The 144,179-nt window shown below is 37.3% G+C and overlaps 1 protein-coding gene and 1 pseudogene across 1 annotated transcript; both read right to left on the bottom strand.

The window, feature by feature from the left end:
* Positions 1 to 26,738: 26,738 nt before the first annotated feature.
* Positions 26,739 to 45,076, bottom strand: LOC121498569 (annotated as a pseudogene).
* A 42,811-nt stretch (positions 45,077 to 87,887) lies between these two features.
* Positions 87,888 to 118,121, bottom strand: RAD21 (RAD21 cohesin complex component). The gene is made up of 14 exons (XM_041769410.1): positions 117,903 to 118,121; positions 109,976 to 110,150; positions 103,379 to 103,508; positions 101,236 to 101,335; positions 99,279 to 99,385; positions 98,416 to 98,622; positions 97,830 to 97,955; positions 97,386 to 97,508; positions 96,135 to 96,358; positions 94,932 to 95,091; positions 94,316 to 94,464; positions 91,691 to 91,840; positions 90,199 to 90,282; positions 87,888 to 89,594 (listed from the first exon to the last, which is right to left on the bottom strand). The coding sequence occupies exons 2-14, from the start codon at positions 110,117 to 110,119 to the stop codon at positions 89,403 to 89,405; spliced, it is 1,896 nt and encodes a 631-aa protein (XP_041625344.1). The 5' UTR covers positions 110,120 to 110,150; positions 117,903 to 118,121; the 3' UTR covers positions 87,888 to 89,402.
* Positions 118,122 to 144,179: the final 26,058 nt, after the last annotated feature.

Raw genomic sequence — 144,179 nt, 5'->3', positions numbered from 1 at the left:
CAATTATTCTAATATTTGTTCTTTAATGGTGTCCCATGGATCACAGAGGCTTTCTGCGTTCTTTCTCTACTCTCCTTTCCTGTTCTCTAACTGGGTTATTTCAAAATCCTTACCTCCTAACCCACTTATTCTATCTTCCATTTGCTCTACTGCAGATGTTTTGTCCTGTTTTTCATTTTATTCACTGAGTTCTTCAGCTTCAGAATTTCTGCTTAGTTCTTTTTCTTCCTTTCTTTTTTCATGGCTTCTATCTCTTTGTAAATATCTCCTTTTGGGACTGTATTTTTTCATGATTTTGTTTGTCTGGGGTGTTTTGTTTTGTTTTGTTTGCTTGTTGAGTGTTGAGTTTCTTCAGAAAAACTCTTTTGAATTCTTTATCAGATAGAAGGCAAAATTCCATGCCTTAGAGTTTGGTTATTTTGAAGAATTATCTTTTGGTGATGACAGGTCTCCTTGATTCTTTTTTTCTTTGCTTTTTAATATTTTTATTTATATTTTAAATATTTTTAAGTGTAATTAATGGTATTATATTAGCTTCTGGCATACAATATAATGATTCAAAAACTCTATATATTACATAGTGCTCATTATGATAAGTGTATTCTTAATATCCTTCATCTATTTCACCAATCACCTCACCCACCTTCTCTCTGGCAACCACTGATTTTTCTTTCTTTTTTTTTTTTTTTTTTTTTTTAATTTTTATTTATGATAGTCACAGAGAGAGAGAGAGAGGCAGAGACATAGGCAGAGGGAGAAGCAGGCTCCATGCACCGGGAGCCCGAGGTGGGATTCGATCCCGGGTCTCCAGGATCGCGCCCTGGGCCAAAGGCAGGCGCCAAACCGCTGCGCCACCCAGGGATCCCTGATTTTTCTTTCTATATTTAAGACTGTTTTTGTTTTTTTTTTTTGTCTTTTTTTCCCTGTTTTTTAAATTACACATGAGTGAAAACATTTGTATTTGTTTTTATCTGACTGACTTATTTCACTTAGCATTATACTCTAGATCCATCCATGTTGTTGCAAGCGACAAGATTTCATTCTGTTTTTATGGCTAAGTAGTATTCCATTGTACATGTATGCCATATCACTTTCATTCTTCATTTATAAATGGACACTCCATATCTTGGATACTGTAAATAGTGCTGCAATAAACATAAGGGTGCATATATCTTTTTATTTTTATTATTATTTTTAAAATTTTATTTATTTATCCATGAGAGATACACAGAGAGAGGCAGAGACACAGGCAGAGGGAGAAGCAGGCTCCATACAGGAGCCTGATGTGGGACTCGATCCCGGGTCTGCAGGATCATGCCCTGGGCCCAAGGCAGGCGCTCAACCGCGAGCCACCCAGGCGTCCCATATCTTTTTAAACTAGTATTTTTTTTTTTGGTAAATCCCTAGTAGTAGAATTACTGGATAATAGAGTAATTCTATTTTTTAATTTTTTGAGAAACCTCTACAGTAGTGGCACCAATTTACATTCCCACCAGTCGTGCATAAGGGTTCCTTTCTCTCCACATCCTCACTAACACTTGGTGTTTCCTGTCTTTTTTATTTTAGCTGTTCTAACAGGTGGACAGGTGATACCTTATTGTGGTTGATTCACATTTCCCTGGTGAACATTGTTTTCATGTGTCTATTGGACATCTTTATGTCATCCTTGGAAAAAATATCTATTCAGATCCTCTGCCCATTTTAAAATTTGATTATTTATTTTTTGAGTGTTGAGTGAGCAAGTTCTTTATATATTTTGGATATTAGCCCATTAATAAAATACATATCATTTGCAATTATCTTCTGTTCATTAGATTGTCTTTTGGTTTGTTTATCCTTTCCTTTGCTGTGCAGAAGATTTTTATTTTGGTGTAGTCCCATTTGTTTGCTTTTGCTTTTGTTTCTTTAGCCTCAGGAGACCTATCTAGACAAATGTTTCTACAGCTGAAGTCAGAGATTACAGCCAATGTTTGCTTCTAGGAATTTTATAGTTTCAGGTCTCCCATATAGGTCTTTACTCCATTTGGAGTTTATTTTTTGTATATGGTATAAGAAAGTGGTTCAGTTTCATTCTTTACATGCAGCTGTCCTATTTTCCCAGGACCCTTTGTTGAAGAGACTGTCTTTTCCTTATTGTATATTCTTGCCTTCTTTGTGGTAGATTAATTAACCATAAAAAGTGTGGGTTTATTTTGGGGTACCTGGGTGGCCCAGTTGGTTGAGAATCCAACTCTTGATTTTCAGCTTAAGTCATTGTCTCATGGATTGTGAGATCTGGCTCTGTACTCAATGTGGAGTCTGCCTGTCCTTCTTCCTCTGCTCCTCCCAGAACTCAAGCACTTGCTTGCTCGCACGTGCGCGCGCTCTCTCTCTCTCAAATAAATATGAACAAATAAAATCTTTTTTAAAATGTGGGCTTATTTCTAGGCTTTCTATTCTGTTCCATTGAACTATGTGTCTATTTTCGTGCCAGTAACATAATGTTTTGATTACTAAAGTAGAGTATATCTTAAAATCTGGCACTGTGATATCTCTAGCTTTATTCTTCTTTTTCAAGATTGCTTTGCCTATTTGGGGTCCTTTGTGGTTCCATACAAATTTGAGTATTATTTGTTTTAGTTCTATGAAAAATGCTGTTGATATTTTGATAGAGATTGCATTAAATCTGTAGATTGCTTTGGCTAGTTTGGACATTTTAACAACATTTTTTTCTTCTAATCCATGAGCATGGAGTATCTTTCCATTTGTGTCATTCTCAATTTCTCTTCTCAGTGTTTGATAGCTTTCAGAATACTTCACCTCTTTGATTAAGTTTATTCCTATGTATTCTATTATTTTGGGTGCAATTGTAAATGGGACAGTTTTAATTTCTTTCTGTTCTCTCATTATTAGCATATAGGAATGCAACAGATTTCTACATATTAACTTTGTATCTTGCAATGTTACTGAATTCATTGATCAGTTCTAGTAGGTTTTTTGTGGAATCTTTAGGGTTTTCTATGTAGAAACAGTGACAGTTTTACTTCTTCCTTCTTTTTAAAAAGATTTTATTATTCATGAGAGACACAGAGGTAGGCAGAGACATAGGCAGAGGGAGAAGCAGGCTCCCAGTGGGGAGCCTGATGCAGGACTCAATCCCAGGCCCCAGGGGGATCATGTCCTGAGCCAAAGGCAGATGCTCAACCACTGAGCCACCCAGGTGCCCCAGTTTTACTTCTTTCTTACCAGTTTGGATGCCTTTTCTCCCCCTGATTGCTGTGGCTAAAACTTCTCGTACTATTTGAATAATAGTGGTGAGACTGAACATCCCTGTCTTGTTCCTGACCTTAAGGATCAAGCTCTCAGTTTTTCACCATTGAGTATGCTGTTAGCTGTGGATTTTTCATATATAGCCTTTCTTATGTTGAGGTGTATTCCTTCTAAACCTACTTTGTTGAGAGTTTTTATCACTTGTATTGTACTTTGTCAAGTGCTTTTTCTGCATCTACTGAAACCTCATATGGCTTTTGTGTGATGTATCTTTCTCTTGTTAATGTGATAAATCACATTGATTTGTGAATATTGAACCATGCTTGCATCCTTAGAATAGATCCCACTTGATCATGGTGAATGATTTTTTTTTAAAATTTATTCATGATAGTCATACAGAGAGAGAGAGAGAGAGAGAGAGAGAGAGAGAGAGGCAGAGACACAGGCAGAGGGAGAAGCAGGCTCCATGCACCGGGAGCCCGACATGGGATTCAATCCCGGGTCTCCAGGATCGCGCCCTGGGCCAAAGGCAGGCGCCAAATCACTGCGCCACCCAGGGATCCCAGACTTTTCTAAATGTATTTTTGAATCTGGTCAGCCAATACTTTATGGTGATTTTTATATCTGTGTTCATCAGAGATATTGGCCTGTACTTCTATTTTTCTGTAGTGCCTTTATCTGATTTTAGTATAAGGATAACGCTAGCTGCATAGAATGGATTTGGAAGCTTCTTCCTCTTCTGTTTTTTGGAAGTTTAAGAAAAGTAGGTATTAACTTTCCTTTAAATGCTTACTCAAGTTGACCTGTGACGCCTTCTGGTTCTGGGCTTTTGTTTGTTGGGAGTTGTTTGTTTACTGATTTTTCATAATCGGTTACAATTCTTTCTATTTTTGTGGTGTGAGTTCTTTCTCGTCTTTTATTTCTGATTGTGAGTCCCATGCCTTTTTTTCGTGATGAATCTTGCAAAAGGTTTGTCAGTTTTATCTTTTCAAGGAACCATTTCCTAGTTTAATTGATCTGTTCTATTGTATTTAGTCTCCAGTTCATTTATTTCTACTCTGATTTTTATTATTTCTCTACTAGCTTGGGGTTAGTTCTTTTTCTAACTCCTTCCTTAGACGTAAGGTTACGCTGTTTATTTACTTGAGATTTTTCTTCTTGTGATAGGTCTATGTTGCTATAATCTTCCTCTTGGGGCAGCTTTTGCTGCATCCCTAAGTATTGAATCATTTGTGTTTTCATATTCATTTGTTTCCATGTATTTTTTTTTTTAAGATTTTATTTATTTGTGAGACAGAGAGAGAGAGAGAGGCAGAGACATAGGCAGAGGAAGAAACAGGTTCCCTGCAGGGAGCTCGATGTGGGACTTGATCCCGGGACCCTAGAATCATGACCTGAGCCAAAGGCAGATGTTCAAACACTGAACCACCCAGGAACTCCTCCATGTATGTTTTAATTTCTTCTTTGATTTCTTGGTTGACCTACTCATTGTTTAGCAGCATGCTGTTTAACATCCATGTATTTGTGTTCTTTCCAGATTTTTTCTTGTGATTGATTTCTAGTTGCATACTGTTGTGGCTGGAAAAGATGCATGATAAGATTTCAATCTTTCTGAATATGTTGTGACTTGTTTTATGGCTGAATATGAGATATATTCTGGGGAATGTTCTATGTGTGCTTGAAAAGAATTTGTATTCCACTATTCAAGGATGGAATATTCTGAACATAGCTGTTGGATCTATCTAGTCCAATGTATCATTCAAGGCCACAGTTTCCTTGTTGACTGGATGACCTAGCCACTGATGTAAGCAGGGTCTTAAAACCCCCTACTATTATTGCTATCAATTTCTTCCTTTATGTCTAATAGTTACTTAGGGCTTTAGGTGTTCCCATGTCAAGTTCCTATATTTTGCAATTGTTACATTTTCTTGTTAAATTGTTCCCTTTATGATTATAAAGTCTGTTTTCGCCTAAGTATTGCTACTCCAGTTGATTTTTTCCTCATTTACTTTCAATCTGCATTTGTCTTTAGGTGTGAAATGAGTCTCTTGTAGGCAGTGTATAGATGAATCTTGCTTTTTATCCATTCAGTCACTCTGTGTCTTTTGATTGGACCATTCAGTCCATTAACATTCAAATTACTGATAGGTGTGTATCTATTGCCTTTTTATTACTGGTTTTACATTTGTTTTTGTAGTTCTCTGTTCCTTTCTTCCCTTGCTATCTTCTTTTGTCTTTTGATGGCTTTCTTTAGCAATATGCTTGGATCCCTTTCTCTTTATTTTTGCAGATGCTTTACAGGTTTTTGATTTGTGGTTATCATTAAGTAATACACTATGCATATAGCAGTCTATATTACATTGATGGTCACTTAAATTTGAACCCATTCTAAAAGCACATTTTTACCATTTTCCTTATATTTTATTTATATGGGATACATATATAGGAAAAACATAAAGGATATTACATCCTTTTATTTTGTGAATCCTTTGACTGATTTTTATAAATACTTGATTTTACTTCTTTTGTGCTTAACTCCCATCCTAGTTTTATAAGTAATTGATCTACTTTTATTATGTTTTAGGTAACTAAATCCCCCCTCACCTAATTTTCTTAATATTGATTATAATTTTATAATTTTCTTTTCATTCAAAGAATTCCCTTTAATGTTTCTTATAAATTGGTTTAATGGTAATGAACTCCTTTAACTTTTTGTCTGGGAAACTCTCTCCCCTTCTTTTTTTTAATTTTTAAAGATTTTATTTATTTATTCATGACAGACACACAGAGAGAGAGAGAGAGAGAGGCAGAGACACAAGCAGAAGGAGAAGCAGGCTCCATGCAGGGAGCCTGACATGGGACTCAATTCTGGGTCTCCAGGATCACACCCTGGACTGAAGGTGGCGCCAAACTGGGTGACCGGGGCTGCCCCACTTTCTCCCCTTCTATTCTGAATGATTGTCTTGCTGGATGGAGTATTCTTGGCTACAGGTATTTTCCTTTCAGCAGTTCGAATATATCATGCAACTCTCTTCCGGCCTGCAAAGTTTCTGCTGAAAAATAAGCTGATAGCTTTATGAGATTTCCCTTGTATGTAACTGTTTTCTTTTCTCTTGCAGCTTTAAAAATTCTTTATCATTACTTTTTGCCATTTCTGTGTCTTGCCACAGATCTCCTTGGATTGGTTTGATTGGGGCTGTCTGTGCAAGTTTCCTTGATTCTTCATGTTCCTTATATTTTTCTGCTGGTTCTGTGATTTTGTTTTGCTTCTGAAATAGCACTTACCTCTTTACATCTTTGCCAGCTCTCTTCAGTTGGAGTATTTTGTTCACTGATGCTGTTATTAACTGGGATTTTCTCTGCCTTTGTGTCAGTATACTTCTTCCACTCTTCTTGCTCCCTCTTGTGGTAGGATTCTTAAGCTTTTATGTCTTCTCTGGTTCTTACAACTCACTAGGCTGACTACAGGGCAGCTCTTTTTTGTTTTCTAAAAGTGGTGCTGTAGCTCAAGTTTTAATATGCCTTACCCATAGATATCAGGGTATGGTACTCCCAGATGCTTGTGGGTGGACTTTATGCTGAGCTGGTTTTTAATGCCTTTTGATAGTCCATTTCTTCCTCCCAATTATGAAGGTCCCATCTCAGTCTTCTGATGCTACTAGAAAGAAAGGGTTTCTTCAGTTGCATTTCATACCACACTACTAGGGTAGCTGGGCACTCACTCCTTCTCCTCTGTGAGAGAAATTGCTGCCACCCGGTAGTTCAGCCCCATATAGTGTTGCTTTGGGGGTGGAGGTGGGGGAGGCTCTTATCTCTCTTCTACTGTAAACTGTTTGTTCAAATGAGATACTGGAGTGTCTCCTCAGGTAGGATGCACTTCTGAATTTTCTCTCTCAACCATGGATATCTGCCCAGGTCACCACTCTCTAGGTTTTTCCCCAACCATACCTAGAGGACTTGGTGCAGGTTTGCTGCTCTTCTGGTTCTACCCTGTACAAAGGGCAGAGTGGTGAGATAAACTCCTCTTGACCATGTTGCTGTATTCCACAGCTCCTACCAAGGTATTTTTATTTGTATATGGATGTCTAATTCTTCCTTGAAAAGGGAAGACAAAAAAAAAAAAAAAAGGGAAGACAAAAAGGAGAAATGTCTTATGCTTCCATGATGTTGACACCAGCATTATATAATGTGATGTTTTTATGTCCCATTCACTGTGAAATTACCACAATCAAGTTAGTTAACCTATCCATCACCTCATATAATTAACACATTTTTTTGGTGACAATTAGGATTCACTATTTGTACATTTCTAGACAGTGTTACTAACTATAGTCACTATGCTGTGCTTTCGGTCTCCAGAACTACTTCATCCTGTGAACTGAAACTTTGTACCTTTCGACTAATATCTACTCATTTTCTCCTCACTCCTAGCCCATGTCAGCTACTATTTTATTAAAGAACAAAAAGTCAGCTGAGTAAATTTGAAGATCGAACTGATTTTTATTGAGGATTCATGAATCTAGCAGCATCCCATCTAGCGCATGAGTGCATGGTGTGTGTGTGTTGAGGTGAGAGGGGGGTGGGGCTCCAAGGAGTTGTACAAAATAGAAGGCTGTTAGAGGAAGGACAGTGATACAAGAAGTTATTAGGAAAAAATAATTGTTTCAGGCAAGATCACATTCCCTTTTGGGAAGAGCAACATGTTTTATGTAGATTATTTCCTCTTCCTTTGTGGAATAGAGAGGACTCATGTGACAGACTACCTCATTTTCACCAAAAAATTCCTGACTGACTAGTTAAGACTACCTTGCTGAGGGAGGATGAAACTGTGATTAATTTAGTCATTAAGTCCCTGTTTGGTTATTTGGCCTCCATATGTAACTCCATCTGAGGCCTGGGATTTTCTTTTTGACAATACTGCCTCTAGAATTTTGACTGTCTTAAGTTCCACATATAAGTGATACTATACAGTATTTGTCTTTATGTGTCTGGCTTATTTCTCTCAGCATTATGTCCTCCAGCTTCATCCATGTTGTCACAAATGCCAGAATATTCCTCATTTTTTAAAGCTGAATGATACTCCATTGTATGTGCATATTTGTGTGTTAAGTCATATTCTTAAACCATTCATCTGTCAGTGAATACTTGTTTCCATATCTTGGCTATTATGAATAATGTTGCAATGAACATGGGGGTGCTGCTAGCTCTTTGAGATCCTGATTTTATTTCCTTTGGATACGAACACAAAAGAATGATTGCTGGATCATGGGATTGTTCTGTTTTTAACTTTTTGAGGAACCCTCATACTGTTTTCCATAGAGGCTGGACCAGTTTACATTCTTACCAACAGTTCCTGTGTCTCCACATTCCCATATCCTCAACTTAAATATCATGTACCTTACATAGTCCTGGCGTATACTAGCTACTTAACGTTTGAATGGCTGTGTAAGTAAAAGGAATATTGTTAAATCTATCACCCTGTGAAGCTGTTCTGGTGATGTTGCTATATTTTACGACACTAAAACATTTTTCTTAAAAAATTACCGACAGAGCCAGTGCTGTTTTTGTGGATACATTATTTTCACCCCTAGAGGGAGCTCCAGCCTTCTCTAGAGGTCCCCTGGTCAGTACTCTCCTCCAGGTTTTTCATATTCAGTTTCAAGAGAAGAAATGAAGAATCTGTTAAGGGCAAAAACATTGACTGAGCATGTTTCTATGTGTGTGGGTTTCTGTCTTGATCATACAGCCATAAAAAATCTACTTCAGAGCTATTGATCTTTGAAGCTGCCTCTCTTGGGCCTGGAGTTACTCAATTTAGTCATCCATTTAACACATTATTTTACTGATTGCCAGGTGCCACGTACAGTTCTAGGGGTTTGAATACAACAAAGACAAGTGACAGAATCACTATTTTCTGAAGAACACATCCTGGTGTGCTTTACATTTTCTGCCTAAATACAGGTCCAACCTCAGTAAGGTTACCAAGTCCATAGCTTTCAAGTCTCCTGGAGTCTATTGTCTACCATCCCGACAAGAGTGGATTCTTAAGTATAATGTGCCATTGTATTAACACGAGACCAACATTTCTCCACCACTGCCAATTTTCCCTGAATGATGCTGAATGGTGTAGGTGTGGGAGTCTGATCAAACAAGCCCATCAAATAGATCTGATCATTGATCAGCCATGTCTGAGAATTTTCCCCCAAAGGGACCAATCACTAACTGGGATCCAATAAATTCTCTTCCCTTTGGGATTTGACTACATGATGCAAAGAAAATTGGTCAGTTGGTGGTGGGGAAATATCACTCCAAGTGAAGTTGATGCCTTAAGGAAGCAAAAACTTTTAATAAGCAAGAATGTAAAGGGATAATCATATTAATGGTACCTATATTACATAATACATATCAGCTGAGATAATACATATAAAATATTTAGCACAGTGTTAAAATATATGGCTCTTATTTTCCCTATTTCACAGAAAAGGAAACTGAGTATATTAGAGTTCTCCAGAGAAGCAGAATAAATAGGATATAGACATATTTAGAAAGAGAGAGGGAGAGAGGGAGGGAGGGAGAGATTTATAAGGAATTGGCTCACATGATTATGGAAGCTGAGAATTCCCATGATCTCTGCTCTAGAGACTCAGGAAAGCCAGTGGGATAGTCCCAGTCCAAGTGCAGGAATAGACCATTGTCTCAGCTAGAAAATAGGCAGAGAAAGTGAATTCTTACTTCAGATTAGAGCAACCTGCTTTATTTCATCTACTAATTCAAATATTACTATCATCCAGAAATACAGGCACATCCAGAAAATGTTTAACCAAATGTCTGGATACCACATAGCCCAGTCAAGTTGACACATAAAATTAACCATCACTGAAACTGAGAGTTCAAATAACTTACCCATGAATAAACAGATAACAGGATGCAGAATTGGGATTTGAGTTCAAGATTCTAAATCAGAGTAGCTCTCTGGGCTTGGGTGGGATGAGAGACAAGGATGGAGTCACTGAGGCAGGTCAGGATGAAAATGTTTAGAGGCTATCTAAATGAGATTCACCCCTTCAATTGTGGAGATTCCTAATCCTTTAAGGAGAAATTTGACTACTAGAAATGGCCTAACGTAATTTCTAATCAATTTTAGACAAGAGAGATTTTAGGGAAAAATCAAAAGCAAAACTAAAATATTTGTGTACTTTTGAAGTTTGCTTTGAAGATCAGCTCAGATTTGGGAGGGATTTTACACAGTGTCAGGGTTATTGGAAATATGTGCCGTACGTAGCCCAAGGTACTACCTTGAAGGATATTTACTTGGTCGTGCTTGTAGATGTGTGTCTATATTCATGTACTGAGCACTTAATGTGTTGAGATTCAATGATGAATAAGATACAGTCTCTCCTCATGAAGTTTGTGATCTGTCTGGGGAACAGGTATGTAAACAGTGAATTTTATTACATTGAGATTAGTGTTATAAAACCCTTTCAAGCCATAAAATTCTTTGTATAATATCTAACACCAATCTGAATTTCTAGGGGCACGAGTAAAGGTATAACTATAAATGAATAAATAAATATATAAATCATTAAAAAAAATTCATTATGCCTGGGAGCATAAAGCCTGACAAGGGAAGTGACATGTAAAGAAAGACTCAAAGTAGCTTAGTAAAGATATATACCAGAGGCGGGAGGTATTCCATAAATGTTTAGTGAACCAATGACATAGGAAGCACCAGTCCTTCTTAATGTCTGTATCTACAGTGTGTATAAAAGTAGACCATACTATTAAATTATGTCTTCTCTGGTAGAAAAGGCCCTGTTGAAGCTTTATTATAAAGTAGTCACAGTTGGCTACCTGAGTGAATAATTGAACGCAGCATACACTACCAAATATAAATCAAACACTTCTATAGCTTGCACTCAAGCTTTGACAGTTATAATCAGGGCCCAGTAGCCTTGGTTTCATACCCTGAGCCACAACATTAAGTCATCTCTAAAGACTTCTTAGTATTAGACCAGAAATGTAAGGGACTTAACACATTCCTAGGTTACATTCTCAGTATTTGCTCAAGATTAACTGCCCTTTGGTGTTACTTTTGAGTATTTTTAGGCCCTTCCTCATGAAGTCACAGGACGGGGCTAAAATGAGAGCTAGAACACTCTTTTCCTCATTCTCACCTCGTTAAGTTTGGGCATCACCGTAGCAGCAGAGTAGCTCCTGTTCTGACTTAGCTCCAGGGGAGCCAGTTCCTCCAGCTGGGTCTGTGGACCAGCTGTATGGGCATCACCTGGAGCATCACTTGCTTACCATGCAGACTATTGGCTTCACTGAAACCAATGAAATAAAAATCTTTGTAGCTGAGGCCGGGAATATATAATTTTAATACACATTCCAGGTGATTTATGTACCTTAAATCTTTTTTTTAAAAGATTTTATTTATTTATTCATGAGAGATACAGAGAGAGTGGCAGAGACAGAGGGAAAAGTAGGCTCCATGCAGGGAACCCGATGTGGGATTCCATCCCAGGACTCCAGGATCATGCCCTGAGCCGAAGGTAGATATTCAATTGCTGAGGCACCCCGGTGTCTCAGGAAACTTTTAAATTTTATAGAAATATGCCATATTTTATTTAATGTAGCAGTTAAGAAGATTGAAGTAAAGATAAGTGTAATAGTACAGGAAGAGCTCTAAAGCACATAAGGTAAAAAAAAAATCAAGTATCAGAACATTACTAGAGTATTCCATGTATGTTTAAAAAACAAAAAAAGATGCATGTGTATGTATGTACACATGTATGTAAGGTGTATCAGTGTATAGAAAGTAGAAGGGACTAGCCAGACTTATCAAAAAGAAAAGAGAAAGGATCCAATAAATAAAATCACAAATAAAAGAGTAGAGCTCACAACCAACACCACCAAGATACAAATATAAGAGAATATTGTGAAAAATTAGAGACCAACAAATTGGACAACCTGGAAGTAATGGATAAATTTCTAGAAACCTACAAACTACCAAAACTGAAATAGGAAGAAATATAAAATTTGAACAGGCCATAACCAGCAAATAAATTGAATCAGCAGTCAAAAATCCCCCAAAGAGGTCCCCACAGGTGGCTTAGCAGTTTAGTGCCTGCCTTAGGCCCAGGGCGTGATCGTGGAGTCCCAGGATTGAGTCCCACGTCAGGCTCCCTGCATGGAGCCTGCTTCTCCCTCTGCCTATGTCTCTGCCTCTCTTTCTCTCATGAATAAATAAATAAAATCTTAAAAAAAAATCCCTCAAAGAACAAAAGTCCAAGGGCAGATGGTTTCCTAGTCTACCAGATATTTAAAGAAGAGTTAATACCTGTTCTTAAACTGTTTCAAATAATAGAAATGGAAGGAAAACTTCCAAACTCATTCTATGAGGCCAGCATTACCTTGATCCCAAAACCTGACAAAAATCTCACTAAAAAGGATAATTACAGGCCATAAACCTGATGAATATAGATGCAAAAATTCTCAAGATACTAGCAAATTGATTCCAAAAGTACATTAAAAGAATTATTCACCACGATCAAATTGGATTTATTCCTGGGCAGCAGGGGTGGTTCAATATTCACAAATCAATGAGATATATCACATTAATAAAGGCATGTCCACTCTCATCATTGTTATTTAACATAGCACCGGAAGTCCTAGCCTCAGCGATCAGACAATAAAAGGAAAAGGCATCCAAATTGGCAAGGAAGAAATCAAACTTTTACTCTTCATAGATGACTTGTATTTACTTTTTTTTTTTTAACAAAAGCTATTTTTACGGGAATATCTTTTAAAAATTGTATAATTAAGTAAAAAAAGCCCCATAGTTTTTTGTGGGTGTTGTTTTGTTTTGTTTTAACAAAAGTCCTTGTGGGAAACCATCTTGAAAGCTGAATTTCTATCTTTGAGGGGAGAATTCGAGAAAGAAACATAGCTGGAATGAAAATAGCTTGGGATGTGTGTGTTTATTCACTTATTCCATGTATGTACCTGCCAGACACTGGCTTAGGCACTGGAGATCAGAGGTATCCAAGACACAGTCCCTACCCTATTATGGGATCTTGGGGGAGAAAGATAAATTAAAAACACAATTGAAACACAAGTTGATACTGGGATTGGAATATGCAGCAGGTAGTAGGGATTTGGATTTGGGGAACCAGGCACTGTTTCTGGAAGGATTGATACCCACTGAGCTCCAGGGGATGTATAAGAGTTAGGAAGGGAGGGTGTGAAGCAGAATTCTGCTTTAGTATAGTAATGGCTTAGAGGTGTGGACAAGCTTGTTGAGCTGGTTTGCCCCAACCTAATGGAGAATGCTTGGGCTGGGCTTCCCTGGAGGCCATGAATAGTCTGTTTGACACCTGGAGGTTTCTTTATTTATGTGTGTGAGAGAGAGAGAGAGAGAGAGAGAGAAAGAGAGAGAGAGATAGGCAAAGACATAGGCAGAGGCAGAAGCAGGCTTAGAAAGCCCGATGCCGGGCTCGATCCTGGGACTCCAGGATCACGCACTGAGCCAAAGGCAGATGTTCAACCACTGAGTGACCCAGGGATCCATACACTCTTGGAGGTTTCTAAGTGAGGAGCCAAGAAGGAGGAAAACAGCTTTGAATTTCATTGCTCGTCAATCTCAGACTGTCCCAAACTGGGGACACCGAGGCTGGGGGCTACAGATTTTTATAGTTTGTCTTTTGGTCCTAAACACCATTTAAAACATGTTAATCTGGTAGCCAGCTTAACAATTATGGATTTTACATAAAAATATTCATGTCTAGTTTTTCCTTTGCCCTGAGCTCCACTGAGATACAACTGGCATGATATGGTAAGTTTCTGGTATATAACATGTTGACTTGATACACTTACATGTTGCAAAATGATGGTCACCTTAACATTAGCTAACATCTCCATCAGTTTGTGGTGAGAACATTTCACGAATTTCAAATGACAAATTTCAAGTATAATATATTATTGTTAATGATAATCCCAATGCTGTGTATTAGGTCATCACAATTTATACATTTTCTAACTGGAAGTTTGTATCCTTTGACTAACGTCGCTCTATTTTGCCCACTTCTCAGCCCCCTCATAGCACCATTTTACTCTCTGTTTCTAGGAGTTTGGTTTTTTTTTTTAGATTCCACATATAAGTGATATCATACAGCATTTGATTTTCTCCATCTGACTTATTTCCTTTACTATAATGTCCTAAGGATCCATCCATGTTGTTGCAAATGGCAGGATTTCTTCCTTTTTCACCACTAAATAAGAATCCATTGTGTATATGTGTGTGCATCTATATGTATACATGCATGTATGTGTGTACATACATAGCTGTTGTGAATAATGTTACAACGAACGTCAGGGTGCAGCAGATACCTCTTTGATATGCTGTTTTCATTTCTTTTGAATATATATCCAGTAGTGAGATGGTTTTGGAGGAAACTTTATACTGTTTTCTATAGTGGCTGGTATCAATTGACATTCCTATCAACAGTGCATAAAGGTTCTCTTTCTCCCCACACCCTTGCCAACACTTGTCTCGTCTTTTGGAGTCTATCCATTCCAACAGGTGTGCGGTGATAACTCACTGTGGTTTCAATTTGCATTTCTCTGACAGTGATGCTGAGCACCTTCTGATGTAATTGCTGGCTATTTGGATGTTTCTCTGGAAAAAATTCAGATCCTCTGCACATTTTCGTTTTTGTCAGAATTTTGTTGTTGTTGTTATTGAGTTGTATAAATTCTTTATTATATATTTTGGATAGTACTCACTTATCAGATCTATGGTTTACAAATATTTTCTCCCATTCCATAGGTTGCATTTTCATTTTCTTTTTCATTGTTACTTTTTCTGTCTAGACTTTTTTTTTTTTTTTGGTAGAGTGCCACATATTATGCTTTTGTTTCTTGTGCTTTTGATGTCAGGTAAAAAAAAAATTGTCAAGGAGCTTCTTTCCTGCTTTCTTTTTGTAGTTTCATCGTTTCAGGTCTTACAGTTAAGTCTCTAATCCATTTTAAGTTTATTTTTGTGAGTGGTGTAAAATAGGGATCAAATTTCATTTTCCTGCATGTGGGTCTCCAGTAGTCCCAACACCTTTTATTGAAGAGGCTTTTTCACATTGAGTATTCTTGGCTTTCTCATCAAATTTTAGTTGATCCCATTTGTGGAGGGTTATTTCTGGGATTTTGATCTATATGTCTGTTTTTATGCCAGTAGTATACTGTTTTGATTACTATAGCTTTGTAGTATAGTTTGAAATCAGGAAGAGTGATGCCTCCAGCTTTGTGGAATCTAAAAAAGTTGGATTCATAGAAGCAGGGAGTAGAGTGATAGTTACCAGAGGTGGGGAGGTGTTGGTCAAAATGTACAAATGTGTTATGTGGAATAAGTTCTAGACTTCTAATGTATAGTGTGGTGACTATGGTTAAGACTGTGTTCTATAGTGGAAATTTCCTAAGAGTAGATCTCAGATGCTCTCACCACACATACACACACACACACACACACGCATGCACACACACACAAAGGTAACTATGAGAAGCTATATATGTAAAGTTTTGTTAAGAGAATTTGCCCCTGTTCACTAGGGATATTGGTCTGTAAAGTTTTGTTGTAATATTATTGGTTAGTATTAATATCAGAGTAGTGCTGACATTATGGAATGATCTGGGGAATAGCTTCTTTTCAATTTTTGGAACAGTTTGTGTAGAATTGATATCATTTTATTCTTAAATGTTTCATTTAAGAATAGCATTCACCAGGGAAAATGTATGCCTAGAGTTTTTTGTTGTTGTTGTTGTTGTTTTATGGTGGGAAGATTTTGAACTACATTTTTAATTTCTTTAAGAGATAAAGAACTAGGGACACTTAGGTGGCTTAGTCAGTTAAGTGTCCAACTCTTGATTTTGGCTCAGGTCATGATCTCAGGATGATAAGAACCACATCAGGCTCCACTCTGGGCATAGAGTCTGCTTAAAATTCTCTCACTCTCTCTCTCTGGGCATAGAGTCTGCTTAAAATTCTCTCACTCTCTCTCTCTCACCCTCTTCTCCTTCTGTCCCCTCTATCTCTCCCTCTCTCTACTAAAAAAAAAAAAAGCTACTCAGATAATCTTTTTTTTGTGTGTGTGAGTTCTGATAACTTGAGTCATTCAGGGAATTTGTCCATTTGGTCTAAGTTGCCTCTATTAGCATAAAGTTATTCAGAATAAATTTATAAGCTATTTTCTTATTCTTGTGATATTAGTAGTGTATTAGGTCACTAATGATGCCAACTCTATCATTTCTGATTATAGTAATTTGTGTCTTCTCTCTTTTCATCTTCTGGATGAAGTTAGCCAGCATTTATTAATTTTATTGTTATTCTCAAAATGCTAGCCTTGGACAGTCCGGGTGGCTCAGCAGTTTAGTGTTGCCTTCAGCCCAGGGCCTGATCCTGGAGATCCGGGATCGAGTCCCACATTGGGCTCCCTGCCATGGAGCCTGCTTCTCCCTCTGCCTGTGTCTCTGCCTCTCTCTCTCTCTCTCTCTCTCTCTCTCTCTGTCTCTCATGAATAATAATAATAAAAAAAACCTTTAAAATGCTAGCCTTTGTTTAATCCATTTTCTTAATTCTTTTTATGGTTTCCAATGAATTGAATTCCATTTTCTGGTATTTACTTTAGATTTCATCTGTTGTTCTTTTCTAGTTTCCTAAGGTAGAAGCTGAGGTCACTAATTTCAGAACTTTCTTCTTTTCTAATATAGGTGTTTGATGCTGTAAATTTCCATCTAGGTTCTGCTTTGATTGTATCCTACTAAATTTTTATATATTGTTTTTCATGTTTATTGAATACACTGTCTAATTTCCCATTTATTCATTTAGAGACCATGAATGGGGGGGTGAGAGGCAGAGAGCGAGGGAGAAAAAGAATCTTAGAATCTTTTTTTCTTTTTTCTTTTTCTAAGATTTTTATTTATTCATGAGAGAGAGAGAGGCAGAGACATAGGCAGAGGGAGAACAGGCTCCGTGTGGGGAGCCTGATGTGGGACTTGATCCCAGGACCCTAAAAGTCCTCTGTGCTTTGCCTATTCCATCCTTCTCTCACTCATCCTCTGCAACCATTGGTCTTTTTATTGACTCCATAGTTTTGCCTTTTCTAGAATGTCCAATAGGTGGAATAGTACAGTATATAGCTTTTTCATATTGGCTTCTTTCACTTACTAATATGCATTTAAGATTTCTCCATGTCTTTTCATGGCTTGATTGTTCATTTGTTTTTAGCACTGAGTAATATTCCATTGTCTGAATGTACTACAGTTCATTTATCTGTTCACCACTGAAGGATATCTTGGTTACTTCCAAGTTTTGGCAATCATGGATAAAGCTGCTATAAACATTCTTGTGCAGGTTATTGTGTGGACATAGTTTTCATTCCTTTAGGTAAATACCAAGGAACATAATTGTTGGATCATGTGGTAAGAGTATATTTAATTTTATAAAGAATTGCCAAACTGTCTTCCAAAGTGGCTGTACCACTTTGCATTCCCATCAGCAATGGATGAGAGTTCCTACTGTTCCACATTCTCACTAACATTCAGTGTTGTCAGTGTTACAGATTTTGGCCATTCTAATAGGTGTGTAGTGGTATCTCATTGTTATTTTGATTTTCATTTTCTTGATGACATGATGAGGAACATTTTTTCATATGTTTATTTGCCACATGTATCTCTTCTCTGGTGAGGTGTCTTTTAAGGTCTTTGGCCTGTTTTAAAATCAGATTGTTTTCTTGTTGAATTTTAAGAGTTCTTTGTATAAATTTCATAATAGTCCCTTATTAAATGTGTCTTTTGGAAATATTTTCTCCCAGTTTGTGGCTTATGCTCTAATTATCTTGAAGTGATTTTTTTTCTTCTCTTTAAGATTTAAAATATTCAGCACCGTATTCTTCTGGTTTTGCATTGCTTCCAATGTGTAATCATCTGCTTATCTTTGTTCAATATTTAATGTGTCTTTCTTATCTGGCTGCTCCTAAGGCTTTTCTCTTTATAATGAGTTGGGTGAAATTTGATTATGAAATACTCTGATAGAATTTTCTTTATATTTCTTGCATTTGGGGTTTGTTAAGATCTGAGGTTGTGGATTTATAGTATTCACCAACTTTGAAAAGTTTTCAACCATTTTCATCCTGTTATTTTTCTGTCCCTCTCCCTTCTTTCCTGGACTCCAATCATACATATATTGGAGTACTCAATGATATCAACTCAATGATATTTTGTTTTTTCAGCCTATTTTTCTAAATTCATGTTTGATAGTTTTTGTTGCCATATCTTCAAGTTCATGTCTTTTGTAATGTCTAGTCTGTTAGTTCCATTTAATTGTCTGAAATGAAAAATCAAACATTACAGTATTCATTTCTGGATGTTTATTTGGGTCATTAAAAACTTTTTCCATATCTCTATTAAATGTACTCTTTTCTCTAGCTCTTGAACAGATACTATATATTAACTATTATTTTAAAGTTCCTCACTACTAATTCTTATGTTATTAGTGGGTGTATTTCCATTGATTGGTTTCTCTTCTTATCATGGATTATATTTTCCTGCTTATTTATATTCCTGGATTATTTTATTGGATGTCAAAACATTGATAATTATTTCTTGTCTGGTAGGTATTTTTGAATTCCTACAAATTTTCTCGAGACTTTTAAAATTCAATTAAGTTACTTGGAAACAACTTAATCATAAAATGATTAAAATCATAAAACTAAAAGTTTTGTTTCAAAAGTTTGTTAGGTGACACTAGAACCATGTTTACTGTAAGGCAAATTCTGACTCACCATTGAAACAAAACTCTTTTGAGGATCTACCCAATATTCTGTGATTGATAATATTCTCCAATCTGTTGTCAGCATGGGAAGATCAGTCAACTTTCGTAATTGGACAAACACTTAGGACTGACTCAAACCCCTCAGCACAAGGTTTTGACTTTTCATGTAAAAAATGTTTGAAGATTGTCAAATATCTTGTAATTCATTTATTGTTCTTCAATGTTTGTAAAGTGCATGAATAATATTGTTCACACTTGTAGTGCACTGTAGCAATTCATTTAAAAATATGTATTTTGGAATACCCATTTCAAAGTAAAGTAGTTTACATAGCTACAGAAATAATTTGAGGCAAGTTTAAAAACACTGAAACAGTAATAGTTTTTGGTATCACATAAAACTGATTTTATTTTAATAGCCACACCTTTGTTAGTCAGAGGCAATCATCAGTTTTATATATATAATTTGAAAATTTCTAAAATTCAGTTTCTTGGCAAAATAATTTAAGAGGTTTCAAACTATTTCATCCTTTCTTACTTGGTGTTTCTTGCTGGGGGCATTTTTGTGTACTTTTTAATGAAAAGATAAATGCATCATGGGCTAACTTCTTAGGATTAAAATTAATTTGCATTTTTCTTAATAAAAAAACCCCACACTATGTTTTGACCCTGTTTGAATTCCAAGTGTTCTCATGACAATGTCTTTATATAGTTTTTTTTTTTTTTTACCTGGTCTGGGTAGTTTGTTTACATGAATGTGCTGGTCAGGACTCCAGAGATATTCACTGTAGCTCTCCCAAGTTTGCTCTCTGCTGCTCATTCATCTCTGTCCTCTGAATTCTAGCCACATCCTCTCTGGACTTTTAACTTCACCTCTTCATTTCAGAAAGTTTGATGAATTCTACTTGGGTTTTCCTTCTAGGCTCTGCAGCCTGAAAACTCTCCAGGCAGAAGGTCCTGGCAGTTGTTGGGAGCATCTCCTTTGTTTTGACCTCTCAGGGAACATAGTCCTTCACTACCGATGCCCAGTATTTTGAAAACTATTGTTTTATATCTATTGTTTTATTTTTTTTTAGATTTCAGGTGGGAGAGTAGGTCTAGTTCCTGTTACTCCATTTTGGTTAGACAAAGAAATTTCTCAACTGTGGTGCTTCTGAGACTTTTAATCCTAAAATATTAGTGGCCTTGGTTTAGGAAAGGCTGAAGGCCAATGGTTAATCTTGGTTTCATTTCCAAAGAAGAGGAAGAACTGCACTGATATGCATAAAGTTACCACAGATGGGAGTATTATGGTTATTTGTTCATTAGGTATGGACTTCTCTGTATGATAGTGGCAGTTCTATGGACCAATAAAAACACTTTTACTTATGGTTTCTTGCTAGATGGTCTACATGTACAAAAAGAAATACCTAGGGAGATGTTTCCTCCAAATTTGGGCCAGGTAGGTGTATACAGCATCACACCTTACCCTCTCTGGAGTCACTTGTGTGGAATAATAATTATTCATGATAATGGTAACTATTACTTTTTGAGTACTTTCTATGTGCAGAAATTCTATGCTACATAATCTCAATAAGTAGGTATTTTATCCTCACTTTCTAAATGAGAGAAACAGTTCGGATGGCTAAAATAACACGCCCAATGTTTTTTTACCTACTGAAAGTTATAGTTGGGATTTAAATCTAGATCAATTTAATCCTAAAGTCAAAATGCTTATATACTATGGTATGCTGAAGAAACTCTAGCCAGCCACTTTAGTAGCCTCTTGAGAAGATCCTAAGGGACAAAGAATCTGAGTTTTTTTGTATTTCCATCCATATTTAGCAAAGCATCTTGAAGAGGAAGATATAGAGCTGTCATCGAGCAGTAATGGCCTGGCTTGGATCAAGCCTGGGTAAAAGAAAATAAGGGACTAGATAGGACTCTCATTCATCATGAATTCATTTGGAGGTCCAAGATACTATCTGAATTTTACCCTTTGAAATCTAAACTCAAGTTAAACAGAGATGAACAGGTTTGCCCTAGAAAGAAATCTCATGTTTGCTCAAAGCCTAGGGGAGAGTTGGTCATACTATCATGTTATTCCACGTTAGCAAGTTCTTTGAAGAAAGTTGAATTTTTATTATGTGGGGTAAATAAGAGTTCTAAGGTTCTGTTCCAGGCTAGGATTCAATTTAATTGAACAAACATTTATTATATGTCTTGTCTATGCTAGGCACTGTCTTAGGCTAGGAAATCAAAAAAGGAATAAACATAGACTTTACTATAAAGGAGATCAAAGTCTAGCTGGGGAGATGGATGCACAAACAAATAATTATGAGAGAGTGGACTAAGTACAACAAAAACCAATGTACACTGAGGACTCTGAGGGCCAGAGGACAGGCCTATGATCCCCCAACCTGGGGATGGGAATGTTAGACCAGGACTCTTCAGCTTCTTTTAGTTTCATGAGCAGTGTTCAGAGTTTCAAGATCTTTACACTAGACTGCTAGACTACTACATTGCACTAAACTCTAGCATGCATGTGGTGGTCATGCCATTTTGTTGTTCTTGGTGATTTGAAATGGGATCCCAGAGTCACGGTGCTGGGAATGCACTGAAAGAGGAGTGAGAATTCCAAGAGCTGTTAGGCATCACTCTGCCTTTAATGTGCTCTGTGACTTGAATATGTCGGTGGGTCTTTTGGCTTTCATCACGTGTCAATTTTGGGAATGCAGTTTAAGTCAATTGTTAGATATTACCAGCAGATATCAGGAGATTTTTCCGGGGGACTGATGGGGTCAGACTTCTATTAGTACAGGAGGGAGGTTCTCCTGCAGTAGGAGTTAAATGAAGATTACACTCTGATTACATTTTGTAGTTCTAGAAAACAATAGTAAATAAGCTGTTAAAATGTAGAAAACTTATATAGTTTTACTTTTAGAAACAAGTATATAGTATTACTTTTAGAGCAAGCCATATTTGTTCCTTAAATTGTTTCTTATAAAGTAACAAGTTAATTAGATGAAAGTATGGAGATAATTACTGTATTATTTCTTATTGATGCTTTAACAATTACCACAAATTGAGTGGATTTAAGCAATACAAATTTATTATCTTACAGTTCTAGAAATCAGAAGTCTGAAATCAGTTTCACTGGGCTAAAGCAAGATGTTGGCAGGGCTGGTTCATTCTGAGGGGAAATCTATTTTCTTGCCTTTTTTCAATGTCTAGTTGCCACCACATTTCTTAGTTGTGGTGCCCTTCCTCCATCTTCAAATTATATCACTCCAATTTTGCTTCTGTCATCGTATCACCTCCTCTGACTCTACTCTTTCGTCTCCCTCTGATAAGGACCATTCCGGTTATATAGGGTCAACTCATAAATGCAGGATAATCTCCTTATCTTGATCCTTAATCACATTGGCAAAGTCCCTTTTCCCATACAAGGTAACATTCACAGCTTCTGGGGATTAGGATATGGACATATTTGGGGTCCCCTTATTCAGCCTACAGAAGTACTATTTATGTTTTTGAATAATGACTCTTAATAATCAAACACTTAATAGAATTCTATTCTCTATACATACACTGGTACAATACCTTTCTAAAAACTTTATCTGTCCATCTCAATCTGTTTTCTGAAATAATGCTTCTTGAAAGCTATATGACTCTTTTTAGGGATTTATCATAATTTATTTAGCTGTTGCTTTATAATTTTTAATTGTTAGGAATCTTGGTTTTAAGTAATAGGAATCCAACTCTAGTTGCTTCAGCAATGAGAGGAAGTTATTGGCTCTGGAAATTTGATGAAGTGTTGAGCAATCAGTCTTCATGGTAATCAACAAGGTTTCAGGAGCCACCGAAACCAGGGAATCTAGTAATGTCAGGACATACTCTATCTTTTGTCCTTTTCACATTCTCTCACTGAGGTCTGCTAGTTTTCCACATGTCATGACTTCATCCACTGGGGAGGGTTCGGCTGACCACAAGCCATCTGTCTAACCAGGTCTGTGCAAGCCCTCTAAGAAAAAGCGAAACCTCATTTCATCATAACCTGAACTTAATCCCAAGGAATTCAGTCACAGGTACTGGTGATATGGGTCCTTGCTGCTCAGAATGGTCCACAGCTGAATTGCATCAGCAACACTTGGGAGCTTGTTAGAAATGCAGAACGTAGGTCCTGTTCATGACATAATGAATCAGAATCTGGATTGTAACAATATTGCAGGTGGTTTGTTTGAGAAGCATTATTCTAGTAGCTGCCTTATTTCTCCCCTTCCATTTTGTGGATGTTAACAAAGCCTGTGTTGACTGACCAACGGTCAGGGTTTATAGTTATAAGGGGAATGGATGAAGATGGTCCAGTAACACAGAGTGAAAACAACTCCACAGGCATGAGAACCACACTCCTACCAACTGATCATTATCTCTACATGGTGATTTCTCGCATCGGGGGTAGCTAAACCAAAATAGCCAAGATCTGCAGCTGTGCCACAATAAGTTGTCTAAAGCACCCCAGGAAAATATGGCCTTGTTGAGTAAATCAGGGATTTCTCTGGTTTGGGTTCTGTCACAACTTGGCTTACCCTAGAGAATCAGCTAGTTTGTCCTTTCATATGTTTGTTATTAAAGTAACACAATGAGCAGACAAGGGTGAAGCTGGTGTGATGCAGTATCATTTTGTTGGTTACCTGCGAGGCTTTTTTCCCATTCTACACAAATCACCTATGGAGACTTGCTTCTAGGATTGCTGTGATTCTTTTCCTATTAAGAAGTATGTAGTTTTCAAACTTGCTGGTAAGGGAAATGTCCAACCATTGTAGCGCCTAGAAAGAATACTAAAAAAATTTAAAGAATGATTTTCTTAAAAGAATGATTTTTTTAAACATTCCTAAAACATAGCAATTGGTAACATGTATTGATCAAGAGAGAGGCTTAATATGGATTTTCATATCAGATACACCTGTAGTGTCACAGAGTGAAAAAAGATACAAAATCTTCTGTACCTGGGTCCAAACCTTATAAGGGATATTAGGATCTATCAGACAAGATGCTTTTTAGCCACAAGTAATAAAACATTTACAATCCCACCAGATCAAATAACAAGAGCATTGATTCTCTCGCCTACCACCTGTCCAGAGAGAGGGCAACTATAGGCACTGGAGGTCTGGGGTTCATTCCTGTTTTTCTTTAGTTCTTTCAGTTCTGCTCTCCTCTGTTGGCTTTATCTCCAGAGTGACAACAAGGTGGCCACTTAGTCCAGGCATCAGTTCTTATGAATCATTGGCCCAAATTTCATCGTATGGTCATGTCTACACCAGAAGAAAAAGACATGGGTCCTCATGATTGGTTTAGCCAAATTAAAAAAAAAAATCTGTGTAGACTTGAATATAAGACTAGCCTTTCTAGAAACAGGATGCTCAGAGAAGTATGCATTACAATAAAAGCAGAATTCTGTTAGGAGAGCAAATGGCGGGTGCAGAGATGTATGTTGGGCAGGCAACCAACAGTGTCTATTTCAAGCAGTCAGAGCAGCATCTATAGCCAAAATTTGGGCAGTGACAGCATGCTGTGGCTTTAGTGAAAGACTTAAGGAGAAGGAACAATCACTCTCACAATAGTCATCATATTAACAAAGAGGTTTTCCAGTGGCTTTTCTTGTGAAATGCATATAAATCGCTTTACCAGAGGTAGGACATCAGAGATACAAAGTACTTCAGGGAATGGATCCTGTCACATTTTTCTTCTAATTCTTCAGATGGGAGGTGAGGCTTTGGGGATCTTTTAAACTGTAGGTGGGAAGAGGGAAGTGGGGCAACATGAAGAATCCTTGTGCAGATAGAAATGTTCTGTATGTTGACTGTACCAATATCAATAACCTAGTTGTAATATTTTACTATTGATTTGTAAGGTATTACCATCAGAAGAAACTGGGTAAAGGGTACCAAGGAATACCATTTCTTACGATTGCATGCAAATCTACAATTATCTCAGAAAAGTTTAATTAAAAGATTGCATTAGGGATGCCTGGGTGGGTCAGCAGTTGAACATCTGCCTTTGGCTCAGGGCGTGATCCTGGGGTCCTGGAATGGAGTCCCACATCAGGCTCCCCACAGGGAACCTGCTTATCCCTCTATGTCTCTGTGTCTCTCTCATGAATAAATAAAATATTTTTTTAAAAAAGAGACTGCTTTACATTAGTATTTATCTTGATTAGTGAGTTCTTTCATGTCCCCTTAAATTTTTCTCCAGTGGTGGTACCTCTCTTGCCTCCCCCTAGACCCACCCCATACTCCACACTTAGGCTGAATGCCACTTCCCCCCCTAAGATGTGCCTTTTTACTGCGGTAAAATTACTTCACATAAAACTTACCATTTTCATCATTTTTATGTGTACAGTTCAGTGGCATTTATGTGTATTCACATTGCCGTGCAGCTAGTACCTCCAATTGTCTCTAGAATTCTGTTCATCTTCCCAGACTGTTTCTGTAGCCATTAAACAATAACTCCTTCATCCTTCCTCCCCAACAGCTCCTTGCAATTACCATTCCACTTTCTGTCTTTATGAATTTGACAACTCTAGGCCTCACATAAGTGAAATCATAGTTATTTATCTTTTGTGATGAGACTGTTTATTTCAGTTAGCATAATGTCTTCAAAGTTCATCAATATAGTGTAGCATATGTCAGAATTTTTTAAAAAAAGATTTACTTATTAGAGCAGGGCTGGTCAGAGGGAGAGGGAAAGAGACTCTTATGCATACTCCTCACTGAGCACAAGCCGAACACAGGGCTTGATCCCACAACCTGAACCAAAAGCAAGAGTCAGATGCTTAACTGTACCACCCAAGTGCCCCAGAATTTCTTTCCTTTTTAAAGCTGAACAATATTCTGTTGTATGTATACACCACACTGTTTATCAGTCAGTGAACACTGGCCTCCTTCTACATTTTGGCTCTTGTAAATAATTGCTATGAACAATGGTATACAGACAGCTCTTCTAGTCCTTGCTTTTCACTTCTTTGGGAGTATATACCGAGAAGTGGAATTACTGGGTCATGTGGTATTTCTATGTTTAACTTTTTTTAAAAAAAGATTTTATTTATTTATTATGAGAGATACACAGAGAGGCAGAGACATAGGCAGAGGGAGAAGCAGGCTCCATGCACCGGGAGCCCGATGTGGGATTCGATCCTGGGTCTCCAGTATCGCGCCCTGGGCCAAAGGCAGGCGCTAAACTGCTGTGCCACCCAGGGATCCCTACAATTATTTTTCTAGTTCTGTGAAAAATGCTTTTGGCGGTTGTTTTGTTTTGTTGTGTTGTGTGTTTTTTTTTCCAGCTTGATATCCTTTATTTATCTATCATTCTTAAATGACAAATCTACTTTTCAAAAAATGAAATCTTGATATTACTGAGGATATCTTCAACATTTTCCGCAACTCCAAAATCAGGAATATTTTACACAACTGGAATTCTTTGCTTTTTAAAGTGATTATTGTAAATGTATACATATATACTCATTTGCTTGTGCTTGCCATAAAGTGAAATTACAGCCTGTGACATCTCATAATTGATAAAGTTAGAGCCAAGCCATTTATATGACTTCTAGTTATATCTCTTTGAGACTCTCCAAGAGCGAATTAACCAATATATGCCATTTACTGAAAAGGAAAAGAGAAAAAAAAATCCTTCATGGTCTTTCATTCATTTCATCAATTAGGACACACCAGGCAGCATTTTTCTCTATAATCTGGTCTTTCTTATGACCTGAATTTCCCATTGCTGTTCATTCTGTCCAGTACAATTTTCCCTATCATCAACATCCATTGGTTCAGTTTTTACATTCATCCCTGCTTCTGAATGGGGCAAATCATCAGACGAAGAAGCCAAGCAATTCTGAATCATCTCAATGACTCATTCCAGATGTTTCTGAAACTGCTCAGCTGTTTCAAGGCGTTGACATTTCTGGACCTCCATCATGACTCTCAATGTCTCTCTTGCTTGGTGGGGTTGGTATTCATTTACGAGATGATACACATGTACAAAAAGTAGCTTAAAATCTTCCAGTTTATCTTCTCATTTTATAATCCCAGGGCTCCTTATCAAGATACCTAAGAGGTCTAGGAAATTAATAACATATTGAATTTTCTCCATTCTTCCTTGTGATCAAACTGCTTAGGATGAAGTCATTCAATGTTCTGGCTTTCTAAAGGGTGGATGATAGAATCATCACATTGGAACTGATTGACAAACATCATAGACCTATCTTTTAATCTTTTTTTTTTTTTAAAATTTTTTAAATTTATTTATTTATGATAGTCACAGAGAGAGAGAGAGAGAGGCAGAGACACAGGCAGAGGGAGAAGCAGGCTCCATGCACCGGGAGCCTGATGTGGGATTCGATCCCGGGTCTCCAGGATCGCGCCCTGGGCCAAAGGCAGGCGCCAAACCGCTGCGCCACCCAGGAATCCCATAGACCTATCTTTTTATTGGAGGTGGAGGCTTGGGAGCTAGTGAATGTTTTCATCTGTATATTCCTTGATGTACTACATTGGAGGTGGTGGAAAGGGAAGTCACTTGTGGCTCACCTATAATGGAAGATCAAGAACCCCAGCTCAGGGTTTACACTGGAGCTTTCAGTGTTTTGATAGGGATTGCATTGAATCTGTAGATTGCTTTCAGCAGTATAGATATTTTAGCATTAATTCTTCTAATCCATGCACATGGACTATCTTTCCATTTGTTTCCATCCTTCTTTCATTAATGTTTTATAGTTTCAGAGTACATGTCTTTTATCTCCTTGTTTAAATTTATTCCTAGGTACTCTTTTAGGTGCAATGGTAAACGGGATTGTTTTCTTAATTTCTCTCTCTGCTACTTCATTATTAGTGGATAGAAATGCAACAGATTTTTGTATATTAATTTTGTCTCCTATAACTTTACTGAATTTATTTGTCAGCTCTAATAGTTTTTTGATACCATCTTTAGGGGTTCCATATATAGCATCATGTCATCTACAAATAGTGATAGTTTCACTTCTTTCTTACCAATTGGAATGGCTTTTTTTTTCCTTGGGTGATTCCTGCAGCTAAGATTTCCAGTACTATGTTGAATAAAATTGGCAAGAGTGGACATCCGTGTCTTATTTCTGATCTTAGAGGAAAAGCTTTCAGTTTTTCACCATGGACTGTGATGTTAGCCATAGATTTTTTCATATATGGTCTTTATTACTATGTTGAGATATGTTCCCTCTACATCCACTCTGTTGAAACATCTGGGTGGCTCAGTCAATTAAATGTCTGCCTTTGGCTCAGGTCATTATCCCAGTGTCTTGGGATTGAGTCCCTCAGTGGGGAGTCTGCTTCTCCCTCCATTTGCTCATAAGTGTGCTCTCTCTCCCCCTCTCTCTCTCTCTCCCTTTCCCTCCCTTCCTCTCCCTTTCCGCTTCTCAAATAAACAAATAAATTTTTTTTAAAGTTTAAATCCACTCTGTTGAAAGTTTTTTTATCATGAATGTATGTAATATTTTGTCAAATGACTTTTTAGAATCTATTGAAATGATCATATGGTTTTGATCCTTTTTCTTGTTGATGTGATGTATCACATTGATTAGCAAATATTGAACCACTGTTGCATCCCTGGAATAAATCCTACTTCATCATTATGAATTTTTAATGTACTGTTGAATTTGGTTTGCTAATATTTTTGTGGGGATTTTTGCATCTATGTTCATCAGAAATATTGGCCTATAGTTTTCTTTTTCTCTTTTTCTTTTTTTTTTTTTAATAGTGTTTGGTTTTGGTATCAAGGTAATTTTGAGTCTTTCCTCTCTTTTCTTGGTAGGTTTAAAGATTTGTCCATTGTGTTTTCCAAAAACCAGCTTATTTTCACTGATCTTTTATTGTTGTTTTAGTCTCTCTTTCATTTATTTCCCCTTAGATCTTTGTTATTTTCTTAAAATGCTAATTTCTAGTTCATAACTTTAGGCAAATAGATTCTTGTCCCTATGACTTAGCTTCCTCATCCACAAAATGGGAATGGCAGTTCTCAGTTCCTAGGGATTTTGTCAGGATTAAACGAGATAATTCATGTAAAATGATTAGTTCAGAAATGGGTATATATTAAATGCTAGTTAAATGTTATGTAACCATATTGGAGCATGATAAGCAGAGTGTCCATGTAAAAATGTGTACACTTGGTAGGAAGGGATAGAGTTAGAGGAATGTTCATTTTATTTAATGTCCCAATTTTCAGGTGACAGGGCATCTGAGTGTTAAAAATTCAACCTTAGAGGGGGTGTCATGGATATTCGACCTATGTGGTCTCAAAGAGTTTCATGATTGGTTTAATGTTCTGTTGTCACCATCTTGAAATTCTTTTTTTTTTTTTTAAGGATTTTATTTATTTGTTCATGAGAGACACAGAGGGAGAGGCAGAGACATAGGCAGAGAGAGAAGCAGGTTCTATGCAAGAAACCTGATGTGGGACTCGATCCCGGGACTCTGGGATCACACCCTGAGCCAAAGGCAGACGCTCAACCACTGAGCCACCCAGGCGTCCCACCATTTTGAAATTTTTATTTTTCAGCAAGAGACCTTACTTTTTTCCCCCCACTCATCTGGAAGTTTATGTAGGCAATCCTACCTTGCCTTACATCTTCTCATATTTTCCAGAGAAGGCAAGACTGAAAGAGTCACTACCCCCATAGCAGAGACCAAAACTTTTCCTGGTACCCCAGCAACATGGGCAGGAAATTCAACCTGATTAGCAGATGTTTTACTCTGTCATAATCCCATCTCTTTGCGACATCTCTTCATTCAAGGATGTTCCACCATCCCATAAAATAATGCCAACCCTCAAGTGGAATCCTCCTTGGCTTTATGAGTATGGGTGTGGTAGACTGTATAGGGTTTTCTCTTCAACTTTTTGGATTTGGGTATTATTACTTGATCATTTTTCATTAGGCCAAAGGGTTTTGTGGACAAGATTAGGGCTCTGCTCTGCCACAGTAAAAAATAAAAATCTGTGGGTCTTAAAGAAATAGTGGAGGCTCAAGAAGAAACATACATAAAATCATTAAGCTATCATTTTAGAGGTATTTCTAACTTGTCAAAAGCATTCTGAAGTCTGTGTTGCTAATGAGAGACATTCTTGGGATTTTATAGACACTGAGTTGGGAAAGAATTTCTCTGTGAGATGACCAAGGTTGTAGCCAGTAAAATGATCCAGCAGAGCAATATTGCATTTGGAGCCAACAAGTTCGAATCCTGTTTGTCCAGGTGCAGTGTTCATGTGCAAATCTATCTACTCAGACACTCTGTTACCCTGGCCTGCCAGCACAGACAGGTGTGCACTGGGCTGGTAGGCTTATTCACAGGAAGGCTGCAACTCACAGAAAAGTGGGGGGTATCCAGAGTGGGAGCCTATAGCTCCTCTTGGTGAAATGATGTGCCTGGAATAACAAAGGAGAGAAATCAAAACAAAATAAAGCCACAGCAGGAACGTTCCAACCAAGCTTAGAAGTGATGAAAGCGGAAAGAAAATTTAGCTGGAGTTCAAACTGTGGCTAGGGTTATGACAGTTAATAAATCAGTAAGTCTGGAAAACGTTAAGTCTCACAATAAAATTAGGAAGTTGCATTACACTGTCATTCAACTAGTGTTATGAAAAAAAACTCAATTATTAACACGTGTGTTTCTTCTCTGGCGGTATCTTTCATTTATTCGTTAGTAAGGCTTGCCTTCTCCCAGAGACAGTTGTACATTGTTAAAATGGGTCCTGCCACTTGTTAGCTATGTGGCCTTGGGTGGATTATTTAGGATCTCTGAATCTCAGTTTCTTCATCTGTGAATTGGATTTCAAAATAAGTATCTTTTTGGGTAGTGGCTTTCAAATATTTTGGCAGTAGCTGGCGTAAGGAATATCATCTTATATCATTGCATCGTATGCTACATATACAAATTTCTTATACAATGTCTTTCAGGGCCATTTTGCCCTTCCCTGTTTACAAAAGTCACACTATGTGCTGAACACAGTAGATAATGAATGAACATAGTAGATGCTCAATGAAGTAAATGGAATCGAACAACTCCAGTTTTCATCACCAGCTCAAGTGCTAAGGTGAGCAGAAATTCATGTGGCAGATGAACCAAGACCTCTTCCAGGAGATGAAGTCCCATCTTAGGGCAACTTTTCTGTAAGACAGCCTGTCACTCTGGATTTTGAGGGGCATAGCTAGACATATTTGGTCCACCTGACCTAATATAGGATCCCAAGTTCTGCTATACCAAGAGTTTATTCCATAATTTGAAGCTCTATGTTCATTTCTTCATCCTACAACAGTGGTGATCTTAACACCCACCTCACAAGGAGATGATGTAATGAAAGCAGAAGTTCTTGGGAGCAGTTGTGAAAATAAGTTCTCTATAAACCCTCGGTCGAATGGGACTTCTGCCCTTTGTAGACCACCCATCAAATCATAGCTCTTTGAAGTTCCCTTAGATGAAAAAATAGCACTGAATAGGAATCCTATATAAGCTATTATTTTTCCAAATTAAAATTAGAATTTCATATATAAATATTTATGTTCATGACACATGCAACCAATGTACCCTTTGGCCTCTGGTTTGTTTTATAATGGCATCTTCCAGCTGGATTTGGTTTTGGAGAGAGCTCCCTCTAAACACTAGAACAATAGATTTGAGTTATACTGACAAAGGAAATTCTAAATGCCTGTTGAGCTTATTGATTTATTCATCTGTGCATTAATTCATTCAACAGACTTTGAGCAATCACTTTTTTGCCGGGCACTGTGATAGGTGTAGGGATACAGAAGCAAAAGAGACTATCTTTGCCCCAGGAGCTAACATTCCTGTGGAAGAAGCAGACACATCAACAAACAATTATACTGCAATATGGCTAGGCTATAATAATAATAATAAAATAAATATTTGCTGATTTCCCTCTATGTGCCAGAGACTGTTCTGGGGCTAAGAATACATCATATACACACAGCATTTGCCATCAAGAACTTATATACTAGTGTTGGGGAAAGTTACGATTTGGCTCTTAGAGGCACAAAGGTGAAGGCAACTAACTTTGCATGGTGGAATCATGGAATACTTCCTAGAAGAGGAGATGTTTGAGCTGAGACTTAATGACTGAGTAGAGGCTTTTCAAATGAAGGTTATGGGAGGTGGAAACTATGGGGAAGGGCATGTGGAAGAGATATGGCTTTTGTTCAGAGCAAATAGCATCTACTAATGTATATGTGGTTATATCTGAGGGAGTAGGAAGAGATGAAAAGGTCAGCTCATAAAGGGACTTAAGGCATTTGGATTTCATTCTGTAGATGTTAGGGCTTTATGCAGAGGATGAACTGTAAGACTTGTATTTTAAAACGATTTTTCAACACCATAAGGAAAATGGATTTCTTGGCAGTAGGACTGAGCAAGACTGTTGTCAGGGAGAAAGGTTAGAAGTCTGATCCAGTTATCTAAAAGGGAATTGATAAGCTTGAAATAAAAACAGTGGTGTTAAGAATGAGGGGGAGAGAATGGATGCAAGAGAAATCTTGGATCAGAATCTATAGATTTATAGAATGTTGGAGCATTGGATGAGAACATTCAAAGGGGTGGAATTCAAAGTGACTGATAGGTTTCTGGTTTCAGTGACTTAAGTGGTTAGCACTTGATGCCATAGCGACCATAGGCAATTACCCGGGATGTTCCTTTGCTAATTTTCAGGTTGTAGTTTGAAGAAAACATCACCGCTGATGCTGCGGACAAATTGCTGGTTGACTTGTACAAGTCCTTTTATGTCAAGATATAGTTTTAATATTTATACTTGCATATATATACTGACCTGACACATATATGACCCACTTGTTAAACTGACCACCATATGTTTATAGATATCACTTTGTTTTATTATTTTTTTAATGGCATGATACTACAGCATCACAGTGTTGAGGATATTATATGCATGGGTTCTGGAGCCAGACTGCCCAAGCACAAACCCCGCTTTTGCTTCTCATATGTAGACTAACCTGGGGTGAAGTCTCCCCTGTCCATAAAATTGCCATAACAATTACACCTGCCTCCTAGAGGCTTTGTGAGATTAAGTGAGTTAATTCATGGTAACTCACTTAGAACATGGCCTACCTGGTATGTAGTAAGTGCTCTATGACTGTTATCTTTTCTTTTCTTTTTTTTTTATCATGCCAGGAGCATCTCCATGGAACAAGAGCCCCTGACATGGCTTGAATGGCATCTATGCCTATTGCTGACATGCAGAGCTGTTGCCCTGTGCCAGGCTGTGCCATGGGCTGTGTATATATTATCTCCTTCAGTTGCACAACAGAGTTATGAGGTCCTATGTATAGTGTCATGATTGCAGTATTATAGAAAAGGGCAGGTACTACAGATGTTAAGCAACCTGCCCAAAATGACACAGCTAGTGAGTAGAGGATCCAGGATCCAAACACCCAGGACTACCTGGCCCTAATGCCCATGGACATGATCTAGGCTGTTGCTAGGGCAACTAGTGTCCGAGCAGCCACCCATTTCTAAGAGGATACTGGCTGGAAGGTGCCTCATTATTCCAATAGTAAGAGTCATCTTGGTTCTCTAAGAGCCTAGTCCAGTGCCACACATGATGATGGAGTGCAACCTAGCAGGTGTCCTCGAGTGTGTAAGAGAGTAGTTATGCCTCTTCCTTTGTATCTTCCCTCAACCATCCAGCCCTCCCCAGTCAAGTCCCCCACCCTTTTCTTTCATGGGTTTAGACTGGCCTATAGAAGACTTAGGGGGAAAAAAAGATCCAATTTAGCAGGCTGAAAAATATGATAAGAATATGATCTGGCAAAGATTATTTTATCTTTATTTTTAAAATATTTATTTATGAGAGACACAGAGGGAGATGCAGGCTCCCCGTGGGAACCCCAATGCAGACTGGATCCCAGGACCCTGGGTCACGACCTGAGCGGAGGCAGACACTCAACCACTGAGCCACCCAGGCGCCCTGGCAAAGATTATTTTAAATGACAATTGCCTCAACTGCATTTAACCAAACCATAAAAGCCACTTAGAGAAGAATTTACTTTGAATACACATCTCCTGTGTGCTCGGCTTATCTATCCATTTCTATGGCAGCACCTTCACATCTGGCTAGAACTTGGTAAAAACATCAGGTCTCATCTTTCATCTTACTTTTTAATTAGGTTCCTGCCCTGCTGCCTATGGTTCCGACCAGTGCATTGCCATCTTTCATGAAGTCTTCTATAATGCACAAAGATCACAGGCACTCAATAGGAATGGGAAATAGTACTAATCACACCGTCTTTCTCCATTGCAAGCTGAGACATGTCCGGGAATCTAGGAGTAAGTTATTGATGTAGGTTATTTCCAGGGTTCTAAAGTCTGAGCAATTTGTACCAGGTCATTGTTTATAATCTCAAGGCAGACGCCTATTTCTAAGAATCTATTCCAGCCACAAAGTCTTTTACAAACAGCTACCCCCAAATAGTGGAAGTTGAATTTCCTAAGCTTTGAATCTGCCATTGAAAACAAACCTTATTTTCCCACTAAGGCACCACCATCCTGCAATCTCTCCTGTTTTCTCCTGGAGAAAGAGATCTGGCTTCCACCCAGGTCAGGTGTGCTACTTTAGCTCAGCTAGATGTTTGAAAATCCACACAATAATAGAAGATGAAACAATGCACTCAGTCAATCTAGCAACAATCCATTGCTTTTTTGAAAGGATCCACTCCCAAGATTCTATATGTTGAAAGTGTTCTTTGAAACTTTGAGATGATTTACAAAACCCGGTTTATACATAACTTTTCAAGAGCTCATCTTTTGCGCAAAGAGCTATTAGTGTTGTTTTGAAATCTCTAGCATAGCTTAAGTGCAGATCTCAAAGAAAAACAAAAACTCGTCTCTATAAAAAAACAGTGTGGTCTTTTGGCACTATAGATTACATGCAAATGAGAAGTTCTTGAAAGTATTGGTTTGAAAGGAATGCGTTCTCATGGACTCAGGTATTTCATTTCATTTCTTTTCTTTTTTTTTTTTAAAAAGATTTATTTATTTATTTATTCATGAGAGACACAGATAGAGAGAGAGACAGAGACACAGACAGAGGAGAAGCAGGCTCCATGCAGGGAGCCCAATGTGGGACTCGATCCCGGGACTCCAGAATCATGCCCTGGGCCAAAGGCAGGTGCCAAACAGCTAAGCCACCTGGGGATCCCCAGGTATTTCATTTCTATATACTTTGCTATTTGTATGGTGTCTTATCATGAATCTAAAGGTGACTTGGAGGCTTCATGCAAAGTACTCACCAAGTAGAAGCTGACAGACCCGAAAGAGAGGTGTTGCTTTGTCTAGTTTTCTTTTAAAGCTGCCGTTTTATTGGGTGCTTGTTATGGGCTGAATGATTTGCACAGTGCTTTATATACATCCTCTCATTTCATCCTTGCATGACACCGATACAGCTAGGATTAATTGTCCTTATCTTGCCCATGAGAAAACTGAGCTTTTCTGGGAGATGAAATCGTTTGTCCAATGTCACACAGTTATTTAGCAGTCTTTGGTTCAAGTAAAGGTTTGCACAGTGTCAAAGGTCATACTCTGAGCCAATCCACTTGCCACTTGACCTCAGTTGAACTTGACCTCAAGCCACTAAGGACTGGAGAGGGATTCAGGTGATATCTATGTGTTTCTGTCCTCCTGCAGCTGTAATGGAGGCAATAGTATTTCTCATGATATTAATAGTGATCCTGGACAAGATGATACTTTCAGAGCATCTTAATATTATGTAAAGAGTGACAATATGGGTGTGATGTCCCCCTCTGAAAGATTAGAGGCTGTGCACCACCTCGTATTGTGTTTTTTGGTGTGCACTCCTACCTTCTTTCTTAAAAGGTCAGGCTTGCATCTTACACTGTCTTAATACACCGTATAGCATCTATCAGGTTACTGAGGGCTATGTAAACAATAGTGCTATGGATGAACAATAGTGTTAATAGCTACCATTTTATGAGCTCTTACTGTGAACTCAGGCACTGTGCTAAATATTTAATGTACCGCAGACTCATTTAATCATTAATGTAGTAGATTCAAACATCATTCTCATCTCACAGATGCGGAAACCAAGGCACCAAGAGGTTAAATGACTTGCCTAAGGACACACAGAAAATGGGAAAGATGGGGATAAGAACCCAGGTCTTTTGGCTCCAGAGTCTTCTTCCCTTCAGAGTCTTCTTCCCTTACCAAAAAGCTTCTTTATAAAATCCTGCTTCATCATTTCTCCCACTTCCACTGCACTCCATACCCCCTTCCTTACTTTATTTCTTACCATAGCATTTCTCATAGCTGACCTGCCATATACTTGCCTATTTTTTTTCCTTTTTGGTTTGTCTCCCCACACTAGAATATAAGCCAAAGAGAGCAGAGATTTCTGTCTTGTTTTCTGCTGTATCTCTGGCATTGCTACTTCTGGCACATCTGTGAACTAATAATACAGAACTGTGCCTGGCACATCATAGGCAGTGAATTGGTGCTCACTGAATGAGACAGTAACTGAATCCCAGGTGTGTCTGTAAGCTGATCAGAACCGGCAGCTACTCAGGATCCATCCTACTATAATTCTGCTCATGGTTGTGATTTTGAACATGAGGTGGTAGAATGGTAGGTACATAAGATAAATTTCTCTGGGCTGAAGAGTAAGAAGTCGGGAAGTACTTCAGGTGCACCTGGGTGGCTCAGTCAGTTAAGCATCTGACTTTGGCTCGGTCAGTTAAGCATCTGACTTCAGCTCAGGTCATGATTGTGGGGTCCTGGGATTGAGCCCCATGTCTTTTGGGATGCCTGTCAAGCAAGGGGTCTACTCCTCCATCTTCCTGCTCCTACTCTTGCTTCTGCTTTCTCTGGCACTCTCTTTCTCTCTCAAATAAAATCTTTAAAAAAAGAGGGAGAGAGAGAGAGAGAAATAATTCAGCCAGCGGGAGGAAAGATGTAGGAAGGTAGCTGGGAGAGGCGGGGCATCAGTGATGGGAGAACATATCTATGGGTGGAAAGATTTACAGACTAAGAGGAAGGAATCTGTGGAGAGGAAGAGTGGAGTGGAGGTGATGATGGATGGGTGGAGGTGAGGGATGGGTTGGCAAAGGGAGAGAGGAACTAGGTTGAGCTCCAGTAGAAGGACCAAACTTGCAAGGGTGGAGGACTGCTCCTGCTTCTGAAACACAGCAAAAGGGGGTGATTATCCTGGTAATTCTGCAGAGACTTGAGATACAGAGAAATCCAGAGAGATCTTATTGCATGCCCTCGATCTTCCCAGGATAATAGCAGGGTTAAGGTCTCCAAAGCTTATACTGAAGATATTGAAGAAAATTCAGATTTAAAAAAATGATGGCAGGTGAAATGATAGTTTGACACTGCTGAGACAGGGAACAGGGACTGAACTTCAGCTCATTTAAGACATTCATTTCATGTAGGCAATCAGTAACAATGACGGGAAATTAAGACTGGGCTGTAATTAGTGTGAAATTGCTCTCTGTGAGACCGTTGCTCATGTTGAGCAATTTTTCACGTGCTTCTTCTCCAAATCTCTCTTCCCTGGTAGTCTATTTAAATCTTTTGTCTACTTTTAATTGAGTTGTTTGTCTTATTGAGTTGCAAGTGTTCCTTATACATACAAGTCCATTGTTATGTGTATGTGAATATAAAATATTCTCTTCTAGTCTATGGTTTGATCTTTCATTTTAACAATGATTCATGAAGAACAAAAGTTTTAAAAGCAATAAGGTTCAGTTTGTTGATTCTTTTTCTTTTAAAGCTCATGCTTTTTTTTTTGTCTTTATGAAATCTTTGCCAAATCCAGATTATTAAAAATTTCTTTGTTTTCGTTTTGAAATTTTATAGGTTTAATTTTGCTTAGGTCTATGATCAATGTTAAGTTCATGTTTGTGTATGGGTTAAAGTTCTTTTTTTTATTTTCTTTTACAACTGGCTAGCCAATTAATTTGTCCAGCACCATTTACTGAAAACATTATTCTTTCCCCCCATTGAATTGCCCTTGCACCTTTGTCAAAAATCAGTTGACTATGTGCTGGTCTATTTGCGGACTCTTTATTCCATTCTCTTAATTTGTCTATACTGATCCGGTATAGACACATAACACTGATTATTGTATTAATAATTGTTGCTTTATAATAAGCCTTGAAATCAGAAAGTGTAAATCTTTTAACAGTTATTCTTTTTCAAAGTTGTTTCAGCTATATTCCATTCTTTGCATTTCCATATCCTTCTAGGCTTTTAATTGAGATTACATTCAATCTATCAATAAATTTGGGGAAGAACTGACATCTTAACAATGAGGAGTCCTTTGATCTAAGAACACAGTATATTTCTCTACTTATGTCTTCTTTAAATTCTCTTAGCAATATTTGGTAGTTTTCATTAAAAAACTGTTATACATCTTTTGCCAAATATATCCCAATGTTTCATATTTTAAAATGCTATTGTCTAAGATATTTTTAAAAATTTTATTTCCTGGGGCACTTGGGTGGTTTAGTCAGTTGAATATCTGACTCGATTCTGGCTCAGGTCATGATCTCAGGACTTTGGGATCACACCCCACATCAGACTCTGTACTCAACATAGAGTCTGCTTCTGTTCTTACCGCTGCTTACTTGTACTCTCTCTCTCAAATAAATACAGTCTCTTAAAGAATTTTATTTCCTGATTATCTATTGCTAGCATATAGAAATACAAATGATTTTTGTGTATTGCACAAAATATCCTACAACTTTGTTAAAGCATTTTAAAATACATTTCTTAGGATTTTTTTACATGGAGAGTCTGGTCACCTGTGAATATATCTGTAGGGTTGTTTTTTTTTGTTTTTGTTTTTGTTTTTTGTTTTATAAATGCCCTTTATCAGATGGAGGAAGTTCCCTTTTGTTCTTAGTTTGCTAAGAATTTTTATCAGGAATGGACTGTAGATTTTGTCAAATAATGCTTTTTTTGTATCTCCTCAAATAATCATGTGGCAACTGTTAAAATGGTGAATGATACTGATTGATTTTCAAATATTAAAACAACCTTGAATTTCTGGGATACACTCTACTTAGTAATTGTTTGTGGTACTTTTTAAATGTTTTGAGATTCAACTTGCTAAAATTTTGTTGAAAATTTTTACATCTATATTTACTTATGAGGGCTATTGACCTGCAGTTTTCTTTTTTTTTTTTTTTTGTTAATGTTTTTCCCTATTTTTCTCTTATTTCTTTTCTGCTTTTATCTCTATTACTTCCTGTTTTATTCTGACCTTGGGTTTAAGCACCTCTTCTGTTCCTAGTTTCTTAAGGTGAGGACTTAGGCATTGATTTCAGACCTTTATTCTTCAATCCTATGAATTTCTTTCTATGTACCTTTTTTTTAAGATTTTATTTATTTATTAATGAGAGACACAGAGGGGGAGAGAGAGAGGCAGAGACACAGGCGGAGGGAGAAGCAGGCTCCATGCAGGGAGCCTGATGTGAGACTCGATCCCGGGTCTCCAGGATCACACCCTAGGCTAAAGGCGGCGCTAAACCACTGAGCCACCCGGGCTGCCCTCTATGTACTTATTTAGTTGAATCCCACAAACTCTAATGACCTGTGTTTTCATTTTTAACAGTCAAAAATAATTTCTATTTTGATTTTTTTCTCTGATGGATTATCAAAAAGATTTGCAGGTATTCATTATATTTTCTTTTGATTCTAATTTAATTCCATTGTGATCAGAGAATATGCCGTGTTTAAAATCCTTTCAAATTTGTTGAATCTTATTTTGTGACCCCGAATACTGTATTTCTTGACAAATGTTTCATGTACATTTGAAAGGAATGTGTATTCTGCTGTTGTTGGTTGGGAATTCCATAAGTATAATTTAGGTCACATTAATTGATAATCTTCATTCAAGACTTTCATATCCTTACTTATTTTTTGTCTACTCATTCTCACAATTTTTATGAAAGGGATAATGAATTCTCCAACTATCTTTGTGTATTTGCCTATTTTTGTTTGAGCTCTATTGGATTTACTTCTTGTATTCTTTTAAAATATATATATTTATTTTTGAGAGAGAACGAGGAAGGGAGAGAGCATACACAAGTAGGGGGAAGAGCAGAGGGAGAGGGAGAAAGAGAAGCAGACTCCCCAGTGAGGGTGGAGCCTATCCCATTGGAGCTGGATCTCACCACCTAAGCCATATCATGACCTAAGCCAAAATCAAGAGCCAGATGTTTAACCAACTAAGCCATCCAGGTACCCCTACTTCTTGTATTCTGAATATTTATTTAGAATTCTATATCCTTTTGACAAATTGACGACTGTATCATGAAATGACCCTGGTAATATTTTTAGCTTTGAAATCTTATTTGTCAGATATTAATATAGTCACTTCAGTTTTCTTTTGATTAGTGTTTGCATGGTATATGTCTTCCCATCCTTTTACTTTTAACCCATTTCTGTATTTATAGTGAAATGGGTTTCTTGTGGGCCCCAAAGAATTCTGATTTGCTGTGTTTCTGATGAAAATTCTACCATACTTCCTTCTTGATTCCTTTTTACATAATTTGTCTTTATTCTTGGCTATATTTAAGATTTTCGTCTTAATCCATGGTTTTAAACACTTGCCTGTGATATACTTTGGTGTAGGATTCATGTTTCTTATATTTGGGGCTTGTTGAAGGCTTTATAGTTTTTATTAAATTTGGGAAATTTGGGGCCATTATTTTCTCAAATATTTTTCTGCCCCAGGAACTTTTTATATTAGGCTGCCTAAATTTTCTTCAGTGTGCACTGATGCTCTGTTCAATTTTTTCCCAGTCTTTTGTCTCTTTCATTTTGGGTAGTTTCTATTACTGTGTCTTCAGATTCACTAATCTTTGCTTGTATAGTGTCTAATTATCTGTTAACCCCACCTAGTGAATTTTTTCATTACACTAATTCTGTTTTTCTCTTCTAGAAAAACTTTAAAAAATCTTATATGTCTTTACAAGTTCAATCTATTTTCTTCAACAAATGGAATATAGTTATAACAGCTTTAAATGATTTTGTCCACTAATTCTATAATCTTTGTAATTTATGATACATTATGTTCTGCATTTTCTTCCTCTGATGCATGCCTGGAATTTTTGGATAGGCTCCCAGGTACCATGAGTTTTATGTTGTTGGATGCTGGTTATTTTTGTGTTCCTGTATTTCAGTGGGATGCAGTTATGTTCCTTGGAAATAGTTCCTTTTAAGTCTCGCTTTTAAATTTTATTAGGCATGTGCAAAACAGTCTTTAATGTCAGAATAACTTTTCCCCAGAGGCAATACTTTTCTGAAGACTCTATCCAGTCTTTCTTTATTATAGGGTTTACCACTATGGTTGATGGAACATAAACTATTCTCATCCCTATGTGATCCCTAGATACTGAAACCCTGCTGCTTTTGTGTGAATATTTCCTCTGTCTCAGGTAGCTTGCTGACATGAATTTACTGATTAGCATTCAGCTGAAGATTTAAGGGGGACCATCTGTAGAATGCAGAAATTGTTTGTGTAGGTCCCTTTGCACAGGTGGTGCTGTGAAATCTAATCATTTTGACTTTATAGGACTACCAGCTCCATCTTCTCAGTTTAGGGAGACTATTAAGCTCTCCCTGGGTTTCCTCACTGCATGACAGCGTGGAAGCTCTCTTCAAACAGTAAGCCTGGACAAACAGCCCATCTCTTTTGTTTCATTCTCTTAGGGACCACACTGTCTTGAGCTGTTGCACATTTAATGCCTGAAAATTGTTGTATTATAAATTTTTAATGTTTTTTAAATGTCGTGAAGGAGGATAAACCCAATATTTACACTCCATAGTGGTCAGAAGGGGGCATTTCTCAATGAAGTTCCAATTTGTTTTCTTCTTCTGTGGGATTAGGAATTTTGTATTATATTTAGGTTCATTTGTATTTCTTTTGCTTTCCTGTATATTTTTCTATTTCATTTTTTTCCCTCATTGGGATATTGGTCTTTTCCTTTTTCATTTTTAGAAGTTCATCAGAGACTATGGAGATAATCCCTTTTTTGTAAACATTTTTCCAGCGTCTTGTATTTTTACTTTGCTTATAGTGTTTTTTATTCCATGTGTATCACTTTCATTTTTTATGTAGTCAAATTTATCAATATTTTCTTTTATTGCATTTGGGTTTTAAGTCATATTTAGAAAGCCCTTCCTGTGATATATTTTTAATATCCTCAGAGCCTCAATTCTTTGCCTGTCGAGAATGGATTTTATTTTTTGTCAATAGCTTAAAATTATTTGGGATAAAATCTGGTGAAAGAGATGGGACAACAAATTAAGTAATGATAATTTGGATTAAATCATAAAGTTTCTGTGTAGTTATTTTTTGTTTATATCAAATGCATTCATTTGTTTCTGAAATTGATTCCAAAGTGTAATTTTAGAAATATGTGGTGAATAATATTTTTAAATGTTAACTTTCTTACTATAGTTCCTTTTTTCCCTTTCCCCCATTTTCCTGTCCAAAGCTTTATGGCGTTGGATAAAATATGTGGCAGAACAATCATAGAGAGGTTGAAGATTCTAGAGAGGAGTAGCTGTGAGGTACCTTTCAGGAGAAAGGACGTAGGCAGACATAAAGAAAAATTCCTATGTCTCAAGCAACAGAGAACCCCTGAACCTGAAGGAGCCATCAGAGAAGGACAGCAGACATCATATGAGTAGCCTGTGTAGACAGATGATTAACCTATATTTCTCCTCCTGGATGATATGAAACTGAGAAATTATGACAAATTCTCAAAGCTTCATGAATCGGAGAAAGACCAAGAATGACTGACATGAGGTTTCTTACCAACTTGGTTGTATAAAGTCTTGAATTTGAAATTTAGTTTGTAGAAAAATAAATACATCTTATATATTTAGATGATATCTACCCTCTTGACAAATATTTCGGCCAATGATTAACATAAATTAGTAGCTTTCTAAAGTAAAGGGCTTAAAGAGTTACATGCATTCGCCTATCTGCTGAGAGCAGGGCGGGGGGGAGCGGGATCAGTGAATGAGTTTCTATCACCTTATAAATAGGGTTTTTAAGTTGAGCTTTGTCCCTCTAAGTGATCTCTGAACTTGGAAGGAAAAAGGATTACATCTTTACTAACTTCTAACTGAAGCACAGAATTTCCTTCTATTATAAATGTAGGCAACAAATCACAGGAGTATCAGCAATACTTATGATTTCATCAATAATAGAAACCACATGCATTTTCATATAACGATATGGTTGATACACATATCTCAACATATTATTGATCTTCATTACCACTCATCACTACATTTTTTTATAGTTCATTTATTTCTAGTTACTGAATATACAGTTGTTCCTAGATTACCCATAGGCACTTGAAAGTCTGGAATCTTTCTTACCTACATAATTACCTTCATATTTGTACTCCCCATTTTTCTTAGTGGCACCCATTGGAAACTCTGAAATTATTTTCACATTTCCTTTCCTCTTACTCCTCAAGTCTACATCCAAATATTTTACAACATTCTATTTCCTCTTGCTCATCCTTCCAGCTTCCTAATTTTGGTCCCACCTCCGCTCTTATCTGGGCCTTTATAGACATCTGTTTAAGGGGGGGTTGGTCCTTGATAATCTCACTGTCCACTCTGTCACTGGACTCCCTGCCAAGGAATCTACATGGCTGCCAGTTACTTTTTTTTTTTTTTTTAAATTTACTAACCTGTAAATCAGATCACATTATACCTCTCCTTAATATCTCTCATGGATTCAAATTTCCTTATTTGAACAAATTCTGAACTTCCCAAGCAGGACTCACTTTACCTTTCTGAAACCCCTGGTTATAAACATCCTTATGCATGAGCATCAACCCCATCTTGTAACTCAGTCTTCAATGCTGATTGCCCTTCTCTTCTTCTCCTCTTCAGGAGCTCCTACTCATCCCATCATCCTCCCCTCCTCTACCTGGCTTTTCCTTCCCTAGGCAGAGTTAATTATCCTTTCTCTTCCCCTGTGACACTATGTGTCTATCTTTATTATGACTCATTTTGCAGAGCCCTGGAAGTTGCCTTTGTTTGCCGCAGGTATCTCAACATATTGTTGATTCTCGTTGCTATGCATCACTGTTTTAATTATGGAAGTTTTTTAACTTATTCCTAGATCTAGCTATTTAGTTCATTAATAAAGAAGTTTTATTACTATTTCACAAATATCTTAAATATTTTGATAATTTCTATGTCAATGTAGCTGTCATTGGATTTTATTTGGAGCATTTAGAAACATTATTCTGACAAGTAGTCTGTTAGGCTTCAGCAGATAGTTAAAGGTGTTTAAGGCATAAATAGGTCCAGAACTTCTGTTTTAGTTAAACTTCATGTAATTCCTGGTCGAAGTCACCTCTAGAAGAGACAAAACAGCAATAAGGCAAGTCCTTGCTTTTCATTTCCAGCTCTTCCCCAGCTGGAAGATTTGAGAATATAACTTAACTCAGAGAATCTGACCTTCTACACTCATTTCAGGCTCAATAAACTGCAGGAGCTCAGCAGTTTATCAGTCTGACTTGACAGCTTCCACCAGAAGCAGTGCTTACTAGATTTGGGGGCCTGAAACTTTTCTGCAAGGCTTAGCTGATGACATATTTGCCTCTCTCGTCTTCTTATGAGCTGGTGCCAAGATGACTTTCCACATCAGTGAAATAGCTTTAAATCTGACATTCTGGGCTTGGAGCCTCCTCTTCTTTAATCAGCACCAATTCTACCCTCTGTCTTTTAATTCATTATATTCAGGGCACAGGTCTTGTATCCTCTCACTTGCTTCTAAGTCTGCCACTGCCCTCCCAATATACTCCTTCTCTGTCCACATTCCCTCCAGCTGTGGCAGGTGATGATGCCAGGAGACTGGAGGAATCCAGCCTCCAAGCCTTGCAGGTTCCTGCTGAGACAAGCTATCAGCTTTCACCATTTGACAAAGAGAGGATGGAAACAAAATCAAGCCAAAGGCAAAGGCCGTGCTGAGTTGAAGTCTCTGATCTTGTCATTTTTTGGACACAAAACTGACACAGAACTCTTTTCCTAAGATCAACCCTCAGACAAAACTTTTCAGTCTCTGTTACCTGAGAACATTCTACTGCATGCAACTCTGTTTTCTGTTTTAACTATAGGAATGAGAACCAACATTTCACAGTTTATAATTTCATTAATCCTCAGAGCAATTGTGTACATCAAGTTTCCTTGCTACCATTTGATAGATGAGATATCTGGACTCAAAAAGGTCTAAGACTAATTCTGCACAGTGCTAGAACAGGAAGCTAATCTAGAACTACTGTCTCTAGGGGTGATGATGGCTCCACTGCCCTGTGCTTTCTGTTATAGGAAGAGGTAAATGTGCGAACCCAGATGAAATACCTCAACATGTGGCTTTTTGGCTCTTTGAATTCTGCACATAGGTTTTGTTTCTTTCAAACAATGTTTTAAAATAATTCATATGAGTTTCCATCATTGAGAAATTTGCAAATTTCACATCAAAATTCAGATTCTTGACTTTTATGCCCTTTAGATGAATGAAGAGGTCTGGTTACACAGGGCATGCATTACTGCAAGGCAACAATTATCTAGGCTAAGAGGTAAATGTGCGAACCCAGATGAAATACCTCAACATGTGGCTTTTTGGCTCTTTGAATTCTGCACATAGGTTTTGTTTCTTTCAAACAATGTTTTAAAATAATTCATATGAGTTTCCATCATTGAGAAATTTGCAAATTTCACATCAAAATTCAGATTCTTGACTTTTATGCCCTTTAGATGAATGAAGAGGTCTGGTTACACAGGGCATGCATTACTGCAAGGCAACAATTATCTAGGCTGAGTACTGGTGCTCTTCTTGGGTGGAGTGTAAATTTTCCAGTTTATTGCAGTTGCCACCATTCCCTATTGCTCCCCAGCATTAAAACTGAATTTCAGTTATTTATTCTCTTTGTCTTGATTTTCTTATAGTAGAAGTAAGAGGAAAGGGAAACAATCCTTGAATGCACTTCTATCTCAAAAATGGGAAAATGAAATATAGTCTAGAAAACTTTATTTTTAACCTGATTTAGCTGGGTCCCTGTAGGAATTTGAATTTATGATTCCTTATGGAGATAATTGTTCCCAAGTCTGGATGTCCATTGTAAACATTTGGGAAGCTTTAAAAAAATACCTGAGATGCCTGGGTGGCTCAGTGGTTGAGCGCCTCCCTTCCACGCAGGGCATGATCCTGGAATCCTGGGATGGAGTCCCACATCGGGTTCCCTGCATGGAGCCTGCTTCTCTCTCTGCCTGTGTCCCTGTCTCTGTCTCTCTCTTAGTGTGTCTCATAAATAAATAAATAAAATCTAAAAAAAAAAAATACTTGACTCTGGGCTACACCACAGAAGGTGAGCAGAAACTTCACAGCTATTCCCCAAGAATCTGTAATGTTTTAAACTCTCAATTATTCTGACCAGGAAACCATTTAACGGATTTAATTGTTGATTCTTTGCGATGACTCCTTATGGAAGGCAGACTTCACTGTCCCCTAAGACTCAGCTACCAGTGCTTTAAACAACAACAACAACAAAACAAGTAAGCCAGAAAAACTGACTGACAGCCTAAGGCAGTCAGATGGAAAATGGCCCACATGGAGTTTGTAATAAATGAAATATCAGTTGATTCACCAGTTTGGCTCTCACAGGTCACCAGCAAAAAAAGGCATCCGGAGACCATATCAGTGTTGATTCCCACCAGCCCTTGGCTAATTCACAGAGCCATATACTGATTCACACTGAAAGGGACCTAGAAAGCATTCACTATTTTTGTGCAGTCACTTTCCCTCTCTGCTTCTAGCTTCTTCATCTGAAAAACCAAAATGTAAGAAAGGATAATTAGAGACAAAATTAGGACTTGAACATTGGTTTCCTGAGTCCTAGACCTCGTTCTTCCATTGTGGACTTAATTTCATAGAGAATTAAAACAACAACAACAAGATCATAATGGCCCAGGTTAGGTTTATAGTTCCTTTTTGTCCCAAGGCAAAAATGGAAAATTGGGAGTTTCTTGCAATTTATTTACTATCACTTCTTTGATATCAAAGATAAATCAATTATAATGTTAACTTACCTTGTCATCTGGGTCAACTATTTAAGGGAATCATGGATATGTTTTCTGTCATCATTTTGGGGATAATAATAATGGTAGTATTAACAGATACTCTTTATTGAGCAATAATTCTGTGTCAGATGCTCTTCTCTTCATTTACTACGCATTACCTTATTTAAGCTTTACAGCAACCATCTGAAGTACATATTTACTTCCAAATCTTGCATATGAGGAATTGAAGCTCTGAAAATTAAGTGAACTTTGTTTATTCATTCATCCACTCTTTATTGAGCAGCTATCATGTGCCTGGTCATACAGTATATAAGCAGCAGAGCTAGGATTTGAATCTGATTTTATGATTCTTAGACCCATGCTTCTCCCCAACTCTATGAAACTTTTCTATCTTCTAGGCTTCCTCCCATGTCTCCCTTAGGTCCCAGGTTGACCCTCATTCCACCCTTTGTTTCTATAATATTTCTTTTCTTCATATTAATGTCTCTATTTTATTGAAGAAGTATCTTTTCCGGGTCAGGATGCCTGAGGCTATAGCCAGTGTGTTAATGGGCAGTTAATGGGCACAGAATAAAACTGGAGGGAGCTAGCTCTGGATGCTGGAAGTGCCTGCCAGAAGCAGCCACAAAGAGGCTGCTGGGGCATGTATACCAGATACATCTCCGTGATGTCAGGGTTTACCTCTTGTGGACAGATTAGGTGGGGCCATTTGTGCCCCAAATCTAGCCGGTCGGTCACTAGTCATGAAACACTTCCATATAACTTGGAAATAAACTGTACCGAGTGAACAAACAAAGGTAGGAAATTCCTTATAATTAATCATTGTGACTCATTTCAACTCGGAGTTGCTTTCCAAAGCATTTTTGCATACATGATTTTATTTCATGCTCACATAGAATACTAGTATAGCAGAGATTCTGTACTGAGAGTAGGTTGGCGATTGTTAAGTTAAACGGCTTGTAAGGCAAGTCTTCCCTTAGCTTCTCAACAGCCCTCCCTTCTCCCTAGTTAAAACACTATAAATGAATCACATAGAAAATAGTACACATACTGAAAATAAGTTTGGTGGAGAACTTGTATCATGTATGTATCATAATGCAAATGGCTCTGGGAAGGAACAAGGAACACTTTTGTGTTCAAAAGTAAAAATTTGCTCTGGACCTGGTGGTTGACGAGTGTGAGGGTACTAAGATTGTGGGAAACATTGTCAAACAGATATAAAAGTTGGGAAGAAAAAATTTAGGGTGGTGTTAGAAAACAAGATAGGCTGCTCAAAAAGGAATTTAGTTATATACCAAAGGGAACAGAGGTTGGAACATAATTGCCCTAGATTATACTTTACAAGATGATCCTTTGGGAAAGCTGCATAAAATATAGCTTCTGTGTGAGGATAAACCTATATCATCTTAATGGATTTTTGATAGAATACCAAAATTTAAAAGTAACAGGGCTGTGCTTCTATCAAGAAGTAATTCTCCTCACAACCCATTTTTCATTTTAATGTGCCGGATAGTAGCTAGCTCATCACTCTTACCTTTGTTTTTTTCTTTCTCATGATGATCCTAAGTATATTTTTCCAAAAGACAACCACTGACAACCCCAAAGCCATTGTTCTGAGTTCTTACTCCTATGAGTGTTTCAGGTAATACTGTTCTTAGTATTCGATGTCATCTTTCTTATCCTTTCATTTACTTTCTTGGCTGCCAACAGTTTCCCATTTATCTGTCTCCTTTGTCCTCTGTCAGGCCATTCTGAGTGGTAATTTTTTATCCTGTCTGTTTCCTTATCCCAGTGGTCCATTCATTTTCTTTAGGCTCCTTTTCCTTCCTCCTCCAAGCCCCCTTTATGACAGCACTTTCTCCAGTGAAGTTTTGAAGTATTCAAGAGTTGACAGCTGAAGATGGTGATTGGGCTAGAATGAGAAGATGGGTTTATTGAATAGCCATTACAGGCCTTCAAATTGGTCAGAGTTCTTGGTTGCAAAATGATGGAAAAAACTCAAGTTAGCTTAAGGAAAAGAGACTTTACTGGGTCACTTATCAGGAAAAGATGTTTGGGGTAAAGCAGAATGGGAGGAATTTCTGTAGGAACCAGGACCTCACAAACTAGAGTTGGAATTGAGTACCACTGGGTTGCTACTTCCCTTGTCTTTAACTATTTTTTTCTGTATAGTTTCATGCTGCAGAATGGTTTTCCTATGTGCTGGGAAACAAGGTTGCTGACTTTCAGCTCCAGGTTCATACTCTCCAGAAGAAAAAGGGCTTCATTCCCCCTGCTACCCCTCCCCCAACACCACGATCAACCTGAGACTGTCGTATCACTCCCAAAGAAGGCATTGGATTCATTCTGTTAGTCATGTATTCACTTCTGGGCCAGTTTTTGAGTTTTACCAGATCTAAGACCTGAGGGCGGGGTGGAAGGGACTAGGATTTAGCACTATAATTGACAACCCCATGAAAAACACTGAATGTGAGAAAAATGGTTCTCTAGAGGAAAGGATGCTAGAGAGACAAAAACATTGAATAAGCACTCCAGAATTAAAAAAAATACTTTAAATATATATTTGTCTGCACAACTGAACAAAGAAGAAATCTTTTCCTCTGGTGTTACCCTTATAATGAAAAACTTACTTTGAGGAGAATAATAGTATGGGGAGTCTCAACTGGTGGGGGTGGTTGTTGTTTTAAAATAACACTGTGTTCTTTTTAAAATGTCTACCATCATCACCCTCCCTGAATCCACACTGACTCTGGGCTTAGCAATTTGTCTTACTTTGACTGATGGGACAATAATAAACGTGATGCAAAACAGAGTCTTGAAATGTGTGTATGCATTGGGGCCTGCCTTCACTTGCGGCACTTTAGTGCCCTATTAAACCTTGGTTCGCCTAATAGACTATGAGTATAACATGACCCAGTTATTTCCATTGTCCCCACCAATAGTCAACTGAATACCAAACCTAGGAATCCATCAACTAGCAGCTGACTAGCAAACCATGAGCAAGCAAAGATGACAATACATGGAACAGATATGAGCCAACCCAACTGAATCAAGCTCAAGTTTCTGACTCACAGAATTGTGACTAAATAAATGGTTGGTGTCTTAAGACATTAGATTTTGTGTTATATATTACGTAGCAAAAAACTGATACAATCATTCTGTGCTGTGTTTTTGGATCCATCCTGACTTGGGAGGCTCTTCTAGCTTTTCAATACTGGTCATTCTGGATTCTTCATTGGGTGTTTTATTAGTTGCATCTACTGTAGGATGAAAGTTTCCATATTATTCCTGATAACCTCCTTGAAATGGCCCTTAGTTATTGAATTTCTCTTTAACCCATTTCTCCCCCCAAAATGAAGAAAAAATCCACTTATGGTACTTTTAAGAGGAAGCATATGAGCAGCCAAGAATTCCCAACCACCATTTTTGTTCTTTTAAGACAAAATTGACCTGAGTAGGAAATGCATTTAGAATTTTTTTCAGTGAGTAAAAATGTTTCCAGCTAAGTTCATATTTATGAAGTAGCTACTTGATGATGTCTAAATTTTTTTCTCTCTTAATTTTGTATCTAAACTATGTTTAGTTTCAATTTTATTAAGAGTATGACAACCAGGGATCCCTGGGTGGCGCAGCGGTTTGGCGCCTGCCTTTGGCCCAGGGCGCGATCCTGGAGACCCGGGATCGAATCCCACGTCGGGCTCCCGGTGCATGGAGCCTGCTTCTCCCTCTGCCTGTATCTCTGCCTCTCTCTCTCTCTCTGTGACTATCATAAATAAATAAAAATTAAAAAAAAAAAGAGTATGACAACCAGTAATCTGAGTATGGAATCATAGGGATCACCATTTATCAGGTGAAAACAGAGGAGAGGATAGGGAGGTAAGAGGAGAATGAGAGGAGTGTGGAGTCACAGTAGCCAAGGGGATTCAGAACTTTGAAAAGAAAAATAGCATTAAATCCAGAAAAGGAATACATCGTAGATAGGGGCTAAAAATAACCATTGGATTTGGCAATTATGAAGTTATTGACCTTAGCATTTGTGATAAATGGTGTCCAGAGTATAAGAAAAGAAGGAGTCAGACCTCAGTGACTTGTCAACAGGATGCAATGTGAGAATGTAGACAAGGTGTATTGATGTCTCATTCCAGAGGTATACGAGAGTGATGGGATGGCAAGTTTAGGGCAGACAGTGTCACTGGCAGGCAGGGTTGAGATTTGAATATATTCCTACAATGGCAGAAAGGAGAACACACACACACACACACACACACACACACACACACAATCCCCCATTTCATGAAAGCACAGCATCAGACTGTAGGATGCTCTGCTGTTTGAAATTTGTACAAATACCAATTTGACTCTGAAGATGATATGATGCTACACAATGGTGCCAGTTTACCTGTGTTTTTCATCACCATCTCTGTCAGATGACAGATAAGGAAGCCTAGGTGAAAGACTCAACCATGAAACTCCCCCTGCTTCACAAAGGGGTACTGTTCTCAAAAAGTTCAAAATTGGAAATTTCAAATGGAGTTGTTCTTTGAGAGTAAAATTATGCAATCAGCACAAATAAGATGCAATGTGATTCTATAGACAAGGCAGCTCCTAGTTTCATTGATGTGTTTGACCATTCTTTTAGCTTTTATTTCATTGGTTTCTGTTCTAATCTTTATTAATTCTCTTCTCCTGCTTGGCTTAGGCTTTATTTGCTGTTCTTTCTCTAGCTCCCTTAGGTATAAGGTTAGCTTGTTTATTTGAGACCTTTCTAGTTTCTTGAGAAAGGCTTATATCACTATGCACTTCCCTCTTAGCATCGTCTTTGCTGCATCCCAAAGGTTTTGAACAGTTGTGCTTTCATTTCCATTTGTTTCCATGAATTTTTAAAAATTCTTCTTTAATTTCCTGATTGGCCTATTCATTCTTTAGTAGGATGCTCTTTAACCTCCAAATATTTGAGTTCCTTCCAAATTGCCTCTTGTGATGGAGTTCAAGTTTCAAAGAATTGTTTCTTGAAAATAGGAAATTATCCCAATCTTTTGGTACTAGTTGAGACCTGATTTGTGACCCAGTATGTGATCTTCTCTGGAGAATGCTCCATATGCACTCAAGAAAAATGTATATTCTGTTGCCTTAGGGTGGACTGCTCTGAATATATCTGTGAAGTCTGTCTGGTCCACTGTGTCATTCAAAACACCTGTTTCTTGTTGATCTTCTACTTAGCAATGATCTGTCTATTGTTGTGAATAGGATGTTAAAGTCCCCTAGTCTTATTGTACACTTATCAATGTATTTCTTTAATTTTGTTATTGATTGGTTTATATAATTGGCTGTTTCAAAGTTAGAAACATAAATATTTACAATTGTTAGATATTGTTGGATAGACCCTTTAAGTATGATATAATGTCCTTCTTCATCTCTTATTACAGTCTTTGGTTTAAAATCTAATTTGTCTGATATAAGGATTGCTATGCCAGCATTCTTTTGATGACCATTAGCATAATAAATGGTCCTCCACTCACTTACTTGTGATCTGAAGGTGTCTTTGGGTCTAAAATGAGTCTCTGGGCAGCCCAGGTGGCTCAGCAGTTTAGTGCAGCCTTCAGCCCAGGGCGTGATCCTGAAGACTGGGGATCGAGTCCCACATTGGACTGCCTGCATGGAACCTGCTTCTGCCTGTGTCTCTGCCTCTGTGTGTGTGTGTGTCTCTCATGAATAAATAAATAAAATCTTAAAAAAAAATAAAAAATAAATAAAATGAGTCTCTTCTCCTAACTCTGAGAAATGAACAAGGGATGATGGAAAGGGAGGTGGGCAGTGGGTTGGGGTGACTGGGTGATGGGCACTGACAGGGACACTTGATGGGATGAGCACTGGGCGATATGCTATATGTTGGCAATTTGAACTCCAATAAAAAATAATTTTAAAAAATAAAATGAGTCTCTTGCAGGTAGTACATCAATGAGTCTTGCTTTTTTATCCAATCTGATACCCTGTGTCTTTTGATTGGAGCATTTAGCCTATTTACATTTAGAGTAACTATCGAAAGATATGAATTTAGTACCATTTTATTACCTGTAAAGTCACTGTTTCTGTATATTGTCTCTGTTTCTTTCTGGTCTATGTTACTTTGGGGCCCTTTCTTCACCTCAAGGATCCCTTTTAATATTTCTTGTAGGACTGATTGGTGATTACAAATTTGTTGATTAGTTTTTGTTTGTTCTGGAAGCTTTTTATCCCTCCTTTTATTTTGAATGAGATCCTAGCTGGATAAAGTATTCTTGGCTGCATATTTTTCCTCATTTAGCACCTTCAAAATATGATGCCAGTCCTTTCTGGCCTGCCAGGTCTCTGTGGGTAGGTCTGCTGCCAGCCTTATGTTTCTGCTTCTGTGGGTTAAGGACTTATTGTCTTGAGCTGCTTTCAGGATTTTCTTTGTTTCTGACATTTGCAAGCTTCACTATTATGTCTGAGTGGTTGATCTATTTTTATTGATTTGGGGGGTTCTCTGTGTCTCCTGGACTTCAATGCCTGTTTCCTTCCCCAGATTAGGGAAATTCTCAGTTATAATTTGCTCAAATGTACCTTCTCCTCCACCCCCCAACTTTCTGCTTCCTCTGGGATCCCAATTATTCTAATATAGTTTTGCTTTATGGTATCATTGATCTCTCAAAAACTCCCCTTATGATCCAGTGGTTGTTTATCTCTCTTTTCCTCAGTCTTTTTTTCTCCATAATTTTATCATATCTATATCACTAATTCTCTCTACTGCCTCACTTATCCTAGAATAAGAGTACCATTTTTAATTGCATCTCATTAATAACCTTTTTTATTTCAATCCGATTAGGTTTTAGTTCTTTTATTTCTCCAGAAAGGGATTCTTTTTAAAAAATATTATTATTTATTTATTTATTTATTTATTTATTCATGAGAGACAGAGAGAGAGAGAGAAGCAGAGGGAGAAGCAGACTCCATATAAGGAGCCCAATATGGGATTCGATCCCAGGACTCCAGGATCATGCCCGGGCCGAAGGAAGGCGCTAAACTGCTGAGCCACCCAGGGATCCCCACCAGAAAGGGATTCTCTAGCGTCTTCTATGCTTTTTTCAAACCCAGCTAGTATCTTTATAGTTGTTATTCTGAATTCTAGCTCTGGCGTTTTACTAATATCCATATTTGTTAAGTCTCACAGTTAGTACTGTGTCTTGTTCTTTTTTTCTGGGAAGTTTTTCATGTTGTCATTTTGTACAGAGAATAGGTGAACAAGAGAACAGGAATATAAATATATCAGCCAAGCACCCAGCAAAATATACACTAGACAAATCAGAAGAGATCAGAAACCAAAAAACAAGAAAAGAGAGGATATTAAAGAGGTGGACAGAACAGGGTGATACACCAGGTCCTGGGTGTATTTTGGTCTGTTTGTTAGAAGACAAAATTGTAAAGAAAGAAAAATATTATTTATATACAAAAATAAAATTGAATATAATGAAAGGAAGTCAAACATTATACATATATAATGTAGATGTAATAATGAAAATTTAAAAAGTCTTAAAGAGTTAATAAAATAAGAAACTAGATGAAAGGAGAAAAAAGGAAAAAAGAGAAAGGAAATTTTAAACCGAAAGACTAAGGAATCATGAGAAAAAAACCCTTGAATTCTATATACGATTTTCACTTAGCACTGGAATTTTTCAGTTCTGTGTGATTGGTAAGCTTGGTATTAGCTGGATGTTCTTGCTGGTCTTCTGGAGGAGGGGCCAGGTGCACTGATTCTCAGGTGTCTTTGCCTGGGTGGAGGTGCACTGCCCTTGCCAGGTGGCTGGGCTTCATGTAAGCCTCTCTGGATTGCTCTATGTGGCTTTTGTTCCCTGAAGGCTTTCTGTGCTGATTTTGAGGATGAGAATGAAAATGTTGGTGACTGATCTCCTGTGCCAGAATGGAAAGATCATGGTCCCCACACTTCAGTGTGCCCTCAGAGAAAAGTAGTCAATCACTTTTGTCTTGGTTTCTATCAGCACTCTGTTCACCAAGCCTGTGACCAAGAGTTTTTAACTGAGGCACATGACCCCAGTGGAGTCTCCACACTTTGTTGACTCCTATGGCATCTGCCTATGCCGGTCCTCCAAGGAGGAGGGAGGAGGATTTCCACATGGTTCTACCACTTGCTACAAATGTAGTGATCCAAAGGTGCACATGGACCCCAATGTTTATAGCAGCAATGTCCACAATAGCCAAACTGTGAAAAAAGCCCAGATTTCCATCAACAGATGAATGGATAGAGAAGATGTGGTATATGTATACAATGGACTATTACTCAGCCATCAAAAGGGTGAAATCTTACCATTTACATTGATGTGGGTGGAATTGAAGAGGATTATGCTGATCAAAATAAGTCAATCAGAGAAAGACAATGATCATATGGTTCCACTCACATGTGGAATATAAGAAACCATGCAGAGTATCATAGGGGAAGGGAGGGAAAACTGATAGGGAAGAAATCGGAGGGGAGGACAAACCATGAGAGACTCTTAACTCTGGGAAACAGAACAGCTATAGGGGAGGTGGGTGGGGGAATGGGTTAACTGGGTGATGGGCATTAAGGAGAGCACAGTTTGTCAGGAAAATGATTTCATTAGCCATGGAGGTGAGGAAAGCTAATGCTGGCAGTGGACAGTCTATGGCTGCACAGTCCAGAGCACTCTGGTCCTTATGATAGGTATATCCCTGTTTTAAAATGATGTCATTAAAGTACTTGACTCATCAGATACTGTCCTTTTCTCAAATCCATACTCACCAAGCAACTTCCTGAACATAGTTCAGCAGGATAGATCTACTGTAGAATAATCATTCATTCCAGATAAATGCCAAATATCTACTGTTTCAAGGTTATTTGTTTCAATCTTAGAGATATAGAGGTGAATGAATGAAACAGGAATTCCAGTGCTACATACATATACTACATAGTACCTTAATTCTGGGTAAGTACTATGGAGAAAAAAGAAGGGGCATCAGAAATGCTGGAGATGTCTCGCGTTTTGGTAGAGTGATCAGGCAAGGCCTCTTTGGGAAGGTCACAATTTAGCAAAGACTTGAAGAAGGTGAGGGAGTGAGGGACATATGAAGGAAGACCATTCCAGGCAAAGGAGGTATGCAGTATAATATTTCTGAGGTGTGATGGTCCTACCTTGTTCCATTACAAGGAGGCCAGAGTGACTAGAATGGAGTGAGCAAGGGGAAAGGAAGTAGGAAATGTGATCAGAGAGGTAATGGGGAAGAGTGAACTTGCGTGGGAACTTGAAGGTCATTACAATGAGTGGTATTTGCTCGGAGTGAAATGGGAAGCCATTGGAAAGTTTTGAACAAAGAAGTGAAGTGCCCTGAGAAAGGTTTTATTCTTTTCTTTCTTTTTGTATATGTTTATTGGAGTTCAATTTGCCAACATATAGCATAATACCCAGTGCTCATCCCATCAAGTGCCGCCCTCAGTGCCTGTCACCCAGTCACCCCGTCCCGCCGCCCACCTCCCTTTCCACTACCCCTTGTTCATTTCCCAGAGTTAGGAGTCTGTCATGTTCTGTCACTGTCTCTGATATTTCCCACTCATTTCCTCTCCTTTCCCCTTTATTACCTTTCACTATTTTTTATATTCCCCAAATGAATGAGACCATATAATGTTTGTCCTTCTCCGATTGACTTATTTCACTCAGCATAATACCCTCCAGTTTCATCCACGTTGAAGCAAATGGTGGGTATTTGTCATTTCTAATGGCTGAGGAATATTCCATTGTATACATAGACCACAGCTTCTTTATCCATTCATCTTTCGATGGACACCGAGGCTCCTTCCACAGTTTGGCTATTGTGGACATTGCTGCTAGAAACATTGGGGTGCAGATGCCCTGCCATTTCACTGCATCTGTATCTTTGGGGTAAATCCCCAGCAGTGCAATTGCTGGGTTGCAGGGTAACTCTATTTTTAACTCTGAGGACCCTCCACACAGTTTTCCAGAGTGGCTGCCCCAGTTCACATTCCCACCAACAGTGCAGGAGGGTTCCCCTTTCTCCACATCCTCTCCAACATTTGTTGTTTCCTATCTTCTTAATTCTCCCCATTCCCACTGGTGTGAGGTGGTATCTCATTGTGGTTTTGATTTGTATTTCCCTGATGGCCAGTGATGCAGAGTATTTTCTCATGTGCTTGTTGGCCATGTCTATGTCTTCCTCTGTGAGATTTCTCTTCATGTCTTTTGCCCATTTCATGATTGGATTGTTTGTTTCTTTGCTGTTGAGCTTCATAAGTTCTTTATAGATCTTGGATAGTAGCCCTTTATCTGATATGTCATTTGCAAATATCTTCTCCCATTCTGTAGGTTGTCTTTTAGTTTTGTTGACTGCTTCTTTTGCTGTGCAGAAGCTTTTTATCTTGATGAAGTCCCAATAGTTCATTTTTGCTTTTGTTTCCCTTGCCTTCATAGATGTATCTTGCAAGAAGTTGCTGTGGCCAAGTTCAAAAAGGGTGTTGCCTGTGCTTTCCTGTTTTCCTCTAGGATTTTGATGGATTCTTGTCTCACATTTAGATCTTTCATCCATTTTAAGTTTATCGTTGTGTATGGTGTAAGAGAATGGCCTAGTTTCATTCTTCTGCACGTGGCTGACCAATGTTCCCAGCACCATTTATTGAAGAGACTGTCGTTTTTGCAGTGGATATTCTTTCCTGCTTTGTCAAATATTAGTTGACCATAGAGTTCTCTATTCTGTTTTTTTGGGTTCTCTATTCTGTTCCATTGATCTATGTGCCTGTTTTTGTGCCAGTAGCACACTGTCTTGATGACCACAGCTTTGTAGTACCACCTGAAATCCGGCATTGTGATGCCCCCGGCTCTGGTTTTCTTTTTCAATATTCCCCTGACTATTTGGGGTCTTTTCTGATTCCACACAAATCTTAAGATGATTTGTTCAATTCTCTGAAGAAAGTCCATGGTCCATGATATCAAAATAGGGATTGCATTAAATGTGTAAATTGCCCTGGGTAGCATTGACATTTTCACAATATTAACTCTTCCAATCCATGAGCATAGAATATTTTTCCATCTGTGTCTTCCTCAATTTCTTTCAGAAGTGTTCTGTAGTTTTTAGGGTATAGATCCTTTACTTCTTTGGTTAGGTTTATTCTCTCAGAAAGGTTTTAATGTGATCACTCTGAATTCTCTGTTGGGAAGAGTTTGAGGGAGGGAATGGACCAAGGTGAAAGGGAAACTATTTGGAAAGCTATTGCAATGATCCAGGGAAAGAGATGATGGTGACTTGGACTTGGTGAGTATAGCAATACAGGTGGTAAAAAGTAGTTGAATTCTAGCTATATTTAAGGACTAATAGAGTGCTTTGTTAGGAGGTAGGAAGTGGAGTGTGTGAGAGAAATTGAGAAGTCAAGGATGTCCAAGGTTGTGGGTTGATGATGGAGTTCTATTAACTAAGATGGCAAAGTTTCAGGAGGAGCTCGTTTGTATGTGGAGATTAGATCAGCTCTGGACATGTTCACTTTGAGATGTCTAATAGATATCCCATTGGAGATATCAAACAGTCCACTAAGAGTTAAAGATTAAAGTCAGAGCAGGAGATAAGAAGTTGAGAGTCATCAGCATGTGGATACAATTTAAAGACTGGAATAAATTACCAGGGGAACATGCAGAAAGAAGAGATAAGTTCAAGGAGCTGAGCTTTGGGGCATTCCAATATTAAGGATAGGTTGGTGAAGAGGAATCAACAAAGGAATCTGAGGATGAGCTTCTCTGAGACAGGAAAAACCAACAAACAGTCAAGAGAGTGAGTGATGTATCCCGTAAGCCAGGTCAAGAATATCCAAGGATGGATGAGTGATCAATTGTATCAACTGTCAATATTCACTAATTAATTAAGACAACAAAATAATTGTGAGCCATGTGATAGTCATATTTCTTATTATAAATTGACAAATTAGATTTCTGCTTTAAGTGATCTGTGGGTTGGATACTTTAAATTAGATCCAGAGCAATGAATCTTTGTCAGGTTTGCTGACCAAATTGGGCAAGCCTGAGGCCAGGCCTTCAACTATGGGAAATTTATGTCACATTGTAAGGCTATTAGGCAATTCCTCTGCTTGTACTCTGATATTTGTGACATTTCAGCTTTGTCACATGCAAGGTCTGCTTGGGAATTCAGCCTTCACATCTGCCTCTAGCCAGCCTTCCCTGTCAGGACTAATCTATTAGCTGCTTTTGAAAGACATCCCATATGAGTTGGGTCTTTCATGGAAAGGTTCTGGAGTCATTTCTACACACATAGTGAATGATGCAATAAAAGCTATGGCCCTTATTAAAGTCAGATTTGAATTTGTGTAGCAGAAAGGCTTGCCTGGGAATCAGGAACTTTGGTTCTGTTTTTAACTCATTCATTTAACTAGATTTATTACTTAGGGTAAGTTACTAAACTTCTGGGGGCCTCACTGCATTATCAGGACAGGTTAGATTAAGCATTAGTAATAAGTTAACACTGAAATCTCAGTGGCTTATCACAACAAAGGCATATCTCTTGTTCTTGGGACATATATATTCCAGGTATATGAGAAGGCTCTGTTCCTCATAGTGACCAGCCTCATGGAGGTTTGAACAGCTAGTAGCTTCTGTGGCACTCCTACCCTCCTTAATCACTTGAGTTCAGGGGAAGAGGGGGAAAGGAAGAAGAATACAAATGGGCTTTTCACTGGCTCAATTATAAAAAACTATGCTTCACTTCTGTTTAGAGTCCATTGGCCAGAACTAGTTGCATGGTCTCACCTATCTACAGTCGAGCTGTGAAATGTATTAAGAACAAATGAAATCTTCACTGGCCATTATAATCTAGGCCATATTCAGTTTTCATATCCACTGATGAGGTAATAATAGAATTTACCTTATAGGGATATTGAAAAGAATAAATGAGATAACGCATGTGATATGCTTAAGGTAGAGCTTGGCCCATAGAAAGTGTTCTACAAATTCTAGCCATGATAAATGTATTACTATCATTAAGTGGGCAATAAATTGTGTTATTATTATTCTATTTATTTACTTAGTTAGTTATTTTCCTAACAGCAAAAGTAACTGTACCTAAGCTCTTAATCATTTGTCACTGTTGGGCCATTACGAAGACTTTTTGCTCTGAACTTTGACTCAAGATCAACAACAATTCCAGGAAAACTAACTGTTCATGTGGCTGCTCTTCACTCCTAATTGCCAAGGACCTACCCCTTTTGCCAATACTCTTGACCATGAATGCCTCTTCCTGCAACCCAGACTTTTTTCAGAGAAAAGTCTGAAGACATTGGAATTCTCTGGTTCTTTCTTCTAAATGATTTTCCAGAGCCCAGTGTTCTTTCTATACATCCAGGCTCTCAGAGACATTGAAGGCATGATGGGGCAATTCAGTTTTTTGGCAGTAAAGGTCACAAATAAACAGCTATAACCAGAAGTCTTATGAAAAATGGTTCTACTCTATAAGCAAACTTATTATTGTCTAGAAATGTTTTTCAGCTTTCTACTCTCTGGTTTGTGGAGGTATGAATATGCCACATGACCTGATTAAAAGCTGAAAGCACAAAAGGCTGTTGAGAGGCTGTATTTGTGGGGAACATAGGGAGATAAAGAAGATTATGCTGAAGGAAGGAGAAATTTTTGGTTGCTCTTGGACCCATAAGAATGTCCAGCAACACTGCTTATTAATTTCACAGTGACCTCTGCCTGCTACCTTGCCTTTGCTGCTTTATGTTCAAGCTTCTAAATCAACCCTGCTAATTTGTGTCTCCTTGCCTTTGCCTGTGCTAGTCTTTCCTTCTGGAACACCCTTTTCTATTCTCTGTAGTTCACCTGTCAAAGAAAAGTCCTACACGTTCTTCAAAGTATAATTCAAATGCCACTCACTGCTTCCTTGAAGAGATCTTTGGGGGGATAATTGCAAGGATTATGTCTCCATATGCTATTAGCATGTAGTATAGACTCTGGTGTTCAGTAAATGTTTTTCAAATTGAAAATACCCCTTGTCCTTGCTTGTGTACATTAGGGTGTGTTTATGGAAACCATTGATGGTGACAAAGTTTCAAAAATATCGTGGAAACTTATTTCTGCTCCAGAGTCTCACCAAGGAAAGCCTTCAGTGCTAAAATTCCCTTAAACTTTTAAGTTCATAAAACTTGCAATAGTTACCCCAGGAAATCAACTTTATCTGGGTGATATCCTTTATCTTGTTGAAATTGACTTTCAGATTAAAGGCTAACATTATCCTCATCTAATATGATAGCTCTTCTTCCTGAGGAAACTGTGTTATCGTTTTACATTTGTGAAGCTTGCAATGTGTGTGCACACACATAACCTTATTTAGTGTTCATCATGATAAGGGGGGCTTGGTGAGGAAGGGGACATTTCATTTGCAGCTTGTATAACAAAGCAAATATGGCATTTTCTGTTATTTCAGAAGAGTTCATCTAAACACATTTGGGATGGCTTGGGAAAGAAATTCAGCTGCTTTTACCTTTCAAACAACATGAAGAAAGTAACACTTATTTCCTGGAAAGCAAAGTTTCACACTAAGAATTATTATGGGGATTTAGGATCTCAAATCGAGTATTCTCCTGTATTTTACCACTCATTTAAACTCTTGGGGGCTCTCTTCCAAATGTGTCAATGTATTACCTGAATCTGGGGCTTTTGGCCATTTGTTCCAATATAACTACCTCTGTTAGGTGGTCCCCGAACAGTTTTACAAGAACGAACCTTAACAGAGCTTCTAGCCTGATTTCATGGGGCTTCTTTAAAGCATGTGAGGCAGGAGAACCTTCCTGTGGTCCCAGAAGGGATGGGTAGTCAGTATTCCATGGAACGAACCTTTGTCAACTAGAAGATGGAGGGTGGCAGATAAGTTATTCTCCCTTCCTTGTTTTTTTTTTTTTTAAAGATTTTATTTATTTATTCATAAGACAGAGAGAGAGAGAGAGAGAGAGACAGAGAGAGACAGAGAGAGAGAGAGAGATAGAGAGAGGCAGAGACACAAGGCAGAGGGAGAAGCAGGCTCCATGCAGGGAGCCCGACATGGGACATGATCCTGGATCTCCAGAATCACACCCTGGGCTGAAGGTGGCTCTAAACCGCTGAGCCACCGGGCTGCCCCCCTTCTTCGTTTTTAAGGCAAGATAATGAGGTTTTAAAAACCATAAGAATTCATATTCCACTCTTAAGAGTATCTGCAGACATTGGCCCAATGAGTTTTTTTATTTTCATCCTTTACCGTTGGTGAATGTAAATCCAATAAAAATTTAACAAACCCCAACTCTTAGTCACTCACTGGTCTAAAGATTTCTGAAATTACTGACAAGTCCTCTTAAAGTTCATAGTCAAGTAGCAAAAGAATGATAAATAAGCAGATGAGTTACTGTAGATTGTGATAAGTTTCCTAAAAGAGGTATAAATAAAATATTGTGGAAACAGAAGAGGAACAATTCCTTTGGGGAAACCAAAGAAGGGCTGATTTCTTTGGAGAAACCATCCTGATTCCCTTGCACTTACCAGAGAAGTAGCTCTGTGAGAGCGGGAACTGGGTCTATTTTGTTCATGTCCATAAACCTGGCAGCTGGAATCAGACCTTGCTCAGTGTAAAGAACCCAAATATTTCGGGCCTGACTAAAATGTAATAGACATACAGCAGGTACCATGGGCCAGTAACTATGTTAAGTGCTTTGCTTGCTTTATGTTATTTAATCCTCATAGAGGACTTACCAGTTTCCACAGCAGAGAACCAAAAGTTGGAGAAATTAAGACATTCATCATGCTTCCTAGTTAGAAGCAGGGCTGATACTGAACCCACCTTTCCCTTATTCCAATCCCATGCCCTCAACCACTAGGTCAAAACTCGCTTTATAAAGATAACCCATTGGTGTTTTAATTATTGCTCTTGATAGGATTATCCATCTATTGGTTCTCACTCATTTCCCTAGCAGGGAGGAGACTTTCAGCAGCTGGGATAATTAAAGTGGGACGTGAAAACCCTTTTGGCCAAATGCCCCATGGAAATAACACTGTACAAGTTTGTTCAACTTGGAGAGCTTCATTTCATCCTTGAATTGTATAAGAACTTCCTGCTGAACAGCTGTTGGCCAATTGAGAATTAATTAGTCCTAGAGTATAAATAATAGCTGATCATGGAGGGCTCTTCCACCCACCAGTTGGGGCTCCAGATGTTGGCCAAGTGTTCGAAGTGGCAACTCCAAGGATAAAGCTAAATTGTGCAATCTGAAAATGTCATCTGGGAATTGCTGGCCTCAGAACTACAGGAATGCTTGTTTAAAAGGCAGATTCTTGGGCCATATTTCAAGCCTACAGATTCACAGTCTCCCACATAACTCTTGCATTCATAACATCTGAGAATCACTGTGTTGTTTGGATTTTGGGGATTTGAAAGGATGACACTTCTGTCTCTAGATTTAAATTTTTCTAGCCCTGCTTCTAAGAAGAGGTTTCCATTAGGTTATGCACTTACACAATGCTTGCTTATACAACAGCTATCACATTAGGTATTAGCAGGCATTTATTTATTTATTTATTTATTTATTTATTTATTTATTTATTTATTTATTTTTAGTAGGCATATTCTTAAGCAAGAATTCAAGTAAAAATTCTTACGGACCTGGAGAATCATATAAAAGCTTTGGGAAAAATGAAGACCATACTTTTTAAAGAGGAAGCAGCCGGCCTATGGTCTTTGAAGCAGTGACTGAGAATAGTGCTGAAGGAGACTTGCTTTAGTGGTACAAAATTGCTTCCCTTATATCTTCACACTTGGCTCAACAAAACCCACAAAGTTGAGGCTAATGGGCTACATCTATCAGCAGGTGTGTGACCAGTATGATATTGAAAACAATTTTGAATCATAAATTGCGTTTAAAAATCCCAAGTATCCACATAAGAATAGGGATTCCTGACCTTTGTTTGATAAACCCCTGAATGTGCCGTGACAGATTTTTTTCTGAACCAGCAGTTGATGAGATTTTAGCTGACATTATCGTCCCATCTCCCCTCCATTTATCCGGTCCACCACTGTCCCTCCTCACCCTCTATTGCTATGTACCTGGCCGTTTCATTCATTTCCATTACCTGCCTAGCTGGCCTAAACATGTGCACTCATGACAGAAGCACAGCTGGGAGAAAAGCAGGTGCAATGAAGAGGAGGAAACAGATGCTCCTGGGAGCATGTTCTTGAAATACAATCCACCCTGCCCTCCAATCATTTTAAAAGTTCCTATGTTGACATGCTGCTGGTTGACTATAGTGTAAGAATGTTTAGCGGAACAGCATGAAAGTAAGACCATAGGGCAAAAAAAAGTAATCAAAAGTGGCTCCTTCTTTTCAAAATGGCCCATTCACACACGACTGTCCTGGGGCCCCAACTCCACTTTGGGATTTTGTACAGGGCTTGCTTCCCATTTTTATGGAATGTGGCTGCTTGTCTATGTTGTCAAAATTTTATGAGAGAAGTTTTAAAAAATGTTTTTATATAAGAGACTGACAGAAATTGCTTGTTCTGATAATGTAAAAATAATGAAACAAGGAGAAATGTGTAGAAGGATATAATTACATGCTCACTGATGCTTTCTAGGTACCAGCTGTTGGCCCGGCTTGATGCCTGTCCCGTTCACAGAGCATTTAATCCCCACAGACTCCTGAGGTGTAGGTATTGCTACCCAGCTTTATAGATAAGGAAATTGAGGCTTAGAGAAGGGAAGAGGTTTGTCCAGGGCACACTAGTGACAGAACTGGGTTTTAAACACAGGTGTACCTGATTGTGAACTTAGTGATCTTTATACCAGTGGGTTTCATTTGATATCCTTTCATTTTGTTGCCTGTTGCCTGGTTTCATAGACATAATGTTATGATAGATTGTATAATGTTACCTAGTGAACTGTACTAACCAGTAGGACATACCACCTTAGAATTTTAACAGGTGGAGTAGTTCTTTTTGTTTTTAATTTTTATTTATTTATTTATTCATGAGAGAGAGAGAGAGAGAGAGAGAGAGACAGGCAGAGGGAGAAGCAGGCTCCATGCAGGGAGCCCGATGTGGGACTCGATCCCAGGTCTCCGGGGTCACACCCTGTGCTGAAGGTGGCGCTAAACCGCTGCGCCACCCAGGCTGCCCCAGGTGGAGTATTTCTATATGGTGCAGGTGTTCACCTGCCTGTGGGTTAGGACTCTCACGGATGACTATTTAGGACCTCTTCTGACTTCTTAGAATGTTGTGATTATTTCCAGTTATCTAGCACTATATAGCTTCATTGTTTCAAAGAAGATCCTTAAAAGATATCTTGAAACTGAGATTCCTAAGATGGTGGAAAAGTGATACAGTTAATTATAATATTTATTGTATTTCCTTTATGCTCCCCCAGCTTTGAGATATAATTGACAATTATATAATGCACAATTAAGTTGTACATATGTTGATTTGATACACTTATGTGTTACAAACTGATTACCACAATAGGATAAGCTAACACTTCCATCTCATCACATAATTACCATTTCTTTTTTTTTTTTTAAAGCTAGTACATTTAAGATATAAACTCTTAGCAACTTTCAAGTGTATAATTCGGTATTATTAACTACAATATCACACTATAAATTGGATCCTCAGAACTTATCCGTCTTATAACTGAAAGTTTATACTCTGACCAACATCTCCTCATTCCCACCATCCTCCAGCCACTAGTAACTACCATTTTGCTCTATATTTCTGAGTTTAGTTTTTTAGATTCGACATGTAAGTGTTACCATACAGTATTCATATTTCTCTGTCTGACTTATCTCACTTAGTAGTATTCCTTTAAGGTCCATGCATATTGTCACAAAAGGCAGGATTTCCTTCTTTCTCATGCTGGAATAATACTATTCCACTGTATATATGGGGTGGAGGTGGAGAGGGAGAAGTTTTCATTTCCTTTGGATATAAACCCAGAAGTGGGGTTACTAGATCATATGGTAGTTCTATTTTAATTTCTTGAGGAACCTCCATAGTGATATACTGTTTGCCCTTTATTTTTTGTCATTTTACACTAGGTTTTTACCTCATAGTTACCATGAGCTTATATAAGACATATCTTAAATAGGTAAAACAGCCCATTTTTACCAGAGAGTATTTTAACTTCAATCATCTACAAAATCTTCACTATTTTACTTTTCCCTTTTGAATTTTTGATGTTTTTACTGTTTCTATAGTGTATATTAACTTAAAAAATTATCGTAGCTATAATTATTTTTTATATGCCTTCCATTTGACTCTTACTACTATAGTTAAGTTGTTAACACACCATTACAGAATTAGAATGTTTGAAGTTTGACTGTATATTTACTTTTACCAGTGCACTGTATGCTTTCATATGTTTTCATGTTACTGATAAGTCTTTTCAGCTTGAACAACTTATTTCAGCATTTGTTATAAGGCAAGTCTGGTGGTGGTGAACTCCTTCAGTTTTTTTTTTTTTGGTCTAGGAAAATCTTTATTTCTTCTTCATATCTGAAGGATAACATTGGTGGATAAAGTATTCTTGGCTGGCAATTTTTATTTTTCAACAGTTTGAAATTGTCATTGTACCCTTTCCTCATCTATAATTTCTGCTGAGAAATCTGCTGATAGCCTAATTGCGGGTTCCTTTGTAGCTTATCTTTTTTCCTTGGCTGCTAATTTTAGGATTCTTTCTTTATTTTTGATTTTTGACAGGTTCATTATACTATATCTTAAATAAGGTCTTTTTTGCATTAAGATAAAAGGGTGCTATTAGTTTTGTGAACTTGGATGTCCAGTTCTCTCTTCACACATAGAAAGTCCCCAGCTCTATTATTATTTTTTTTATTGAGGTACAATTTGTCTCTAACTTTAAATTAGTATATAACATAATGATTCAACTGTATATATTACAAAATGATCACCACAATAAAGCTAGTTAACATGTTACTATACACAGTTAAAATTTTTTTCTTATGATGAGAACTTTTAAGATCAATCCCTTAGCAACTTTCAAATGTTTAATATAGTATTCTTAACTCTAATCACCATTTTACATTAGTTTCCATGACTTACTTACTTAACTGGAAGCTTGTACATTTTGACCCGCTTCATCCATTTTGCTTCCCCCTCAGCTTCTACCTCTGGCAACTATCAATTCTTTGCATCTATGAGGTTTGTTTAGCTTTATTTTTAAGATTTCACATATAAGTGGAGTCTGACTTTTTCGCTGAACATAATACCTTCAAGGTCCGTCTATGTTGCCACAAATGGGAATATTTAATTTTTTATGGCTGAATAATATTCCATTTTATATAGGTACACTACATTTTATTTATCCATTTATCATCTATAAATGGACACAAGAGCTGTTTGCATATCTCAGCTATTGTAAATAATGGTACAGTGAACATATATATTTTTGAGTTGTTTTTGTTTTTGGATATATACCCAGAAGTGGATTTGATGGATCTCATGGTAGTCCTACTTTTAATTTCTTGAAGAACCTCCCTGCTGATAGTGGCTGCACCAGTTTATATTCTCACCAACAGTGCACAAGTGTTCCCTTTTTCTGTACCTGTTATTCACCAACACTGCTTATTTTTTGTCTTTTGTAATAGCCACCCTAACAGGTATGAGGTAATATTTCATTGTAATTTTGATTTTCACTTCCCTGATTAGAGATGTTGAACACTTTTTCATATACATTTTGGCTATTGGTATGTCATCTTTGTAAAATGTTTATTTAGTTCCTCTATATATTAGAGTTATATGCATTCTTTATATATCTTATATTAATCCCTTTTCATATATGATTTATAAATATTTTCTCCCTTTTGGTAGGTTGCCTTTTCATTTTGTTGATGGTTTCCTTTTCTCTGTAAAAGGTTTTGAGTTTTATATAGTCCCACTTTTTAATTTTGCTTTTGTGGCCTTTGCTTTTGGTGTCAGATCCAAAAGATCACTACTAATACTGATGTCAGGAGTTTATCACCTATGTTTTCCTCTATGAGGTTTATGATTTCATGTCATACATTCATCTTTAATCTACTTTGGGTTAATTTTTGTGTGTAGTATAAAATAGTGGTCTAGTTTCATTCTTCTGTATGTGGCTGTCTGGTTTTCCCAACACCATTTAGTGAAGTGACTGTCTTTCCTACATAATATGTTCTTGGCTCCCTTGTCATAGATTAATTGACCATAAAAATTTGAGTCTATTTCTAGGCTCTCTATTCTGTTCCACTGATCTATATGCCTGCTAATACCAGACTGTTTTGATTACTCCAGCTTTGTAATATAGCTTGAAATCAGGCAGCATGATACCTCCAGTTGTGTTCTTTCTCAAGATTGCTATGGCTATTTAGGGTCTTTGTAGTTTCATACAAATTTTAGTATTCTATTTTTGTGAAAAATACTATCAGGATTTTTATAGGAATTGCATTGAATGTGTCAATTGCTTTGGGTGGTATGGACATTTTAACAATTTTTATTCTTCTAATACATGGGTATGGAATATCTTTCCATTTCTTTTTGTCTTCAATTTCTTTAATCATTGTAGTATAGTTTTCAGTGCACAGGTCTTTTACTTCCTTGGCTAAATTTATTCCTAGGTATTCTTTCTGATGTAAGTGTAAAAAATTTTTTCTTAATTTTCCTGGTAACTTATTAGTGTGTAGAAATGTGACTTATTTTGAATATTTTTTTTATCCAACATATTTATTTGCTTATTAGTTCTAATAGTGTTTTGTTTTTGGCAATTCTTAAGGTTTCCTAATTATAATAGCATGTCATCTGCAAACAATGGCAATCTTATTTTTTCCTTTCCAACTTGGCTGCATTTTATTTCTTGCCTAGTTGCACTGGATGATACTTCTAATACTATGTTGAACAAAAGTGGCAAGAGTGGTTATTCTTGTCTTGTTCCTGATCTTAGAGGAAAGGCTTCCATTTTCTCACCATTAAGTAGGATGTTAGCTGTGGGCCTGTCATATATGGTCCATATTATGTTGAGGTACATTTGCTCTGTACCCACTTTATTTAGAGTTTTTATCATGAACAGATTTTTAGTTTTTTCAAATACTTTTTCTGACATCTATTTCAATAATCATACATTTTTTATCCTTCATTTTGTTAATATGGTGTATCATGTTAATTGATTGGTGGATATTTAACCATCCTTGCATCCCTGGAATAAATCCCACTTGATTGTGGTGAATGATCCTTTTAATGTATTGTTGAACTTGGTTTGCTAATATTTTGTTGAGCATTTTTGCCTCACTGTTCAACAGGGATATTAGCCTGTAATTTCTTGTGGCATCCTTATCTGGTTTTGCCGTCAGGGTAATGCTGGCCTGGCAAATGAGTTTACAAGTGTTCCCTACTCTTTTATTTTTTAGAACAGTTTGAGAATAACTGGTATTCTTATGGGAGGCCTGGGTGGCTCAGCAGCTGGGCGTCTACCTTTGGCTCAGGGCGTGATCCCAAGGTCCTGGGATCGAGTCCTACATTGGGCTCCCAGCATGGGGCCTGCTTCACCTTCTGCCTATGTCTCTGCCTCTCTCTCTCTCTCTGTGTCTCTCATGAATAAATAAATAAAATCTTAAAAAAAACAGAATAAGTATTCTTTTTTTTAAAGATTTAATTAATTTATTTTAGAGAGAGAGAGAGTGAGAGAGTGAGAGTGTGGAGAGCTAAAGGAAAAGAGAGAATCTCAAGCAGACTCTGTGCTGAGTATGGAGCCTGATGCAAGGCTCAATTTCACAACCCTGAGATCATAACCTGAGCTGAAATCAAGGGTCAGATGCTTTACTGTGAGCCACACGGTTGCCCCTGGTATTAATAATAAATGTTGGGTAGAATTTATGAGGGAATATATCTGTACTTCTGGTGTTTGAGAGTTTTTTTGATTACTGATTCTACCTCTTTAACAGTAATTGGTCTGTTCAGATTTTCTATTTCTTCATGGTTCAGTTTTGGGAAGTTGTATCTTTCTATGAATTTATCTACTTCTTCCAGGTTGTCAAATTGTCGATGTATAATTGTCCATAGTAGTTTCCTGTGATCCTTTGTATACCTGGTATCAGATAACATCTGATGGTAACATCAATGGTAACATCTCCTCTTACATTTCTAATTGTATTTATTTAAACCCTCTTTCTTTTTTTACTTCATGAGTCTAACTAAAGGTCTGTCAATTTATCTGTTTTATCTGTTCAAAGAACCAGTTCTTAAGGTCATCAATCTTTTCCAATTTGTTATTTCCTTCCTTTTAGTAACTTTGAGCTTCATTTTTTTCTTTTTCCGGTTCCTTGAGAATGGTTATTTGTTTGATATTTTTCCTGTTTCTTGATATAGGTATTTATCACTGTGAACTTATCTCTTAGAATAGCTTTTGCTGGGACACCTGGGTGGCTCAGTGGTTGAGCGTCTGCCTTTGGCTCAGGGCATGATCCCGGAGTCCTGGGATCAAGTCCTAGATCGGGCTCCCTGCACAGAGCCTGCTTCTCCTTCTGCCTGTGTCTCTGCCTTTCTCTCTGTGGGCCTCATGAATAAATAAATAAAATCTTAAAAAAAAAAAAAAGAATAGCTTTTGCTGCATCCCATAATATTGGTATGTTGTATTTCAGTGTTCATTTGTTTCAAGATATTTTTTATTTCCCTTTTTATTTCTTCTTTGACTTATTGGTTGTTCAGCAGCATGTTGTTTAATCTCCACTTACCTGTGAATTATAAGTTTTATTCTTATAATTGATTTTAGTTCCATACTATTGTATGCTTGATATAATTTCAATCTTCTTAATAGTATTAGGACTTGTTTTGTGACCAAGCATATGATCAGTCCTGGAGAATGTTCCATGTGCACTTTAGAAGAATGTGTATTGATTGTTCTTTCTCCTGTACATGCCCAATTCCAAGTGGTTTAATGTCTTTTAAAGCAGATTTTTCCTTGTTGATTCTGTCTGAATGATCTATCCATTGATGAAAGTAAGGCATTAAAATTACCTAACTTTACTGTTTTACTATTTATTTCTCCCTTTAGGTCTATTAATATTTGTTTTATATACTTAGTACTCCTGTCTTGGCACATATCTACAAATATTTTATTCACTGTTGGATTGGCCTCTTTATCAGTATTTAATACTTTTCTTTGTTATTGTTATTGTTACTCTTCTTTTTTCTAGTTATAGTGTTTGTTTTGAAGTATTTTATCAGATATAAATACAGTTACCTCAACTTTATTTTAATTTTCATTTACATGGAATAGCTTTTTCCATCCCTTCACTCTTAAGTTGTGTATGACCTTACATCTGATGTCTCTTGTAGGCAGGTTATAGATGGTTCTTGTTTTTAATCCATTTAGCCACTCTTTTTGTTGGGGAATATAGTCCATTTACATTTAAATAAATTATTGGTGTATATGTACATATGGACATTTTGCTAATTGTTTTCTGGATGTTTGTAGTTCTTCTGTTCCTTCTTTTCTTGCTCTCTTCTTTTGTGGTTTGATGACATCCTTTAGTGGAATGCTTAATTCATTTCTCTTTATTATTTTTGTATCTACTATGGGTTTTTCTTTTGGGTTGGTTTGAAGCTTACATATAACAACTTATGTTTATAACAATCTATTTTTGAGTTGATAACAACTGAAATTTGAGAAAATTCTAAAACTAAATTTTTAGTCTTCCCCTCCCCCCGTGTTTAATTTTTTGATTCCACATTTTATATCTTTTTATTTGTGTATCCCTAAGCTAATTATTGTAGTTATGTTTACTACTTTTGTCTTTTAAGCTTCATTCTAGCTTTATAAATGACTAACCCACTGCTCTTACTTTTATCTACCTTTACCAGTGAAGTTTAAACTTTCACATGTTTTCTGTTACTAATTAACATTCTTTCTTTCTTTTTGGCTTAAGAAAATCCCATTAACATCTCTTGTAAGGTCAGTTTGGTAGTCGTGAACACATTTAACTTTTGCTTGTCTGGAAAATTCTTTATTTCCCCTACAATTCTGAATTACAACTTTTCTGAGTAGATACTTCCCTGGGATTTTTTTTCTTTCTTCATTTTTAATATATCATGCCACTCTTTTCTGGCCTGCAAAGTTTCTGCTGAAAAATCTGCTGATACCCTTATGAGTATTCCTTTGTATATGACACGTTGCTTTTCTCTTACTGTTTTTAAGATTCTCTCCTTGTCTTTAGCTTTTGACATTTTATTATTTTTATTTTTAAGTAGACTCCATGCCCAGTGTGGAGCCCAATGTGGGGCTTGAACTCATACCCTGAGATCAAGACTTGAGCTGAGATCAAGGGTCAGATGCTTAACTGACTGAGCCACCCAGGTGCCCCTAACTTTTGACATTTTAATTATGACGTCTCTTGCTGTGGGAATTTTTGAATTCCTCTTATTTGGAACTCTCTGGAATTCCTGGATTTGAATGTCTGTTTTCTTCTCCAAGTTAGGAAAGTTTTCAGTCATTATTTCTTAAAATAAATTTTCTGCACTTTTCTCAGTCTCTTGTCTTCTGGGGCCAGTGTAATATGAATATCAGTACCTTGATGTTCTATCAGTTCCTTAAACTGACTTCACTTTTATCATTTTTTTATTCCTTATTGTTGCCCTGAGTGATTGAGTTCCACTGCCTGATCTTTGAGTTCATTGATTCAGTCTTCTGTTTCATCTAGTTTACAACTGAGCATCCCTGGTATATTTTTCAGTTCGGGTCATTATTCTTCATCTCTGTGACTTCTATTTGGAATTCTTTAAAAAATATTGAAGTATAGTTGATATACAGTGTTATATGTTAGTTTCAGATGTATAACATAGCAATTCAACATTTATGTACCTTGCAAAATAGTCACATGCCTAGTTACCATTTGTCACAAATATAAAATCATTACATTATTGACTATATTCTCCATGATATATATTCCATCCCTGTGGTTTGTTTATAATTAGAAGTTTGTACCTCTTAATCCACTCCACCTATGTTGCTCATCCCCCACTCCCTTCTCTCTGAAAACCACCAGTTTTTTGTACTTATGATTTTGTTGTTGTTGTGTTTTGTTTCCTAGATTTCAGATATAAATGAAATGATATGGTTTTTGTTTTTCTCTGATTTCATTTAACACAAAACTCTCCTTGTCCACTCACATTGACACAAATGGTAAGATTTCATTCAATTTTTTATGGCTGAGTAATATTCCATTAATACTCCATTGTACACAAACACACGCACACATCCCACATTCTTATCCATTTATCTATTAATGACATTTAGATTGTTTCCATGTCTTGGCTATTGTATATAAGGGTACATATATTTCTTTGAATTGGTGTTTTCATTTTGTAGGGATAAATACCCAGAAGTAGAACTGCTAGGACATATGGTAGTCCTATTTATAATTTTGTGAGGAAACTCTACTGTTTTCCATTGTAGCTGCACCGATTTATATTTCTATCAATAGTATGCAAGAGTTCACTTTTATCCACATCCTTGCCAACATTTCTTGTCTTTTTGATAATAGCCATTCTGAGAGATGTGACATGATACATCATTGTAGTTTCGGTTTGCATTTCTTTGATGATTCGGGATGTCCAGTTCCTTTTCATGTGTCTATTGGTTGTCTGTTTATCTTCTTTGGAAAACTGTTTATTCTTTGTCCATTTTTAAACTATTTTTTTTGTTCAATTGTATGAGTTCTTTGTATAATGTGAATATTAACCCTTTACTAAGTATATCATTTGCAAATATCTCTTCCATACAGTAGGATAGCTTTCTGTTTTGTTCATGGTTTCCTTCCTTGTGCAAAACTCCCTTAAAGTCTCACTTGTTTGTTTTATCTCTTTTCATGCTGGTACAGGAGAAAGTTGATCCAAAAATGTTGCTACAACTGATGTCAAAATGTTTATTGCCTATATTTTCATTTTAGGAATTTTATGGTTTCAGGTCTTACATCTAACTCTTTAAACCATTTTGAGGTTTTTAGTTTTTGTATATTGCTGTAAAAAAGTAGTCCAGGCTTAATTTTTTTGCATGTAGCTGTCCAGTTTTCTGAACAGAATTTGTTAAAGTGACTGTCTTTTCTCCATTTTATTTTTTTGTTTACTTTGTCATAGATAAATTCACCATATAATGGTGGGTTTATTTCTGGGCTCTGTATTCTGTTCTATTGACCCATGTATCTATTTTTGTGCCAGTACCATACTGTTTTGATTATTATAGCTTTGTGTGTTTTTTAAAGATTTTTATGTAAATTTCAGTTAGTTAACATACAGTGTGATATTAGTTTCAGGTGTATAATTCAGCGTTTCAACACTTACATAAAACATCCAGTGATCATCATAGGTGCACTCCTTAATCCTCATCACCTACTCAACCCATCTCCCAAACCCCAACCTCCCCATTGGTAATCTTTCCTATAATAGTTAAGAGTCTGATTCTTGGTTTGCCTCTTTGTCTTTGCCCTGTGTTCATTTGTTTTGTTTCTTAAATTCCACGTATGAGTGTGACTTTGTAGTATAGTTTGAAATCAGTTGTTTTTGGTGTCTCCAGCTTTGTTATTTTTCACAGAATTACTTTGACTATTCGGGGTCTTTTGTGATTCCATATTAGTTTGAGGATTATTTGTTCTAGTTCTGTGAAAAATGCCCATTGTTATTTTGATAGGGATTGCATTTAATCTGTTGATGGCTTTGGGTGGTATGGGCATTTTAATATTAATTCTTCCAATGTATGAGCATCATGTATCTTTACATTTGTTGTGTTGTCTTCAATCTCTTTCATCAATATCTTATAGTTTTCAGAGTATATGTCTTTCATCTCTTTTTCTAAATTTATTCCTAGGTGTTTTATTCCTTTTGGTGCAATTGTAAATGGAATTACTTAATTTTTCTTTCTCCTACTTTTTTATTAGTTTATAGAGACACATTTTTTTAAAGATTTCGTTTATTCATGAGAGACACACAGAGAGAGGCAGAGATGCAAGCAGAGGGAGAAGCAGGCTCCCCATGGGGGACTTGATCCCAGGATCCCGGGATCAGGACCTGAGCCAAAGGCAGACATTCAACTACTGTGCCACCCAGGCATCCCATCAACAGTTTTTTTAATGTTAATTTTGTATCCTACAACTTTCCTGAATTTTTAAAATTAGTTTGTAATGGTTTTTTAGGAGACTATTTGGTATTTTCTCTATATAATATCATGTCATCCACAAATAGTGACAGTTTTACTTCTTCCTTACCAATTTGGATACCTTTTACTACATTTTGTTGCCTGACTACTGTGACTAGGACTTCTAGTACTATGTTGAGTAAAAGTAGAGAGAGTGGATATTCTTTTTTTTGGGAGTGGATATTCTTATCAAATTTCTAATATTTGAGGAAAAGCTTTAACTCTTTCATCATTGAGTATGATGTTAGCTGAAGGCTTGTTATATAGCTTTTATTATATTTAGGTATGTTCTCCCTAAACCTACTTTGTTGAGAGCTTTTATTGTAAGTAGATGTTGAATTTTGTCAAATGCTTTTCTGCATTTATTAAAATGAGTATATGGTTTTGATCCTTCATTTTGTTAATGCAGTGTATCATGTTGATTGATCTGCAGATACTGAGCTATCCTGGCATCTCTGAAACAAATCCAAGTTAGTTGTGCTAAATGATTCCTTTAATGTGTTGTTAAATTTGTTTTGCTTATATTTTGTCGAGGATTTTTGCATCTATGTTTATCAGGGATATTGTCCTGGATTTTCTTTGTCTAGTTTTGGTATCCCAATAACAGTGGCCAGAGTTTGGGATAAAGTGAGTTTGGAAGAATGCGTTTGAGTTTTCTTTCTTCTTCTGTTTTTGAAATACCTTGAGAAAAATAGGTATTAACCCTTCTTTAAATGTTTGGTAGAATTCACATGTGAATCCATCCAGTTCTGGACCTTTGTTTGTTGGGAGTTTTTTTGAGTACCAATTCAACTTTGTTAGTAGTAATTGCTCTATTCAGAATTTCTATTTCTTCATGATTCAGTCTTGGAAGATGGTATGTTTCCAGGAATTTATTAATTTATTCTAGTTTGTCCAATTTTGGGGGTATACTTGTTCTAATCATCTCTTAGAATTCTTTGTATTTTGTGTTGTCATTTGTAGTTCATATCTTTTTTAAAAAAATATTTTATTTATTTACAATTTTTTAAAAAAGATTTCATTTATTCATGAGAGACAGAGAGAGAGAGAGAGAGAGAGAAGGTGGAGCAGAGACATAGGCAGAGGGACAAGCAGGCTTCCTGTGGGGGGTCTGATGTGGGACTCGATCCTGGGACCCTGGGATCACACCCTAAGCCAAAGGCAGATACTCAACCATTGAGTCACCCAGGCATCCCCATATCTTTTATATTAGATTTTATTTGGGGTTCCTCTTTCTATCTTTTTTTCCTTACTTTTTAAATGAGTCTGGCTAGAAGTTGACCAAAGAACTAGACTTAGGTTTCATTGATTTTTTTTTTTCTGGGTTTTTAAAAATTCTCTATTTCATTTATTTCCATTCTGATCTATATTAGTTCCTTCCATGTACTAATTTTGGGCTTCATTTGTTCTTTTTCCCTTGCTACCTTAGAGGGTAATATTGGACGGTTTATTTGAAATTTTTCCTTGCTTGTGTTTTTGAAGTAGGCCTATGTTGCATAAACTTCCTTCTTAGAAATCCTTTTGCTTATGTCCCATGGATCTTAGAGCATTATTTCCATTTTCATTTGTCTAAAGTATTTTTTGATTTTTCAGTTGACTTGTCATTTAGTAGCATGTTATTCATGCTCCACATTTGTGTTTAAAATTTATTTTTTTGTAATTTATTTCCAATTTCATACCATTATGGTCAGATAAGATACTTGATATAACCTTAATGTTCTTAAATTTATTGAGATTTGTTTTGTGGCCTAACATGTGATCTATCTTAGAGAATGTTCCAGGTGTACTTGAAAAGAATGTGTAGTCTGCTATTTTTGGATGGAATGTTTTCTTTAACTCTCTTAAGTTCATCTGGCCTAATGTTCAAGGCCCTTGCTTCCTTATTTTCTGTCTCAATGACCTATCCATTTATGTAGTAAAGTCTTAAAGTACCATTATTGTATAACTATCAATGTTTCCTTTTAGGAATGTTAATATTTACTTTATATATTTGGGTACTCCTATATTTGGTGCATAGATATTTATAATTGTTATATCCTCTTGTTGGGTCGATTCCTTTATCATTAGGTAATGCCGTTGTCTCTTGTTGCAGTCTTTGTGGTGAAATCTATCTTGTCTGGTATAAATATTGCTACCATAGTCTTTTTCCTTCTATTTTGGATGAATTATCTTCTTCCATCCCTTCATTTTCAGTCTGTATGTGTCTTTGGGTCTGAAGTGAGTCCTTTGTTGGTAGCATATAGATGCGTCTTATTTTTTAAAAATCATTCCATCCTTCTATGTTTTTGATGGGAGGATTTGGGGAGGATTTAGACCATTTACATTTAAAGAAATTATTGGTAGGTATGTACTTTTTGTCATTTTGTTAATTGTGTTCTGATTGTTTATGCAATTCTCTGTTCCTTTTCTCTTCCTCTCTCCCTTGTGATTAATGACTCCTTTAATGTTAATCTTAGATTTTCTTCTCTTTATTTTTTGTGTATCTATTATGACTTTGTGGTTTGTGGTTACCATGATGATCATTTGTAGCATCCTAAATATATAGCAGTCTATATAATAAAACACATTTTTTAAAAAGTATATTTTTACTCCTCTTTCCATGTTTTATTATGTATATGATGTCATATTATTACATCTATTTTTGTGAATGCCTTAAGTAATATTTTAGATATAATTGAATTTACTACTTTTGTATTTTGATCCTATACTAGCTTTGTAGGTGATTGATCTTCTACCTTCGTTGTATATTTATTTATTTTTAAAATTTTATTATTTTTATTTTGTAATCTCTACACTCAATGTAGAGCTCAAACTCATGAGCCCAAGATCAAGAGTAATGTGCTTTCCCTTCTGAGCCAACCAGGCATCCCTACTATATGTTTATTTTTACCTGTGAAATTTTTTCCTTTCATAATTTTCTTCTAAGTTTTAGCTTTTTCCTTTCCTCTTAAGAAGGTCATCTCTGGAACTTTTCTTATAAGGATAATTTAGTGGTAATGAATTTAACTTTTGTTTGCCTGGGAAACTCTTTATATCTCCTTTAGTTCTGAAAGATAACCTTGCCAGGTAGAATATTCTTATTTGTAGGGTTGTTTTCCTTTCAGTCTTTGAATATATGGTGCCATTCTCTTTTGGCCTGCAAAGTTTCTGCTGAAAAATCAGCTGATCACCTTATGAAGTTTCCTTCTTTTTTTTTTTTCCTTTTTGCTCTTTATCTTGTGTGATTTCCATTACTCTGTCTTCCAGAACAGTGATTCATTCGTCTGTATCATCTAATCAAGCTTTTGACACCCTCTCTTAAATTCTTCATTTCAGTGATTATATTCTTCAGCTGTGATTGGTTCTTTATCTCTTTGTTGAAGTTCCCACTGTGTTCATCCATTCTTCTCCCAAGTGTGCTGAGCATCTTTAGGACTATTTTTTGGAACTCTGTCACGTAGATTGCTTATTTCCATTTTATTTTGTTCTTTTTCTGAGGTTTTGTCCTCTTCTTTCATTTTGAACACATTTCTCTGTTTCTTCATTTTGCCTTTCTTTTTTTTTTTTTGCTTTCCACTTTGGGGACTTTTATTTTTTTTATTATTTTTTTTAATAAATCTATTTTTTATTCGTGTTCAATTTACCAACATACAGAATAACACCCAGTGCTCATCCTGTCAAGTGCCCCCCTCAGTGCCCATCACCCATTCACCCCCACTCCCCGCCCTCCTCCCCTTCCACCACCCCTAGTTCGTTTCCCAGAGTTAGGAGTCTTTATGTTCGGTCTCCCTTTCTGATATTTTCCACACATTTCTTCTCCTTTCCCTTATATTCCCTTTCACTATTATTTATATTCCCCAAATGAATGAGAACATATAATGTTTGTCCTTCTCTGGTTGACTTACTTCACTCAGCATAATACCCTCCAGTTCCATCCACGTTGAAGCAAATGGTGTGTATTTGTCGTTTCTAATGGCTGAGTAATATTCCATTGTATACATAGACCACATCTTCTTTATCCATTCATCTTTTGATTTGCCTGACTTTCTATCATGATAATATGCTGAAAAGGAGGGAGTGTTCAGTGTTACGTTCATTCTGTTAAATTCATATTCTGGAAATTCCCTTTTCTTTTTTTATTTATTTATTTTTTTAATTTTTTTTAATTTTTTTTTTATTCATTTATGAGAGTCACACACACAGAGAGAGAGAGAGAGAGAGAGAGAGAGAGGCAGAGACATAGGCAGAGGGAGAAGCAGGCTCCATGCACCGGGAGCCTGACGTGGGATTCGATCCCGGGTCTCCAGGATCGCGCCCTGGGCCAAAGGCAGGCGCCAAACCGCTGCGCCACCCCGGGATCCCGAAATTCCCTTTTCTAATATGAATCCCTTGCTTTAAATATTTTTACAAAAAAATAAATAAATATTTTTACCTTAACTACTACTAAGTGTTCACTATTTTAGGCACTTTTTATTTCATGTAATCTTCACAAGACTTTTAAAGTTCTGCACCAATAGTCCAAATTTGTAGTTGAATATAAGTGGAGTCTCATGGCAACCCTGGTCCATTTAGCTGCAAATACCAGTTTACTTCTCACTTAATCTATCATCCTCAAATTTGGGTATTTGTGGCAAAATGTCATGGGTTACTCTAATCTATGCAAGCATAAGGTATATCTTCCAGGAGCATCAATGTTACTCCAAGATTATGTGTAAGATCCATTACTTGATAAATTCCTTCCATCCATGCATCCATTCAATTATTTTGTGTTCAGGGGGAAATAGAAGTCTGGAGACCCAGGGATCCCTGGGTGGCGCAGCGGTTTAGCGCCTGCCTTTGGCCCAGGGCGCGATCCTGGAGACCCGGGATCGAGTCCCACATCAGGCTCCCGGTGCATGGAGCCTGCTTCTTCCTCTGCCTGTGTCTCTGCCTCTCTCTCTCTCTGTGACTATCATAAATAAATAAAAAATTAAAAAAAAAATTTAGAAGTCTGGAGACCCAGACATCAGTATTTTAAAAAATTCTCTGGTTGGTTGCCAAGGGTATCAATATTGAGAACCTCTGATGTACATGTTTTGGCCCTTCTAATGTTTCCCACCTTATTTCCTATTATTTTCCTCCCACTCACTTTGTTCTAGTTAGTGTCTGTTCTCGTTTTTGCCTTGAACATCTCAGGCATACTTACACCTCAGAGTCTTTTCTGTGGCTGTTCACTCTTTCTGAAACATTCTTCCTCTATAAAACCCCTTATCTTTCTTAGTTCCTTCAAGACTTTGCTCAGAACTTCTTTTCATTGACAACATAAAAAAATCTCATTTAAAAAATTCTTATTTTAGTTATTAATCTGCTGGTTATCTTACTAATGAGCTAACTAGAGCTTTCACTTGTGCTATTTACGTAAGTATTTTAACATTTTGAGAATTGTTGATAGAATTCATTACATTCCCACTGGCAGTGAAGGAAGGTTCCTTTTTCTGCACATTCTTGCCAACACTTGTTACTTCTTGTTGGGTTAAGCCATTCTGACAGGTGTGAGGTGATATTTCATGGTGGTTTTGATTTGCATTTCCCTGATGATTAGTGATGTTGAGCATCTGAGTGATTTATCTGTTGCCCATCTGTATGTCTTCTCTGGAAAATGTATATTCACGTCCTCTGCCCATTTTAAAATTTGATTATTTGGACTTTTTGGTGTTGTGGAAGTTCTTTATATAGTTTGGATACTAATCCTTTATCAGATATGTCATTTGCAGTTATCTTCTCCCATTCAGCAGGTTCCCTTTTGGTTTTGTTGGTGGTTTCCTTGGCTGTGCAAAATCTTTTTATTTTGATGGAGTCCCAATAGTTTATTTTTTATCTAGAGACATATCTAGAAAAATGTTGCTAAAGCTGATGTCAAAGAGATTATCGCTTCTGTTTGCTTCCAGTTTTATAGTTTCAGGTTTCACATTGAGGTCTTTGTCCACTTTGAATTTATTTTTGTGGTGTAGGTGTAGGAAGGTGGTCCAGGTCCATTTTCATTTTTTGCATATGCTGTCCAGTTTTCCCAGCATCATTTATTAAAGAGGCTGTATTTTCCCCATTGTATATTCTTGCCTGTTTTGCCACAGATTAATTGACCATATAATGGTGGGGTTATTTCTGGACTTGCTATTCTGTTCTGTTGATCTATGTGTCTATTTTTGTGCTAGTACCATACTATTTTGATTACTATAGCTTTGTTGTATATCTTAAAATTTGGAACCATCTTTAGTTTTGCTCTTCTTTCTCAAGATTGTTTTGGCTATTCAATATCTTATACAGTTCCATACAAATTTGAGGGTTTCATTCTGTGAAAAAATGCTGTTGGTATTTTGATAGGGATTGCACTGAATCTGTAATTGCCTGGGTAGTATAGACATTGTAATGATATTCTTCTAATCCATTGTAATAATATTCTTCTAGTCCATTAGAACAGATTACCTTTTCATTTGTGTCATTATCAATTTCTCTCATTAACGTTCTACAGGTTTTCAGAGTACAAGTCTTTCTCCTCCTTGGTTGAATTTATTCCTGGGTGTTTTCTTATTTTTTGTCCAATTCTTAATTTCTCTTTCTGTTACATCATTATTAGTATATAGAAATGGAATAGAATTCTCTATATTAATTTTGTTTCCTGCAGCTTTCCTGAAAGTCGTTTGTCCACCCTAATTATTTCTGGTGGACACTGTAGGATTTTCTATATATAGTATCATGTCATTAGCAAATAGTGCAAGTTTTACTTCCTTACCAATTTGGATGCCTTTTATTTTTTTTTCTTCCCTGATTACTGCAGCTAGGACTTCCAGTACGATGTTGAATAAAAGTGAGAATGGACATCTTTATCTTATTCCTGATCTTAGAGGGAAAGTTATGTTTTTTACCATTGAGTATGATGAGAGCTGTACGTTCTTCATATATGACCTTTATTACACTGAGGTATGCTTGCTCCAAACCTACTTTGTTGAGAATTTTTATTATGAACAGATTTTTAATTTTGTCAAATGCTTTTTCTGCATCTACTGAGATGATCATGTTTTCTATCCTTCATTTTGTTAATGTGGTACGTTAGGTTGATTGATTCTTGAATATCAAACCATCCTTGCATCCTTGGAAAAATATCACTTGATTGTGGTGAATGATCCTCTCAATGTATTGCTGAATTTTTGTTTGCTAATATTTTGTTGAGGATTTTTGCATCTCTGTTCATCAGGGATATTGTAGTTTTCTCTTTATCTACTGTCTTTGGTTTTGGTATCAGGGTAGTGCTGGCCTCATAGAATGTATTTGGAAGCTTTCCTCCTTCTTCTATTTTCTGGAATAGTTTGAGGAATATAGATATGAACTCTTCTTTAAATGTTTGGTAGGATTCACCTGTGAATCCATCTGGTCCTGGACTTCTCTGTTTGTTGGTAGTTTTTTGATTAATGATTCAATTTGTTACTAGGAATCATTCTGTTCAGATTTTCTATGTCTTCCTCATTCAGTTGGAAGAGTGTATGTCTCTATGAATTTATCCATTTCTTCTTGGTTGTCCAGTTTGTTTGCATACAATTTTTCATAAAATTTTTTATAATTCTTTGTATTTCTGTGGCGTTGTTACTTTTCCTTCAATTCTGATTTTAGTTATTCGTTTTTTTTTCTTGATTGTACATACCTGTTTTTTTAAATTTTTTTCAAATTAGCTCTTGGTTTCACTCATCTTTTCTGATGTTTGTTTAGTCTCTCATTCATTTATGTTCTGATCTATATCATTTCCTTTCTTGTACTCACTTTGGGCTTTGTTTTCCTTTTTTAGTTTCTTTAGGTATAAGTTTAAATTACTTTGAAATTTTTCTTGTTTTTTCAGTTAGACCTGTATTATATAAATTTCCATCTTAGAACTGCTTTTGTTGCATCCTCAAACTTTTGGACTGTTGTATTTTCATGTCTCCATGCATTTTTTGGTTTCTCCTTTGATTTCTTGGTTGACAAATTTATTGTTTAGTAGCAACCTTGTTTAGATGGCATGTGTTTGTGTTTTTTCCCCCTTATAATTGATTTCTAGTTTCATATTGTCATCAGAAAAGATGAATGATAGGATTCCTGTCGTCTTAAATTGTTCCATGAAAGGGAGGTATATACAAAATGACCTCCAAAGGCAAAAAATGAAGACTGGTAGATATTGAAGAAGTCTAACAAATCCAGGTTGATGAGAAATAGTTTATTATGGGGACTTTTGGACAGAAGAATGTCTTTGATGGCTGCAAGACAAGTAGATCTCTCTAACACCGCCCTTAAGACCTGCTTTTATAGCCCTGGAGTCTGGGAGTACATGCTGGAGAATGTGTATCATAGTCATATCTGCAGAGTAGATCAAGGACATTATGCCCTGAGAGTTTCCTTAAGGGTGTGGTGAAACAAACAAAAAATCAGGGTACAGGAGCTGTACTTAAGATTTCTAGTCACAGAAATGTCCCCATGATAGATTTGTCCAAGGTGACATTAGTGTGGTTCACATATAAATTTATTGAGACTTATTTTGTGTCCTAACATGTATCCAGGAGAATGTTCCATGTGCACTTGAAAAGAAGGTATATTGTGTTGTTTTTGGATGGAAATGTTCTATGTATATTACGTTCATGTGGTCTAATGTGTCACTTAATGACAATTTCCTTATTGATTTTCTGTCCGGAAAATGTCTGTTATGTGGAGTGTTAAAGTCATATACTATTACTGTATTACTGTCAATTTCTCCCTTTATGTCTGTTAACATTTGCCTTATGTATTTAGGTGCTCTCGTGTTGGGTGGACAGATATTTTTTATGTCTTTTTATTGGATTGGTTCCTTTATCATTATGTAATGCCTTTTGTCTCATTACAGCCTTTGGTTTTTTGTTTTTCTCTTTTTAAAAAATTTTATTTGCCAGAAGCAGAGAGTATGCATACACAAGCAGAGAAGTGGCAGAGGGCGAGGGAGAAGCAGGCTTTCTGCTGAGCAGGGAGCCCAATGCAGGGCTTGATCCCAGGACCTTGGGATCATGACCCAAGCCAAAGTCAGATGCTCAATAAGCTGAGCCACCCAGATGCCCCAACAGCCTTTGTTTTAAAGCGTATTTTGTTTGAAAGTAGTATTGCTACACTGGCCTTTTTTTTTTCTTTCACCTGTATCAAGTATCTTTTTTCATCCCTTCACTTTTAGTCTGTACATGTCATTAGGTCTAAAGCGGGTCTTTTGTAGGTAGCATATAGATGAGTCCTGTTTTTTTTTTTTTTTTTGAGTCCTGCTTTTTAAAATTCATTTCTACTCTTTATTGAGTGGAACATTTAGACCATTTACATTTTATGTAATTATAAGTGATGACTTTCTGCAGTGTTAGGCCTGGATTTTTTTTTAATTTTTTTTTTTAATCTATTTTTGGTTTTGGGTTTGTGGTTACCATGAGTTTCATATATAACATTTTAAGTACATAGCAATCTCTATTAAGTTAATAGTCATTTAAGTTCAAACATATTCTAAAATAATTTTTTATTCACATCTCTACATTTTGTGTATGCTGTCATATTTTGTATCTTTTTACTAATATTTTTATTATGTCTAAGTATGGACGTTTTCACTTAAGTCCCTTTGACATTTCTTATAAGGCCAATTTAGAGGTGATGAATTCTTTTAACTTTTGTTTGCCTGAGAAACTGTCTTACAATTCTGAATCTTGCCAGGTCAAATATTCTTGTTTGAAGGTTTCTTCCTCCCAGCACTGTGAATACATCATTCTACTCCCTTTTGGCCTGAAAAGTTTCTGCTAAAAAACGGAGTTTTTGTTTTGCATGTTATGGAGTTTCTGTTGCATGTAACTTTGCTTCTGTTTTAAAATTTCTCTTTCTCTTTATTCTTTGACACTGTATGTGTTGTGGTGTAGATCTCCTTGGGTTAATCTTGTTTGGAACTCTCTGCTTCCTGAACCAGATGTGTTTCGTTACCTTAGGTTAGTGAAGTTTTCAGCTATAGTTTAAGTTAGTTTTCTTTTTCTCTCTTCTTCTGGGATCTCTGTCACGTGAATGTTTGTTGTCTTGATGTTGTCCAAGAAACATTTAACTTATCCCTATTTTTAAAAATTCTTTTCCTTTTTGCTGTTCAGATTGGGTGCTATCACCTTATTTTCTAGATTGCTAATTTGTTCTTCTGCATCTGCTAATCTGTTGACTTCTTCCAGTGTACTTTTCATTGTTACTGTATTCTTCAGGTTTTTTTTTTTTTTTAGGTCTTCTCTTTCTTGAAGCTCTGAGTTCTTCCACTCTTTTCTCCAGTCCAGCAAGCATCTTTATGATCATTGAACTCTTTATCAGGTGCATTGCTTATCTGTTTCATTTAGCTCTTTTTGTGAGGTTTTGTTTGGAGCACATTTCTGTCTCTCGTTTTGCTTGACTTTGTGTTTGTTTCTATGAATTACGCAGAACACTTAGTCTCCTAAACTTGAAAGAATGGTCTTATGTATGGCCATCCTCTATGTAGAGTGTGTGCCTGATGCCTTTCACTGGCTGGCTAGAGCTATGGGTGTGGGCTGAGTCTTGGGGCATTCTGTGCTGGGGCTGCCTGGGGGGGATGGTTGGAACTGAAATAGGCACGGACTGGTCCTGATGCTCTCTGCTTAGTATATGTTCTGCAGGACAGCTGAAGCCTAAATGTGTTCAAGCTAAGGAGTTCCTTCCAGGGCTCTCTGCATAGAACATCCCCTGGCAGGACAGATAAAGCTGCAGTGGGTACTAGCTGGGGGGCCCAAGGCTCTAAAGTGCAGAGGGCACACTGGCAGGCTAGCTGGAGCCAAAGTGAGTGTAAGCGAGTTTTCTGGGGTTCTGTGTGCAGAGGTACCTTTGCAGCATGGCTGGAGTTGAGGTGAGGCATGGGCCAAGGGGCTTATGGGTCCTCTGTATAGGGGCACCTTGGCATGATGTAGCTCAAGTGGGCATGAGCCAGGGTGATCTGTGCAGAGGATGTCCTGGAAAGAAAGCTGAAGCTGACATGGGTGCAAGCTGGCATAACTTGGGATCCTCAGTGCAGGGAGTGCCATGGTGGGGCAACTGAAACTGAGGTTGGTATGGGCCAAGATTTCCCGGGGTGTTGTGCACAGGGGGCACCCTGGCAGGGTGGCTGGAATCAAGGTGGGCATAGGCTGGGGTTTCCTGGGGTGCTCTGCACAGGGGGCAACGTGATGAGGCAGCTGGATGAACTGGGAGGTCCCAGAGTGCTCTGTGCTAGGGGTTCCCCAGCAAGTTTTATGAAGCCGAAGTAATGACCAGGAGTGTCCTGGTGTGGCCACCCTTGGGCTGTGTTGTTGGGACTGGTGGGGGTGTGTGGGCTAGGAGATAGGGGCTCATTGAGGTGATAAGCGGGCTAGGGCACCCAGGCCCTACCTCCTGACCACCCTACCAAGGTTTTGTAAAGGAGAATCTAAACCATGGTGCTTGCCAACCTCCCTGATCCCAGAGTTCCTGCAGCTCCCCTTCTGTTCAGTGGTGTTCTAGGGCTGTAGCTTTTATTCTCTAGCTTCTCTTTTAAACTATAGCTCCTTTCTCTGCACCCCAGGACATCCATGAGTGGTGCGGGCTAGGTTTCCAGGGCTTGCGTTAACTGGCTGGCTATGGCACAGGGAATGTGCTCCTGTCTATCAAGGTGGAGGGGGAAGGTAAATCCCAAGGACTTAGGTTCCAGCAGCTCTGCCATCATTTGGCAAGGTTCTAGGGCTGCATCTTTTACATAGTGTTGCTATTTATTTATTAAATTTTTATTTATTCATGAGAGACAGAGAGAGGTGCAGAGACATAGGGAGAAGGAAGAGCAGGCTCTCTCTGGGGAGCCTGATGTGGAACTCGATTCCAAGACCCGGGGATCATGACTTGAGCCAAAGTGAATACTGGTTTTCCTATTATAAACAGCATTAACTATTTACAGTTAAGCCTTGCTATATGTTAAGCATAAAACCTTAGTGTCTTGAAGCTCACAGCTGGGAGCAGGATAAGGTTTGAATGCACAGGAACATACATTCCAAGTTACTGAATGTGCCCCGGCTTTTAGCAGGATTCTCAGATGGACCCAGGAAATCTCCAGCACATGGTCATCAGCTAAGTTTGTTCAGGGCTGCCAGGGCATACACTGACAGGCACGTCATAGCTTGTAGGTACTTAGCAGTTGCAGGGCTATCTATATCTGTGCCCCAAAGATTCCTCGGCACCAGCCCTTTGTTACTTCAATTTTATCTTAGATCACATGGCTCTTCTGTTAAAGACACACTAGGTCTTTCCTTTTTTTTTAACCCAAGACTTCTTGAAAAATTCACTTAACTATTTGTATGGACAATTATTCTAGATAAGGCAAACAAAACATGAGGCATAATTAACATTTTGCTGGGGAACACCTTCAACCAGATAATTAATACTCCAAAAATTACAGCTTATAACACAACTTTTATTAGAAAAGTTATACATAACATAGCATCAACTATTTTCAAGAACAATATTAAACCCGATAAGCAACAAAACCAGACTAACAAAATGTGTTAACAAGAAACTAATGACCTTTCTATAATCAAACATTCAATTATCTACAAATGACTTTTTACAAAGGGAGAAAAATCCATGGTTTACAGGCACATATTGAAAATAAAGCTGCAATAGCAATTTTATACACTTACCATTCTCAAGAAACTGAATCATCAAAACAGTAATTACGAGTTCACTAATTTAAAACATTTCACATAATTTAAAATTACTGGGTATACACTGAAGTCTGAGATCCAAAAGTGATTTTTTTTCCACAAAAGTGCCAACACTTAAGCTAGAACTTTCAGTGTGAGTAATTTTGCCCTAAAAAGTTAAGACATGTTCTGATAATCATAATAGTCACATAATTTCTGGTGCTATCTGGTCTGTTAATAGTAAAGCCTTTATTTGGATGCTTTTCTTAAATTATAGGAAACCGGATACAGGATTTCTGTTGCAAAGCCATTAAAATAAGGTTCCAAACACAGGAGTGTGCAGCATTGGGAAAAGATCAGTACTAAAACTTATAATAAATATCAGAGAAGCCATTAGTTATTAACAGCATTGTCTGCTTAAGGGTTAAGTCAACCAGGTGTCTCATTTCCCGCCAGTCTGTCCTTTTAGTTGTTGGCAGAGCAATTTCTATTTTCATGATCTGAGTACTCAAATATATCCAAACATCTTTTTAAAACTTTGATTTAGAGTTTCTGGAAAGTCATAAATGTTTTTATATTTATTCTACTCTAAAAAGTCTACTTCTGCTCATTTCAGAGCCTCACTAAAACAACAGATTTTAGAATAGTCAGGTTCATTAAAAAGTTTCAAATGGAATGACTTAAAAAATAGAACATTTTAAACCAAGTCCTATAATTTTGTAACTGAAGGGGTTCAGTTACAGCACAGTTTCACAGACCCTCTTGGTCATTATGGAATTACACTTTATCTCAAGAGGACAATCTGTTTTGGGCACCATCCCTAAACACAGCTGTTAACAAGACTGCCAGTGTTACTAGTAGGAAAAGACGAGTTCTTCCTGTCAAAGACTCACACCATCATTCTCAATTGTCAGGAATTTTTTTTCCTGACATGTTTTCCTTTCCAATGCAGTGATGGAGAACTAAGATAAAAATCCTGACTATTACATGCGCCAATATTGCACACATCTGTTCTGAACTGTTAAAATGATCTTCTGGGTCCTTGGGTGTGCTTGTTTTCTCCACATCAGAACACAAACACAACCATATAAGCAGTTTCCCTTAAAGATGAAATTGATAAAATACTGGAAAAAAAACAAAGAAAAAGGCAGAGATTTTGTACAGACACAAATCTAAATTTTCTCAAAGGGTTTTGTGTGCCCTACACACGGGGGCAATTTGTATACACTAGTGAAATGAACACTAGCTATAACGCTTCTAGCTGCTCAAATAATGTGGAACCTTGGTCCAGGTGTTGCAATGATGTCGCTGTATGGTTCTTCCTGCGTCAGCTCAATAGCTTGTTGCTTTTTAAGAACCAAGAAGCTGTAGAACTTTGCTGCAGCTTGCTTTCTGTTTGTGTTTCGACATAACTCAAGCAAACTGATGGATTCAGCCCCAGTTTTAGCAAGAGCTCGCTGAAATAAAACCAAAGGAAGAAGTAAATCAACGTAATCTCACAGTAAGGTGGTAGTTTTAAAAAGGTGCAATTTTGGATCCTAGAGAAAGTATACTGTATATTCTGCTAAGAGTGGACTTCTTTGAATAGTCTGAGTGATGGTAAAGGGGCAAAGTATATTATGGCACCTTTAAAATCAAATGTCCATGGAACATTCCAACAAATGTGATACAACAGTAAAACTGAACACATACACAGTTCCTAAAATTTCAACTTATTTTTAAAATCCAACTATCCTTTGCTCCTATTTTGGGAAACTCTGAATAACCTGCTTGGTATTTCACAGACACTCAAAATATCTCATTTATATCTGGCTCAACAAAACCCTAGGAGATGCAGGTACACAAAGGCATTCTATAAACCACCATAGCTTTCCTTTGCAGCATAACCACAGGAAAAGTGTTTACCTGGAGGCTCTCCAGGCTCACTCTGAGCCCAACACTTTATATATTAAAATACACAGTGCTAGAAACATGGGCTTTCTGGTCCTAGCGTGTTGCTATTTTTTTGAGGGAGCAATGCCAAGTCTTTGCGCAAGTCTAAGTCTGGACTCATGTACCTACCTGAAGCCCATGAAGCATCTGCTGAGTCCTTTTGTTCCATCTTCTTTCTTCTTGATCCTGATCACCTCCGGAAGCATCTTCATCCTGAATGAAAAGGATCCCAACAGACAAAAAAGCTGACAAAAGTGGTCTACTGCAAAATGGACTATTTCTTTATGTCCTGAAAAATCTCTTACTTGGAAGCTTATCTTTCTTAAATTGCAGAAGAAAGTCTTCTGTAACTACAAGTAAGCATTTGGCTGAATATATGATTCTATACTGGTCTATAAGGATGTGCCTACAGAGAGAGCATGGTGCCTGGACAGCTACTGCTGGTTGGTGAGCTACTGGGTATTGATTGGCCCCCTATTAAGATAATTAACTTATGTTGGCTATAAATCAACTATGCCACTAAGCACACTGCTTATTTCAATAGAATATATTTGTGTGTTTTGGCAGCATGATTATCTAGCTGATTTATATTCTGGTGGACCCCAATCTCATTGTGGACCAGTACCAAAGAGCACACAGATTAGCAGGTAAGCAGTACTTGTCTACACAGTGTTTTAAAAGAAATGGGCTATAATCCATAATACTTGATTTTCCTTGTGCTGCCCAGCTCCCCATCACCTACAGACCTGCCTTCTAAATGACTTTCTAAACTCTGAAGTTCACATGGGGCTATAGCTGAGATGCTTCCATGCTATGCTGAACTACATACCATACTTCAAAGAGCCAAGAGTTTATGGTTTCATACTGAGATTCAACACTAAGTCTGAGGTAATGGCCTACCTTAGTACACAGACTTAGAGTAGCTCTGGGGCTGAATTTTGACTTTAGTGCTTGAGTACTATAGTTTTTTTAAAAATGGTTATAAGATCTATGGCTGACATAATAATATATTATAAATACAGATACTAACGAAAGTATGTACCCAGTCCATAAGCTTCAGTCTTAGAAGAATTTTAAAAAGTTTTGAGGCATCCTAGAAGTTATTTTAAGGTTTTTAAAGTGCCTCTACTTTTTCAAAAAATAAAAGCTATTCAAACCTTTACTCAATCTGTTTTACAAAGTCACGTCTTATCCTAGTCTAATGAAAACAAAACTCCTACAAATGGAAGATGTTTGGCTATGAGATTTCCAGGCCATAGACACAATGAAAAGTCATACCAGAGGTAGATGCTAATTGCAATAAAAATTGGCCACAAGATAATAAAACCAACTACAAACGATCTAGAATTCAACCAAGAGATCAGTGAAAGGGCAGTCAGTCCTTCCAAAGCCCACAAAGGAGCCAATGACATAGCATGACATAAAATTTGATGTTATTAATGATAATCTAGATCATTAAGAATTCAGTTCAATTGTTCATGTCTGGACATTTTCCTTCGCTGTGATGCTCAACATCAAGTACCTTAGCTTCACTACGAATGTAAAAGAGAGCTAAATGACGATCTGTGCTAAATCTAGGATAGGATTTATTCATCAGGTCTCTTTGCAAGTGTTTCCTTACCTCCTCCTCTTCATCATCTTCTTTCTCCTTTTCTTTCTCCTTCTCTTTCTCTGGTAGAAGTTCTAACTCTGGAATTAACTGACAGATATTTGGAGGCTCCTCAGGGGGCAGCTCTACAGGGGGTATTTCCACCTGCTCTACCTGCTGGGGCTTAAAGCAAGGGGAAGAAATACTGAGTTCATACTGCCAAACTCCCTCACCATCAAAAATTCTAAGAACAAGATACAATCAATTGCTTTAACAAAAGTGTTGTTTTTCTACTTTTTTAGGAACCAAATACTTATATATAAAGTCTATGTGAGAAATTTGTAAATTACAAGAAAAAAAAAATCCCAAAAACTTTCTGTAGTATTATTTTAGGAAAACCCACACAAAACCGAATTACCCATTAACGCAATGCAAACAGACTTTAATATTACTGTCAACCATTTCTGCATGAAATGGTCCTAAGGCTATTATAACTAAGCTTGGGCTCTAATGAAGAGTCTTGGAGCTCTTATGACAGCATGTTTTCTGAGTCCATCTCCTGAATTTCTTCCAGGCTTAATATAGACTGCGGAGAATGTTAACAAACAAGTTCTTCCAGGACAGTAGTACTAGAGTAACCCACTCATTATCTGTCCCCACTCCCATTTCTGAGCTCATACCGAAAGATGCTCTTTTGGACAACTCTACCGCCAGAGGGTATAGAAAACTAGTTCTTAGTCTTCTGCAATACCTCTTAACAACCAAGGTTACCAAAAAGCCTCCGTTTGCCCACCAGATTAATTTATTCTATAAATTTAAGTTTGGGAAGTCTTACATTAGACCTTACTTCCTTTATATTTAATGGTAGTCAGTCTGCATAAAATAGGCAGATGTTACTTTTTTTTTTTTTTAAAGGAATTTAACAAGTATATTCTGATTCTTTAATAAGATAGCTCTCTTTCTTTTGCAGGTTACTGTAATATGAAACAGTTTTAGGTTGAAGAGTCAATACATGCATATAGAGTCTACAATGGAGAAATCTTATTTCAATAATGGTTCTGGGAAAATTGGACGATTATCTTATACCATACACAAACATCAACCCCAAATGGGTTAAAGTTTTGACTGTAGGACCATAAAACTACTAGGAGAAAACATAAGATGGATAAGCTCCTTAAAATAGGTCTGGGAAATGATTTTCTGATTTGATAGCAAAGGCAATAAAAGCAAAAAATAAGCAAGGGGGACTAGATGGAACTAAAAAGCTTCTGGAAAGGATATGAGCAATAAAATGAAAAGGCCATCTACAGAATGGAGAAAATACTTGAAAATTATTTATCTGATAAGGGGTTAACATTACAAATAAAGAACTCACACAGTTCAAGAGCAAAAATAAAACCAATTTGATTAAAAAATAGTCAAAGGAGCTGAATAAACATTTTCCAAAGAAGACCCTACAGATGGTCAACAGGTCCGTGAAAAGGTGCTCAACATCTCTTATGCAAGGAAATGCAAATCAAGAGAGAAACCCCTGTGCACTGTTGGTGCAGCCACTATGGATCACTCTAGGATCCCTTCTCAAGAAGTTAAAAATAGAACCATATATATGATTCAGCAATTTCACTTCTGCGTCTTTATCCAACAGAAATGAAATCATTCCTGTGAAAAGTTACCTGTTTCCTCATGGTTATTGCAGCATTACTTTTAAGAGCCAAGATATGAAAACAGCCTATCCATTAAAAAGATGTGATATATACATGCAATGGAATATTCACTAGGAGAAAGAAAATCCTGCCTTTTGTGATAACACGGATAGAGTTGGAAGGCATTATACTACATGAGATAAGTCAGAGAAAGACAAATACTATATGATGTCACTTATATGTAGAACCTAAAAAAAGTGGAACTCCTAAAAGCAGAGTACAATGATAGTTAACTAAAGGCTGGAAAGATACTTTCAGTCGTTAAGTTCTGGGGATCTAATACAGAGTATGGTGACTATAGTTAACATATATGAAAGCTGCTAAAAGTTCTCAAAAGAAGAAAAAATATGTTATTATGTAAGGTGATGTTATATGTATACACACACATATGTTGTGAAAGGATTTCACAAAAATCAAAGTACTGTTTTACACTGTAAACTAGTATAATGCTGTATGTCAATTATATCTCAAAAAACTGGAGAAAAAATGTTCAACTTTACTGGCAAAAACCAAAACTAATCAGACATTCGGAACTAGAGGTTAATTAAAAAGTGGTATTTAAAAAAAAGTGACATTTACTCATACATACTTGAAAAAGTTAATAGGTTCCATATGCTTTCACCTTTAATCTAGAATTGTCAGATTCACCCTGGACTAATCCTTGAGAAAGAAAAATGACTGGAATCAAGTTTAGTCAAGGATTCCACACTGGCCAAGGATGGGGTCACATTAGGCTCTGAAACAAGACTATTTAAGAAGAGTCAAAAGGCTCAAATTTCTGTGTATCTTCTCCCATGTAGGGCATACTGTGTTCACATCCTTGACTGCCATTCTTTCTCTCCAGACCTATCCCTTATTTTTTTTCCTCTAAACCACTATATTTCAAAACAGCTCCTTAGATACTAACACTATTATGAGGGATCTAAAATTCTTGATGACTGATGTGCTTACTTACAGGGATCACAGGCTCTGGGTCAATCTGTCCTGCTTTTCGCTTGACTCCTTGAGGAGGTGGTGGAGGCATGGCTGATTCATCCAAGTTTGTTCTGCTGGTCTCCATCACTGATTCCTGGAGGCGGCTTGGCTCTTCCAAAATGGGCTCATCTGCAATTGGTCATATGAAAAAGAGACATAAATTGTACAAGTCTAACAATATTTTAGAATTTCCTTGAATACTAATGCATTAAGACAAAGGTACTTTATCTAATGAAAAAAGCCAAATAAAAATTTTAGCTCTGCGAAGATTACTCAATTTGTAACAATACACGTAAAGGGGAAAAAGGGTAAAATCCCCCCACCTACAATCCAATGCAGGATAATCCTCTTATTAGAAGATTACTCAGCTAGTCTAAAACTTTAAACCTTTCCAAAAACAGAAAGCTTTCTCTTTAACAAAGCAACCAAATGTAGTTCCCTGTACAGATATTTGAGTATGTGCCTTTGTTCCAGATTTCTGTTACTCTTGGCAATATATAGGTATATCTTTTTTTTTTTTTTTTTTTTAAACACAGGTATATCTTAAGCCAAATGCTCATTTAGACTTCATCAAGGAACTATTCAAACGAACAGACCGATAACATCACGCTGCTGGTGTTGCTGCTGCTGATCCTCTCTGGGAACCTCTGGATTTTCAAATTCTTTGAGGAATTCATCCAAATTATCAGCTTCTCCTCCTTTCCGCCTTTTTCTAAGATCTTCTGGTACTAGTGGTGTAAGACAGCGTGTAAAGAGCTATAAAAGAATTAAAAATCTCAACTATAAATCACATTAAAAAAATCCATCACTGACATTTCTATTTTCCATTAAGCATGGTTTAATAGAATTATAATCAGTGTGTACACAATTTAGCATGATTTCTACTTAATGTTATATACACTACATTATATCCTGATTTTTAAATATAGGACATCCGGTTTTAAGTGAAGCAATTTTAGAAAAATTAAACACATTTTAAATTTGCCTGCAATTTATTTTCATATTCATACACTTAAAACTCCATCTAACTGGAATCCTGCCAAGTAGTTTTATGTTTTTTGACAGTTGATGACTGCATAATATTCCACTGAGTGGAGATACGTGTGTGTATGTATCACATTTGAATGGTTTTTAATATTAAGACTTTTTAGATTAATTGCAAACAATATAATGATCTTCACAGAAATAAATTTTTCCATATTTTGAATTATTTCCTTAGGAAAATTTCTAATAATGAAGCCAATGAGTCAAAGAATATAAATATTTTAAGGACTTTCTTCCAAATGATTATATGACTATGCTTCCAATAAATAGTAAAATCACTTGGTTCAATGCATATTTTAACCTCAGAATAACAGTCTAATAGCACTGCTTCACTCTGAGTTCTTCACTTCAGAACCTTGTTCTGGAATAGTCTGGAACTTAAAGTGAGCTGAAAAGGGCTTATCAGTGCAAATAATTTTCATAAAGCCAGAGAATTATTTACTGTGGGAAAAGGAGAACCATTCCATGGTTTAGAATGAAAGCAAAATGTAGACTGCGACTTGAAGCACAGTGTACACTAAGGCAATAGAACAATAATTATAAGGAGATTGAGGAGGGAGAACTATTACTAAAAACCTGTGGCTTTTAAGTATAGAAAAAATTCCTCCTACATCTTTTAGAAATACAGGTATGAGCAGGATCTTTTCAGATCAGGCTGTGTTTGTATGTTGTGATTTAAGTTAAAAAAAAAAAAAAAGTCAATGGTTTTGAAAGTTATTTTTTAAAAATGGCCAAAAGAATGCCAACTATATTACCTTCAGTAGTCTGTTATTCCATAAAGGCTGAGCAGGTAAGGAGAAGAGTTTTTCCACTCCCCCTGTCTCTTTCCACATCATCAATTTCTTGGTGGGTGGTGCCAAATCCAAAGTTGTAACAATATCAGAATAATCACTAAGTTGGGCTCTAATTGTCTTACTATCCAACTCTTTGACACTGTCAACAATCAGCTTCCTCTTCCTCTTGGCTTTGGTTTCTTTGACTGGAATGACAGGAGAAAATAACATCACTTTCCTGTGAGGCCATCATGAAAAACAGAGCTTTTAGACTTGGTCTCATTGTATCCCTGCTTTTCTAGATACCTGTTAGAAGAGCCTCAAGAGGGCAGAATCTATTTTAACTTATGTCTAAAGAGGCTGGCATACTATAGGTGCTCAATAAAAATCTGCTGAATTAATGACTATGTATAGACTTTGGCACAACAGGAGTACAATAATGCAAAAACCAATACATTTTGCCCATGTAAACTTGTATTGTAAATACGGAACATCTCACACTTGATTCAGATTTGGGTTGAAGTCCGAGATTGTATGGCTTACTATTACATCTGAGCGGCCATTAAGAAAAGTTACCTTTATCTTAAATCCTCCATAAATGGTCACAGTTACTATGATTTTTAGTGGAAAAGTTACAGTTCATATATGGCAGTTGTACAAGCAGAGTGATTAAGTGTGTGTGTGTGGGGGGGGGGGGGAGTCTACACCCAGATGGACCTGGAATTCCATCCTAGATTCTTATTGTATATTCATTTCTAATCCTTACTAAAACTCTGCAAAGTAGGTAACACCAGATCAATTTCTCAAGATACAAATTAATTCAAGATTTCATTATACGTCTTAAGAAGCACTGAAAGAAACACAACACTGATTTTAGAATCTATCACATTTCCAGACTGTAGCCCAACTATTCAATAAAGACACAGTCAATCCTGTACTTCACTGTAAAATTCTTTGCAATGTTTTCTAATTGTTACACATGTGTTGATCTGTTAGCATAAGACTAAGCTACATATTAGCAAAAAACGTGGTTCTATACTTGTATTTCAAAGCAACTTTTACAGGTATTCTCTAAGATACTTAGATTATAATAGAAGATTCTATGAGAGATGACTGACAAAGAAGAAAGAAGCTTCGCCATCTATCTAAACAAGAGTAGCAAATAAAGAAGAAAAGCCAGAACTAGGACCTTATGTTCTGAATTTTGTAAGACAAAAAGTTTTGTTTGCTCACCAGTGATATCAATAGGTTCCAATGCAAAGGCTTCTTCCTCATTTGGAACAAGTGTTGTCTGATCAGTCATAGTTGGCATTGGTTCAACAGGATCCACTGAATCAGGACTATCAGGCCCACCCACTATAAAAACAGAAATTTGGTCACAAAAGGCATGCGTATTTAATACATCTCCTACAAATGGGGAAAAATCCCTTTGAGAAACTAAAAGAAACCCACTGGTACCAATAACAAATTGTTTTCTAGTTACAAAGGAGGCCACATTAGCTAAAAGGGGGGGAGGGGTACAGGGTTAACGTAAGAGAATCAGAATAATCATAAGCACTGTTCTTAAAGAGACTTATAATTCATTATAAGCTGGAACTTTTAGTTTGTGGTCTTCTATTAGATACCTTTTTCACTGCCATACAATCACGTTCAGGTCACTAAACAGGAAATGCTTACTTGAAACATTATCATCCTCATCCATATCATCATGTGCAGGCTGTTCTGGCAACATCACACCTGCCTCAGACAGGGCAGGGGGATCATCAAAGATACCACCATCATTGTTACTTATAAGTTTGTCATCTGAAATACAAAATATATAACTTGAGAAAAAAGTGCTAAAAGAATAGCCTATCACTGGGAAAATAAAATTACGTTAAAATTAACCAAATCAAAAAAAAAATTGTATTCAACTTGCATCTCTCTTCAAGATAGTATACAAAAGTGTAACAGTATAAAAAATTCTCTTTTCTAGTTCATATTTCTACTTAAAACATTTATTTAATATAGGTATCAAACACAAAAGAGAGCAGTTTAAGAGCTAGTAACACTTAAAACTCTGAGATAAGCATCTTTAACAAAATTAGGTATTATTATAACCTTTTTAGGCTACAGTTCCACAGAGAACTTGAATGAAATCGATTAATCACAATCCACACATGTATACCTAAAGAGCTGCTTACATGACCCAGAATTAGCGACTGCTCTAAAACACCATAAATGAACAAATAAATGCTAGAATAACCACCGTGTTGCAACCTACCTAATATACCGCCATCATTTCCTTCTCCGAAATTGTCATCCTTATATTGGTCTTCATATTCTAAATGGTTAATTTTCTCATTCAGATTGCTGGTGCTCTGTTCAGGCTCTAACAGTAGGTTAGAAGCACTTGTGCTCACTAACATGTCATCATCCTCAAAAGCACTTCCTTCTCTCATTATCTCACGATCATCCATTCCAAAGTCACCTAAACAAATGTTATTAGTTGAAAAGCGTTAAAAACATCACTGTTGTAAAAAAACTAAGGATTTATTATAATTGGAATGTCACATTTGCTAACTGAGGCCTTATTTATCTTTGAGTATTAAACACCCAGTTTAAACTTTAAACCTTTAGCCTCTATATTTCATGAACGGATCTGGGGCATGACTAGCACATTCAAACGTAGGATCCAAATTTAGGTTATCTTAAATATGTGAAGTAAATTTAAATACGTGTATAGGTTAGGTTGCATAAACACTTAAAACATTCGTTATAGTGTGTTGTCATCAAGAAAAAAATTTGCCTGTTTTAAACACTATTCAAGAAGAATAGTAGGTACATAATGAAACTGTTCTCAACTGAGCATTATGTCAGTGTTGGGACTTTCTACAGATTCAAATATAGGTTCTATCACTGTGTATGGGAAGCAGGAATAGGCAAGGACTGAACTCAAGTTTGGTGCATAAATGGAAATGCTTAACATACTGGTAAGAAGGTAAATTCTTTTCTTTATGAGAAAGCATGAGATGAAATTTATCCTTTTATCATCATGAACATATGTCTGGGTTTTCCTTTTCAAACTGCTAGCAGTGTCACAACATACTTCTAACATTATTAGCTAGTAATTTGTTTCTCCATTACCAAAATCATTTTCTTGTAGAATACTGATGTTTCCAACTTCTTCTCTCATGGTTATTTCTTCCACTCTACTCTGGTTCAGGCTGAACTGCTGGGCCACATCAATGTCACTTTAAAAGAATTTCAAATACATTTTAGTCTTAAGTCTCACTGCAATGTATAGGAGAAAAAAATATCCTAATTCTCTCTATAAGGAAAAAACATACATATAAAGTTACCATGGTTTAGAAATCTTAGTATTTGACACTATATACAATCTAAGAATCTGAACAATGATTTAGAATTTGTATTTAGATTTAAAAACCATCAATGACCAGAAAGCAAAACATAGGAAAAACTTAGAAATGCATGGTCTAGACAGGTAGGGGTTTTCATCAGGGTCGTGGTATGAACTCTGAAGTTACCCCACTTTTCTGAGACTGTGTCTTCCTCTAACAGATTAATATCTCGTATTGTTTAAAAAATACTCAATAAGACCTGTAATATTAAACAACGTGGAATATCATCGGCCAAATTCAGAATATAAATACTTCAAAACAAATGACCAGGTTTATTTAGGAAACAAGTGGCAAGTAAAAGCATGGAAGACTTCTGAGGCCTATCAATCAAATGTAGTTTGCTGAATTTGTAGAGACCTTAAACAAACTGAGGATTTTAAAAAAGGCCTATGTGTAAACTGGGAACATCTGAATGCTGATTGGATATTACATTAAGGAATTACTGTAATTTATATTTTAAAGGTGGGATGTTGTTATGGATGGATTTAGAAAATTCCCTACCTCAAAAGAGATAGTGAGTTATTTATAGAGGAAGAGATCTACTCTTTAAGATAACCCAGTGGGGTGTTGGAAGGTTGAGTCAGGGAAATATTAATGAAATAAAACTGGCAACATATCCATAATTAAAGAAGCTGATTGGTCAATACATGGGGTTCACATTACTAATCTTTCTACTTTTTAGCTGCTGAATTTCCAATGAAAAAATTTTAAAAACAAAGTGGGGAGTAAGGAAAGCAGCTATATAGCACCTACCATTAACACACACACTCCAAAATAAATCATAATTAGGAGTGATGGATCTTTTTTTTTTTTTTTCATGGATCATTTTCAAAAGCAGACAAATATGTCAAAAAAAGATGGGGCTTGGTCTAGAGGGTTCATCAATTATGCTACTAAATTACACGAGAAGTTATAGGCACATTCCCTGTCATGGTAAAGACAGATTTTGAGGACTTGAGAAAAGGGAAACGCTATAGTATTCTGCTGTAATGGCCATCTCTGTACAACTTTCCTCTTAAATGTATGTTGTTTGACAATGACCCTTTCTTGCTCTTCATGAAGAGTTATCTCATACGTTCATTAAAAAACAAACAAAAGAACCAGAAATTGTAGCTGAGTACAGCACGGCAAAGAAGATAACCAGTAAATTTTAATATACACCCCCAAAGAAAAAAATCATGAAGCAATAGTTCATATTCACTGATACTATGAAAGCACACATCTGAAAACTGTTTAGTTTACACAAGCTTTGGCCAAATAAGCACATCAGAATTCTACAACCTTAGATTTGTTAAAGTTGACATCTATATAACTTTCTTACAGAAGAAACGATTCTAAGGTTGTGTGTTTCGTATTTACACACTATCCTAATTGAAAGTATATATATATATATATTTTAGCCTCATGTTAACTTGATGTCAAAATAGTTCAAGGAAACTTTCTGTTTGGAAGCAAGTCATGTTAACTGTAGACCAAGTCAACAACTAAACAAGGGAGGAGGAAGGGGCACCTGGGTGACTCAGTGGTTGAGTGTCTGCCTTTGGCTCAGGGCGATCCCAGGGTCCTGGGATGAGTCCCAGCATCAGGCTCTCTGCAGGGAGCCTGCTTCTCCTTCTGCCTCTCATGAATAAATAAATAAAACCTTTAAAAAAAAGGGGGGGGGGAGGGGAGGAGGGACATACTCTAAGTCAGGAAGTGGCTGATCAAAGTCATGAAATTCTTCAGGTAAGGTGATAGCATTGTAAGCAGCTTCTCGATTTTCCTCAGGTAGGTCAACAACACCTGGAAAAGAAATGGTAAGCTTCAAGGCCTGGTTATACCACAAATTATCTAGAGATCAAAGGAAGATAAAGTCAGTATAATTTCCTAAGGTTATAGTCTAGAAAGATCTTAGCGTGTGCAAATTACCACCAAGGCACAATACTTTTATTTTTCTATAATAAGCCAAACTACTTGCTTTCCAAAAGCAAAGTCAAGGCACTACCTATGCATTAAGGTGATATCCTTAAAAGGACATAAGTGTTAATAACAGTTTTCTCAACAAGAAATTTGTGAGGAATAACTGCAAAGGAGCACCTTAACTGTTGAGGAATTGACTATTTTAGGCTAAGTGTGATTATAGTGTTTTAATTTTTTTCTATATTCTTCAAGTGGTCTAAACTAAAAATGCATTGCTTTAAAAGACAAAATTAAACAAAAAGCATGATTATTTAAGCAAAATACAATTAGTATCCACCATGTTAGAAATCATTCAAGTATCATAGTCTCTGCTTAAACATCTTTGGTTTTTAGATTTTTATATAAATTCCAGTTAGTGAACACATAGTGTAATATTAGTTTCAGGAGAATTTAGTGATTCATCACCTATATATAACACTTATATCTAACCAGTGTCCTCCGTAATACCCACCTCCCATTTAACCCTCCCCCTCAAACCCACCTCCCATCCAGGAAGCCTGTTTTCTATAGCTGAGTTTCTTATGGTTTGCATTCTCCTCCTTTTTTTTTTTTTTTTACCTTTCCCATTTCTTCACCTGTTTTGTCTTTTGAATTCCACATTAAGTGGAATCATGGTATTTGCCTTTTCCTGACTTATTTCGCTTAGCATAAGCTAGCTAACACTCTAGCTCCATCCAGATCATTGCAAATGGCAAGATTTCATTCTTTCTGATGGCTGAAGAGTATTTCGTTGTGCTCGTATACACACACACACACCCACTTCTTTATCCATTCATCAGTCAACGAACATCTGGGCTCTCTTTCCATGTTTGGCTATTGTAGATAATGCTGCTAAAACACCGGGGTGCATCGAGCCCTTTAAATTAGTATTCTTGTATTCTTTAGGTAAATAGCAAGTCCTACAATTGCTGGATCATAAGATAGTTCTATTTTTAACCTTTTGAGGAACCTCCATATTGTTTTTCAGAATGGCCACACCAGTTTGCATTCCCACCAACAGTGCAAGAGGGTTCCCCTTTCTCTGCATCCTTGTCAGTATCTGTTGTTTCCCATGCTGTTGATTTTAGCCATTCCGACAGATGTGATATCTCATTGTAGTTTTGATCTGTATTTCCCTGATGAGTGATATTAAGCTTCTTTTCATGTGTCTCCTTAGCCATCTGTATGAATACCTTACTTTTAAACAAAATCTTAGATCTAAAAAACTTCACTATTCATATATTAAAATAAAGTACTAACATATAACCTCAGCAGAAACTACTGTATAAGGCCATCTCTCTTATGCTTTGATTATTTTAATTACATTAAAATGTCATCAGTGCTTTAAAAAATTGTAAGACAATACATGAATTCAGATAAATGCCCTAGTTATCATCTATGGAGATGGAAATTTGGTTGTTAAAGTCCAGTTTTAGAACCAATCATTAGATAAAACATAAAAAAAACTACAGAGAACATTTAATAAAAGCCTCAAGTTAAAAGTGAATTTTAAGAATATGCTAAAATTATTCAAGAAAAACACTTTTAAATCCTAAGATTTTCTTTTCTGAGCTATATTTTTTTAAAAAAATCATGTAACAATTAGCTTTCAACATTTTTCCTGTCTATTTATTTATTATTATTTATAAGCTTTCAACATTTTAACTCTTAGTTCTACAAAAGCTGATGAAAAAAGGTTAAAAAAAAGAGTGATTGTTATAATTCCAAATGCATGAGACATGGATTTCTTCCCTTGAACTGCTGCTTCTCCAAGTGTTGCCCGATTTTTGAAGGGTTCTTTGTACTACAATTAAAACAAGTGTATGTTTTGCAGTTTTTCACACTACAGAACTTCCAAGGTTTTAAAAAAAAAAAAGTCAACAATACCTGGCCGAAAAGCCATCTTTATCTTAATGAATGCTTCATTACAGTCTGCAAGGAGGTATTTGGCTTTTCTGTGATAGATTCGAACTACTCCCAGTAAGAGATGTCCTGATGTTCGTAGTGCCATCTTCACCTATGAATAAAACATGAATATTAATCTAATTTATAAAGGTAATATTTTGGTTTAAGAGGTAATCATACTGCAAAGCTTGTATTTTGTGCAATTTATAGGCGGCTTTTACTTTATCTCTTTATACTTTTGATCATTTATTTGAAGTTACCTTATAGGATGGAATACTTCTAAACTCGTTTTATGAGGCCAGCATCACCTTAATTCCAAAACCAGACAAAGACCCCACCAAAAAGGAGAATTATAGATCAATATCCCTGATGAACACGGATGCAAAAATTCTCAACAAGATACTAGCCAACAGGATCCAACAGTACATTACGAAGATTATTCACCATGACCAAGTGGGATTTATCTCTGGGATGCATGGGGGGTTCAACATTCGTAAAACAATCAACGTGATAGATCATATCAACAAGAGAAAAAACAAGAACCATGTGATCCTCTCAGTAGATGCAGAGAAAGCATTTGACAAAATACAGCATTCATTCCTGATCAAAACTCTTCAGAGTATAGGGATAGAGAGAACATTCCTCAGCATCTTAAAAGCCACCTATGTAAAGCTCAAAGCAAGTATCATTATCAATGGGGAAACACTGGGAGCCTTTCCCATAAGATCAGGAACACGACACGAACGTCCACTCTTACCAATGCTATTCAACATAGTACTAGAAGTCCTAGCCTCAGCAATCAGGCAACAAAAAGAAATAAAAGGCATTCAAATTGGCAAAGAAGTCAAACTCTCCTTCTTTGCAGATGACATGATACTGTACATAGAAAACCTCAAGATTGCTAGAACTCATACAGCAATTCGGCAGAGTGGCAGGACACAAAATCAATGCCCAGAAATCAGTGGCATTTCTATACAGTAACAATGAGACTGAAGAAAGAGAAATTAAGGAATCAATCCCATTTACAATTGCACCCAAAAGCATAAGATACCTAGGAATAAACCTAACCAAAGAAGTAAAGGATCTATACCCTAAAAACTACAGAACACTTCTGAAAGAAATTGAGGAAGACACAGATGGAAAAATATTCCATGCTCATGGATTGGAAGAGTTAATATTGTGAAAATGTCAATGCTACCCAGGGCAATTGACACATTCAATGCAATCCCTTATCAAAATACCATGGACTTTCTTCACAGAGTTGGAACAAATCATCTTAAGATTTGTGTGGAATCAGAAAAGACCCCAAATAGCCAGGGGAATATTGAAAAAGAAAACCAGAGCCGGGGGCATCACAATGCCAGATTTCAGGTGGTACTACAAAGCTGTGGTCATCAAGACAGTGTGCTACTGGCACAAAAACAGGCACATAGATCAATGGAACAGAATAGAGAACCCAGAAATGGGCCTTCAACTCTATGGTCAACTAATATTTGACAAAGCAGGAAAGAATATCCACTGCAAAAAGTACAGTCTCTTCAATAAATGGTGCTGGGAACGTTGGACAGCCACGTGCAGAAGAATGAAACATGGCCATTCTCTTACACCATACACAACGATAAACTTAAAATGGATGAAAGACCTAAATGTGAGACAAGAATCCATCAAAATCCTAGAGAACACAGGCAACACCCTTTTTGAACTTGGCCACAGCAACTTCTTGCAAGATACATCTTTGAAGGCAAGGGAAACAAAAGCAAAAATGAACTATTGGGACTTCATCAAGATAAGAAGCTTTTGCACAGCAAAGGATACAGTCAACTAAAAGACAACCTACAGAATGGGAGATGTTTGCAAATGACCTATCAGATAAAGGGCTAGTATCCAAGATCTATAAAGAACTTCTTAAACTCAACAGCAAAGAAACAAACAATCCAATCATGAAATGGGCAAAAGACATGAACAGAAATTTCACCAAGGAAGACACAGACATGGCCAACAAGCACATGAGAAAATGCTCCGCATCACAGGCCATCAGCGAAATACAAATCAAAACCACAATGAGATACCACCTCACACCAGCGAGAATGGTGAAAATTAAGAAGACAGGAAACAACAAATGTTGGAGAGGATGTGGAGAAAGGGGAACCCTCTTGCACTGCTGGTGGGAATGTGAACTGGTACAGCCACTCTGGAAAACTGTGTGGAGGTTCCTCAAAGAGTTAAAAATAGAACTGCCCTATGACCTAGCAATTGCACTGCTGGGGATTTACGCCAAAGATACAGATGCAGTGAAACGCCAGGACACCTGCACCCCGATGTTTATAGCAGCAATGTCCACAAGAGCCAAACTGTGGAAGGAGCCTCGGTATCCATCAAAAGATGAATGGATAAAGAAGCTTGGTCTATGTATACAATGGAATATTCCTCAGCCATTAGAAACGACAAATACCCACCATTTGCTTCACCATGGATAGAACTGGAGGGTATCATGCTGAGTGAGGTAAGTCAACCAGAGAAGAACAAACATTATACGGTTTTATTCATTCAGGGAATATAAAAAATAGTCAAAGGGTTTAAAGGGAAAAGGAGAGAGAGTAAATGAGTGGGAAATATCAGAGAGGGAGACAGAACATGACAGACTCCTAACTCTGGGAAACCAACAAGGGGTAGTAGAAGGGGCGGCTGGCATTGGGATGGGGTGACTGGGTGATGGGCACTGGGGGGGGGGGCACTTGACGGGATGAGCAATGGGTGTTATACTCTATATTGGCAAATCAAACTCCAATAAAAAAAAATACAAAAAAAAATGAAGTTACCTTATAATCACTTCTATTTTACTTTATTTATGCCTTTACCTGTAGTAAATGCTGAGTAGTCACAAAGAACAGATTGTCAGTAATTCACCAGTTAACACAGATAAGAAGGCAGCTATGAAGCAGGTACTAAGGCATTCCAGAAATTGTTGTCATAAGTACTTTAAGGAATATGGAGCATTTGTGGTTGCCAAATCCAGAGCCATTGCTCTTTGCTGGCTAAGGAACTCTGATTTTTGTTTGGGAAGTGAATGTCCCCAGCCTTGAAGAACTGTCTCATTCTTCCTTACTAATGCTTCTCGAATGGGCACATAACCCAGCTCAACCAACAAAAAAGAAGCATGAAGTAGGTCAGTTCTGAGAAAGATTTTCCCAGTACAAGGAGAATGTCTGCCTCTTTCTTCTCCCTTCTTGTGTGCAGGCTGGGGTTTGGAGCTGCTCGTAGTCACAGGCCGTGAGTGTAAGGACAAGAAGCCAACATAAGATTGAGGAGTCCTGGGGTGCCTAGGTGGGTCAGCTGGTTGAGCATTCCAATTCTTGGTTTCAGCTCAGATCATGATCCCAGGGCTGTGCTGTGAGATCAAGCCCTGTGGGAAGGCTCCATGCTCAGTGCAAAGCTGGCTTAGGACTCTCTTTCCCTCTTCCTCTACCCCCACCCTCTCTCTAAAAATAATTAAATCTTAAAAGAAAAAAAAAAATCAGTGAGTCCTTAGATGAATGACACCATCGAACTGCTCAACTAATCCTAAATCTTCCTTTTTCTAAACTTCTGGTTAAGTAAGACTGTTAACTTTCCATTAAGCCATTTTTCACTTAGTTTTATCAGCTGACTGGAAGGCAAACTAACTGATCAAGGATAATCATCTTTCTTCACAACAAAATATACTCCCTCATCCTGTTTTTTTTTTTTTCAAGGTAGATCTCAATCAACGCTTATATGGGATCTAGTGTGTTATGAGTGTCGGTGTTGTAAGGAACACAGGTTATAATATATCCAGAGAAAACTCTACAGAGGTTACCTATGGCTGTTCCAACAGAGGGTTGGGGTTAGGAGGGGCAGAAGGCACACAGTTACAACTGAGCTATATATGTCTGACACTTGTTCTAAACAACTAACCCAACATTCATCCCTAATGAGAACCACACAGCAAGAGCAAACATTAGAAATATTCAGGTCAGTTCACTCTGTGGAGATATCTTTACAGTCTATCAAAATAAAACAGGATCAATCAAATAACCTACATAGAAATGGTTAAGTTATTCTCTCTCTCACACATACGTCACAGTTTTTGATATTATTCCTGAACCATATGCCTTGCTTTGTGGCTACTGGCAGACACCTTCATATATAAGATTGTCTTGTACTCTTTTGTAGCACCCCTAACAGAGTACAAAGTACTCTGCACATACTATTAAAAAATTTGTCATCCTTTTAAGCCAAATCACCCTCAATATCAATGGGTGTTAAAGATTAGTCACACATACTAATTTCAAAAAAAGAGCTCAACTTCTTCTTTTCATTCACTTAACTCAGTAAGCCTATCTATAAAAAGTAGAAAATATCATATTCTCATACAATTCAACCAGCAGAGCAAACTGGCACTATCTCCCCACAGAGCCAAACTATAATGCATATCAGAAATCTCTATTATCACACCTGGCCCATCAATTATATTCCTAAGCATTAACATTAAGGAAAAACTTACAGATGTGAACAAAACACCACTGAAAACGAAGCTTCTCTATGTAATACTGGTTTTGACATATTCTAACATCACATAAAAATTAACCTGGGAGTCAAAAAACAAAAAGACACAGATGTGAACAAAAGATTTTGCACGCAGTGTTTATTTATTCAATAGTTTAAAAAAATAATAAAAGAGGAAAATAAACCTGTAGTCCTACTACCTAGAGAAAACTTTGGATAATTTAATGGTTGCACTGTACAAGACCAGAGGAATTAAAATTCAAGAAATTAGGAAAAAATATAGACTACCCAAAAAAGAGACTGGTAAAATAAATCATGTACAATCACAACAATGAATTAGAGGTCCATAATCCTTTAACTTTAAATCCTAGGGGCCAAATATGTTTTGGAATTCAGAGGTTTTTTTGATCATAAAGATAATGCAGAGCATGAGATACATATTAAGACATTCCCAGCAACATCTATTTAGAGCACTTTCCAATAATCCTACATGTTAGTGATTCTACACTGAATATATGAATACACAAGTGACTTCACTTCAATTTCTGTCAAGTCTGTTCCCATTTTTTTGTATTTAAATTCTGTGGATAAGAGACTGTAACAGTGTATAATGCAACATTAAAAATGATAAAGCTATGAACAGAGCTTTTTGTGAATGCAGCCTATGTTACAAAACATATAATAAAGCTGTGTATACATACAGTAAGGTGAAAAACTGTGTAAAGAACACGCGCACATTTTAGAAGGCATACCAAAACACTAAAAGGTTTCTCTACGTGGTAAGACTAAAGATCACCTATTTTTCTGCTTGTAAAGTTTTCATTTTAATATTGTCTGAGATATAACATGACAGAAATGTCCTTTATAGCAATAAACTCCACCTACTATAGTTCTAAAACCAGCCTAAATTCCATAGACAGATGGAAGCTTTATAATTAGCTAATAACAAATACAAATTTTCACTTTTTCACCTGTAACATCTTTTCCCACACTATTTTTCTAAATAAGTCTTTTCTATATCCCAGCTTTATTCCTTTGAGATCCTCCTGCTCTTTCAGCAATAAAGAACTACTCTTATTTAACATGTTATGGCAGCCAGCACCATCCAAACTGCCAGTTTTAAGAGTAGCTCCCAACGCTGGTCCAGACAGCTGTGATCTGGAATGTTTTCTCAATAGGACAATGGACGCATATATACGTTAATACAAGGTCCAGGAAAAGACCTTTAAAATAGGCACGATATGCATGGATACATAAAAACCGTATTTAAGGACTTTTCCTCTGAGATCAGTCTGTATACATTTTTTGAAGTCAATATATCTGTTTTTCAATGAAGTGCTAATGATGTCAATAGATTTAATTGTGTCTGCATGTTCTAAAAGTTCTTTCTTGGCAACAAAAAAAAACACTGGATTATTTCCAGTTACACTATTTGTGAAATTCAAGGGTGAAAACCACTGCTTCACAGAACAGTTTTGGAGGATGTCAATAAAAGATCCTCTCAGCACAGATCAGTCAACAAAGTAGGTAAGGTAAGGATATTCATGAGGCTTCCATTCTAGTGGAAAACAGAGTAATTAACTATTTAGGAAAGAGCATAGCAAGTATAAGTTTTGAGACAGGAAGAAGCTGGATATCAAGAGACAGCAAGTAGGCCCGTAGAGCTGAGGAGGAACAAGTGTTATGGACACTATTTATTAAGTGGGTAAGATAATTAGATCTGATCTCTGTAACATTTCCTAATTAACGCATCGTCTTTTTGATTATTTTGTAAATTCTCAAATTAGTAACATCTATATACGTATTTAAGTACAAAAACATCTAGAAAGAAAAATATAAAATATCTGGGTACTGCCTGACGTCATATTTATCTACCATGGAAATAGGCAAAGAAAATATCTGTGCACTCGGAGAACTTTTTAAAGGGAATACTATAAACTTTTCTTTGCCTCCAATATACAGAGATGCCAACCTAAAAAGGTGTTTCACAGAATTCTATCTTACATATCAATAAACAATTGACAAGGTGAATAAAAATATCAACATCAATCATACCTTTGGTGAGATGATACTCTCCACACTGCTCTCTAAATTACACTCAAACACATGGGCTTTGGTTAGCTTCTTATCCCAGTGGGCCGCTAGCCAAATTTTGGCCAGAGGCCCTCTCTTACTGAGGACAAAATGTGCGTAGAACATTGTTCCGGCTGGTTATGAAACAGGAGGAAAACTGAAAAGGAAAAAAAGTTAATATAAACACCATATGAAAACAAAGACTTATCAATACATATAAGAAATCTGAAAATAAAATAGTTTCCAATTCTTTTTAATATGAGAACTATGAAAGGTTTGAGTTAGGTACAATACTCATTTAAAAAAACCACCTATTGGGGATCCCTGGGTGGCTCAGCAGTTCAGCACCTGCCTTTGGCCCAGGGTGTGATCCTGGGGTCCGGGGATCGAGTCCTGCATCAGGCTCCCGGCATGGAGCCTGCTTCTCCTTCCGCCTGTGTCTCTGCCTCTCTCTCTCTCTCTCTCTCGAACTAATAAATACAATCTTAAAAAAAAAAAAAAAAAAAAAAACAAAACCACCTATTGCTTAGTTTTGAGAGGGCAAGAACCCCAAAAAATTAAGAGCTGAAGGGGGAAAGGAACAAGAGTCAAATCACTTTCATACTCCAAACAGAAGTACCAGTTTTTTTTTAAAGTTGTCACCAAAGAAACTCTTGTTCATTCTGAAGTTCCATCAAATGTGCATATTTCATCCTGTCCTGATTACTGACTGTGGAGTCTGCCTCTGTCCAAAAGCTACATAAATATATTCTTTATGGCAAGAAAAGTATGTCCAAGAAGAAAAAACACTCAGGCACAGATATTAATCAATACCCAAATTTCTATTTTTAGAACCCTATTAATAATTGATACTCCACTAGACTGATATAATAACTGCTACCTCATGACAAGCACTGTGATATAATAAACATTTCATGCTGTAGGTACCAAATAAAGATAAGCAGGTGGGTTGGTCCCATTTTACAGGTGAGTAGTTCAGAAAAGCTGAGGCTTAAAAACTATTATGTATACCGGTTTTACCAACTCAGGAAGTTAAAAGCACATGCCCAGTTATAACTAAAACACTAAATTCAGAAAAATGATAGTGTAACACTTATCTTATGAATGAATTAGTCTTAGTAGAAAAGCAGGGGTTATTCATATTTTTCTTTCAGCAAGCTATGTATTAATACATATAATAATAATAATATGAAAAAGAATAAAAGGCAGCCTAAAAACTCCAGCTTGGAGAGTATACTAACTGTGCATGTTTCCTAGATTTCTTGTGTTGATAGTTCCCTTACCCTCCCTCTTTCACAGAAGACTTAAAAAGTCTATTTTGCCAGATAAATTTCTTTCTAAGATGCCCCATCACTGGAATAAGATGTAACGTTTTTACAGAAATAAACTAAGGAACACCCGTAGTAAATGAAAAGTACTCAAACATTTTTAAAACATCTTTGATCTGGAAATAATTACAGATTCACAGGAGTCCCAGAAATAGTACAGAGAGGTCCCATTTACTCTTTAACCAGTTTGCCCCATGATGACATTTTACATATAGTGCCAAACCAGGGCAGTGACAATGGTGCAATGTGTATGTATAATTCTGTCATTTTATCACATGTGCAGACTTGTGAGAATAAAATGCAAAATTAGTTCATTAACACAAAACTCTCCCTTTCCTATCCTTTTTTGTCACACCCATTCCTTCCTCTCTACCATTCTTAAGCCCCAACCACCACTCTGTTCTTCATATAATTTTGTCACTTTGAGAACATTATATAAATGGAATCACACAGCATATGACCTTTTGGATTCTGCTGACACTCTTTGAGATCCACCCAAGTCGTTGCATTTATTAACAGTATATATGTTCCTTTTTATCACTGAGTAGCACTGCATGAAATGGATATCCCACTTCTTTGCTTTGTCAATCACCTACTGAAGGATATTTGGTTGTTTCCAGTTGGAGGTTATCTAAAATAAAGCTGCTATAAATATCTATGTATGTAGACTTTGGTGAAGTTTTCATTTCTCTGGGACAAATGTCCTGACGTATGACTGCTAGGTAGCACATTAAGTGTATGTTTAGTTTTAAAAGAAACCTTAACATTACATCTATCAAAATCCTAGTGAGTTTTCTTTATAGCCACTGACAATTTCATAAAATTTATATGGAAAGACAAAGGAATGAGAATAGCTAAAACTATTTCTTTTTAAAAAATCACAGAGGGATGAACTTGTCTAACTAATTTCAAGATTTACATAGTTACAAAAGTCAACATTGTTTGGCAGAGTGAAAAACACACAGATCAATAAAACAGGACAGAGAACCCAGAAATCTACATAAATAAGTCCAACTGATTTTTCACAAAGATGAAGCAGCTTGACAAAGAGGAAAAGATAGTCTTTTAAACAAATGGTGCTTGGATGGGGCACCTGGGTGGCTCAGTGGTTGAGCATCTGTCTGCCTTTGGCTCAGGTGGTAATCCCATGATCCTGGGATCGAGTCTCTCACATCAGGCTCCCTATAGCAAGCCTGCCTCTCCCTCTGCCTATGTTTCTGCCTCTGTCTCTGTTTATGAATTAAAAAAAAAAAAAAAAAAATGGTGCTTGGGTGAGTGGATAACATCCACGGTGGGGGGGGGGGGGGGGGACGGGGACCTTGATTCAAACCTCACACGTTATATAAAAGTAGTTCAAAATAAACCCCAAACTTTCTTTTTTAAATTACAGACTTAAATGTAAAAGTATAAAAGTTTTAGAAAAAAAACAGACAAAAAACCCTTTGGTACCTAAAGCTTAGTAAGAGTTTTTAGACAGAACACTCAAAACCTGTCCCATAAAGCGAAAAAAAAAAAAAAAAAAAAAACCAATAAATTGGCCTTTATCAAATTAAGAAATTTTGTTCTATTAAAGAGCTCAGTGAAAATGTAAAAATACATCACAAAATAGGAAAAAAAACTTGAAAATGAAATATCTGACCTGGGTCCAGAATAAAAAACTCTAAAAACTCAAGAAAAAAAATCTAATTAGAAAATGGGCAAAATAAATGCAGAGAAATTTCAAAGGACATACCAAAGGCAAATAAGAATGAGAAGATGCTCACCATCACCAGTCATTAAGAGCAAATTTAGACCCATGAGAGATCACTGCACATCTATTGCAGGACCTAAAATAAAAAATAATGGCAACACCGAAGTCCAGGAGGATATACAGAAGCTTTCTCTCTTACAAACTGCTAGTGGGAATATAAAATTTCTTTTTGAACTAGCTTAAAAAAAAAAAACACCCCAAAGTTAACTCTAATTTTCATGTTTGTAAATTAAAAAGAGACTGTAAATTTTAAAATGAGAATTTTGCTTACTGTACTTTGAAATAAAAACTGTGCCCATTCTTTCCGGTGATGTACAGAATATATTAAACATATTACAGACAAGAGATTTCATGCCTGTCAAAAGTGTTTGAAAGGGTACAGGGGGGTGGTGCAAAATTCAGTCAGGTTTGTCTCCTCTCCATTTTCCATCACTTAATGGCAAAAGGTCCTGAAATTCTCATTTGCTGAACCAGACATTCCAGGAGGATCATTAATATACACTAGGAAAATTGTCTCAAAAAAAAAAAAAGGCCTCATCAAATGCACAATGCTGTGAATTTTCTCTCAAATGTAAAGTGAATAAAAGAACTTAGGAATATGAAACTAGAGGAATTTAGGTCAAACACTCTAAAGTATAAGAATTAAATAATAACACTTCCAGCATATCTTATAACCTGCTCAGCAGTATTTTATAGTTCAAAATATGCTTCCCATATTCCAAGAGTCTATGTTGCAAAGCAGTACTTTTACTTTAAGCTTAAGTGTTAGTGTGAAAATTAAAACACATCTACAGCACTATAAAGTCTACAGGATTTTGTAGAAATCCAATACGGCAGTGTGTGGTTAGAAATGCAGTCACTGTCATACACAAGAAGTCCCAAGTTTCACGGCAGAAGACAGTTGTGTTCCAAATAAAAATCTCCTTAATATTTAGCTTAGAATACTGCCTATCCCTTGACATCTACTAAATAGGTGCTTAATGAATAAAGAAATGTGCTTCTTAAATAAAAGAAATGAGCCACTTAGGTGGCTCAGTCGGTTAAGTGCCTGCAGCTCCAGATCATAACCCCAGGGTCTTGGGATGGAGCCCCTCATTGAGACCCACATCACCTTGGGCACCTTGCTAAGTGGGGAGCCCATTTCTCCCTCCCTCTGCTCCCTCAGTTTGTGCTCTCTGTCAAATAAAGAAAGAAAATCCTTAAAAAAAAAAAAAAAAGAGAGAGAGATACACAAAGTGATCTCATAATTGGCACATGTAAAATATTCTGGAGATTTTAGAAATTAAAACTCCTGGTGCTTTTCAACAGGTGTCAGTAGCTCATGGCCTGGACTTAAGCTCCTAGTCAGAGTACCATGCCTAAAATATCCCAGCTATGCGGAGGCAGAGATTCCTAAATAGATGCTTTCTTGGCATGGGATGGGGTAACTAAAGCAGAGTGGTGCTAAAATTATTCTGGGAAACAATTAGCAAGAGGAAATCACCCTAATAACTAAAGGAAGCCTGAAGCACAGTGGTGGATCAACTACTGGCTTATATCTAAATAAGGAGAAAGTATAATCATTGCTTTTAGACATTTTTTTTTCTTAGTATTACTATACTTTAGCCAATCTTAAAAAAAAAAGGCTGATTAATCTCTGTAGATTTGGAAGATTCTAAAGCTGCTAATTCTTTGCAAAACATCTTAGCATAAAGCCAGCATTTGGTCCCAGAGCATAGTTTAGCAATTTCATGATTTCTCATTTTTTTTCTAAAGCAGCAAACTTTTTCCAACATATCCTAAAAAGTAATTTTAGTCTAAAGTGAAATGGCAGAAAGATCAGTATTTTAGAACATATTTAGGAATGCAAAAAACAGCAATTTCTTTATGATCTTTCAACAAAAGCCAAAGGTAAATGTTTTTACAACATTAGTTATTACATTTCACTCATCTGTTAGAAAGCTGGGCAGGACAATGGTTGTATGTAAATTGGTACGACCTCTTTGAAGGGCCATCTGCCAACACCTTATGAAAATCTCAAACAATCATACTTTTAAACCAGAAACTGCACTTCCAATAATAATGCCATATATACTTGGAGATGTGTAATATTAATATAAACAAAAAATCTTAAAAACCTCACTAAGCTCTAAGAATGTTGTGTCCATCCTCTTCAGGACAGTTGTCTGAAAAGTGCTGGCCCATTTTACAGATGGGAAAACAGAGAAAAGGAGAGGACAATGTGCTAAAGGTCACTAGCATTTAATCCAAGTGGGAACTTGAATTTCAGAGCCCACACCTCTAACTGCAACACCGTGTTGCCCTGTCAGCATGAATTCTAATGACAAAATATTAGAAACAACCCTACCTGGTTGCTAATTGGTGACTTTTAACAAAATACGTATAAAAGAATCCCATGCGGCCTTAAACAATGACATATATATGTACTAAAAAAAAAAAAAAAAAAAGAGGGCTCTTTCTATACTATATACTCAGTGCATTTGCATAAAATATCTCTGGTGTACAAATGAAAATGAGACACTGACCTTTGGAAGTGGGTCTGCTGGGAAAGTGAGATCTACCTTTTTGTACTGTTTGACTTTAACTTGGAACACACACATACATCACCTATTCAAAGTAAATACTATTATATTGGAAGTCAAGACACAATCCTGCTTTGCTATTAACTAGCAACTTGAGCGCTTACTCTGTGTGGTTCATTCTCACAAACTATAAGCACCTAAAAGGTTGAAATTCAGCGATTTACTGACCTTGGAAAATATACCTAACTCAGGCAAGAAAGTAACTATCTCTGGGGGCTTGGGGGAGTGTCGCAGGAACAGAAGTTATTTCCAACCCTGCACACTAGAGTTCCCCACCCTTTTGGTACTAACATTCTTTGAACAAGAGTTTTAGGGTCAGGGGTCCTAGATTCAAATTCAGCTCCTTCCTTAGCTGCTCTGTAATGGCTACAAGTTACTCATTATTTGAGTCTTGGGTTTCACATCTGTAAAATGAGGATATTTACCAAACAGGATTACCAGAACGAAGAACAGCAAACTGACACAATCCCATTGTAGTTATAAGTAAACAGCAACTTTGAAATAAATCTCACAGTAGAGCATACAGACACGACAGTTACGATTATGCTCTAATCATCTGACATCACGTTTAAACAAACAGAACCTTTATTTCTCAAATATTAGAAATCTCCCTTCTGCGCAGAACTGTAAAAGATACAAGTTCTCAGAATATGTGTCTCAATAAATGGAAATTCATCAGAAAAGAAACCATCAACGTTAAGAATACTTTAAACATATACCACACTTGAAGTGGTAAACCATTCTAGAGCGGGTGTTGCCTTTATAAACAGCAAATACGGTAAATTAGGATCCGCTCTACCAGGGGAATCCTCCTAACTGTACGAAAAGCATTCCGTCCATTAGTTCTGCACCGCTGTCACCTCAGCCATTTACGAACTGCTACATAACGTCATCACTGGATACGGTGTATGTCCTCATCAGTGTCTTTTTAAAAACCATGAGTCCTCTCCAACGTTAAAAAAAAAAAAAAAATCAACGACTCTACAACTTAGCAAAGCCTCTCCAACCCATCTGCAAGATTCTGCAGACTCCCATAGCTCCCTGGCATTTACATTCATTTTATGAAAATAACAATCTTTTCTCCCCTCCCTGGAATTCAGTGATGATTCTAAACAGCATTGTGAGGGCGAATATTATAACTTTCGATTGCACAAGGGAGCCGATAAACACGGGCTTTTACCAAAAAACCCTCAGAAACACGGGGCGCGTTTTGCTGGACGCTGAAGACAGCCTGACAAATCGGGGCGGGCGGGGGGGCAGGCGAACCCTCCAGCGCCGCCTCCTTTCAAAGCCGAAGGAGGCCGCTAGGTCCGGCAGCACCGCCGACGGCGCCCGGTGGGGCGACGCTCGGCCGCAGCGGACCGTTCGCAAAGCTCCCCCCGCCCCGAGAAAAAGACGTCAAGCGTTTGTCAGCAACACACGCCGCCCGAAAGCGTCTCCGTACCAGCATCCAAACGCCCAAGGTCCCTGATCATTAGAAAAGCCGGGAGAAGGGGGGGGGGGCGGGACGGGAGGACCAGTTATGCTAATTCCCTTAGAATCAGAAGCAACTTCCCTTGGTCGGTTTCCTAGCGGTCTGTCCAATATGCAATATTCCCAACGTAAAATGTTTCCTTTAAGAAAAAAGGGGGGGTGTGGGGGTGGGGGAGGAGAGGCAGCAGCGGCGCCGGGAGAGGGGCCTGCCGCCCGCCGCGGCCCGAGCGCCCGCCAGCAGCGAGGCCCGCACGCCTCGGGCCCCCGCACCCGCGCGGGCGGACGCCGGCGGCCCCCCCGAGCTGCCCCGAGCCGCCCGCGCCCGCCGCCGCCGCCGCCGCCGCCTCCCGCCCCGCGGCTCCCCAGACAGCCATTTTTACCCGAGTAGGCGGCCCAGTCCCAGAGCGGGCTCGTTCAAACCTCCGCCTCTCCCTCCGCCGCCCAGTTTCCCGAGATGCGGCTCCCGAGGGGCTGGCGGAGTCACGGCTCTGCCGCCCCGCGAACCGACCGGGGCCATCTGCCGCCGACCCAGCGATGCTGCGGGCCCGGGCTGCGCGGGTCCGGCCGAGGGCGGGCCCGGGGCAAGCGGGGCCTGGGCGGGCGGCGCCGCCGCTCCGGGGCCCGCAGGGTGGCAGCGCGGCCACCGTCCCGGGGCGCGGCCGGGGCTCTCTCCGTCGCCCGCCCCCCGCCCGCGGGTCCCGCTCCCAGGCGGCCGGACGCAGGGAAGGGGTAGGGGAGGGAGCCGGAGGGTAAGAGGGGCCGGCCGAGCAGCTTACCTTGCTCTCCGCCGGGTGCTGGGCGGGCTGGGCGGCCTGGGGAGGGGAAAAGGGTCGGGGGAGGGGGCGGGGAAAGGGGGGGAGCCCCTGTGAGGTGTAGCTCCGGAGCAGCTCCCGCCGCCGCCGCCGCAGCCACCGCCTCCTTTCCGATTCACTCAAACAAACAAGATGGCTGCCGTTACGCCGCGGCTCTTCCTGCCGCCCAAATCCTCGGTTCAAATCGGCAGGATGTTTACGGTCAAAATGGGGCCTATGCGCCTGCGCAGCCAGCCCAAGCCCTAGCAGGAGCGGCGCAGGCGCAGTGACCATTTCCTTTCCTGTAGGCCCCGCCCCCTGGCTGTGCAGCCCCGGAATGAGCAAGCGCAAAGGTGAGCCTCTGGCCGGAGGGTCCCGGAGCCTTGCGGACCTGGCAGACGGCGCATGCGCAGTCTTTATCCTTGCGCTGGTTGCAGGGGGAGCTGCTGCTGTTGTGCAGTCTTGTTTGCCATTACACGGAAATTCGTTTTAATGGTTCCGTAGCGACGAAGGTCACACAAAAGCCTTAAACAAGCTCCGTAAAATCTAGGGGTTCGTTGAGTCAACGTATATTTATAGATGGTCTTCCCCGAACCACATATTGGGATAGCCAGGGTCTGGGGTGTGATGATGAATGTGAAGGGCATAGCACCTGCCTCCCTGAAGCCTTCCGTGTAGCTAGGGTGGTGGAATTTTTAGAAATACTTGTGCCACAAATAAAGCCAAATGTCGGAGGAGACCCAAAAGTGGGGAGGTTGGGAGTGTGGAGCTGGGGTATAGAGGTGGAGGCCCAAGAAGACAGAACAGCCTGTGCAAAAGTCCCATGGCAGCAGAGGTCAAGATAGGGATAGAGGAGGAAAGAGAAAGTCATGTGTCTGGACACTAACGAAGACTCCTGCATTTTAGAAAGACCATCTGGGCAAATTGGAGAGGACTAGAGTAAATGTCCAGGTGTAATTTGTGCTCGTTTGTGGTTTTTTTGTTTTTTGTTTAAAGGAAATAAAGCCAATGGAGACTCCTTATGAGGTTGTGGTAGAGGGAGTTGCAAAGATGATTCCTCTGGTTTGGGACTTCCTTGCAAGGATTAGATAGACTGGATTGGGGAGCCATACACTGAGGCCGACTAGATGGAGGAAGGTTATATGAAGGTTAGTTTTGTTGTGTTTGTTTGCTGTCTATCCCACCATCAAGTCTGTATTCCCAGTGGCCGCCTTAACTGGTCTCTCTACTTTTCACTCTTGTCTTCCTTCAGTTCATCAATTCCCTGCAATGCAGCTTAAAGAACCTTTGCAAAAGACATGTCTGATCACTCCCTTCATCTTCTAAAAACTCCTCCATAGCTTTTAGGCTATTACCCAGAATACCTGATGTAGCCTCTGCCTCCTGTTCCAGCTGCTTCTGCTGCCTGCTCCCCCTCTTTCTCACCTTGCTCCAGTCACTCCACTTTTTAAATCATCAAATGCACTATGAGCACTCTTGCCTCAAGATTTTGGTACTGGATGTTCCCTGTGCTTAGAACAGTCTTGCATTTCCATTGCCTCCCTTGGTCTAATTCTTAATCTTCCACATCTTAGTTCCACAGTCATTTCCTCAAGTGAGTCTTCCCTGATCCTCGGTATTATTTAGGGTAATGCTATTATTGTAAAATAGATGCCCTCCTCACCCAAAATTTACAAAATGGGCTGCCAGTTACTGCCTGTATGGGGATAGTAATTTTCATGATTTTTGAAAGTAAATGAGATCATATATACAAAATACTCAGCCTAATGCTTGGAACTATAATTACTCAGTAAATTGTGGCTACTATTCTTGCGCCTTCTACTTTCTGAGAAATGAAATAGCCAGCAAAGTATGGCAAATATTTATCAGATATTCAACTTTTAAGAACGTTGAAAATACCTGGATACTCTAAATGTCCCGCTTAACTATACTTGTTCTATGCCCATTTTGTAATCCTTATTTGAAAATGTCTCTCTGTCTCCCCTTTTGTTCTCTGTCTCCTTCCCCTCCCTCTCTCCCTCTAGTACTGAATTTCCAAGGTACTATCATTTCTTTTCTCTTGAACTATTTTTATTCTTATCCATTAGATCTCCACCCAAGCCCACCTTCCCTTTTGTGGATTTTTATATAGTTTCTTCATATACAGCCATAGTCTCCTAAATCTGCTGGATTTGATTCTTTTAAACAAGGTATATGTTCTGTTCTGGCTCAAAGTCTAATCCTATCAACATATTCATTCATCTCCTTGTACTAAAATGTCAAGGTAGCTTTTCTTGTCACAGAAGTTAGCTGCAGTCAACATCTCCTTTGCCTGGAAATACTTATTTGATGAATCTGCATATGTTAATTTTAATAATAGTGAATTTTTTTTGACTGAAACCACGGCAGGACTGACTTATTTATTTATTTTTAAAGATTTTATTTATTCATGAGAGACAGAGAGAGAGAGAGACAGAGACGCAGAGGAAGAAGCAGGCTCCATGCAGGGCGCCCGATGTGGGACTTGATCCCGGGACTCCAGGATCACATCTTGAGCCAAAGGCAGACGCTAAACCACTGAGCCACCCAGGGATCCCCAGAACTGATTTAGATTACAGCTTTAATCTTCCTTTAGTTGAAAATGGTTGGCTTTTCTTCTCTGATTACTTAGTTGATAATGTGTGTGATGTGGGACAATCACTGAAGAACTGGATGCTGCCACCATCCTGAGTATATTTATGAAAGCAGGAGTGCTCTTTCTTAGTTCACAAAGGCATATATACACAACTGAGGCTTAAGGTGAAATAAAAACTGTTACAGAGAAAAATGACCAACTGATAGTAGAGAGCTATTTAAGATTTACATACAATTTTGTAGACCTGTTCCTCTGAATTGCCAAATTTTAAAAGCAGAATTAATTATATATTATTTGTGTGTGTGTGTGTATATATATAAAGTAGGAGGCATTACATTAGGAGAGAAATAAGGCAAATGGATAAGATTTTCAAGAGTATTTCAATGTTAGTAATGGGTGAATATTGAACATTTTGCACCAAAATTTTGTTTTTTTAATTTTTTTTGCACCAAAGTTTTAAAAATTTTTATTTAAATAAAGAAAAATCAAAGTATAAAATATTTGTTGCGTAAGAATTCTAAACCTCATTACAGAAAATCCAGAAAGAGTGAATAATCTCTTTAAGATTTGGAGTTAGGCAGAGAAATGGACAGAAAGTAACCGAAAAAACAATTGTAGATTCTGGCTTTTCTTGCCAACAATATCCTTTTTATCTCTAAAAGAGACTAATATTTTGATCAGAAAGGAAATTCACTTTAAGGACAACAATCCTAGTCAAAAATGTTATAATCAGGCAAAAAAGTTATGTAAGAAATAGATTAAGGACAAAACATTGAAGTATCAATTTTCAATATGCTTAAATATTAAGTAAATGACTGGTAATGGAGTGTGAGAAAGGGTTTTATAAGCCATTGAAATGGTAGATCCTGGGGATCCCTGGGTGGCTCAGCAGTTTAGCGCCGCCTTTGGCCCAGGGCGTGATCCTGGGATCCAGTCCCCTGTCAGGCTCCCTGCATGGAGCCTGCTTCTCCCTCTGCCTGTGTCTCTGCCTCTTTCTGTCTGTCTGTCTGTCTGTCTGTCTCTCTTTCTCTCTGTGTGTGTGTCTCTCTCTCTCATGAATAAATAAAATCTTTAAAAAAGAAATGGTAGATCCCATTCAGAGTCACATGCTCAGCTCTGGGCATGTGGGCTTGAGTCAGTGCTCTGGAGAGGAGCTGTAAATATCTCTCCAGGTGGACTAAAGGTCTGCTTAGGCAGAGAGGTGTCAGCAAAGAGGAATCACGATGGCCCAGTGCAGGCCCAGGGATGCTGCAGGTGTGTGGGCCAGGTGGGACTGTCAGTTTGTCAAGGACTGAGGTTGAGACCAGGAAATGCTGCTGAAGCAGAAGCTGGGTTAGGGTCACTATGCTAATTACTTAGACTTCTCTCAGAAAATGTCATCATGCTAACTGCATCTCAATGCTGAGAGCAGTTTAAACTCTTTAACTGGGAGGTTTTGTGACTATTTTGATGCATTTCTTCTGTTTTCAAGCCCATCATCTCTTCTTCTGTGCATTCTGCTGCACCTTTGGGAATAGTGGGTGTTTATCCCAAAGCAGATGGATAGTGTTTCCTCTGAACCCCTCTCCTCATTGCAGAATGCAGGCATTTTTGTTGTTGTAACATGATATATTTTGTTCATTTCATTCTACAAAATGGCTTACTAAAAAGAGTAGGGCAATTTGGAAGAAAATGAGGTTGGGTAGATCTCTTAAATCCTATACAACAAATATGGTAACACCTTGATGAAAAATCCTTGCAAACTTAAAACAGACATGTTAAATTACCATTAATCAGGAAGTCATACAGTAAATATCGTACTTTTCCTAAAAAGAAAGGGAGGGTGACTTGTTGGATGAGGTGTGAGGGAAGGTAGAAGCTGCTGTGTTATGAGACAGGGGCACAGAGATAAAGGAAACTCTAACAGTATGTGCTTCTGAGACACAGCTGGTGGCTAAGCTGAGCCAAGGGCTGACTCCAAGTGAATGGGCATCATGTACAGTTCCATGACCTCCGTGGGCTCAGCTCTGTTAATGTGCTTTGCTTTAACTTGTTGGATGCAAAAAGTTAATATGTCAGGGGAAAAGAATCAGACCTGAAGTAATGCAGTGTCCATGTGTTTCGGAAATTATTTCCCTATCCGCTAATCTTATGTGGGAATTAATATTATTATATAAACTCACATTGAAAAATAACAGACTGAAATTCTTTCCCTAAGTCTAAAGGCAAACTTTTTTTTTTTTTAAAGATTTTATTTATTTATTCATGAGAGACAGAGAGAGAGAGAGACAGAGACATAGGCAAAGGCAGAAGCAGGCTCCCTGTGTTGGAGCCGGATGTGGGACCCAAAACCAGGACCCTGGGATCACCACCTGAGCCAAAGCAGACACTCCACCACTGAGCCATGCAGGAGCCCCAAAGGCAATTTATTATTTATTTATAATGTATTTATTTATTTATAATTTATTATCAGTAAGGTCAGATATATTCAATGAAGAATGGCAGAAAGTGATGCTTGTCCAACTAATAGGCTTGTCACTTGGGAACTTGTGAAATTGCTGATTTGCATTTGACAGTTTGGGGTGGGGTCCAAAACTCTACTTTTGTTTGCATGCTTTTTTGGGGGGAAGGTTCCAGGTAATTCTGAGGCTGCTGGTATGTGGACCACATCAAGGAGCAAGGATTTTTCACAGAACAGGCTTTGGAACCAGGTAGACCTGGGTTGATATCATGGCTCTTCCATTTAGTAGCTGTGTGACTTTCAACAAGTTGCTCAACTTCTCTGAGACTCAGTTTTCTCATCTGTAATAAGCCTGCTTCTCCCCCTGTCTGTGTCTCTGCCTCTCTCTCTCTGTGTCTCATGAATAAATAAATAAAATCTTTAAAAAGAAAGAAAGAAAGAAAGAAAGAAAGAAAGAAAGAAAGAAAGAAAGAAAGAAAGAAAGAAAGAAAGAAAGAGAAAGAAAATCTTTTTAAAAGGATGATAGTAAAGAATTATTTTAGGTGTGAAATGGTATCGTGGTTATATTTTAATTTTTTATTTTATTATTTTTAATGTTCTGATACTTTGTCTTTAATGATTTTTTTTCCCTCATCTAGTTGTTCTATCAATTTCTAAGAAAGACATGTTAAAATCTAAAAGTATAGGAGTGCCTGGGTGGCTCAATCAGGTAAGCCTCTGCCTTGGCTCAGGTCATGATCCTAGAGTCCCAGGATCCAGGATCCATGGGAGTCCATTGAGCTCCCTGCTCAGCAGGGAACCTGCTCCTCCCTTTGCCTCTCACCCTGCCCATGGTCTCTCTCTCTCAAATAAATAATTTTTAAAAATCTCAAACTATCATTATGGAATTGACTATGTCTCCCTTTATTTCTATCAATTTTTAATAAATATATTTTAAAACTCTGTTAATAGGCTTATACATATTTATAACTGTTACCACTTCCTAATAAACAGATTCCTTTAGCATTATAAAATATCTTTATTACTGATAATTATCTTTGTCTTGAATTCTGTTTTATCTGCTATTAATTCCACTGTGCTCTTCTTATGGCTATTATTTGCATGGTATATATTTTTCTGTCCATTTACTTTTTAAAAAACTAAAAAAAATTTTAAAGTTTTTCATTTTAATTCCAGTATAATTAACATACAGTGTTTTTTAGCTTCAGGTATATAATTTAGTGATTCAACAGCTCTCTACATCATTACTCAAGGCTCATCATGAGGAGTATACTCTTAATCCCCTTCACCTATTTCATCCATCCCCTGCCCACCTTCCCTCTGATATGACTAACCTCAGTTAAGGTTGCTTTTTTTCAACAAGAACATTTTTTACTTGAAGTATACTTCAGAATACATGGTTCTAAAAGATATATATAAAACATTCTATCCAAGAAAAATAGAATGTACATTTTCTTCAAGTACACACAGAAGAATCCACTGCTTAAATCACATAAAAAGAGATATAACAAATATTATGAATTAAAGAAAATGGAATCATACCATAGGTACATTTTCCAACCACAGTGGTGCAAAACTAAGATCAACAATAAAATCTGGACAATCTGTAATGTAAACATTAAATATGTAATTTGTAAATATTAAACAACACACTACTGTACAAGCAATGGGGCCAAATCAGAAGTCAAATGGCAAATCAAAATATGTCTCAAAACAAAAGAAAAAGAAAACACAATATTCCAAAACCTATGGGATCTGCAAAAGCAGATGTTACAGTAACATTTATGCTATAAATTCTTATATTAAGAAATAAATTCAAATAAACAATATTACGAGGAACTAGAAAATGAAGGAACTTAGCTGAAATTTAGTAGAGGAAGGAAACAACAAAGAAAAATCAGAAATAAATAAAATAGAGACCAGAATAAACAATAACATTGAAAGTAATGACAAATTTTTCCAAAAATAAAAACAAAATTGGCAATGCTTTAACTACATTAAGAGAAAAAAGAGAAGACTCAAAAACCGAAATGAGAAATGAAAGAGAAAATAATACAACAGGTAACCATACAAATACATAGTATGATAGATTAAACAACTATATGGTAACAAATCAGATAGAGAAAAAAACCCAGATAATTCCTAAAAATGCACAAGTTACCAAGATTGAATCATGAATCTTGAATCTAAGAAGCAGGAAATTTTCTTAGACCAATAATAAGAATGAAAGTTGAATTAAGAATCAAAAATTTCCCCGCACAGAGAAGCCCAAGACCATGTGGTTTAAGTAGTGAATTCTACCAAACATTTTAAAAAGTAATGATAATCTTTATCAAAATCTTAAAAATAATGGCATAGGTGTAACACATTTAAAATCATCCCATGAGGCTGGTATCACACTGATACCAAAGCAGGATAAAAACAACACAAGAACAAAAAAATCTAGTTTGTCCAATATAAGTATTGCTACTCAGACTTTCTTCTGACAACCATTGGTGTGCTAAATGTTTTTCCACCTCCTCACTTTCAATCTGCAGGCATCTTTAAGTCTAAAACAAGTCTGTTGTAGGCAGCATCAACATATAGATTGGCCTTGTTTTTAAAATCCATTTTGACACCCTATGTCCTTTGATGGGAGCACTTAATCACTTTCCATTCAAAGTAATTATTGATAGATATGTATTTATTGCCATTTTATTACTTGTTGTTTCTGGAGATTTTCTCCGATCCTTTCTTGTCTTTGTCACTTTTGGTCTCTCCTTTGCAGTTAAAGAGTCCCCTTTAATATTTCTTGCAGGGCTGATTTAGTGGCCACAAACTCCTTTCGTTTTTGTTTGCCTGGGAAACTCTTTGAACTTTTCTATTCTGAATGACAGCCTTACTGGATAGAGTGGCTGCAGATTTTTACCATTCACCACTCTGAATATATTATGCCACTCCCTTCTGGCTTGCCAAGTATCTGTTGAGAACAGATAACTTCATGAGTTTTCCTTTGTAAGTGAAGGATTTCTTTTGTCTTGCAGCTTTTAAGATTTTTTATCACTATATTTTGCAAATTTAATTACAACATGTCTTGGTGTTGGCCTGCTTTTGTTGATTTTGATATGAGTTCTTTGTGCCTCCTGGATCTGGATATCTGTGCCCTTCCCCGGATTAAGGAAATTTTCTGTTAATATTTCTTGAACTAGATTTTCTTTCCCCTTTCTCTCTCTCTCTTCTTCTGTGATTCCAATAATATGAATATTATTACATTCGATGGAGTCACTGAGTTTCCTATATTTATTCTCATGTTGCATAATTCTTTCTCTATTTTGTTCAGCTTCATTATTTTCCATTATTTTATTTTCCACATCACTAATTCATTCCTCTGCTTTTTCCAGCCCGCTATTCATTGCATCAAGCCTTTTTCCAAACTAATTTATTGCATTCTTCATCTCTGATTGATTCTTCTTTAACTCCTCTATCTCTTGTAAGGGTCTTACTGATATCTTCTATTCTTTTCTCAAGCCTGGTGAGTTGCCTTTTGATTATTGGTTTAGATTCTCCATCAGTCATGTTACTTTTATCTGTTTGGCTTAGTTCTCTGGCTGTGGCCCTTATGTTGTTCCTTCATTTGGAATAAATTCCTCTATCTTGGAATTTTGTCTAAGTCTCTGCCTTCTTCTCTGTGTTAGAAAAGCTAGTTATGTCTCCTGCATCTGAAAGTAATGGCCATATGAAGACAAGGTCATGTAGTGCCCAGAGTCTGGCACTTCAGAGAGTCTCCAGTGTGCTGCATGTGCTCTACTACTGTGTTTTGGCTGCTTTATCCTTTTGGACAGTCATCTGCAGAGGCTCTCCTTGCCTGCTGTGGGCAGTGTTTGGTCTTTGGCCTGAATGTGGAGAATTTTAACTAGGTGTGCTCTAGTCTGCTTGTGAAATAATACCTGACACCAACTCTGTCAGAGTCTAGGCCCCCTAGAATTCTCTGGTCAGGAGACACAAGTGTGGGTAGGTGTTGGTACTAGTCTTCTAGGGGAGGGAACTGGGACGCTGGGACTGAGGCAAGTTTGACTAACAAGGGCAGCCCTCCAGAGTATAGAGGGGTGGGGTTTGGTGTAAGCAAGTTAGACAGCCAGTGTCAGGGGGTTCCTATAGGGGTTCTGTGTTTATGCTGATAGGGGGAGGAGGGAAATGCACCAGACAGGTCCTCTTTTCCAGAAAGCCTCTCCATGAAGATGCCTATCAGGGAGGGGCTTCTAGGCTATTGTGTGCCCCAGGCATTCTTCAGATCATGGTTTCCACTGTCTGCCCCAGGATTGTTTGCCTGCCTTCTCTCTAGAGCAAGACAGTGCCTTCGTGGCTCTAACCAGCCAAGCTCAATAACCTTTAAAACTCTCAGCTTTAAGTCCACTGGTTTTAAGAGCTCATGAAATTCAGTTCTTTTTTTTTTTTTTTAAGATTTTATTATTTATTCATGAGACACACACACACACACAGAGAGAGAGAGAGAGAGAAAGAGAGAGAGAGAGAGAGGCAGAGACACGGGCAGAGGGAGAAGCAGGCTCCACGCAGGGAGCCTGATGTGGGACTCGATCCTGGGACGGCGGGGATCACACCCTGGGCTGAAGGCAGGCACTAAACCTCTGAGCCACCCAGGGATTTTCCTGAAATTCAGTTCTTCTTAATGTCCATGCTGATGGCTTTGGAAACCGTCTTCCTTGTGCATTTTCTTGTGTGTTCTCTCTTGCCCGCAGCCATGGCTCTCTTTCCTCCACAGCCCCTGTGGTCTATTTCTCCCATAAACAGTACTTCAGTACTCCTTACTTCTTTGATGTGGCCTCTTCTTTCCCTTTATTTGTGGAATTTGTTTTGTCAGTCTTAGGCCAATTTCTAGGGGTATTTAGGATGATTTGATAGTTATTTAGTTGTGTTCATGGGACAAGACGAGTCTAGGGTCCTCCTCTCAGCAATGTATCAGAGTTCCAATTTCTCTGCCATCTTATTATTCCACATGTGCCTATATTTTTAAAGAGCATCATTATCCTTTAGAGATCCATACTAAAATATTTACATGTTAAATGATATGAAGTTTGGCAGGTATTAAAAAATAATTTCCAAAAAGTAGGAGGGCAGCCAGGGTGACTCAGCGGTTTACTGCTGCTTTCAGCCCAGGGCGTGATCCTGGGGACCCGGGATTGAGTCCCACGTCAGGCTCCCTGCATGGAGCCTGCTTCTCCCTCTGCCTGTGTCTCTGCCTCTCTCTCTCTTTCTCTCTCTCTCTCGAATAAGTAGATAAAATCTTAAAAAAAAAAGAAGTATGAAGAGGAGTGGGTAGGATTATAAATAAAATAGGATTAGCTATGAGTTCATAGTTGTTGAATTTGGGTGAAGTATATGTAAAGAATCATTTTAATTCTCTTTTTACCTTTGCATATGTTTAAAATACTGAAAATTAAAAAAAATAAAACATGACATTGAGACGTGAATGATTTTAACCTTAAATAAGCAAATTTCCAAATATCCAGAGAATGTTTTCAACCGTCATTTACTATTGACCACTTGGAATTTATCAAAGTACATTTATAAATAAATAAATAAATAAATAAATAAATAAATAAATAAATCCATCCAATTTGACAAGTTGTTCATCTTTTTAATTCACAATCAATTGGAAATAGGATTTCTCATTCACATACCTTGCTGTTAGCATAGACACTTTATCCACTGTCTCACTATGGGAAGGAGAAATCTACTTGATATTTTAAGCAATGCATTAGTTAGTCTATATGGCTTTCTATGCCTTATATTGCTTCCCTACTGCCATCATTCATTTCTTTAGCACAGTGAGTGAGGCCATGAATATCAGAGGCAAAGGTGGGTCATGATTTCATCTGTCAAGGATGTAGCAGGTCAATGGCAATCTCCATGTTTTCATCCCAAGGTGAGCTCTACCACCCTCTATGTCTGTCTGGTAACCAAATACCTAATCATCCATTCAACAAGCATCTATTTGATAATTGTTATATGATAGCAAGATTTCCAATATTTTAAAAACATACTCTTTCCTTCACATCCCCTTCCAGCTACTGTACCATTTCTTAGTTTCCCTTTAGAACAAAACGCCTTGAAAGAATTGTTCATGTTTTCCACCTCCAATTTCTCCCCTTCCATAATATATCCTTATATTGTGGTAAAATACATATAAAATTCACTACTTTAACCATTTTGTAGTGTACAGTTCTGTGGAATCTGCAATATTGTACAACCATCACTACTATCTAGAGTATTCTCATCACCCCAAAAGAGAACCTCATACCGATTCAGCAGTCACTTCCTATATTCTCTTCCCTCCAGCCCTGGAAACCGCTAAGCGGTGGATTTTCCTAGTCTGGATATTTCATATAAAAGAGATTATACAACATGTGATATTTTTTTGCCTTATTCTCTAACTTAGCATAATGTTTTCTAGATTCACCCATGTTGTTGTGTGTACCTCACTCCTTTCTATGTTCGAGATATACCAGATTTTGTTTATACATTCATAAGTTGACAAACATTTGGATTGATGCCACCTTTTGTCTATTGTGAATAATGTTGCTATGAACATTTGTGCACAAACATTTGTTTGAACACTTGTTTTCAGTTCTTTAGGGTATATGCCCAGGAGTGGAATTGCTAAGTCACATGGTAATTATTGAGGAACAGCAAAACTCTTTGCCCGTGTCTGCACTATTTTAGATTCCAGCAATGTATCAGAGTTCCAATTTCTCTATACTCTAACCACTACTAGTTATTTTATGTTACATTTTAAAAAATTTATCTGAGGGCATATGAAGTGGTATTTCATTATGATTTTAATTTATATTTTTCTAATGACATAGAGCATTTTTTCATGTGCTTGTTGACCATTTGTATATCTTCTTTGAAGGATGTTTATTCCAATACTTTGTCCATTTTAATTGGGTTGTCTTTTTGTTGAGTTGTATGAATTCTTAACATACGATGGATAATAGATCCTTATCAGATACATGATTTGCAAATATTTTCCCTATGATTGGTCATTCTTTACAAAAGATAGTGCAGATCCTAAGGATCTCAAATGTTCTGATATTTAATAGTGTGTGTTGAAAGTATAGATTAAAAATATGTAGTTTTCCTATAGGCTTATTATTAGCAGAAATATAATTATATCAAATTCTTGAGTTGTAGTCAATAGTAGAGTCCATTTCTAATACCAAAACATTTCCCCAAATATTGAAGTATTTAGATGTGCAATTCAATTCTCAGACTGACATTTGAAATATTGTCTTGGGCCACAGTTAATGGGGATCCCTGGGTGGCGCAGCGGTTTAGCGCCTGCCTTTGCCCCAGGGCGCGATCCTGGAGACCTGGGATCGAATCCCACATTGGGCTCCCGGTGCATGGAGCCTGCTTCTCTCTCTGCCTATGTCTCTGCCTCTCTCTCTCTCTCTGTGTGTGACTATCATAAATAAATAAAAATTTAAAAAAAATGAATGTTAATGGGTTTAAGGAAGACCACCACAACTGAAATTGTCTTTGAGTCTTTCCTATTGCCAAGCCTCTGCAAAATAATATATATAGATTAAATATAATGTACTGGATTACCAGGCTTGGAAATTTGGTCTGAAATTACAACTGCTATTTGGAAGTCCATAGACTCTTGACATTTGTGTAAAATAAAGATGCCCCATGCAGAATTCCTAGGAATGATCTAGAGATGTGTCAGGAAGGGTGTAACCAGGAAATAGAAATCACTTAGTAATTTGAGTGGAACATTTTAATATAAAGAATTACTACTTAGTAATGAACTAATACCAAATTTATAGCATGGAATTAACTACTAAGGAATTAAATGGTTAATAGTTAACTAATAACAGGATTAAGGACTAAGCAATAAAGAGAACTCAGAATACAAGAATAGCAGATATAGGGAGTAGCTTCTACCTCTACAGTTGAGGATAAGTTCCTATGGAATGTAAAGAAAGGAGGACAACACTGACACCCAGACCCTGTTGGAGAGGGTGTGGCTGTGGCCTACTTAATGGCAGAGAAATCTGCTGCAGTGTCTCCAGTCATCGCTGACTGGAAACCACCCTTTGAGGTCCCAATGAAATCAGCTGGTAATCAGCATTCTGGGATGTTAGGGAAACTCAAAGGGAAGCTACCCTCTGAGGTACTAGTGAAACTTTGCAATGGTGCTGGCAAAGCTCCCTGGAGCATGAATACTTCTAGGGGTCCCATTGGTTGCTTGCTTTTAAGAGTTGTGGGAGCAAAAACCCATACAAGAACAGGGAAGAGCAACCCCTTCCTCCACCAATGTCCCTTCTATGCCCCCTGCTGACAAAGCCTAACATTGCACCAGCTGCCAAAGGGAAGATGTTCACATAGTCCAGCTCCTGTATTGCAAAGCAAGACAAAGAAGGGTGGATTTGAAGCTGACTGACAATATAATTGATATCTGGCACAAATGGAGTTTTGTGACTGTTTGAGAGAAGAATCCAGGAAAAAATATGGTTGACAAGGGAGAAATTCAGAGCTGGTTATTTGTGCAATGCATGGTAGCAGTGTGATTAATTTGAATACAAAAGTTTAGCAATAGCTGAACCAGGAAACCTGTACTAGTTAAAAAATAGATATGTTGAATATTATCTGAATTTGTGAGCCAAAAGTTCCCAAAACAGGAAATTCTCTTTTGGAGCAGACCCAAAGGCAATGCCAAAAGCAGGTGCTATACAATTAAGTATGAGTCAGTATCACATGTTTGAGATAAAGTGTTCTATTAATTGAAGAATTGCAGATATCATCACGCAAATGATTGTTTTGTTTTGTCTGAGAGTGTTGTGGCAAAGAGGACTTGAAACCACAGCAGGCCTATTTTTGAGGATAAAAGATAAATTTTTCCTTTTGGGTACTCATTAATTAAGAACGCATTTTTTTTTCCTTAAGGCATATTCTTGCCATTTTTTTTCTGTGAGTAATAAATAACAGTGGTTTCAAGAATAAAGAATAAGACATTTAATTATTTCACATAACAAAACATCTGGAGGAGGAAGCTCCTTGATAGCCTTAAACACCATATCTTTTACAGCTTTCTGCTCTTTCATCCTTAAAATATTGGCTTGTGGCTTCATGGTTGGAACATGGTATCTATTGCTCTAGGTATCACTTCATCATTTAAGATAAGATTATTCTTCTTAGAATAATAATCTTACAGTTGCCATGTGCATCTGTACTCAACAGACCTCATTGGTATCAAACTGTTTGACAAATATTTTGTTGAACCATTATGTATATGGCAATGTGTCAGGCTGTGGAATTTAATGATTTAAAAAAAATGTACATAGAGGACCCTTTCTACAGATCCAACTATGAGGCTTGTTCTTCCTAGGGTTTCCTTTTCTACCCTACACATGCTTGACTTTGCATAGCAGGGTCTTTCTCCAATCCCCACACTTGAGGCAATTCCTCTGACTTGAGTCTTCCTGGTACATTCTAGGAGTTATCCTATTTATTTATTTATTCTTAGTATATAATTATTTTTAGGATAACTTTTTTGTGTTTATTTTTAGATTTTACTTATTTATTTGAGAGAGAGAGAGGGAGCATGAGGCAGGGGGAGGGGCAGAGGGAGCAGGGGACAAGCAGACTCCCCACTGAGCAGGGAGCCCCACATGAGGCTGAATCCTAGGACCACAAGATCATGACCTGAGCCTAAGGCAGCTGCTTAATCAACTGAGCCACCCAGGCACCTGAAGGATAACTCTTTTGTAATGCATTTTTGTGATAAAATTCACTAATACAAAATCTTTTTTAAAAATATAATTTCTATTGGGGCGCCTGGGTGGCTCAGTCAGTTAAGAGTCTGACTCTTGGTTTTGGCTGAGGTCATGTTCTCATGGGTTGTGAGATTGAGCCTGGAGTCAGGCTCTGTGCTCAGTGGGGAGTCTGCTTGAAGTTTCTCTCTCTCTGCTCCTCCCCTTCTCACAACACTCTTTCTCTACATCAAATAATAGTATGTGTATATATATATTATATATAAATTATATTTATATATAATTTACAAATATTTAAAGATATATATATATATATATATATATATAAATAATTTCTGTTGGTGGTAGCACAGATTTTATTCTCTCCCTCCTATCTCCTCTCTTTTAAACCTAATAAACTGTTATGCTAAAGAAATGAAAGTGCAATTTTTTAGAGGTGTTCTCTTTGTTGTTAGAGTCCGGATTTCTACTTGAGCAATAGGTACTTTATGGTTGATTTTGATGGCAAAACAGAATATCTCTTCATAACTTTTACTAATGACGATTTCTTATTATCTATTTTACAACCTTAGAAGGGCTGTTTATCCCTTCTGTAAATTCTTGGACCAATTGTTAAAAACTTATGAAAGAACTCAGTAAATAGAAAAAACTGTGTTAAAAGTGCAGTATAGTTAACACATGGTATTTGATAACCCTTTGTTACTAAGTTTCAAGTATCCCTGAAAAAATATGTTGATTTTATTCATCCTCTGATACCTTCTACTTCATCTGCTTTTTATATTATGGAATTCCCTCTTACCAAGTTTGTTTCTTCAGAGGAGTAGCCCCTCCTTGACTTGTTTGTATAACACTATATAAATTATGGAAAGGATTTTCCCCCATGATATTTTATCTGAGATGGTTTTCTCTCCAAAAATGTTTTCAGTTTCAAAAGCATACTCCACATAGCCACAAAAAATAACTAGACACAAAAACAGTTTAGCTGGTTCAACAGAATGTGCAAAAGACAGGAAGCAACAGCTAGATTCTCCGTCTTTCATTGTCCCAAATCACACAAGTCATCAACTGAGTAATCAGAAAAGGAAAACAAGCCATTTTTAGTTGCAAGAAGATTTGAATCCATAATATGCACTGTAAACCCACAACGGATGTTTCATAACCAAACCAAGCTGATTTTTGTGACTTAATTTGAGTTCCCCAGTACAACATATATTGAAAATTCCACAAAAATATCATACAGGGTACATTATGTAAAACACTCAGATACTGAGATGCAAAATATTCTTGCCTCTTGGGAGCAGTCTTAACAGGCATCAGTAGCAGGTGCAAACTATTCTAGGCAGAGGGCTGGGCTGGAAAGAATATATGTATTCATCAGTTCCAGAAATTGATGTTTCTGAGGAGGAATTTCTGGGACTGAGTAAGTTTTAAGTATTCTGAGTCATTAAAGGAGGAGTCTAGAAATGTTCATTTTGTTTATGGGATGATATAAACTTGATCGTGACTTATTCCTATCATTCAGTGTTACTGATTTTCAGCTTTCTTACTGTAAAATGGGGACATAATATTTGTCAGGGATCAACTGTGTATAATAGGAAACATCTGGATAATCTAAGATGAATGAGAAGATTGTGAAGAAGGGTTGGCTTTAGCTGTGTCTCTGGGAGTGGCTCTCAGAATATCAACTGAGAACCACCCTCTAAAAAAGAGTAATCTCTGCCACTGTGAGGAAGCTGATGAATTAGAAAGGTATTGTTGGGACCCTTGGTTCCATAATCACACCACCTTGGGTTTGGACTGGAGTTAGAAGCAGCCAATATGGCATTATTACTCCAGAGCCAGACCATGCTTACTAAATCCATTCCAGCAGAATGGATGTTGCTGGTATCCTCATCGTTCCCTCCTTTTTTATTTACTAAATGAACAACACACATTTATTGAATACTTACTACAATAAAGAAGTAAAATATTTGTCATGTTAGGAAGAGAGAAGTGCAGGTGAGAAAAATAGTGCAGGAAATGGAGAAAGTATTGAGGGGGTAAGGGAACATCCCCCACCAACCCCCTGAGAAATCGATGTGTAAAGATTTGAAGGAGGTGAGAGGATGAGCTCCGTGGGTCTTCAGGGAGAGAGAACAAGGTACGAAGGCTCTAAGACAGGAGCTTCCCTGCAAATTTCAAGGAACACTAAGGAGACCACAGTGGCTGGATGAAGAGATGAACCCTTTGTCAGAGATTCACACATATTCCAAAGTAGAAATTTCTTCAGAGATTTCTTAGGTATTTAAACTTGGTTTGCTATATTAGTTGCATGTATTTTGGACTAGGATATTCTAAGATTCGAATAGAATTCAAACTAATACATGCTTCTTGAAATAAAAGAACAGATCTACTAATACCAATGTATTTGAAGCCATTGTGCTTTCAAATAACATTATGTGCTATTAAAGATGCCACATGTGGTTTGATGTTTTTTATTTGTTTTAGATGTTATCAATGAAAAGTTTAAAAATACTTATGTCTTTGATGTAACATTTTTCGGTGAAGAATTAATGAGTTACATGATTAAATTTACCATTTAGGGGATTCTTACAACAGATTTCATCTTTATTTAGTACAGTTATTACATCTAAAGAAAATTTGAGTATAAGTTGTCAGATGCATCATAGAAACATGTCTTAAGGGTAGAGAATAATAAGTAGGCTTTGACACGCTACTTCTTTTCAAAGGGAAGCTAAAAGTGAGAAAATAAACTCATTTCTGTAGGAGACAGCAACTTACATTTATCTTTCTATGACAAATACTCCACTCTCACAAGTAATATACAGATTCTATGAATATTAGTTTCTGTCGGAGACAAAAGAGATCTTATTGTAAAAACCTTTGTCATTATAATTGTATATGTCTAGGGATTAAAAGAAACACGTGGAAGGGGGCTGAGAAGAAGACTACTCAGAAGGCATTTGGGAGAGAGAAAGTGTTTGAGCAGGAGTTCTCAGCCTTTGGCATTATTGTTGTTTCAGGTTGGACAATTCTTTGCCACAGCAGCCTTCTAGTGCCTAGGATCTTTAGCCATATCTCTGGTATCTACCTACTAGATGCCAGTAATATCTCCCTTCTCCTCCCTAAATGACAACCAAAAACATCTCTAGGCATAACCAAATATCTCCTGGGGGCAAAAGTATCCCAGTTTAGGACCACAGAGTTAGAGTCAGAGGAGTGAAACAATTTTTTAAACTGATCTGAGCTTGAAATCTAGAAGGGAGCAGAAGAACTCACTGAAGAGAGACATAGTGATTAAAAATTGGATCTCAGAGACAATTTTAGTATTAACTGCAACTCTAGTTAAATAATTATTGGTAATAATTGCTATTTTAGCACGTGTTTTTCAGACTAGATTGTAAGCTACATGAAGGCTGGGACTGTCTCTCTTACTGCCAAACTCATATCATAATCCTAAAGTCAATCAATCACCAGGTATTTATTGCATTGCTTTTATAGGTTTAGCAATGGGCTGTTGTGCTTTGGAAATAAAACTGAGGATTTAGGCTTGAGTCCTCAGAGTAGTTTATTATCTAGTTGCACAGAAAAGAACTATTGTATAATGAACAATAAGAAGCCATAAACTTGATTGTACTAAGGACCTTTGCTGAAAGAAGGGAGAAAAGACTATGAACTAGATTTTAAGGGGAGAGAAGGATTGGAGCTGCCTCTTAATAAATGCATAGGCTAATTGGAAGAAGAAAACAAATGAGAGTGTCCAGATATGGTGAACAGGATACACAAAGTTCTATTGATGAAACAGTTGGGAGGGTGGCCAATGTTTATTTGTTATAGGAGTTTGTGTTATAATAGTAGGACTTTGGGGGCATTTTAAAGCTAAAAAGGATCTTTCTTTTTTAAAGATTTTATTTATTTATTCATGAGAGACACACAGAGAGAGGCAGAGACATAGGTAGAGGGAGCCTGCTGCAGGACTTGATCCCAGGACCCCAGGATCATGACCTGAGTCAAAAACAGACACTCAACGCCTAAGCCACCTAGGCACCCCTAAAATGTTTCTTTCATGCCATATGTAAGTTTAATAACCAAAAGGAGGTATTCTCTATGTATATGACATCAGATTCCTCATGAGATGATACAGGTAAAGACATATTTTTGGAAATCATCTTCCAAGGGAGTAGATGAGACTATTATTAAAATAATTAACCAAAAGAAGAGTTGCTTGCTGAGGCCAGAGCCTGAAAGACATTAGGTGTTGGAACACAGGACAATGAAAAAAAAGGCAGCAAAATGGGTCAGAGAAGAAATCAAAAAGGAAGGAGGAGAACCAGGAAAATACAAGGTCAAGACATGTTTAGAAAGAAAATGATGTATAATCCCTAGGATTTCCTACAACTCTGTAAAATGCAAAGGAGGTCAAGCCAATTTGAGGAGCCCCTGAAGTCATCATATCTTGAGTAATTTTATCAAGAAGATGAGGAGGTCCATTTGGCCCTTCAGTTCTTACGGCTCCAAAACATCATGACAAGGTGAGGTGGTTCAGTTATTTTGTAGTTTGTATTTCTATTTGTGGCTACAACATGGATGGTTTACACTTGGTAACACTTTTTACAGGAAAATCAATTAATAAAAGGAATAGCTATAAAAGGGTGATTGTGGAAAAACAAGACTCACACAATGTTCAATGGACAGTGGGATCCAACATGGATCATGACAAAGTTCTCAAAAAATGCCCAGTGTGACAATGAGCTAGAACAACATAAATGTGTTCTCTCATGAATCTACCATTATAGTATCAGACACAGGATTTTCACTGCCCCCAACATCCTATGTGCTGTGCCTATCTATCCTTCTTCTCCCCTCGGTCCCTGGCAACCTCTGATCTTTTTACTGTGTCCATAGTTTTGCCTTTTCCAGAATGTCATATAGTTGGAGTCATATAGTATGTAACCTTTTCAGATTGGTTTCTTTTACTTAGTAATATATATTTAAAGTTCCTCCATGTCTTTTCATGGCTAGATAGCTCTTTTCTCTAAAGTGTTGAAGACTATTTTGCTGTTTGGATATACCATGGTGTATTTATCCATTCACCTACTGAAGCAAATTTTGGTTGCTTCCAAGTTTTGGCAATTGCAAGTGAAGCTGCTGTAAACATTCATGTACAGGTTTTTGTGTAGGCATAAGTTTCTAACTCCTTTGGGTAAATGCCAAGGAGCACAAATGCTGGATAGTATGGTAAGAATATCTTGAGTTTTGTAAAAAGCCACCAAACTGTCTTCCAAAATGCCTGCACCACATTGCATTCCTACCAGCAATGGAAATTTTCTCCCATCTTCACCAGCATTTGGTTTTGTCAATGAATTTTGACCATTCTAGTATGTGCATAGTGGTATCTCATTATTTTAATTGGCATTTCCCTGATGATATATGATGTGGAGCATCTTCCCATATGTTTATTTGCCATGATGTATTTTCTTTGGTGAGGTGTGTGGTAAGGTCTTTGGATCATTTTCTAACCAGATAGTTTTCTTATCATTGAGCTTAAGACTTCTTTGTATATTTTGGATAACACTCCTTTACCAGATATGTATTTTGTAAATATTCTGTACCATATTTGTCTTTTTGTTGTCTTGATGATATCTTTACAAAGCAGAAAAATTTAATTTTAATGATGTGCAGCTTCTCAATTATCTCTTTCATGGATTGTGCCTTTGTTGCTTTATCTAAAAAGTCATCAACAAACCAAAGGTCATTTAAATTTTCTTGTAGATTTTTTTTTTTACATTTAGGTCTGTGATCCATTTTGAGTTAATTTTAATGAAGAGCGGAAGGTCTACTTCCTCCTCTTCCTTTTTTTGCATGTGGATATCGAGTTGTTCTGGCACCATTTGTTGAAAACCTAAGCACGTTTTAGGTGTTAGTTTATTTAATCCTTATGAAAACCTTATGAATTAAGTGCCATCATCTTCCCCATTTTATTGACAAGAAAATTGAGAGCAGAGAGGTCTAGTAATATATATGAAGTCCACTAGGAAAGGGGGGAGGTTGTCTTTAAATCTTGAAAGTCTAGGTTCATAGACTGAAATTTTAACTACTGGGCTAATGTTGTTAATTCCTGCCAATAATTACAATATGATAATAATTACAATAATGATATTGATAATTATTGCTATTTCTTCTTTTTCAGAAGAAATAAAATATTTTATGCATATATTATGTATAACTATATATTATTCATTCTGCTATAGGTAATAATTTTATCCCATGTCACAGAGAGAGAAACTGAGACTTAAGGAGGTTTAAGTATCTGCTAGTAAGTAGCAGGAGCACTCTTTGAACTGAGGTCTGTCTGACTCCATAACCATGTGCTCAATTGTCAGATAATACTTAACTTCGATTTTAGAAATTTAGTTTTGCCAGTGGTCTCTGCTGCATCCTGCAGATATTTCCCAATAAAAGGAAATAAAAACTCTGCCTGAAGTCTAAAGGTGGAATCAAGAATCCAGTGTCTCCTTTCAATTTTGCAATTCCAGCCATCTAGTATGGTTTTACAACTCTTCCCAGATTGCATTTATTACACTTGTTCCAAATACAGACCATAGAGACCAAGTAGTCTTTCTCACGAAATATGGGATAGCAGCAGTCTTTTGGTTTTCTAACAGGGAAGTAGAGGATGCCAACAATAACTTCCCAGATTTCCATTAAGATATATTATTGGTGCTTTCATTCTTGTAGTTGAATCCATAAGTCTATAGGAAAGTATACTCATTTTTTCATCCCAGAAGTTGAAAGTTTCCAAGTAGGAAAGCAAATTGACTTTCATGTAATTTTCTTAGTTCATTTATGTTGAGAAGCCTCTTAGTATCTGAAGTTTTCTGAGTGTAGCTCAGAGGCAAATGAATCTTTCACTTTAAGTAGCATGAAACATCTGGGGGTTAGTTCTTATCTGTTAAATTAATAGTTCATGGAACTCCAGTTCTATAGAGTTTGTCCTATATTCAGGGTTGAATGAAAGTCCTTTTCCCTGATGGAATACCTTTGCTGCTATGCTGAGATTGGTTTTGTCAAAGATTGCAGTCTGCCCATTGATTTAATTAGCTGATTCTCATTCTATTTTACCTTAAGAAGATGTCTCTAGGGGATTAAGTGGATTTTTTTTTAACACACATGATACAGACAAAAATTAGTTATCAGTCAATATCAGAAATTGTTGATCTAGTTGTCAGACTGTCAGGCTGAAGTGACCTGAGATTGAGATACTTTTCAGGAGTGCTCTCAGATGGCAAAAATTGAACAATATTCCATACAAGTTCTTCCCTTTATGTCAACCATTTCACTTTTTAGAATTCAAAACCATGGTAAACATAAAATTCTGTATCAAACACTTTCTATAATACATACTCTGTAGACATCATCTATGCAGAATTTATTCCACTAAAAACCGGCAAACCCAAGCATGCAATTCCATCCAACATGCAAAACTGTTCGCTTTTGTTTTAAACATAGCGCTGTTCATCAGATGGTATCTGAGTTTCGCAGAATAAAATTAATTGATCCCCTTTCTCATTGTAAAACTTTAATAAAGATATGGAAGACCCAAACATAGTGTAAAATAAGAAATTACTGAATATTACTTGCGTTTGAAAATTGGCTATGTTCATATTACTTTTTTTCTTATTGGTGAATTTTTGGTTCATCTTAGTTCATGTAGGTCTTTTTCAGTTTTGATTTTCTTAAGTGACATCTGGAAATTTTTTGGCTATAACTTTATCCAAGTCATTAACAATAAACAACGAAGCAAATAGGAAATATTAACTAGACAGCACCAAGGACAGAGTCAGTATCTCGTTAAAGCAGTTGGATTGATTCTGTTACCATGTGAGTAAAAACACAGACTTGACTTTAGCATTAACACAGACTTTTCTAATTTACAAAAGCCTAATTCGAGGTGTGTGAGTGGCTCAGTCAACTAAGTGTCTGCCTTCGGCTCAGGTCACAATCCCAGGATCTTGGGATCGAACCTGGGATTGAGTCCCCCTAGTTCAGTGGGAAGTCTGTTTCTCCCTCTGCCCCTCCCATTGCTTGTGATCTTTCTTTCTCAGATAAATAAAATCTTTTTTTTTTAAAGACTAATTCATACACCAGAATGCCAATGGATTGATTTGTAACAAAAGATTTATATGCTGTTACTAATGTTACCATTGTGTCTGCCAGAGGAATTCCTTCCTATTATCAAATATCTGGGAATTTAACTCAACTAGTAAAGAAAGTTGCTTTTTTTTTTTTTTTGAAAATGATCTTGCAGAGCAAAATCCAGTTGAATTCATCTAAGAATTATTTTTACCATTTTGTATTGTCCCTTACAAATATCAAAATGTCTTGATTACCAACTGGCTGTGTTTCAAATGTTGACTTGGGATTTTGGGTTATACCTTGTAACATATATTTCCCTAAGTAATGATATTACCATGGTGGTTAAATTGCAAGCTATTCCAAAAATACTTTTTTGGCCTATATTGTAGGTAAAACAATGTACTTTTAACAAAAATTGGTAGGAAATGGCAGCTGTCTTACAACTGATAGTTAAACCAAACAAACCACATTGAATGAAAAGTGATCCAATAAAATACTCACAAAAATTCTCCAACTTCAATTTCTCTTGTGTTAACCTGGTCCCAGTCTACTTTCTTTTCTTTTCTTTCTTTTTTTTTTTTTTTTAAGATTTTATTTATCTATTCATGAGACACACACACACACACACACACACACACACAGAGAGAGAGAGAGAGAGAGAGAGAGAGAGGCAGAGACACAGGCAAAGGGAGAAGCAGGCTCCATGCAGGGAGCCTGACATGGGACTCAATCCCCTGTCTCCAGAAGCAGGCCCTGGGCCGAAGGCGGCGCTAAACCACTGAGCCACCCGGGCTGCCCCCTAGTCTACTTTCAACACTTTTCCTTCCATCTTCATGGCACATTGGATAGATTTATAAAGTGACATTTATTATACTGCACTATAATTATCAGATTAGTTTGCATTCTTCTTTACTAGATGATTCTTTTGTAAACTATAATGCTCATGGAGATGTTTAAAAACGTTTTTGAAAGAATTAATTACGAGCATGACACAAGCAAAAAGGCATCTAGAAGTTTAATTTAAAGATTCACTCGGTAAAAACATTTAGAGGAAAAGGGAATGATTATCTAATCTTTGTTGAAATATAGCAATAGTCATTGAGTGAGTCAGCTGTAAGGGTGGATGACTGCTTTCTCAGAACAAGTCTTAAACCCATTAAACCTCATGAGGAAATGCTTATGCTTTTTTTTTTTTTTTTCAGGAGAGTTGATTTCTTCCCAGAGGGAAGTTTGGAATAACTTTACAAAATAGGGTTCTGTCTCATACTAGGTTTTGGATGATTTCTTTTACAAAGATAATGAGGCCTTGTATATATAAACAACATTGATGAAGAAAATATATGTGGTTTACTTCAGTCTTGTTAATGAACCCAAATTTAGCTCCTCACCTTGGAGATCACAGGTATATAACTAATGAGGATATTACAGAGAGAAAATGTGTGTGTGTGTGTGTGTGTGTGTATGTAAGCTCCATTCTCTCTATAGATTCAAGATCAGGAAAACCTTGCCCTCAAGCACTGTGATCATTTATGATAAGGCAGGTGTTGCAGAGCATGTCGAAACAAAACAGCAAGAATGCAAGTGTTAACATTACATTTCAAACCAGTAAGGGCTAGTTCAAACATATGAAGACCTAACAGACCTGCAAGATATTAAAATTGTGGTGAAATCTATTTTGCCTTAGCAAAATGATACCACAACAATATATCATGAACAACAGAAGATGGTGATTAATGAGAAATATTATCTAATATGACTGGATCTTAATGCTGTGGATCTGAATTGTTTTGGAAGCTGTTTTTTGAGATTTTATTTATTCTTTTAAAAATATACTTAATGCCATTTCAATCATTTTTAACTCCTTAATTTATATGAAACCTTGATTTGTGCCAACCTAGAGTCTGACAAAAGTTAAGAATTTCCAAGAAACTAGACCTCAGAGGTTGACAAGATGCTACTATCTAGGGCAGGGATTGTCTTTAATTTGTTTTTGCTCAGTAGGTGGTTGATTTTTTTGTGAGTAAACATATCATTTTTATATTTTTCTACAACTAGCATGCATTACTTTTTATATAAAATGTGTAAAAATATTTTAAACCTAAAGTTGACTTAGTTTCTTCTCAATTCCCAAATTTCTTCTTACCCAAATCTAAATACTCACATAACAACCATACCCTATGCTCACACTTCTATAGCTCTCAGTAGAGATACTAGAAGAACTGTAAAGTTGTACAAGGAATTCAAACAACAAAGATAAGATTAGACTAAATTTTATGTTTCTGCAACATTCACTAGACAGTCTACATTTTTAAAAAGCATGTAATTGGTGTGATAAGTCTCAGGAAAACAAGATAAATAAGATGCTGGCCCTGTCTCTATGAAGCTTGTATGTAGGCAATTACATGAATTATCTACAATTCATGTAGTGAGTGATGGATGAATAAGATTCTTGGGTGCTATGGAGTCAAGAGGATGGCATGACTCATTGTACCTCCAAGAAGAATCAGAGCACACTTTTAAAAAATAGACTCCTTTACATCTGAGTGTTCAAGGGTTGAGAGTTATGAGGTAGACTAGGGAGGAGGGTTAGTCCATGTACAAACATCTAGCCAATGTCAGAGATGCCCAGGGTATTAGTGTGGTTAATTTAGACATGGTGGCCCTCACAATTTCTGGCTTCACTGGAGTTGTTGCCACTGAATGGATGTGACTCACAGAAATTGGTGATTGTCAAAATGAATGAAACTCGGTACTGTGATAGAAGAGCTTATTTATACCTCTGTTCTCAAGGTATTAGAATCTCCTTGACATTAAAAAAAAAACATTGTAAAGTGAAGTAGACAGTGCTTTTAATTGCAGATTCTCAAGTGAGATTGCCTGGCTTCACATTTCCAGCCCCACCATCTAGTACATCTTCCAACATAAGCAGAAGACTACTCTCTACTTCAGTATCCTCATGTGTGTAACAGGAATAGCAAGAGTAACTATTTCATAGGTTGCTTGTAAGCACCGAAAAATGCAGTATAAGAAAGATCACCGTGGCTTTATTTCTGGGCCCTATTCTCTTCCATTGATCTATGTGGCTATTTTTGTGCTGGTACCCTAGTACCACACTATTTTAATTACTACAATTTGTCACATATCTTGAAATCTGCAGTTGTAATACCTCTAGCTTTGTTCTTCCTTTTCAAACTTGCTTTGGCTATTCAGGGTCCTTTCTGGTTCCATACATATTTTAGGATTATTTGTTCTAGTTGTATGAAAAATGTTGTTGGTATTTTGATAGGGACTGCATT

This window comes from Vulpes lagopus, chromosome 9, assembly GCF_018345385.1.
Source record: "Vulpes lagopus strain Blue_001 chromosome 9, ASM1834538v1, whole genome shotgun sequence".
NCBI classification, from domain to species: domain Eukaryota; kingdom Metazoa; phylum Chordata; class Mammalia; order Carnivora; family Canidae; genus Vulpes; species Vulpes lagopus.
This window is presented reverse-complemented; position numbering and strand designations above follow the sequence as displayed.

What these genes read in the sequence shown, in the direction of transcription:
- RAD21 (XM_041769410.1), bottom strand. Translation starts at nt 110,119, where the DNA reads ATGTTCTACGCACATTTTGTCCTCAGTAAGAGAGGGCCTCTGGCCAAA. An exon ending in CCAGCAGCGTGATGTTATCG is followed by an intron (nt 94,465 to 94,931) that starts GTCTGTTCGTTT and finishes GACCAATTGCAG; the next exon opens with ATGAGCCCATTTTGGAAGAG. An exon ending in ACCCAGAGCCTGTGATCCCT is followed by an intron (nt 91,841 to 94,315) that starts GTAAGTAAGCAC and finishes CCTTGCTTTAAG; the next exon opens with CCCCAGCAGGTAGAGCAGGT.